Source organism: Triplophysa dalaica, chromosome 21 (genome assembly GCF_015846415.1).
Source record: "Triplophysa dalaica isolate WHDGS20190420 chromosome 21, ASM1584641v1, whole genome shotgun sequence".
Taxonomy (NCBI): domain Eukaryota; kingdom Metazoa; phylum Chordata; class Actinopteri; order Cypriniformes; family Nemacheilidae; genus Triplophysa; species Triplophysa dalaica.
Genome location: NC_079562.1, coordinates 5,792,918 through 5,916,652, shown reverse-complemented (window position 1 = coordinate 5,916,652; position 123,735 = coordinate 5,792,918). Strand labels below are relative to the sequence as shown.

General features: G+C 38.0%; 5 protein-coding genes and 2 long non-coding RNA genes across 8 annotated transcripts; 5 read left to right on the top strand and 2 right to left on the bottom strand.

Annotated features, from left to right (window-relative positions):
* Nucleotides 1–2,876: 2,876 nt before the first annotated feature.
* Nucleotides 2,877–48,761, top strand: nhsb (Nance-Horan syndrome b (congenital cataracts and dental anomalies)). 2 transcript variants are annotated; one of them, XM_056735514.1, is made up of 10 exons: nt 2,877–3,501; nt 36,803–36,955; nt 38,142–38,281; nt 38,932–38,976; nt 39,812–39,856; nt 40,967–41,162; nt 41,356–41,487; nt 41,633–44,656; nt 45,000–45,123; nt 45,221–48,761. In XM_056735514.1, exons 1-10 carry the CDS (start codon nt 3,222–3,224, stop codon nt 45,804–45,806), a joined length of 4,725 nt encoding a protein of 1,574 aa, XP_056591492.1. In that variant the 5' UTR covers nt 2,877–3,221; the 3' UTR covers nt 45,807–48,761. The 2 variants fall into 2 exon arrangements, with proteins under 2 accessions (XP_056591492.1, XP_056591493.1); XM_056735515.1 differs by lacking the exon at nt 38,932–38,976.
* A 3,186-nt stretch (nt 48,762–51,947) lies between these two features.
* On the bottom strand, nt 51,948–69,387 carry scml2 (Scm polycomb group protein like 2). The gene is made up of 12 exons (XM_056735531.1): nt 69,325–69,387; nt 68,987–69,221; nt 68,717–68,805; nt 68,198–68,441; nt 59,994–60,292; nt 58,935–59,046; nt 58,404–58,607; nt 57,383–57,559; nt 56,892–57,020; nt 55,243–55,476; nt 53,474–53,634; nt 51,948–53,342 (listed from the first exon to the last, which is right to left on the bottom strand). Exons 1-12 carry the CDS (start codon nt 69,376–69,378, stop codon nt 53,220–53,222), a joined length of 2,061 nt encoding a protein of 686 aa, XP_056591509.1. The 5' UTR covers nt 69,379–69,387; the 3' UTR covers nt 51,948–53,219.
* Nucleotides 69,388–73,930: 4,543 nt separating this feature from the next.
* Nucleotides 73,931–98,586, top strand: cdkl5 (cyclin dependent kinase like 5). Its single transcript, XM_056734693.1, is given in 20 exon segments — nt 73,931–74,079; nt 75,035–75,297; nt 75,510–75,544; nt 83,941–83,986; nt 84,262–84,398; nt 84,647–84,767; nt 85,335–85,394; nt 85,973–86,063; nt 87,058–87,247; nt 87,691–87,771; nt 87,876–88,042; nt 88,582–89,683; nt 91,704–91,805; nt 92,412–92,541; nt 93,777–93,900; nt 94,450–94,555; nt 95,329–95,451; nt 97,127–97,342; nt 97,449–97,563; nt 97,566–98,586. Coding segments are annotated over 19 exon segments (3,270 nt in total). The 5' UTR covers nt 73,931–74,079; nt 75,035–75,233; the 3' UTR covers nt 97,826–98,586.
* LOC130410176 (uncharacterized) lies at nt 84,868–106,269 on the bottom strand. The gene is made up of 3 exons (XR_008904987.1): nt 106,137–106,269; nt 92,070–92,146; nt 84,868–85,491 (listed from the first exon to the last, which is right to left on the bottom strand). It is a non-coding gene; the product is annotated as an uncharacterized LOC130410176 (long non-coding RNA).
* On the top strand, nt 102,329–105,553 carry rs1a (retinoschisin 1a). The gene is made up of 6 exons (XM_056734694.1): nt 102,329–102,514; nt 102,838–102,863; nt 102,948–103,074; nt 104,283–104,424; nt 104,503–104,698; nt 104,890–105,553. The coding sequence occupies exons 1-6, from the start codon at nt 102,460–102,462 to the stop codon at nt 105,040–105,042; spliced, it is 699 nt and encodes a 232-aa protein (XP_056590672.1). The 5' UTR covers nt 102,329–102,459; the 3' UTR covers nt 105,043–105,553.
* On the top strand, nt 105,875–106,455 carry LOC130410175 (uncharacterized). The gene is made up of 2 exons (XR_008904986.1): nt 105,875–106,101; nt 106,187–106,455. It is a non-coding gene; the product is annotated as an uncharacterized LOC130410175 (long non-coding RNA).
* Nucleotides 106,456–106,815: 360 nt separating this feature from the next.
* Nucleotides 106,816–123,079, top strand: ppef1 (protein phosphatase, EF-hand calcium binding domain 1). Its single transcript, XM_056735624.1, has 27 exons — nt 106,816–107,182; nt 107,490–107,561; nt 107,727–107,857; nt 108,271–108,303; nt 109,593–109,720; nt 110,362–110,422; nt 112,383–112,552; nt 112,644–112,758; nt 113,251–113,297; nt 113,444–113,610; nt 113,710–113,746; nt 114,219–114,368; nt 114,621–114,971; nt 115,175–115,360; nt 116,192–116,334; nt 116,424–116,530; nt 116,611–116,774; nt 117,130–117,214; nt 117,300–117,626; nt 117,824–117,964; nt 118,103–118,276; nt 118,468–118,632; nt 118,802–120,065; nt 120,418–120,543; nt 121,712–121,834; nt 122,024–122,149; nt 122,433–123,079. The coding sequence occupies exons 3-19, from the start codon at nt 107,803–107,805 to the stop codon at nt 117,497–117,499; spliced, it is 2,199 nt and encodes a 732-aa protein (XP_056591602.1). The 5' UTR covers nt 106,816–107,182; nt 107,490–107,561; nt 107,727–107,802; the 3' UTR covers nt 117,500–117,626; nt 117,824–117,964; nt 118,103–118,276; nt 118,468–118,632; nt 118,802–120,065; nt 120,418–120,543; nt 121,712–121,834; nt 122,024–122,149; nt 122,433–123,079.
* The last annotated feature ends 656 nt before the right edge of the window (nt 123,080–123,735 follow it).

The following is a 123,735-nucleotide window of genomic DNA, read 5'->3' as shown; positions in this document are numbered from 1 at the left end:
TAACTCTGTAGTAATGACTTATACGTCATGCAGCGCTGCGCAAATCCGATCACAGAAATTACATCAAAATACAGTGAGAGGGGAATCTGAGTTCAGCTTGTTCCGTAACAATTACAATCGCTCTCGCGGTACTTTGATGTCACACGCCTTCCTGGAGCAGCGCCGCTGTCGCGGACGGCCAAAGAATGTAGATACCAAGAGCCAAAACTCAATAGAACGTTCCATTGCAACATCAGCGCCCTGTGATTTCCGCCGTTTCGGGGTGAAAGTGACTCAAAGTGAGCAATATGAGCTGCTTTGTAAAACATTAAAGATGAAATCCAACCTGTATGATGATAAAACATGATGACAAAAACATTAGCTCGCCAGAAACCACTTAAGTTAAAAAGCATTTTCACCCCAAAATGGCGGCCGCACTGTTTCACAAAACACACCAGAGTTTTGCCTCTTGATATCTATACTCTTTGGTGCCATAGATTGCGTAGTAGCGGTACGTTTCTTACGTTTTCTTTGGACTAAACTTTGTCACTTCATAATAGTAACAAAACAGTAGTTAGTCGTTGACAGTGCAGGTGGAAGTTTTAACGTTAGGGTGTCATCGCGGTATATACGTGTAAAGTTTCTGATTTCAATGCAGCTTCGATTTCTGCATTTATTTGGCATATTAAAATTCACAGAAATCTTGCAAACATCAGATTTCAGTGTGGGTATGCAGAATGTCCTGCTGCTATTCTGACAGGTTCCTTGTCAGGATTAATCCAAGGAAATCATGTGCCAAGGTTCAGAGAAGCCAGAAAACTAGAAAGTCAGTACACCGAAAGAGGTCATACATGAACCCACGTGTCATTTCCTTCATCAGGGACTTCACAGAGTTTGACTGGCAAAATAACTAGAATGAGGTCAATGTTTATTTAATCTAAATATTTTTTAAATGTATATATTATAATTTACTATTTATTAACCCGTTGAGCTGTGAATTATTATTATTTTTCTTAATTATATTTTAGCATTTTGTTGTTTGTTTAAGAAATGTTTTCAAATTGTGTTTTAAGTTAAAATAGAGACAATGTCTTTGATCCACTTGTATAAGTGCTGGAACTCCATTGAATTTGTACCGTGGTTTTTTTTCTTGGTTGTATTAATCTTGCAGTCAGAAACTCTTAAATCGTTAAGATACCAAACCAGAATAAGTGATCTGTGATTCATTTCGGTTTTGGCTCTGGTTCACTTTTAAGCAATAATCCTAAGAAAATAAGTAATCAAAAACCACATTAATAATTATATTTTTAAGTTAGGGGCTGTCAATGGCTGCCAGTAAATTACTGTAATTTTCACAATATATTTCTTACAGTGTATTTATGAAGATGATTTCTGACTAAAAACAAAAACTTACCTTAAATAGGCCTACTATGCCTTAATAAACGGAATAATGAAGATTGAAGAGAAAGATATCATTCGTGAATTAGGTTGAGGTATACATGTGTTAAATCCTTTTTTAAACTGAGTATTTGGGAACATTTTGAAACATTAAATAACTAATACATTTTTGAGACACTATGTAACTTATCTGTCTCTTAAGGCCATGCTAAATATGCACTGCGACTGTTAAAGTGGAATTCTTCTGAATTGTTATAGCAGGGATGTGGTTTCTACTTCATTTGTAAGCTTTTTTCATCTTACTTATGAAGCAGGATGTGGTTGCTTCATCTGTGTTTCATGGTTTGTAATCTAGCTGAATTTAAACCAAGGTCAGGTCTAGCACTCTCGCAGAATGTGATTTATTTCTTGTCGATAATCATCCTGATTTGTCATAGTGTTCCCTATTTATTCATTCCTAATGTTCATTCCAAATGTTCTTGGTTTCGGTCCCAATTTCATGATCTGTCTGTTTTTAAATGGGAATTATAATAACTATGATATTACATTGATGTACATATGACAATGCAACTTATGAAGAAATGCTACTATTCATAACATCCATTTTTTCCCTACTGTAAGTAGTTTTGAAATTATCACATTGACTCGAACGTCCACTTGCAGTTATATATCATCAGCACCAGGTGGCAAACGCTTTGTGCTTCCCTCACACATTAACTCGTCTAAGCTGTATCTGTCAGTGATTCCACCAGAGGGCGCCACATTCACAAGAGCTTGTATTATGCTAGAGATTCTAAGAGGATGGTATGCATTATCGGTAATTTTTGAATTTATGAATTAGGGTTTATGATGGGGAAACGGATATGAGACAGAGTCATCGTATAGTCTTTGGTATGTCAAATCTACCCCACACTACTGGTCTAGTCATTCAGCTCAGTTTGCACATTTGAACCTTGTTGATGCGCTCTAAGCCCTCAACAAAAGAGAGCACAATGCCTATTTCAAACAAGACCACCAGCCTCGGTTTTATTTTAAAAGCTCTTCCGACACACCGCTGCACTTTTGCCACTTTGCAACATTTGCAGTTCCACAACAGCGCACGTGTACTTGGACTGTCACAACTCTAGCAACCACTAAGGTGAACTAGATCAGTAATTTTCTTTCGCATTTAAGAAATAAAAGATGACCAGTAATGTTAGTAGGCATAGGCTTACTTATAATATGAAAATGTTATCAAATCTAACCCTTAATTGTAAAGGCAGTATAGTTACCAAGACGTAACATTTATAGAATATTGTACACGTTGAGAAATATTAGATCCATGATTTTTATCCATCAAAGCTCTAATAAGCTGAATATGCCTATGCGTTTTGTAACATATCCTATGGGAAAGACTTTGCTCTTGAATATTTATTAGCCAACGAGATTGGTCGTTACCACAAAACGTCATCGGGCTTTGATTCATTTTCGAGAGGGAAGTCTTGACCGTAGTAGGATTCGTAATTTCTGTCACCGCTTGTAGTTTATCCAAACTCCCGTTCCTTGCGCAGGCAGACCAGTCCGTGTTTTGGCGGAGTCTCTCTCTCTCATTTTAAAAGCCACTTCAACCTCAGTCTCAAAGCTCTGAAAAAACCAACTAGCCACCCGAAAGGCACAGGATCAGAGTAGGATCAGATATTTGCTGTGAGAAACCTCCATCCGTATGCGATCTCCTCTAACGGGAGAACTGAGGTGATGGCGGGTTGCGCGGAGGATTCGTGGATTTTTGCTTGACAGGCACCAAATCTTCTGTTGGATTAGTTGATTTACCTATTTATGGGGGATTTGCTTTTACCTGATAGAAAATGCCATTTGACAAACGGATCGTTGAACCCCAGCTGCTGTGCAGACACCCCATCCCTAATGATGAAGGGTTACTATTCGAGGATCTGTGCTCCATCAGCAACGTGGCTCTATCCCGGACCCTGCGGCAGCTCTCCGACTTGGCTAAACATGCCTGTTCCTTATTTCAGGAGCTCGAGAACGAGCTTATGTCCACAAACCAAAGGGTTTGGGCTCTGCAGAACAAAATAGGCAAAATTCAGCAAACCGCCAATGCGCTGGATCCAAAACTGGAGGCTGTGCGTAAGTAGACCATTTAGGATTGCGCGTAAATTATGGGAGAGATTTCACACGGTTAACTGGGATGTCGTACGTATGATCTGTTCGCAATGAATGAATGTGGTGGTTATATGTGTCGAGTTACATGTAGGCACTGTCTCGAAGCCTTGCCGACAAAATTATAATGTGTCACACGCCTGTATGCGTAACCAGCACCTGCACCATGACCGGTTGCGCTTTTTGCCCCGATTCGGAAAAACGCCTTGCAACGCGGCATTTTGCCATTGAAGACTAATGTATCAGTCTGTTTTTTAAAGAGATTAAGTTATAAAGTCATTAGGAATTAGCACTGGTCATTTTCAGCAGATGTTTGTAAAGAGGGGCGTGTAGGGTCTATGGCTCCGGTCCGCTATTTCCATGGCTCTGCTTATTAAAATGGGTAAAAAAGCAACAGCTATCTTTGCAGGTATGACATGATAATTATCTTTTCGATAAATCTGAACAAAAACCTTAATCTCGAGATCATCGGTATAAGGGATCTAGAGTCTGGAAACGCGTAATTTCATAATCGCATTTGGCTGTGCAAGGGCATTGAAAAAAAATCTAAACTGTTTTTATGCTCATGTTTGCACATCTATGACAGTGCATGTACAGCTGGTTATGAAATAAGGTATTTTGGCGTTATTTTGGCACTGGATCCACCCGTAGCAGAATTAATGTAACCTGTTTTTTATCTCTAAACGTTTTAGTACGACGAAATTTAATATTCACTTTCTACAGCTGAAATTAGGCGTCGTTACATTCAACTTCTAAGGTTTGGGGTTATATGGGTGTGGGGGAAAATATACATACCAGTGAAAAATGCATTGATGCAGCATTGCCATATCCACCACATAAGCATGAAGAAATTACAGTCTTGTCCAAACAGCAGCATGACGTGGTGTCATCCATGAAATAAACAAATCTTAGAATCCCCCTCCTCAATGTGTCGATGAAATAAGGCCCATGAAAAATGCTATACAGCCCTTGCGCCCTTGTCAAGCCTCTAAAGAGATAGCCTCATGTGGATCATAGCCTCAACACTGGTATATAGCTTTAATTATAAGAGGATGTTGGGCTGCAGTGGGGATAAATCCAGTGCATGGATACAGGGCTGAAAAGATGGGTTGGATGCAGTGTTATCACCCTTTGCTTGGAGGCAAAGCAAGGCTTATGCAATTAGCTAGAATAGGACGAAATACACTTCACTCCAGCTGATTCGATGTGCCATGTTTTGAACATGGCCTAAAAAGATTAACCATGTAGGTTAATGTATGTTATTGCCATATAACCAAAACTATTTTCCCCCACTCTAAAAAGGCTGGGTTATTTTCAACCCAGCATTGAGTCAAATAAGAAAAACCCAGTCGTACGGCTAAATTATCTCAGAAAAGGTTTATATTTGACCCAACTTTAAAACAAGCCTGTATTTTGTGTAGAAACAACCCAGCACAGGTTCATTTATAACGTAAGGGTTGGGTTCATACCTTTTTGACCGAATGCTGGTTTAAAATATCCTTAGTGTTGACCACAGAATCAGTCTCCAGTAGTGTGTCATTGGATGTTTACTTGTTGTGTGACAGTCTGAGTTGATGACATACTGTAGCCTTGTGGCTTGGCAGAATGAGTTTAAACTGATTTGGTGTCTGTTTTTTCCCTATCTGACTATACTGTAATAAATGTAGTTTATTTTAATTGATTAATAAAAATTTCTTGAACTTCTCGTTGAAAATAACTGTGTAGGCAGCTGCTGCATCTCAACTATATTGTTTGTTTTATGGCTAGATTAGCAGGAACGATCCTAATCCTATAATTGCGGCTATATTCCAGTGATAGCATGTGGTGCATGTGGAACGACACCCTCTTGTTGTGAATTTGAATAGATAGAAGACAGGAGGCTCGGGAGCCTTTCATGGAGTATTACTTTAATTATGACCTTTGCTAACTTCTCTCTTTGCTTTGAATGTCTTATTATTTTATGAAGAATGAAAACAGTTTACATGAATTTACTTTTTGAAACTTCACTTGAAAATAAAGGTATGTTGTTAAGTTTATTGTAAAAAACATATTAAAAAAAATATGGGTCGTAAAAGGATAACAAAAATTTAAGCACACTCTTTATAAAAATGAATCAATTACTCTACCTTCATAAATTATTTAAAGAAACACCAAAGAAATCTGTATTCTTGAGTCTTAGACTTTTCCAATGATATATAGTTTGTCATGATTCGATTAGAAATTATATGCACAATATTGAGGCAAATTTAGGTGTCCCGTATACGGGACGGATGACAGGTAACAGGCTACTAATGTTAAACAGAAAAATGAAATGTAGTTTCCTGGTGACATTAGAAAAGATGTGAGGAATAAGATATACAGTGTGTCCAACAATAGAGAAAAGCATTAAACAGCAACATCCTGTACAATGACATAACATAAATTCCCTGTTTTATAGTAATTGTCATAGTTGTTAAAGTGGCTGGAGTGAGATGGATTATTAAGGTTTCTAGTGCATAAAATGATGCAATGTATGTGCAATGAATTGGGTGGGGGGATCTGTATCTGCCAGTATGGTTATTTTAATAAAGCACGTGTTAGTAGATTGAGCATTGTGAGGTCTGTGTACAGAAAGTCTTACGGTCTTCACATGAATGCTGCAGGAGGTGGAGTAATTTCCGGGTGATTTGAGGTCATTCCTCATTAAGGTGGTAGGAATGTGGGCCCCAGAGATGCCCCCAGTTATGTTTGTGTGATATTTATTGATGAAATACACAAGCAGTGCAAAATCAGATGGTCTCTGAGTCTGAACATAAGTGGCAATCTCACAAAGAATTACAGTATGTATGGTCTTAGTTGTAATCATTTTTTTCTCCATCCTGGATGTGAGAAGCCCTTTGATCTGCCCTCCCCAGTGAGGTAGAGAAACAATCTCCCAGAGCATACTGCTTTTTGGCAGGTTGTTGTAATGAAGGGAAAAGTTAGATTGAGAGTTGTGAGAATGAAGAAACACCTTTGATATGTTACGCTTAACACCCGTGCCAATATGTTTCTGTTGTGAACATACACATCTTTTTAATGAAAGAACCCTGCATTCAAAGTTAGACCTTGAGATTAAGGTTTTGCAAAAATAATTATAATACCAGCATCCACAATGAATTCTTGCATGGCTGTCGTCAATTGGCACTTGTCCTGGTCACCATTACATGATGAGCTGACCCTCCAATTCAAGTTAGTTTATAAGTACCACTACAGCTATTGAATAGCCAATTCAATATAAAAAAGTTCCATATTTAAATATTTTATTTATGTATATTTCTCAGGCAAAACCTTGAATTGAACGAGTTGAGAGGTACCATACCAGCACTCAGAAGCTTCATGGTAACAGAGTCCTGGGGTAGAGAGGGTCTAACCTTTTAACAGAGCAAAGAGAATGGACACTGCAGCCCCTGGGGCCAAATTCATTGTCCTATAGGTTTAATAGCCCATTTTTTATACACAGACATACCAACATTGTATGACCCATAAATACTGGTGCATGTTTTCCCATGAACACAGACAAAAATACATTAAGGAAATTGGAAATGTAAATATGCACAGGTGCACACACTTATTCACATTCTCTCTTCTAATAGGTCGAGGGCTCTCTCGGTTATTCCATTTTTATGAGTATCATACAAAAATAAGTCTCAGTGGCCTGGAATGAAAGTAGCTGTGGACGGCACATCATCCTCTCAGCTCCAGGCTACTGTGAGCTGAGCTCTGATTGGTCGGTTTCTGGGAGCGCTGCAGCCCATGGTTTAAGTACTTGTGTAGTTCAGCCACCATTTGCACACGCAGTCTTTGAGAACAAGTCTAGCGTGAGAGCTTGTGCATTGCTTCAGGCTACCTACAAGGATATGCAAGCTTCTTATTGCGACGTTTTGATGGTATTAAGCCAGTTATCGTACAGGTTAAGATGTTACTTTTGTTTATTGAATGACAAATTGTGGGTTTGGTTCAAAATCACAAATGCAGGATTTTACCGAACAAGCTAAATGGTTTGTGGAATGTGGAAATTCCAGCAAGAAAGTGTTATATTATGTTATAATAAATATACATAACCATTAATGTGTAATTTACCGTAAAACCACAAATTAAGAATTATTGTTTTCCTTATAAAAGCTACCTTGTTTTTACTTTAGTATTTGTGAGAAAGAACATATGCCAGCTATTTGCTTTACTAAAGGTGAAATACCTTATAAATTTAGTAAGGACAGTAAGACTTTATGTCATACACACACAGTAGGTTAACTTATTATGTAGGGCTGTATGGATTTATTTATAGTTGTTTCACTTTATAATAGGTTGTGTATAAATTTGTTTTAAAGGGCATTCTTAAACAACAAAAAATTTATTTAGCGTAAATTAAGGGAGACAGGATGGCTGAGATGGTAAAGGTGCTGTAAAGTGTGAAGTTTGCCTTTGGGCTGTGGCGTCTTTAATATGGGGGTTAATTCAGCCTTTCAGGTTATTTATTATGGGGAACAAACAAAGAGATAATGACACTCTCTGGGTATAATTTACTTCCAATATAAGCTGAAAATGAAGTATTTGGTGGGTTCAAAGGAATGGGAAAGGGTGGAAATATAAGTTTTATTGCCTAATGGGTGCTTTGGGGTGCTCCCAGGGGTTTTAATTGACCTTTATATCTCATTGAACGAGCAGTGCTTTGTTCCAGAGTAATTGTGAGCCCATCTCTGTTGGAATTTAACAATACATTTTTTTATAATTATTTTTTTATTTATTTTCCATTTTTCGGTCACTGCCCAGACGTATTATTTTGTAACAAGCTTATCTAACATTAATAATAGAAAGAGTATGTCCAACACTCTAAAAAGTTTAACTGTGATTTAATAATACTTTTTTGGTGAATCTATTTACACAAAACAAATGTAGTACATTTTAAAGCTAAAAATATAAATATATATAAATATAAAAATATACTGTTTAAATTGAGTAAATGTAAGTACAAAAAATTAAGTCAATTTTTCATGTTCAGCAAAAATATTAAATATTATTTGTTTGTTAAATACTTATTTATTTTCATTTATTTAATAAACCGTAATAATATATGTAAATAACTTTTTGTTGATCAATCAGTCCCACTCAAAAAATAAAATGATTTAAGAAATCATTGATGAGTGAAATGTGATTGGTAGCATGTATATTATATTATTACTTCACTGACAAAAGATGTGTATATGCACGTTACTTTCTATATACATATAATGTGCGTGTTAAAATATGACAATATTACATGTTATTTAATTATTGTCTTCTAACTTTCAGTTATTATATAATGAATGAGACCAATGCATTCAAGCATCCGACTTTATCTAAGATCCAACATGGCATCCGCTACCTGCCCAGACTTGTTCTAAACACAGCGGAAGCCCCCACATCCTCCGCATTCTGCATTATACCCATCCTCAAGCTTAACGGTACACTAAGCACACACAAATGCTGATGACAGATGGCACCTGTGTATCTGGGGCTTTAGGGGCTATGGCAGGTGCTAATGTACATGATTGACTTGTTTGGTTGGGTTACCCTTATCATTTGCTGTGGCGCTTGACCAAAGGTCCTGTTATATTCATGGCAGAGTTCTTCTCTCAGGGTTGGAAAGTGGTTTTAAACATCTATGTAATGGTATAATGTTTTGTGAATATTTGGATGGCACAATTCATGAAGCATTTTAGAACAGCATTTTAAATGTGTGACAGAAGTCGGCAGAGCCCCATGTCACATGCACTTATCCACAATCTTGAATAGCCATCATGTTGGAAACGCACCTACATGTGGAGCCCCAAAATGAAGTCTCCATAGATCACTAGAATTTAAAAACACAGCAGATCTGCAGTATTTCCATCTTATTTATGTGAGTTGTTATCTGACAACACATGGCTGTTAAGTTGCAGCAGAATAAGAGCCAAACAAGGCTCATAAAGTCAAAACTTTTATCCATCTTTGCACTTTATCTGCTCCACTTTTTCCTTAGTTGGTCAAGTTCTGGGTTTGACGGTACTTTTAATGTTTCATGCACTTTGATTTTCACTGAAGGCACATCGAGGTTTTCAATGAAGCCTGTCTGAGACCTGCTCATCGTGATCAAAAAGAAAGCCGTGTCTTCTTCAGCACAGCCCTAGAAATAGAAGTTGAGCAGAGATACGGTTACATTGTCGAAATGGCGAAAGTACAGTGCTACTCATATGGACCAGCAACAAGTATTTTGACCAGATTGCTTGTGGGTCGCTGATTGATTTTTTTTATATTTAAAGCTGTTGTTTCTCTTATGTTTGATCTTCACAACGTATATGAATGACTGAAAGGTCTTTGACGGTTTGCTGTTAACGGCTCCATTTCTCAAGAACCAAATTGCAAGGCTTACTGCTTATAAACAGTAACTGAATGAGTCAATTCAACAGCAATCTTTAACGCTCTATTATTAGAAATGATCAAAGACACAGTATGGTGTAACAGTGAATTTGTACAGTTGGGTGTTTAAAATAGTGTCTGTAATGCATTGATTTCTTAAGTATTGTAATGTCAAAGTTTAGATATAGAGAACAAATAACATGTTAAATGAATTGTAGGAGGTTTAGGATGATGTAATGAATGATCCATGTTCTTTTTCTCAGGGATTGTTTTAGATCATTGAGGATAATTTCCAATACGAAAAAGCTTTAGTTCATAGTCATACACTCTATAGAAGTGTTTCTTGGTTCTTTAAGTGCTATATAGAACCATATTGTAGTGCGTCAGTGGTTCCTCAGAGGTTCTTTGGGATGACCGAGGTGAAGAACCATATAGCGCTGCTTTCGTATAAAGAACATATTGAGCCCCTGTATGGTTATTTAGCGGTTCTATAAAGCACCTCAGTCATCCCAAAGAACCACTGAAGTACTACAATATTGTTCTAAATAGCATTTAAAGTGGTTCCCCAATGAATACAAGCTAAGAACCACCTTTAGTGCAATGCAGCACAATTTTGTTTTAGAGTGTACCTAAAAATGATGAGACCATGTCTGAAGACATCTATGCCTCTAACATGCAGCCTATACCAAAACAATCTGCTTGACATTTCTTCCTCGTAAAGAGTGCTTTTAGTGTTGGACATAGAAATGTTTCCCTATTATAAAATCTAAATGAATAGAGCCTATTTCAGTTGGGGGTTGCTACTGTAACGCTTCTGTTTGTGTCAGTTTCAAGTTGTTCTATGAAGTTATAACAGCAGTGGTTTAATTTAGGTATTATTGTATTTTTTAGTGTAACTGAGGTGTGAAGTTACATGAGTCGTATGTAACTGCGAGTCGTTTTGCCTCTGAATTTCTAGACAGATGTTAGATGTTGAGAAAACCACATGGTCTGCAAAACACAGTACATGATGTTGGTTAAGACAAAGGGAAAACATTTATTTTATCTGGCCTGTCCTTACCTTCAAACCTCAATCAAGTCGTCCTCCTGTGATCAGACCTTTGAGGTGCCAGTAATCTCAGCGTACCTTTGATCGGGCCACTGCGATGATGAAACAAGCACAATTCATACATGTGGATGTACGGGATGAGCAATTCTTTAATCACGCTCTCTCTCTTTCCCTCTCTCACTGCGCAGATACATAACCGCAGAGACAGATTTATGTGGATACGCTTTTTTATTAGCTTTTTGATGTTTCGCTTTCAAATTACCTGGGAATTTCTGACGACATTCTTGATACAGTAAATTTAGTTTTATGCCGTGTAGCATCACTCGGGAACCTGGAGAATGTTTCTTGCACCAAAAGGACACCTTGGGAAATCATTTACCACCTTCTGTGATACGTTGGATGTATGGATGGGTTAAATTGCAGACTTGAATTGGCCATCTACCCAGACAGCCACGCTTCAGACAGTGAGAGATGTGTCTGTCGTTACTTTTAAACAATGCCTACTACTTCTAGTCTTAAACATCTATCAGTATCATAAAGGGCTCACAGAGCTACAGAATAGTGGTCGGCACATCTGCGGGTTCATAATGACATGGAAAAATGTGAGTAAACGCAACAATAAAACTCAATTAATTTACACTGGTATACATTAATTGAGGTTGAACTTAATAGAATAGTCAGGCTGTGTTTTAACTTTGATGCAGGTCGTTTTTATACTGTTATACACTACTTAAAGTGACAGTTCACCAGAATCACCACAAAAACAATATTCTGTAAATTTTTATAAATTATGCCATTTAAAACATATATATATGACTTATTCTGTTGAACACAAAAGAAGATATTTTGAGAAATGTCCATACAATGGGGCCCAATTTTGTGGTTACCAAGGTTCTTCAAAATATCTTCTTTTGTGTTCTGCAGAAGAAAAAGTCATACAGGTCGGCAAAAAAAATGGTTTGGGATTATAAAAATGGATTATTATTATAATGTATTTTTGCTAAACATTCAGAAGTAACACATTTCCCCTTCAGGCCCAATGAATTGTTTCAGATGGAGAGAGGGAATCCACACTGGTCTGTGTCAAGTGGAGTCGCTTTCCGAGAGAGAGAGAGAGAGAGAGAGAGAGAGAGAGAGAGAGAGAGAGAGAGAGAGAGAGAGAGAGAGAGAGGAAAACAGGAAAACTTGGCTGATTGAGTCACAACAGAGGGAACAGTTATAATTAAGACAGAGAGACAGAGGGAGATAAAGAGAGAGGACTGCTATGATGACAGTCTACTGTAAACAGAGCTGTTAGATTTGAGCTGTCTGTAATCTATTTCAAGAATAAATCAATGGGAATCACTTGGAAGTAACACTGGGTGTATTGCAATGTGTAGGCAGAACACCTCCTGTTTAGAATGTAAGACTTGCTCTGTGGGTTTAACTTTTCATGTGCTTCTAATCTGGTTGGATTCATTTTATTCTTTTTATGGCCCACGTTTTGCTGGGATCATATAATTAATGGTTCAGTTTAGTTTATTTCTATGGCACTATTTACTATACATATTGTTCCAAAGCAATTTGAGCGAAGAACAGTGCCTGACACCTTTCTAAGACAAAGGTGATAGCGGTGAGATTAAACTTCTCAAAATGTTTAAGTAGATGACGAAGAAGTCTTTGGAAGTACCAAGACTCATCTGAAGAGCCTGTCTATCTGACATTGGCACATATATACTGTATATATACATTACTTAAATATGAATATAAGCAGAGTATTAAAGGTAGAATCATTAGTTAATTTAAAGGATTTAAAGTTATTATGATGACTTTGAATAAGAAATGTTTTGTAATAGGTAAAATAAAGAATTTCATGTAAAAGCAGTGTTGAATATAGAACATTTATTATTAAATACAGACTTCTGTAGGGATGGGCAAACTTTTTATCGCTTAACAAAAAACACATGCGCCATGGAGAATGGAATTAAAAAGATTTTGTTATGTTTAATATTTCGGAACAAAAAAACTAATTAGACCGGTGTAAAAAACATTGCGCAATATAGTGAATATATTGCTATAGAAAAAAACATACAGTATAGTGCCAACGTACCTTTTTAATTTTGTGCCATGAACGTAGCTTTGCAATACAATTGTTTTATATCACACACCTTTTGAACATGAATTGTTAAGCAGTTTTCTTGTTTTTATAACACACCCCTTCCTTGTATCTTTTCTTTTCACTGCTCAGGATTGAGACAAAAAATCTGTATGGGTAAGTTATTTGTCATAACATAAGTGTTGATAGTATTAGACCCGTTTGTGTAGTGCAAATAGTACAGTATAAAAAGACCCCCATCTGTATCCATGAATATTTGTGTAAGTGTGTGCTTTTTAGTTTGTGTAGAAGTGTGTTTGGCCCTAAGTAACATGTTCCCATTAGATTGTGTTTGCTAAGCACCTTACAACCACTATTTCCAACCTCCAATATTCCTAAATATGACATCCTCTGGTCACATGACACTGACATTATATCCAGGCAGATGTGGGGATATCAGCACAGATCAGGAGCAGCTGAAGCAGAAAAGACATTAAAACCAAAGCACAAAGTCAGACTCATTAGTTCAGAAACCATGGGTTATTACTTCATTACTGGGGCTCAAATTAAAGCAATTTCTAATAGGGACTTTGAGTAGTGCAGTCCAAACAATTCCTCCCCTTTAGTATGCATTCTCTTCTTTGGGTTGTTCGTGAATTGAACTGAAGGTTTCTGAAATGATTAACATTGTGAGATGTTGTTTTGTCATAAATAAGTGGATCAACGTATAGGACACAAAAGTGAAAACAGTCAGCAGGTCATTATCACAAAATAAACAGAGATCGGGACCTAACTACAAAATGATGATTGACCAATTAGAGTCAAGTATTTTAGAGAGCCATGTAATCCTCCTGAATCAGGCAATAGGGTCATGTGCTTGCTTAAGGTCAGAATGGTGAGAGTTAAAAACCCACAGCCCACCACACACATTATATTTAGGCTTGTCTGGATTTAGCATCATCGGAGGCTTCTAAAGTGACTTGTGGCCTTTTGTCACTGATCAGTGATTAGATTAGCCGTTCATCTAATAGTGCTTATGAGAGGGATTTGCTCAGAGACAGCTGGCCCCAGATCAGTCTGTTTGAGTTTGTTCTTGCCTGCTCCGCTGAGCGGGCTGACGTGTCGCGTTCTGACAGCAGTAGCGGGCGGACTGCAGGTCTGCAGGCGAGTGCAGCTGCTCCAGTAGACAGTGTAACAATGCATGGAGGAAACATGTTTTTCCGCACCTCATTAGTCAGAATCCAGACCGGATTTAAATGAGAACGAGGACTGTTGAGAGACGTCTGCAAATAAAAGCATGGAGATACAAAAGCCTCATTTGTGTGATGGTACCAGATCTACATCCACTCTATGATCAAGTAATTGAAGTCGACTATTTTTGCACAGTTGAATAATTACAGCTATGCCAAACTGCAATTAACTTGCCTTGTAATTTCCACTGGGTTACCCCCCACCAACCCCTTGCACTATGAAGTGGATTTGATAGTGTGTGAAAGTATGTGCGTGCGTCTGCACCGCTGTATTTGGGACGCGTCCCTCCGCGTGAGGAGGGGGCTGAAATCTCCCTAGGCGTGAAGTTCAGATCGGCCATATGGTTTTAATAGATCAAGGCGAGTGATCCTAAAACCAACTAAGGTCAATTATATTTCTCTATCCGTAGTACCATCTGCTGTTGCCTTTGCCTATTGGTTTATCCTGACAGATTTTAAAGCCTTGTCTGTTCAAGAGGATGAGTAATATATGGAAAACAGAATAGTTCTGTTAAAGAGTTATTTCACATGGTCAAAATATATATCACAGTGAAAAAAGACCTTCACAGCTTTCGTCACATGCCAACTTAAACTTATTTCAACATTTCGTCACTGTCCTTCTATAACATTTTATGTCCAAATTCGCTGTTTTTTGGGAAAAGGAAAAAACCTGTACTTTTTTTAATTATTACATACTGTGTTGTCAAAGTTGACAAGCACTTTTTGATACTTTATTGATAACATATTTGTAAAACCCAGTTATGAACACAAATGGTTTAATAATAATATTTTTTTAAAATACACAAAGTATGGAGATACAAGGTTTCAGAAGGACAGCAGCGATTTACAGTGTTATTTTTCTTAGTCTCTTGAAAGCTCTTTTTGGTTTATTTTGTGAGGTTTTATACTAATAACAAGAGAGTAGAAGTGTTTATTTCACTTTTTTATATTGCAGTCTGATTTATGCTTAAAACCATGCCAAATGTCAAAAATATTTATACTTATATAAAATATATATACTTTTATGGTTTAACACGGCAAACCATTAAAGAATACTTCTTCGAAATACTATTTAAAAATTATTTTCGATAAAATATTTCACGGCTGTTACAAGTACTTTTTGTAAGAAGAAAAAAACAGTTATATTCTTTTTTTCCAACTGTTAAGTATTTCACCATTTTGTTTTGACCCAGATGTGGCTATAATGAATGCTTCTCAATGCTTTATGCAGTTGGCTGCTTGAATTTCATGCGTTTCTCAGAACCCTTTTAAAAGCAGACTTGTTCTGAAAGTTTAGAGAATGTATTTGTAGACATTTTAGTGCTTGTTTAACAGAATTGAATGAGTGAGTGATATGGACTGTGATTTACATATAATAACAGTGAGCATACTGTCCATCTAACCTCAAAGTCAAAGTGTTTTAGGGTTTCCTCTGAGCACCTCCAAGCCTTTCTGTACTGCTCTCTCGTTAGATGATGTGGTGCTTACCAGCATGGGCTTGAACTGAGCCATGCAAATCTCCAGATTAGACGGAGGCGATTGAGCGTTCCGATCAGATTATTCCTCAGGGTTTATGGCATAGGATTTCACAAGCTAATTATCCATAGCTCTTGTAAATAGGCCTTGCCTATAGACCTATATAGTATGATTCTTGGAGTACTTCCAGAAGGTTCCAGAAAGATTAACGACATTGGTACGGAAGCATTTAAAGTGCCCATTATGTTCTATTTTTAAGTGTCCTTATAATGTATTTGAGACCCAACAACAGGTTTAAATGCATCCAAGGTCAAAAAACGCTGCCATTTTCTTAAAATATGCATTTAATATCACCCCATTTCTCATAGGTCTCTAAACGATTCCCTCCAAGCAGTTCTAAGATTCAGTTTCTCCAAACCCCTCCCTTCCACAAGCCCATTCTGCTCCCATTGGTTGGTTGTGATTGGTCCACACTTCGGCTCTTGGAGGATAATTTACAAAAATATTATTAGTAAACAGGAATACTAAGGTTACAAAAATGGAGTCAAGTAATAAAAACAACATACACTACATTAAACAACACATTTTTACACTTATGGAAGTGAACTGGACCAATGTTACATGTGTTAGCCGCGATGCTAACGTGACTGATTTATGTAACATTACAGCTTATAAACAAAATCTATCCACATCTTTTTATCATGAATCCAAGTAATGAAAACAACTGACACTCTACATTAGACGACACATTTTTAGACAATAAACACCTGATTATCAGAACTATTTGAGTAGGACTGTAATAGCTGCGGTAAGTGTACACCACATAACACACAAAATGTGTTTCCTGGTCCAAATAAAGTAATGCTGGCCCATCTTTCAAGGACAAGCGTTTAGCAAATCCCAAATTGAACTCCCCATGGTTTTAGAAAAAGTTGTTAGTAAAATGACAAAAGGTTTGGATTTTACTGCTGTGCAATCGTGGGAAAGATATTTGTATCCTCTGATTCTTTCATTATCATCCTTTGGATTTGGAAGTAAAAACAACTACATGCTTGATTTTTAAGCACAGAACACAGCGTCTCCGCTACAGGATGTAAACACACAAACTATCAGAAGTGTTTTCTGGGCAGGTCAGAGTGTTCATGTTTCGCGGGCTAGTGGGGATTGTGCAAATGCAATGTCTTTGTTTGGATTTGGAGATCGTTTGATTATGGAGCCGTCCCAGCGCTAAAAGATGCCGGACATGAACCGCATGCGGTGAGTGAAACTGATGTCTGTGTTTTGTTGACAATGTGCTTTAGTTCAGCCTACCCCTCCCCCCGCACGGGTCATATGATTTCGGGAGTAATCGTACAACTGTATCTATCTTTTATAATTGTGATCAAACTATATTCTCTTCGAAGATACGACATATGCAATACTACACTATAGGTATTTAAGATTAATATGAGATTGGCAGAAACCCAATGTGTTACAGCCACTTTAACAACGTTAACATTGAAGGAAAGCTACGTTACACACTGCAATAAAGATGCTTCTAGGAAATCCAAGTAACTGGCTCTTTAAATTACTTACTAGTGAGGAGTGATCTTCTAAAACATTAGTAGTGTGTAATTTAAATAAGAGCATAAATTGGTGTAGTTTAACGGATTTAATGCTCCATTACACGATTACATAGTTGCTTTGTACATTCCTGCACTGAAAGAACAACTATTAGGATTTACCTTTTTAATTTAATAAAAAAATTGTGATAAGTTTTGACACAAAACAATTAAGTTAATCCTTCTAGTTGTTTTGTTTTAGTGTGAGCAACAAACCCATCTCTCAGAGCTGTCTCATAAGAGATCTCATGCTGGGCTTAGATTTGCCAGGGTACCGAAGTCTGCAATAATAAAAGTGGGGAAAATGAAGAGACCACAATGTAATTTTACTATTTATAGGTATTTGCTTTACTATTAATATGGATTTTAAGTATAAATTTATTAGGGAAATTATTATTTTGTTCTGGGAACCCGATTCCTCCCAAATATATATATATTTTATTGCCTGAATGCACAGAAAATTAAAAAGGGACCAACAAAGTTACAATGTGTGCAGATCTTGAGAAGTGCACAAGCTCATATTTATGTTTAAAAAACACATTACTACAATTTGTACATGTAGGATCAGTTCAAAGATGAAGAGATCATGGAATAAGCCTGATTTCATTCGTCTTTGCATTCTCTAAGTCTTTCACATTGCTGTTGGGTGACTTTGTCATTCCTGGTGTACCAAAAATGACCACAATTCATGCAGGAATGCTGATTAAAGGCAAAACTAGAGAGGTTTCTTAATTTTTCTGCGTCTATATGATAAATTCTTACAGTACCAAGTAATCTGAGCTGTGCTATACAGATTCATTTTTGCAGATTTGTGTTATAACTGTGTGTCTCATTTGTTCCTTTTTTGTTTTTGAAAAACATCTGGGTCCACGCCGATACCTAAAATAAACGTAAACACCATGTCTCTTGGCAATAAAATTGTCCTCTGGGCCAGTCACATTTCAGTAAATGTATAAAATAATTTGACTGGACAAAAGCTTTGTGTCTTTTTTGTCGTTCCGTGCACAAGATAAACTACCAAGATGTTTTGAGCTCCACTGAACCTTGTGATTTTAATTGTGGAGCGCTTTTCTCCAGGGTTTCCATTCATCATTTTGTACACCGCTTGAACAACGTGTGTCTTACACCTGTAATTGCCGCTGCGAAGACTGTAAGCATGCATTTTAATGTGTTTGTTGCCCTGTTCGCTGGGGAGTGTTTTGTCTGTCCTTCAGTAGCCTAACGCATGGCCGCTGTTGTTGTGAGGCGTCACGGAGGCCTAAAGGGGGCTGGTAAAGGGCCTGGGATTTTTACAAATACTGTGAAAGGTTTGAATAATGGGAGTGAGGTGCATGTGTATGGGGACGGGGGCAACAGAAATGGGGGTTGTTTTTAAGAAACAAACACACGGGTAGGCAAGCACACATGCACATTCTCAACATGGCAGCATCTGCGCTGTGGTCCGTCACAGGGTCACCACAATAACAACCGGTGCTAATTATCCAATCAGTCAGCAGAGCCATAAGCGGCTGTTCGTGCAACAGTCCTTTTAAGCTTCAAAAGCTGAAAGCTTCATCCGACGCATGTTTTCCAACTCCTGACAGACTTCTGTCCAAGTCTTATTGCACCAGCTTAGTATTCTTAAGTATTTAGAAACAGACTAAGTTGGCCTAACCAATACCAATGAAGTATTAACTGTAGGTTAATAAATTAGTGTGAAATACAGATCTTAAATACAAAAGCTCATTCAAAACTAAAAATGGTTCTTTTAAGGAATAGTTCATGCCAAAATATTCCTGATGTTGTTCGTATTGCCGCTGTCCTGAAACCTCTCCATATTTCTTGATTTTTATTTTTTGCCATATGTCATTATTATTTGTCATAAGTCATTATTATTAATCACCCTTTATGTTTATCACTTGGTTTTGCAAATATCAAATACAAAGTATTATAAAGTGCTTGTCAACTTTGACAAAACAGTATGTAATCATTTTAAAAGAGCAGTGTTTAGGACATACAAGGTTTTAGAAGCACAGCGACTGCATGCATAATTAATACGCAAATAAGTTTTGTTCAGTAATCTTTTGTCATTGTAAAACAAATATAGTGCTCTGGAGAAAGCATAAAATATACATTCATAAACTACCCCAAACTGCTCATAAAAACAGTCTGATGAGATCGATATTTCAGTTGTAATCTCTCTAATCTTCATAGTGCCCACTTTTGTCAGGCTTTAAAAAGGGCACATAAGTAAAGACAAACAGAAGTCTTTAGAAATTTTGACTCAGTTTCATGTTAAAACTAAATTCCTGTGTAAAAATTCCCGTTTGAGCAGGTGTAGAAAAGAATTGTCATATGGACGTGAAGTATTTCTTTAATTATTTTGAAAGATATATAAGATGCTTAACTTAACTTATTATGAGAGCTCATGATGTTTTACTGTACTCTGCATGTGGAACTATGCTTGTGAACTGTATGGAAACCCAAACAGATAGCAGGAGATATCTCCACTTCTATAGAAACAAAAGAGTGTGCCCAGTGTGTGACAGTGAAGCAGTGTTCTGTCCTAACCCCTAGTAACCTTTCTTTGCCTTTAATTCAAGTCTCTCTTTTTTACCATTCTGTCACTCGCTCATCATCATTTCCATCATGTGGTTTGTGGCTGTGGTACACTGTGGTAATGCAGATTACTTCTTGCATTTGAATGAACAAATTATGCAGGCACAAAAAAAACACTGAAAGCATCCTCAGATTGGTTATATGTGTGTTGAATAACGTTCGAAAATTAGCGGCAGTCTCTAATCTCAACTAGTTTCTGCTTGAAATGCTCTTTCTGAAAGGATTGCAGACTTAATGCATTTTTTGTTGTGTTCTCACATATTAGGTGTCAGCAGAATCCCAGATATATTATCTGAACCATCAAATGCTGTCAACTTTACATGGAGCTGTTTTTGTTTGGATTATCAAACACGGCATGAAAGCATTTAAGGAAAACCTAAATTGGCATTTTCACATATCTTAGTATTATTCATCTTTTTAAACTGGCATTTTTTCCCCTCACTCAATTTTTTCGACTTTGTTTGGTATTTACCTGCAATAGAAATGTGTTATAGATTAAACATAAAAAGTGATTTTAGTAATTTTGCTGTTCTCCCCCAAAGCAATTTAAAACGACTCGTCTTGAAAACTTGAATGTGCAATACTGTTCACAAACAAAAACAATTCTGATCAATAAATAAAGATAAACAGTTGGACAGCTATAAACTTTTTTTTCCCCAAAGCATTTGCGGTTGTGGTTTTAGCCTTTTGCTATTGCAATACAATATTGTGCTCTGCTGAATGCAGAAAATATACACTCATAAACTATCCCAAACAGTCTGACGAGATCGATATTTCAGTTGGAATCTCTCAAATCTGCGCCAAAGTATTGCTCTGCTTTCATCAAAAAACAGACATGGGTCTGAATACGCTGCTGCTTTCTTTCACATCTCTGGTGCAAACGTTGCTTCTCCTCTACAGGAAAGTACTCGTAAGTTCAAGTGTATGCTTCAACTAGTATCAATACGATCCCAATACCACTTCTGGATTAATTTGAGTTGTATATGATGATTGTTGAGTGGGAGGAGCCCTGATCAGCATTCAGTTGACACGCCCCTTTTTCTGCACCAATCAGAATGATCCTGTAATTATAAACAACAGCTGTGTAGGGAGGTTATAAAGCCTGTATTATGAGTGGAGGTAGATGTTGGTGTTGTGTCTGCATGCCATTATGCTTACATGCATTTCTTCTTATTTCTTCTTTTTAAATCCCTTTGGTAAATTGATCATATCATTTTTGTTAGGCATATTTGACTCTTTTGTAGTTGTAGTGTCACGTGATCATGTGTTTTATGATCTTGGTTTCAATTAGTACATAAATCTGAAACCTACATCGGATATTGCATTGCAGGTCTTAACATGAAATGGGTTAAGGGAAGCTATGTGCAAACAGTGGGAGCAAGGTAATGGATTTCTGGATTGAATTAACCATATGCAGGCCTGATGTGTAAGCATGGCTGGACAGTAGTTTGGTCTGGTAGGCAATTTAGATAGAAATCCTTCCAAAAGCTTGATCGGGTGAGGAAATAATCCATCAGGTGATCGTACCTGAATGAATGGAGTATTGATTGCTTATATAAAATACTATCGAGACAAAATCCTTCATGTTTAGGACTGAGAGACCAAATAATTTAAGGATCATCCATTCCTAAAGTGAAGTGGGCTCAATGGTGGTCACAGCCCTTTCCTATAGCCAAAATAAAACATAGTATAGATTGTGTTTTGATCCTTGAAGTTTCAACTGTGTTCATGATTGTGGTTATTTAATACCATGTTTTTTTGTTATGCGCATTAATGTGACACCGTGTAAACACATTTATTAAAAGGTCTGAAATCTTGCACGTGTTTAGTTTCTTCCATGAGGTCTTTCTTTGTTCGGAACTGTTTGTGTGTTTTATAAATAATTAAGGTTGAGTGCATTGCAGGAGTGGAGAGGATGATATATAGGTCACTGTGTGATGGCTGCTTAGGGAGGTACACACACAATCACACATTTACACACACCGCCACATAAATGATTCTCCGTGGAGTGTTTGTATCGGTGACCAGACTGACACGAGATGTGTTACCTGTGCCTACACAGCTCCGTTAAAAGGAAAGCCGGTCCCTCATTGTCAGACAGCAGCAGTATCAGTTAACTTTTGTGTCTTTGAAGCAGTGATGTACGGTAAACAGGATCAATTCAATCCTAACAGAAAATCTAAATATGCATTATTTTCTAAACACTGTCATTGCTTAATTCTGTTTTCAGTCAGATGCATTGGTGCGGGATAAAGTGAGTCACACGTGGTCCCTGCGACATGCACAATTTGCAGTGATTTTTTCTGTGATGTGCCACAGCGTTGGGTTTAGGTCACACATTATGTGATTCATTCTCCATTTTCAGGCACCCTGTCATTCTGAAACCCACAAATTATGCGCGTGCTATTTGTAGTAGGGTCTTTCTTGGGCGTGACCTACATTCGCCTGGCTCTGGCTGTTAGCACAAAACTGCCTCGATCACATCATCACCAAGAGCATGTTGTGCTGCTATTTCATTGGCTGTTTCCTCAAGCTCTTTGTAGGGTACCACCAGGGCTTAATAAGAAACGAGCGGGGCACGGAAAATAGAAAAATCACATTGAATCCGTTGTTGTGGTTCAAATTGTACTTTTCTTTCTGTTCACATTTGTTAGAGTTAGAAGTGACTTTATTTGGATCTTCATTTTTAAAGAAAGGTTTAAAGGAAAAATATTAAGTAAATATAAGGATATAAATGCATACATGTTGTAACTAATGAGCTAACCTTTAATCTGTTACCATAGTAACATAAGAATGCAGGTGAGAATGAATGGGTGCCTGTTCTTCAACCTCACTGATGGTCCAAATTGTGCTGGTCTGTGGTCAGCTTACATGTAGTCTCAGATGGGACGCCCACAGTACGAACTACCGTGTGATGCATATTGCACACAAACTAAGAAAGATGTATTTAATGTGCTATCAAATGCTAATCATACATTCTGCGCTGTACTGAAATATTTTGTGCTACTGTCGTTACGGTCATTGCAGAAATGATATTTCTCAAGTTAATATGATTTATACACACTTATAGTCTTAAAAACTTGGAAATGCTTTAAGTTTAAGGTTTGCTTTCTAAGAATAAAATTCTATTTTCATGCACATCTTTGAGTATGAATCAGTACTATGAGTCATGTGATGATGTAACAATCTTCTAAACCATTCTCGGTGCTGTCGCTCCACGTCATTTTCACGGGGGAAAAAATCCAGCACATCACTGATAATGTGTAGGCTCAATCAGACGTGAATCTGACCTCATAAGACACTCGCACGCACACTGCGGCAGGCATGCGCAACGTGCGTGTGCTTCCTCCAGATGAAGCGGGATGAACTGCTGCATCTCCAGTACACATACACGGCAGGGCGCATCGCTCCCAGCATATGTGCTGGTTTCCATGGAGACAGAGAGTTAAAAATAACATGGGCGACGGCTTTATTGTACCATTAACCAACACGTCTGACACAAAATGTCACACGGGCATATACGAACACAGAGAACACCCCACCTCCTCCCTTGAGGATGAGACAGGACAGACGTTACTGATGGGCAATAACAGGCAGGAATAGAGAACGCTGGACTCTTGTCTTTTACTCTTTCTCATTCACACACACCACGCTTGCCCCAGGGGTTCTGCAGTGCTACTGCACGACGAGACTACACCCCACCCTGCTGCAGTGACATTCACACGCGTGCACGATAAGCTCCCTTTCTCCCACGTTAACCCACTTTCATCCACAAACAGCAGCCTGGCAAAGAATGACACTACCTGAATCATATGTCCACATCACATTTTTATTTCACTTAGAATTCCAGATTTAAAAAGTGGCTATAGAGCAAATAGAGAGACTTGCTCAGATGTTGCTCTTTTATTGCTTTGAGGGAGTTCTCAGTTGTGTTTAAGATGCTTGTGAGAGAAAAAGCAGAAACACATTTTTTTGTTTGATTCTTCACAAGTTCCAATTTTATCTGTTTTGTTTTTATGGATTCTGTGTTTTAGTAATATAGCCCTAAACCTCAGTATACCACAGTATTCACTTATAAACTATATAAAAAAACTTACAGTAGATACTTTGAACCATACAGGAAATAATCTGTAAAAATATGAGTAACATATGAGCACATTTTCTGTGTTTTATTTTGTTTTTAGGTCAACTTAAAGTAAAAATGTTTTATTAATAAGTCAAAAATTCTTACATATTTTCTTAAATAAAATCAAGGGTTATGGCGGTAAAATGTATTTTATGTGTGTGTAAAGCATGTGGCTATAATTGTACAGATAAAATAATCTGTGTTTGGGTTAATTTGATGAGAAAAGAGTATCTTATAAAAATTTGTTAATTGACTTTTGATTGAAGAATTCACAGTTTTTCATTGTTCAATCTGTGTTCAAGTTGTGACATTGTTGAGATTTATTATTGAGACTATATCGGAGACATTTGTGTGATTTCTCGGTTTTAATTCATCAAGTATTTTAAGCAAACATGTTTCCAGTCTGGTTGTGGAGTGATGCTACTTTATTCCAGCAAAGTATGCCAGACCATGGTGGACTGCAGCATCCTTCATAACTCAAAAGGATGCTTAATTCACAAAGTTTGGGAGAAGCCGGAGCATATAATCAGCCCGGCTGGTCTACCATCAGCAATCACCGCATCTACCCTATCAGCTCAAGTGAGCTCTCCTATAAATAGTCAAACCATTTTACCTGCTTCATCTCTTCAGATTAGCATCGATAAATTTGTTCAATGCCATGTCCGAGCCTCCCGTCATTACCAACGTTTCTGCCGCTTTCAATTCTTCAGCGCCTCCGTGCGTGTCTCAACATTCCATCTCCGGATCGGAGTCATCAATCGAGCCCCAGATTCTGCACTGGGCCGCCAGACTCAGAAGGCCATCAGCGCGCATGGGTAGCGCCACAGATTCCCAGGCCGCTACGGACACCCAATGTCGAGAGCTTCCAGCAGCTCGTCCCTCTCGCCGCATTCCAGCCCAGAGCCCCGGCTCACTCATTCCCCTTCCCTGCCCCAGGCTCTTGGCCAGGGGCGCCTCCGTCGACCACTAGCGTGAGGCTGCCTCTGCTAGCGACACAGGCGCCGGTTCTCGGACCTTACCAAGCCACCCCAGAAGCCACTGCTAGCGCGAGCCTAGCTACGCCAGCCGCTCAAGCGGCCGACATTCCCTCCCTTCTCTCTCTTCCACAGGCCCGACAGCACTTCTCATCGGCTAGAGCAACAGCGATGCCCATGCCAATCAACGCACCAGCTTTGGAACCGCCTCCCGTCTCAGGCAGCATCAGATCACAGATTCTGCCAGGTGCGGATACGGATCTTTATTTACTCCTCTCTCCTCTATCACCCAGTCAACTCAGCTACGGAGATCTATCACTCACGTTAAAAAACCCTTCACACAAGCACTTCCTCATGCTGTCATTCCCCAAATTCACTTTCGCCTTCTCCCGCTACACCAATGTTATTTGCATCGTGTTCCCTCATAGGAGACGCGAGCTGGGTGATTACCTCGCCATTGTGGAAGTGCTCGCTCTCTCCTATGGGGGTTCGCATTTCTACACGTACCACAAGCTTTTTTCTGCCAAATGCGCCATTCACGTCGCTCAACAGAACCAATGCCCCTACTGGGGAGCTCTGGACACTGAGCTACAAAACAGGGTCTTCCTGGGAGTCTGCAATATATCATGCACGTTCTGTCGCTCAGCAGCTTACAGCACCAACGAATGCCCCATAGTCACTCCCTCTCTTCCCCCACGCCCAACTTTGCCTAACCAGTCCACTTCCTCCTTTCCGCACCTGCCAAATCGTCAAGCTCACCCAACCTCGCGTGACACTACAAAACCAATCATCACCACACGGCTCTTCCTTTCCAAGCAATAACCCCTCCCTTATAACCAATCCCCCCAAGAGTAAAAGCCAGCAACGCCGCAGCGACCGCCTCCGCAGAGGCAAGTGCTCCCATCTCACATTCTGCCGGATCAAACTTCACAGCAGAAGCCAGCATCGCAGCAGCGTTCACCCCAGCAGGGGCCAGTACTTCCATCAAGGGCTCTACTACACCGGACGCCCCTCCTTGCGTCGCCTCCTTTTACCAGAGACACCCACGAAGCCCTGCCTGCTCCACCTGGATCTGACATCTCCAACATCACAAACACTACATGCACTGCTCTCACCGCTCCAGCAGGCACCCTCATTTCATTGTCTCAGACTCAACCATTCCTGGAGGAGCCCCTACCCCAAAATTCTAATCACAATCACATCTCCCAAGGAACCCTCATCCTCTCGTCTTTAATCGAACGCAGGTCACCACCTCTGCAGTGGCTAGCATCGCATTTTGGGGGGTATGCGTACTCCGGCTGCTGACCAGAATAGAGTGCTCCGGGTTTGGCTAGATTGCTGTTATCTGCGCTAGTGAACTCTTGAACAAGCTTCGGGCATAACCCTGTGCAAACTGTGTTTAGAACAATTTGTTTTGGCCATGTTTGAAATATAACAAGGTTTGAATAATTCCTTTAGTGAATCATGTGCAGAAATGCAAACAGTACATGCAAGTGGGCAAAAGTCCCTGCAGATACATCTAAGATGACTAATTATTTTTGTGTGCTCATGTGCCCGATTGTATATTTTGAAGGGCCCAGAAAGATTTTTTCATTTGTACAGTGCATGATACTATAAAATATCAGAAATTAACACGTTTTAAGTACTTTTGAAGGCCTTTTTTCAGGACATTGATACTTTTAGAGCAAATTGAGCTCATGCAAATGTATGTTCTTGGAATTCCTTCACAAAATAAAGTTGAGGACAAGATAAAACATGATATGCTTTGTGAACCTGGTGGCTTTCGCCCTCCCACACAGAACACAAATGTTGAATCGCACAGGTGTGTTTGTGTATGTACCATTGTAATGTGGCCAACTGAAATTGAAGTAGTTTCAACAAGAACTGTTGTAGAATGTAATTTATCCTTTCCTTCCTGTTCTCTGTTATTCTGTGGTTACCGCAGACCACATGTAATGATGCACTACATCATATTCTATGTATTCTGGACAGCGTTCTGATGTATGTCTATCCCACACGTTGGATCTGATGTTAGGGTCTTTTGTGACTTGTTTCTGTATGTGTGCTGGACTGTATGCTGATTTGCTAGTTGTATAAGAAGTTAATACAAAGTTATTAATATTTTTTTAATAAAGTTTAGATAAAGATACATTTTTCCGTCTTGGGCATCACTTTTGGCCATTACTGTATTTTAGGATTATGAGACATCAAAGGGGGGGTCATGTGTGGTGGGGGATGTTATGACTCCGTGTGAGACTATTTACAATAGTCACACCTGCTGTGAGCTCAGGTGAGTATGTGATTGTAAAGGAAGAGGAGGAGCTGTATAGTATAGACGGATGACGTGCTCTGTGATCCTCTGTTGTAAATTACAAATTACCTGCCATTTACCATAGAAACACTATGATCACAAACACTGATAGCATTCTCTTGCATTCTAGAGTTTTGCATTTAGTTTTTACTTAATAGTTTGAATTTATAGCATATATTTAACATCAACGCAAATATAGCATGTAAATATATAGTTATTTTGAGCTAAAATCTTAGCCAAAGAAAGCCCTGCATCTAATTCCCAACACTATGGGCCAGTGTCAATTTTTTTTTATTTGATGTGAAAATAAGAGTACAGTATCCAGTGTGATATTTAGTAGTAATCAGTTTCAGATATCATAACCACTGTTATATACCACAGATGTATATTCTGTAATATGCAATGTATTGTTTTTGCATAAAGAAAGGTCTTTATGCAAAAACAATACATTGTATATTTCCATTTTTTCACAAGTATACAATTTTAACAAGTTAACAAACCATTTACACAAAGTAGAAAAATATGTTACTTAGTTTGATGGTGTTTCTACCAACTGATGGTGCCATATGGAACTGTGCATGATGCTACAAATACAGACCGCTAAGAATAGTGATGCCTGGGAAGAGGAAAGAGGAATCTAGAAAGAGACATTACTTAACTGTCAGATAATCTTTTCCTGTATTTCAAAACATCGACATTCAAGCACAACATAGAAGGTACCTTGTTGACAAAGGAGCATATACGACAACCAAAACAAACAAGAGCATTGTAGTGCATTCTATTGCTTGTTTTTGGACAAACTACAAAGAAGCAAAAAATGTGACTACATCTAAATCCTCTGTCAGCCACCGTTGTGCTTTTAATGGGAGGGGGGTGAGCTGTTGATTGCATTTCGCAACCTCACCACTAGATGCCGCTAAATTTCATACACTGGACCTAAAAGGGATAGTTCACATAAAGAAAATATTTCTGTCATCAATTATGTACACTTACTGTTCAAAACCGGTCGGACTTACTCTCACTCTCTTCTGTGGAACATAAAAGAAGATATTTTGAGAAATGTCTCACTGGTTTTATTTTTGGGTGAAACATCCTTTTCAGCCAATCAAAAGTCTTGCATTCAAATTCTGTCATTGCTGTGGCCCATTCTGGCCTTTTCCCAAATCCAAGCATGTGAATGTGTTATTAATGGGCAGCTTGCAGAGCAACAAGCTGCCAGTCGAAGCAGCCAGACGTGTGTTTCTCTGTATGTCAATGTGATGCTGCCTGCACTAAACACTCACATACAGTCAGACCATTTAACTGCAAGGTCACATGCGCAGGATGACCGGATTAACAGGGATTAACCGGATATTCTGTATTATTCCGGGCAGAGGGACCGGAGTGTGTGTCAGACACACACGGATTTACGTCCATGCTCGGTTCTCAGATATGTACACATGGGGGATCTCTTTGATGTCTACTGAGAGAGAGACAAGCTATAATTGTTATGCAAAAATACATGTTCACTGTTTTCTTCTTTTGGTCTGCCACAAAAAGCATTTCATGCATGCTATTGTTTTTTATATAATTACAGACTTTCAACATTAAACGAATGGCAGCTGATTGACCAAAAATGGACAGTGTTGCACATGAACTATTGTTATTGTGATTTTTCTATAACACCAGTATGAACTAACTATACTTAAACTTAGGACCAGTTCATACTTTTGCCCATTTAAAGATTAAAAGCAGGAGATGTGCGGACTGGAATGTACCACATGTAATGTGCTCTTGGGGGGGCAGTATTAACTGCAGATGCTGCAGATGGGCTACATTGGTTTAGTATGTGGCTTGTCGGCTGCAAACCGCAGCAGGTGAGTTTGTACACAGGCATGTGTCTGCGTGTGAGGTAGATAAAAGGAGTGAGCGATGATGGACAACTGAGCTGGTTAGGTACTGTTGGATAGCTGACTTCCAGAACAATGGCTTTTGCATGCTGTGTTCCTCTGAGATCAAGAGGTATGTCCATCTGTGTATTCCCTAAATTCATCCAAGAAGAAATGCCGCTCTGTTACTGTTTTCTTAGGGTATGCGTTTGTCCTAATATTGTGAAAGTGTGTTGTACTGAAAGTGGAATTGAAGAATGTTGTTTCATGTTCATATATTTTTCATGGTCCTTATTTAACCCCAATCATTAATATAACATTCTTTAAAGTTTAGTTAAAAGGATTGTATCAGGTCAATATTAACTGGGCTCATTAATGATAAGAAAATGTGAGATTTGGATTTTTTGGCTTGTAGAAAAAAGACACAAACAAATATGGAATTTTGATGTAGCTGGCTGACATAGATTTTTGTAGTTGAAACTTATCGGTGTTTTTTTATTAAGCACCATGTACAATATAATCATTTTCAGTTTTCAAAACTATTTTTTATTATTATTTTTAATAAATTATGTAGTGAAAAGATTTAAAGGAATAGCTTCGAAATGAAAGTTCTGTAATTATTTACACGTCCCTCTTGTCATTTTAAACTTTTATGACTTTTTTTCTTCTGCAGAACAAAGAAGATATTTAAAAAAATGTTGATAACAGAACCGTTGGTCCCCATTGAATTGTCAACAGGGACCAACAGTTTAAAAAATATCTTCTTTTGTGTTTTGCAAAAGAAGAAAATCACAAAGGTTTAATATTAATTTTCATTTTGAAGGTGAACTATTCCTTTACCATAAAAACATTAATATGTTATGAGTGATAAAAAATATGGTGCTTAAAATAAAAAATTGTTTACAATCTGGTACAATTCTGAACTACCGCCCAGGCCATAAGAAGAAAACTGTACACTATATCAGAGTACCATATTAAAAATGTATTTCAAAGTTACTGGTATATGTACATGTACTTCATTGAAGTCTGTGATTCTAAACATAAATGATGTAGTCTCGTGAGAAATCTCAGTTATTTCTCTCAGTGATCGTCTGTGATGTTACAGAACTAGAAAAGATAAGCCTGTCACAGTGATAATGTTTCTGTCACACAGACTGTCTGTTAATGTTTGGGCTGCACGTCTGACATGTTCTAGCACACGGTTGTGTTTTTGCATGCTGAATTACAGTGATGGCGCTACAGTTCGACTGCTTTTGGGTTTGGTCCATGTGTTGTGTGAAGATCTTGAAATGCTGCAGCATTTATACTACTGTAAGTTAAGGTTAAAGGAAAAGTTTACCAGATATGTGGTGAATAAATATAGCTTTCACAAATGGAGAAATATTTTATTGTACATGTTCCTAATTTTTGTGGAGATACAATAAGTGTTGACTGGAGATTTGAAGTCTGAAGCTTTGAACTATATATCTACATGTGTGCGGTTATAAAAGCAGATACTGGGGTGGAGTAGAATGTGCCTACGAAAGAAATCGTCCCAAAATGAACTAGCACTTTTGACAAATTTAGGTTTAGATTAAGTTAATCCGTATTAAACTTGCAGGCCGGAACAGTTTATTAAAAACCCACGTGTGTGTGTGTTGGAGAGAGAAAGTTAAGGAAAATGTACAAGATCTGACCTACATCTAAACTCAACATCTCATCTGAACTGCACATCTTAGCCTGTTAGAGAAGGGTAAAGACTAATGAATGTTGGTGCTAAAACATCAACCTAGAAGACTAAGTATAGCATAAAAAAATCTGTGCTTGATTTTCATCCAACACTTTTTTATTTGATAAAAACTGTCAAACTTTACATTTAGTCATTTAGCAGACGCTTTTATCCAAAGTGACGTATAAAAGTAGGGGGAAACAATAGAAAATATTTGTGCAACAAAAGAACAACAATGCATAAGTGCAGTAAAAACTGGTCTCAGTCAGCCTATCGCAGTATACGAAGCTAATATATTTTTTCATTATCAGTATGCTTGCTGTGTGTTTGTCAAAGCAGTGGTCAGCAGTATAGGAAGCGGTCAGTTCATTCTGCTTCAGAGATTCTGTTATGCCTCATTTGTAAAGGTCTACAAGTCAAGTCTCAACAGGGTCCCTCATTCCTCACCCTTCAGTGAGTGATGTTGCCCTCAAACCAAGCTTATCTTATCAGAACCCCCCTTTAGATGAAGGGTGGTGTTCTGTGTTCAAAAACACCAATAAACATAAACAGCTCAATGTTTACCTTCGGCATATAAATAAAAGGCTGTTTTATAGAGTATTTGGGACCCAGCCTGTGAATCTTGTGATTTACTTTTTTACACAAAATCAACTTTGAGTAAATAACCTAGACTGTGTGAGACTGCGTCTATGATTGAAATCATAGGAAAATGAATGCTTGAATTCAAAGTTTGAAACTCATATGTACATTTTGAGACCATAGCCTGGGTTTCACAACTGAGCTTGTCAACTTGTGTAATTTTTTACAATTAAAATTGTAAAAAATATTATCTAAATGATCTCCTAAAGTACTCTGGTCAGACTATAAGTATAGCCATATAGCTAAATACAATTTGTAAATGAGATCCATTTGGAAACTTCTTATTTATCTAGGTTGCCTTCTAGTTTGTGTTTCATTTATTGTACGTATTTATGTTACGATTTATACACATGTAACTATGAAGATTATTGGTATATTCTTAATTATTGTACTTGACTCTTCTATATGATGTTCTTCTTTATTATATAATGGAAGATTGCGTGCTCGCACATGTTAAATAGCATCCAGAAAGTTCGAAGCACTATTGCGGCACTCACAGGACAAAGATGTTGTCGCGTTTTTGCTTCTTTACCGAGGGAGATTATGTACTTACGAAACATGCTCAGTAGAGCAGTTTGTCCGTTTGGGGCTACTGTAGAAACAATACGGCGAATTCCATGCAAGGGGACCCGTTGTGTATGTAGATAGAAATTCTTAAAAAGTTAACGCTTCATTATGTAAGGTCTTTATACATCTCTGAAAACATAGTAACTTATATTATATTGCATTTCTTTCAATAGATCCTCCTTAATATTACACACAGCACCTTTAATAGAGTTAAGATATGGAGCTGTTTGTGTTTAAGTAAAGAACCCTGTTGCATTAATTCATGCTAAAATGGCAAAAATGAAGGTATTCAATGGCTTCTCTGCCCTAGAGAAAGAGAAGCAGCCCTTTAAAGAGGTCCACACATATTGTTATATAGTAGTGTTGTTTTGTAATATCAGTGGGTATTAAGCGCTCCTGCAGAGGGACCAGCTGTGAGACACAGCATCCCCAGCCCCCATCAGAGAGAGTCAATCTCCATCCGTACCGCAGGCAGCAAGACTTCTACTATCTAACAATCTCATTTCAGAGAATAAATATATATATTATTGATGAAGCACTTCATCCTATCTGTATCCAGTGCACAAGGCTCTGCGTGTTTCTTGATTAGTGCTTTAAAATGAAGTCTACCCATAAACAAATCTGCTATCTGATTTTCCTCACTAAGATCGCAGCCGTTGTATCTTTCTCTGAGCTCTGCTAGGCAAGTTTGACCTAGATTCAACTATGCTAGCGCTCCGACTGCTAATGACTAGTGCATCTGTATTAATAAAAGAAGAGCTGCAGCTAAGGGTTTGGGTAGCGTATGAACACAGTCTCTTTATGTAGATGTTTGTAAAGTGGTCTCGGTCTTATTTTGTTATTATACCTTTTTTGTTTTTGTGTTCTCCATCATGCTCTAATGCAGGAATTTTCAAGCTGGGATCCAATGATCCCCAGGGGGAAAAGATGGAGTATTGTAATTCTACTGAACATTATTATTGTTTCATTTTTAAGTGTTTATCTTTATTTACATTCATTTTTAACGTTGGCCCTTGGTTAAAATAACTCAGAACATTTTTATATTTCACCCACCAGAAAATATTTAAAAAAAATTCTTCCATATAAGTTTTTTAAAGAATATATTTATTGATTTTCAACGTTTAAACAACAATGTATCAAATAAACAAAAATATATAAATAGATAAATGCAAACAAATAAAAAAAAATGGCTAAAAAAATGGACCCACCATTTAATTAGTTCAGAAAGCAATGACAATTTTTAATGCAACAATCTCTGTGTTTTTGTTTTATCTCCCTAAACAAACCCTAGAAGAAGATAGAAGAAATGCTAAGTTAATATGCTTGTTTATTTATTTACAACTTTATGTAGGCTAATCATCTTTATATGTTTCTTACTTTTTTATGTCATATATGGACAACTATAAAAAAATATATTAATAATGTATTTTAAAAGAGAGATTTGGAGATTTTAGCGGCATCTAGCTGTAAGGTGGCAAACTGCAACCAACGGCTCACTCCTTCCCTCCCTTTCGAAGCACTAAGGTGGCTCTCACAAGACAAAGATGTCGTTACGTATTCGCTTCTTTAAGGGAAATGTTAACGTATTATGACTAACGTTTGTCTGTCTGGGGCTTCTGTAGAAACAACATGGAGAATTCCATGCGAGGGGAATGTATAGAAATAGCTCATTTTAAGGTGATAAAAACATAACGCTTCATTGTGTAAGGTCTTTATACACCTCTGAAGATATAGTTATTTATAATATATTGCAATTCTATCAATAAATCCTTCAAAAAAAACCACACTAGACCTTATAGCATTATTCTGATTGATCATTTAAAATGGCCTTCCTATAGTACTCATTAGATCTGTAGAGATTCTTTTCTTTGCCGTGCTCCTGGCAGAGTTTTGTACTGACTCACATTGCTGACAGTGCACCTGCTGGAGACAGAACGAAAGAAAAAGGGAGAGAGCAAGAGCGCTATCTCGGTTTAGTCTTGCAGTAGTAGCTTCATCCTTTCATTCTGTGTGACCAGCCCAATGAGAGATGGGTAACTCTCAGAGGAAGATACCTGGATCTGGCTTGAAAAAAAGAAACAGGATTCAGGGGGGTAGTAAAGATACAGGCCACATAGCAGACACGACAGGTAAGAACTAGATTTCAGACACGGGTAGTGATTTACGTTTCCTGCTGGGGTGAAACAAGAGATGTGTGCAGGTAGTCCTCGGTTGCTTAAGAAATTAGGTGACCATTTGATAAGTTTAGAATGTTGGTTTTATATTCTGGTGCATTTACTGTATACTGCAGAATACTGCTGTCTCATAGGCATCAATCTCATTAATTGATTCAAAATCCCCATTAACTGTGATTTTTGAATGTCGCTAAACTCTCTAACATTTTGATGCTTGGATGATTGAAATTTAGTGTACCTTATAAGCTCAACTCTGACTAATAACTTATTAAAAACTTTGTAGTTTTATAGTACAAAATCTACACATATCTCTATCTTACCACATTACATTCCTCTAGTTCTATACAACAGAATTATCAGTTTCAGTCAATAATTACAGTAGAGGTCACACATGTGCCGCATGAGGTTGACTTTTTGGAAATGCGGTGCAGAACCGTCAGAAGCAGCAGAGAAGTGCTGAGTAATTGAGTCTGTTCACTGCATTCGCACATCATTACATCACACGTAATGATGAAGAGAAGGGAGGGGAGATGGGGAGCAGGTTAAGGAAGGTCTGGTATCAAAGCACCAACTCACAGCCTTTTCTTCTGAAGCAGATGTGGAAGAGAGCTGCCCTACACAATGTGTTCCTATATGTTTGAACTATATCTATAAACTGTCCTTCTTTATTTTTGAGCATTATCTATTTTACTTACCTAATTGTAAGTCAAGAAAATCAACAGTATTTGTGCTTTTGCTCCTAAGAAATCACTTGGGAAATGTAATAAGGTACTTATGTAATTGCATTCAAAACAAAACCTGGCACATATCCAGACCCCAAGTTTCCATTATTTGCACTTAAAGGTCCAGTGTAGGAAATTTAGCGGCATCTTGCAGTGAGGTCGCAAATGGCAACACGCCTCCTTTTTAAAGCACTATAGTGGCTGACACAGAATAAGATGTCGTCACATCAGGCTGAATACTACAGTTGCGTATATTATATTGCGTTTCTGTCAAAAGATCCTCCAAAAAAATACACACTGGAGTCGATTGGACCTTTAACAAATAAAAAACATTAATGCAGATGTCATCAAAAAGACAAATAGTTCGAACTTGTCAGAAATATAAAGTTGACATTCAAAATGCAATACGTTGTCACAAATGAATTTTAAAGAGACAAAAACATGAGAGCTGGACACAAATACAACAAGATTTCTGAAGATGAATTAAATTGACTTTGAGATCAATTTCTTAAACTTTAAGATAACTTTTGTAATCTGATGAACAAAATGTATAAGTTTCTAAGTATGGCCTCTGTTAAACTTCAAGACTACCTGTACTGTTTAATCTTTCAGTACACTGTCAAGCTGAACATGTTTTTGGTTAACATCAGAGGAAAAAAACGCTCAAAACAGCATTCCTTTTAATAGTTGTTTGTATGTAGTCAGAGCTTAAGTTGCCTCTAACTGACTGTGTGTGTGCGTGCGTGTGTGCGTGCGTGCATGTGTGTGGTGTGTGTGTGCTTGAAGAGAGAGAGAGAGAGAGAGAGAGAGAGAGAGAGAGAGAGAGAGATTGTGTGTGTCAAACAAATCGACTTTGTAATTGTTACTGCTTACCTCACATTTAATGATAACTATCATGTGTCCTCATGTCACTGAACTGTTCACATCATATTTAGACACATGACTGTGAAACATGAAGCCCTTTTTAAAAACATTTTCTGTTTTGCATCAAACTTTGGCCTATAGCTTTCGTTGCATTAACAACGATGGCTTGATGCTATAAAATCCTGTTTTTTAAGCATCCACCTTTTCTGGTCTTCTACAACAGGAAATGCGTTTCTGGTATTATTTTGCTGATCACGGCCTGATAAGGATCTGCTTATTCGCTGTAAATTAGATATGAAGGGTTGCTTGGATACAGATGACTCTGGGTAGTTCAAGGGGACCGCTGCCGCACGTTGAATACTGATGGGCAGATGCTCCTTTATAGACGAGACAGGAAGCGGGTTAAAAAGACAGAGGGAGAAAAGAGAGCAATACTAATGAAGCTGTCGCTCACCTTTCTCTTATGTCCAGAATGTTATCTTTTCTTAATTGACAATATCATTTGAATTAATTCATTTGGATACATTCGGTTATATCAAACTCGTGTGTGCTTTGTATCAAACCGTCAAAACATCCCTAATGGAGGTATTTCCATTAGAATGTTACAGAAAATCTTTTGCATCACATTTGTTTTCCTTCAACTTTCCAATAGTAAGAGTTTTCTCACTATATTTCAAGTAGGGCTATAATAAAGATACACATTATGAACGAGAATTTACTAGGGAAGATTTCAGTTATGATAGCAATGCAATCAGAATATATATATAATTTTTTATCCAAGCAATCTTTCATTCTGCAGTTTCCAGAGCATAGCAGGTTTATAACTTTACCCTTTCTCATGCTATTGTCTGTTTGTTTGTGTTTCTCTTTAGCTGTATCTAATCTGGACGTTGAGAGTAAATTGACTTCCCACTATCAGGCTCCATGGCATCAGCAGCACAATTTCTTCCACCCTTGTACACGGCCACCATGCCTGGAGGAGTTACACCGGCACACCAAGTTCAACCTGCGGGCGCTGCACAGAGGTACCAAGTATCTCTTGGACTGTTTTTTCGTTGGATCAAAATGGACATTTGGTTTGCATTATCCAAAAGGTTCTTCATTGATAGCAATCACAACCAAATCCTCTAGGGTTTAGTGGTAATGATGGGCACATATCAGAGGTGACAGGTCACGATAGATTACAGTTATTATCCTGAAGTTTCCCTCAGAAATCAATAAAGTGCATCTGTGTGTCCACAATCTATTAAATAACTCCATCATGGATCTTTCCCACCTGGGATTAAAGCTGTGTCTCTGTGTTGAGGAGGTCAAAGCCTTAACCAGACCAACCATCATATTTTAGATCTCTTGCATTCGGCTTGATTAAGGTCTCATTTATGCTCAGCATATGTTTTTAGACTTACTGTCAAATAGTTTACACAACCAAAAAATGAATTCAACATTTATACGCAGTCTAAACTTAATATATCTTAGACCATGTATAATAAATATGATTTTATTCAACATATGTCAATAAATGGTTCTTGCCCATACTTTTGCCATTGGTTGGACCGATGTCGCTAAATTGGTTGGTCTGGATGATCAATGATTTGCTACAAAATTATCACCCAAAAATAAAACTTCTTTCATTTATTTACACTCGTGTCATTCCAAACCTGTATGACTAACTCTTTTCTTTAAAATGCAAAATAAATTTTGAAGAACATTGGTAACTAAACAACATTGGCCCCTTTGACTTCCATTGTATAGACAGAAAACCACTAAGACATTTCTCAATATATCTAATTTTGCGTTTCAAAGAAGCTCACACACAGGTTTTCACCAACAGGAGGGTACATGAATTATGACAGATTTGATCATTTTTAGGTGAACTGTCCCTTTATTGCCTGTTGCCTGCTTTGTACTGCCCTCTTGTGTTGACATGATGAAATTGAATGTGCCATTGCCTCCAGCTCAATGAAACCATTAAAGCAGAATTTATATTTTCCCTCGAATCAATTTTACTTCCATCAGTGACACATAAAATGTGACCAGAGCATCGATTATTCATTGTCAGTATGCAACAAATCCATTAGAGTCCTGTTACAGATTAAACCTTTTTGCCAGCATTTGGCAGTATATAAAGGCTATAAAATAGAAGGTGTTAGTATTTACAAAACAGTTTAGACTGAAAGAAAATCTAAGTGAACTGAACTGTGTGTTCCACAGACCAGCAGCAGCGCCAGCGTTCAACCAGCAGAGAACGTGGTCGGGTGACCATATCAATATCTGTTGCTCCGCCCATGCCAACCCTCCCCTCCACTCACAAACTCAGAAGGCGTGAGCAGAGGGGCCGATACTCACGCCTGGTAAGACATAAAACTGATCAGTACATGAGAGGAGATTCATTGCCTCCTGAAAAAAAGGCAGAAAGCGATACAGAAAGTCTAATGGTAATAATAAGCGTTTCCACAAAGAAAACTGCAAAGGCATTATAACATATAACACATAACTTTAAAGGTTATTGGCTAAATAAGAAAACTTCCGGCTCCTGTATTTCAGTTGGTTTATCATTTTGGTAGCAGCGCAAAAGGTTGTAGGTTAAAATCTGAAGGAACATTCATGTAAATGAATTGCACTGTAATGAGTAATTTTTCATAAAAGCATCTGTTTTGTGTAAATGTAAATATATCCTGAAACTCTGGTCGATACAAACCCCATTAAACCTAATGGCAAGTAAATCCTTATTTAATGTTTGTCTGAGGCTTTTTTTTTCACCTCGCGGTTTTCGATGATGAGGGCATGTCATAATGTAACAAACCTGATCTGTAATCAGACTAGCTTCTGTCAAGTGAAAGATAAATGTACCACTCTTTACATTTTAAATGCATACTTGTAATTGTTAGAGCTCAGAAACCATTACCAGGGCCATTAATAGTGGCTTCTCGGAATGACTAAGTTACATTTGTGAAGTACTGATGGCCTAAGCTAGCGTACTCTTTCCTACCATGCACACCAGGAGAGGAACATTAGGGAGAGTGATGTTCAGACTATCCAGAGAAAGGTAAAAAGTTTCTGTGTGCTAACACTGTGTTGTGTCATTGAGTTGACGTTATATGTTTCGACCATTCCAATACATTTTTTTTTTTTACGTAAACATTTTTAGATTTATTTAGTTTTGTAATATTGTAGGAACCTAACAATCAGTTTGTTTTTTAAAAGGTGACATGCAAACAAACTGAAGACCCAATATAATCGTTTAATGAGAGCAGTTTTCTTTTCTTTTCTGACAGTTTTGTCTGTTTGTTTGATATATTGTTGGTCCATTTTCATTTATCTTTCCACCCAAAAATGAAAATTCAAGTTTTCCAAACCTGTATACATTTCTTTGTTCTGTTGAACACAAAGAATAACATTTGAAAAAATGTTAGCAACTGACATTTCTAGGACTTTATTGACTACCATAGTAGAAACACTTTAAATGATAAGCCCCAGAACTGTGTGATTTTCTTGATACAATAATGTTTCCTACTATGGTAGTCGCAAAACCGTCAGTTTTTCCAAATATCTTTCTTTGTGTTCAACAGAACAAAGAAATTTACACAAGTTTGTAACAACTTGAGGGTGATTAAACGGTGACAGAATTTTCATTTTTGTGTGGAGTAGGCCTCTTAACACTTGTATCTGTTAAACGTTTTTAACTTAAAATAAGAACACAAACCTTATCAATAGACTCATTACTATTATAACATGTATTACAGAATGTGATTTTCTTATATATGCAGCTGCATGCTATTTCATTGTGAACGTGTATTTGTAATTAACATTTGAATTTAATTGGTTACAAAGTATTCTGGGTTTCTTCATTTATTTTGCCCCTTGAATCTCCCTCGCTGCAGGAGAAGCCAGCCAAGGAGGCTGACATCAAACCAGTCCTAAGAAAGGTAAATAATATCCTTTTAGAAGATGTTAACGCAGGACTTGTGATCTTGCTCTTTGTTTTCCAAAGTAAGGGTTTCATCAAAGCTTGGTTGGAGGCCAGGTTGAAGTAAATCCCTCCATAACAACATAATCTTTGAATTCTGAAAATTCCTGTTTTATCCACAACTAACTAAAACTTTCATTTCAGTCTGTGTGTTTCCATTGTATTTATTTACATATATATGAAATGTAGACATTCACAGAAGTCTTCACTGTTTATGGGAGTTGTGTCTTTTGTTGCTTCATTTCCTGTGACTGGGTCATCTCTGTCCCCACACAGCACGAGAGCTCCATGTCTGCATAACATCTGCTTTTCCATGTTTGAGTTACTTCATTTATGTTGTTCTTGTTTATCATTTAGTCCTGTGTCATGAATGTGTTTTATTTTAGTACCATCGCTCCCGTTCCCCCTCCCCTATTCAGTGTTGTTTCTTCATACCCTGGATTAGAAAGGTATTTTGCTCCTTAAATGTCTGCTTATTTGTAATCTGATATATACACATACCCTCTCTCTACTAACAATTTCTAGTTGTCCTTCCTGTTGTAACATTATTAATGTAGAGCAAAACTTCCTCTAGACTTGTCTGTAGACATTCAGATCATGTCTGTTAATTCTGCAGTCTCTTTAACTTGCAATTTTGCTGTATGTACCAGTATTCCTTTCTGTCTGAATATCTCTCTCAATGAAACGTTACCCACAGAAAGGACATTATGTTATACGTTAACATACAATTCTTGTTTTTAGAAATATTTACTGGCATGGAGATGATTTTCACCCTTTGCCAGTCTTTTGCTTTCTCGTCAAGTTTCTTTCTTTCTATGTTCCTTGCACTTTGCCTCATTATGAATACTGCATGTTTGTTAATTGTGCAGTACATTTGTTTTTGAAGAACAATCCCCTACAGTCCTCCTAAATATATTTGGACACTTAAACTATGTAAGATAAGCTTAGGTATTATGTAATGACATTCAGTTGGTATTTTTGGGCCACAGTATAGATCTGTAATTCTGTTGATAACGTTTTATTCCTACATTCAAGTGTGTCTAACAGTCTAAACATCATTCGTTATTAGGCTGGTACCAACACGGAAACAGATGGAGAAATACCGGCATTGAACCACAGGCCTAAATGTCCTGTTCCCAATGTCCCTACAACCCTGGACAAACAGACCAACTTGTGCAAAGCTCTGCCTCTTCCTACGCCAGAGGAGAGATTGAAGAATGAGTCTCAAGTGATTTCCTCCTGTATCATTCCCATCAATGTCTCGGGTAAAGTGACATTCCATTAGAGTCTGTCCACATTGAAGAAACCTGAACAACTGCAAACATTATAAACAGTACATTTTTAAATATATAATATATTAGAAAATATAGTGAAAATAAAGACCAGCTGGCAAATTAATATGATTGATTTGTGAGAGTTAATTACTTACATTACTATCTTCATGTTGGATTCATCTAGGTGTTGGATTTGACAGAGAAGCCAGTGCTCGCTGCTCTCTTGTTCACTCACAGTCAGTTCTACAGAGGCGAAGGAAACTCAGGAGACGAAAAACGATCACTGGCATCCCCAAACGAGTACAACAAGACATGGGTACGGTCAATTGATCCTACGCAGTCTGCAAGCAGCTGTAAATTGAAATATTTCCAAATGCAAGGCATTATTGAATCTGGAGGATATCATTTTCTTCTAGATTTGTAAATAATAGATACCTATTGTTTTTCTCATTTACCTGTAGATTCGGATGAATCACCTGTGGCCAGAGAGAGAACAGTGATTATTCATACCAATCCACACAAGTCACTGTGGCATGAGGATCTATCCCTGAGTGGCCGAGTATTGCACACCAAAGACTCTGGCTGCCAGACAGATGACTTCCTGATCGCTGCTCCATCCCGGAGGCGTATCCGTGCCCAAAGGGGTCAAGGAATACCAGCTTCTCTTTCACACTCCACAGGAAACATCACCTCCCTTCCGGATCGCTCGGATACTGTTTATGCCGCAGCATTAGCTACACGTGTTCGCTCTAGAAGTTTACCCCGTGAGGGTGGCAGGCTTCTGGATGAGGATCAAGATGACAGTGATGAGGATGACGATGATGAAGAGGAAGAGGACGAGCTCTCTCCTTATGAGGCAGAGGACTTCCTGCCCGGTCCGGGACAGAGAATTACAAAGGATGAAGAGGAAAGCACTGATGACCAGGCTATGCCAGAGCTCCACTTTGGCAGTCTCAAGCATACGCAGCACTCCGGGAGCCCTGACCACTCGTGGAACGAGAGAGGCAGATCCAGGCTACCACGCAAAGTTGACATGGGGAGCTGTGAGATCTCCTCCAGCTCAGATACTTTCAGCAGTCCCATTCACTCTACCTCTACCACAGGGGTGCTTGGAGGCCAAATCGACCATAAAGAGGACCACCAGTCCTCAAGCGGCAACTGGAGTGGAAGCAGCTCCACGTGCCCATCACAGACTTCTGAGACTATTCCACCTGCTGCCTCACCTCCCCTGACTGGGTCTTCACACTGTGATTCAGAACTTTCCCTCAATACTGGATCCCATGTCATTGATGACACCACTGGCTTTATAATTGACCCCTACCACATAGACAAGCCGCAAGGACAGGGCCACAGATCCAATTCTTTTACCTCATCAGCTACTGATCAGATGGATGATGCAGGGGTCAGTACTGCCAGTGATGGTGAGTGGAACTGCACCCAGGACCAGCAAGATCAACCCTGCCCCCAAGACTTCAGCCCAAACTATTCCAGAGAGGATGAAAGTGGTGTCAGCTGTCCCAGTTATTCCAGCGGGGAAACTTATGAGAGCTTTAGCGAACAAGCATCCACTGGGAAATCAGAGACAAGGCATATTGTCGACACCGAAGGATTCTATTCCTCAATGCACTTTGATTGTGGTCTTAAGGGTAGCAGAAGCTACTACAACTATGCAGCCATTGACCCTGACTGTGGCCCGAGTGGGAACATAGCACCTGGCATGGGGGAATACCCTGATTCGGAATTTAAAGCAACCAGGACATTAGGGAGACCGTATCTCACCTTGAGAAAACCAAAGGCCAAGCCACCCCCACCAAAACGTAGCTCTTCATTAAAGGAAACAAGCAGTTGTGTGAACGTTCTGGAGGAGAACGAACCAAAGATTACTAGCGAGCTGCCACTGCCCTTGTCTTCCAGGGAGATGAAACTGCAGCTGGACTTGGCTGGTTCTGTAGGGCACCTTGACGCTGCGGGTCTCGAGTCGCTTGGTGCTTGGGGAGTGGACAATGTCAGGGATATACTTGACTGCTCCTCTCCGTTTAGTTCCTCGGACACACATTCCTTCAAGGACGAAGGTGCTGTGCAAGCAGACTATGCAGACCTCTGGCTCCACAATGACTTGAAATCGAATGACCCATACAGGTCCATGTCCAACTCTAGCACTCCTACAGGCTCAACTGTTATCGAATGCATCAAGACGCCGGAATGTGCAGAAACGCAAGCCTGCCAACCCAGGTCAAGGCCTACTTCCCCAACTCTTCCTCCACCTGAGGGTGATGCCAAGCTGGGTTCCCCTGAAAAGCTGGCGGGTTTAGCATCTCCTTCCAGTGGATATTCCAGTCAATCCGAGACGTCTACATCTTCCTTCCCCTCTGCTTTCTTCCCGGGGCCTCTGTCTCCAAACACTGGCAAGAGGAAACCCAAAGTCCCTGAAAGGAAGTCTTCACTTTGTTCCTTGCAACAGACACAGCTTTCGGTCAGAGACTCCTCCAGGAGGGAAAATGACTTCCAGGACATACCCCCTAGTCACCTCGACCTAAGTGCTCTTCACAGCAAACATTTCACTAACAGAAATCAGATGTACATCCTCCACCAGAATAAGCAGAAAGTTGCCATAGCTGCAGCTGCCGCTGCAGAAGCCCGTAGCGCAGCCGCGGCCGCTGCTGCAGTAGCTCGCGCTGCTGCAGAATCTTGCACTACTGCACCCACCGCATCTACTACAGAGAGTGTGCCATGCCCATCGTCTACTTCAGCACATTTGGCCATCACTCCAAATGTTCTCAGAGCAGTGCAACTGCGATCTATTAGTAGACCACTTAACGGGAACCAAGGGTATGATCCTGCCAACTTAATTCTAGCTACACGCCCCAAGTGTCCCACAGTGATAACAGATGCAACACCTTGTGGCAACAGGCACCACAGAAAACCACCAGCTTACAAACCCCCTGCGGCGCAGATCTGCGAGTCACAGGTTCCACCTGTGGTGGAAAACGTTGAGGAGGTAAGAATAAGACAAGAGAGGCTTGGTACTCGTACTTACTGGGCAATGACCGCTTTCAGAACACCTGTAGACAATAATCCTGAAAAAGATGACTCGTCTACGAGATTATTTGAAGGTACTGAGATGCACAGCTCTCAGCACGAACAAGACCACAGATGGTACTCAGATGAGCAACTGACATCACCAGAGAGACTTAAACAAAAACTAAGTCAACTATTAAGGTCAGACCTTTCAGCAGAGCCAATGTCTCTGGCCAGCACAATGCCTCCCCCAGCTTACAGTGAGATCCAGAGGAGCATTTTTGTACCGTGCAACAGTCCTGACAAAGTGCCTGTTTCAACTCAAAAGGCATCGCACACTTACACAATCAGCGATGTGCTAGGCAGAGAGGAGGAATATGGGACATCAGGTGTCACAACCAGAAGTGCCTCACAGGACATAAGAGAGGAAGAGTCGACCCCAGACACAGAGGACTACTTTAGCAAGGGTAATTGAAAATGATATATGGAACAAGTTTTAGAAGCTCAAATACTGTTTTTGTAGGTTCAGCTCAGTAGGTTAATCACCCTCTTGTCCTTTTAAAACTGTATGACCTAACAAAAGAAGGTAGTGTAAAGAATTTTGATAACCGAACCACGGTGGTACCCATTGACTTCCATTGGTTTTGTGTTCTTGCAATATAAGTGAATGGGAACTGCCATTTTTTGGTGACCAACATTCTTAAAAATATGCAGAAAAAAGAAAGTCATTTTTGGGTGACCTATCCCTTTAATGGTTTTGGAGGGGTAACTGAGGTCAAATTTAATGCATGAATGCCTTTATTTTGACAGATTCAACTCCTAGTGACAATTCATCCTCTCCTTTGACGGATGACTCCAAAACTGATGATGATAGTGTTTTCCCATCCCCTAACAGACTACGCACAACTGATGATCTGTTTGCAATGATACACAGGTATGGCTTGCTGCTAAAAGTGACTTTGGATGCTAATTTTGACATGCATTTCTAAACACATATGTAATCTAAAACCCTGTGCACCAAATTATTTCAGATCTAAACGGAAAGTGCTTGGACGGAAAGATTCCGGGGAGATGAACGTAAAAAGTCGGCCCGGTGTAGTAACTGCGACAGCTCCCGTCAGTACTCCTACTGTATGCCCAGTTACACCCGTAGCCACAGTCTCCCCTAACATCCCCCAGCGAGCCTCAGGACCCATCTACAGGTGTGCCAAAAAGTCCAGCACGTCCAGTGAGGAGTTCAAACTCCTGCTCTTAAAGAAGGGTAGTCGTACAGACTCGAGTTACCGCATGTCTGCAACAGAGATCCTTAAGAGCCCCATCACACCCAAATCCCAAGGAGAGCTTTTAGATGCTGCAAGGCCCTCCCAACCCCTACAGGATTCCACTTATGGCGATACACTTCAAAACCCGTTACCTAAGGCCAACAGTGAGGGATTCTCCCCAAAAACACTGACCATGTCAGCAGCCTCCAGACAGGGACGGTCCAGAATTCCACCTGCGGCTAATAGCAGCCGCTATAGTACGCGGAGTCGGCTTTACACTGCTCCGATGCAGGCCATATCTGAAGGAGAGACTGAGAACTCAGATGGTAGTCCACATGATGACCGCTCTTCTTAGTGTGTGGTTTTGTTTTTACCACAAAATGGTACATTTTTGATAGTATGAAAACATTTGGGAGTGCTGTAGGCATATTAAGATCTACCTTAGTTTTCCTTAAAATGTTTGTTGTTTTGAAAAGACATGGGTTGATTTCCTTAATCCACTTTGGTAGGTCAATTGAACCCCTTGGAAGTGGATTTGTGAGTGGATTGTTGTTTTGTCAGCGTATATTTGACTTCAATCGCAGGTTTTATTTTTTTTGTTTTGCCTCCAAAATTAGGTCAAATGACTAATGAGTCATACTGAAAATTTGACTTTTTAAAAATATATATTTTATGAAAACTATTTCCATTATCCATCACAAAGTTACTGTATGAGCTATATATTATATGATCCAGCATTGTTTAATGCGATGATGTGAAGGTTTACTGAGGACAATCGCACTAAAGCTCTTAGGTGAAGATGTCTAACCATGCAAAGAAAATAACTTCTGAGACAAAGAAAGCCAAGGATTAAATGACCGTAAGCCAAGAAGCGGGACGGTTGGCAAAACCATAAATTGTGAATTTGATCACTTGTGCATTTCGAAATACTACTATAACCTAAATTAAAATCAAGGTTAACAAAAGTCATCCCATTTTTTGTTTAGCTCCATACTGTTTGAAGGTGGTGTCCAACAACATTCCAACAACGTATTTATTCGGTTTACCTGTTTATTTTTAAGACCCAAATTGGGTGTATATCTGTCACGTTCTTCAGGGGTCATCATGTATATCTACTTGTAAACGCAGATGAAATGAGGACTTGAGAAAATTTCACCTCTGATTCACTGTATTCTGTGAATACCTTTAAAATCAACATACTGTTCATTTTAAGAAGAATGAATTCGCTTTTTAGGGGTGAAACTTTCAATGTGGAGATGAGAACTCTATTTGATTTGTCAAGCTTTCACTGTGGCACTGAAGGGAAGATGACGACCTGTGAAAAGAGTCTGTTTCTGATTCACGTTTTTCCGCTATGGTTGTAATTTTTCGTTTTCATCCATTGTACAGCATGCAATAAAACACTAGAACATGTCAAACAGACATCTCCACGTGAAAAATGTATTTTGATTTTCACTTTGTTGAGTATAAGCTATGGTCAGTTAGTGTCCAAAATGTGTACGATTTGCGGTTTTACATCACTGTATACACAGTTTGAGCTTTATCCCTGAAGTGGACGAATTGGACAATCTTAAGGAATGATTCCTTGACAGTTTGTGTGCCTGGAAAGAGCTGTCCGAGGCAGGTGAGGATATGATGTGGTCAGTTTATAGATATAAATATATATTTAAAGGATGATGGAATTATATTTAGGGATAACATATGGTGAATATTATATCACCATCTCTGGGATATAAAGTGAAAGTTGAAGTTCGCTGCTCATCTGTATATACATGGATGTTTGACATATTTCAGGCATTTTCTCTTAACTGTTGTTGGTTTGTCATGTACTGTATGTTAGAGAGATGTAATTATTTTTATTAATTTATATCAGTAGAGAAACCCTCCCAAATATTCTGATGCATCAACTGTATTTCCTTGGGCAATGCATCTGAGCCACGTTTTTTGTCTTATTTGAATACGAAACCGGTCTCAGTTAGCTTTGTTTTATAAGTCCAGACTTTTGAAAGTCCAGACTTTCCTTTTGTTCTTGCATCCATGTATTAGAACTAAATCTATGAAATCTTCAGATTGCAACATTTAATAGAAAAAAATATTTTTAATTATGGGATATTTTATCCAGAGAATTATTTTGTTAATAAATTTGGAAAAGAATAATTATAAAGTTTATTTAAATAAAAGAAGAACAAATTTATTTCATATCAGGGGTGTATCGGCCAATGATGACGTTACTTGTAAACCTTTTTAATTAGCTGTAATCTTGCATTCTTAACCAATAAGCTACTCTATATGTTCAAGAACTGTAGTTAAATGTTTTGGTGCTTTATAATTCTATAGCCAGGCCATATACTCTCATTGTTGCCATCCAGAAAAAAGACAATTGTTTTTGCTAACATCAGGTTTTCTTTGGATAAATGTCTCTTACGATGCATTGTGCTTACAGTGCAAAAGCAGTCATCACAACACTCGTGACAACTCAAATAATTCAGAAATGTAGCAATGTGTGTCTTTTTGTTTTATTTCATAAAACTACAGTAGTTGCCGTGTCACCCACCCATAGTGAAACTGGCCGGTCAATTTGGGCCATCTCATTAAAAAACAAAAGGAAATAAAAATCTTTGTCATTGTTAATTTACCTCAAGAAAGCTTTGGACTATTTTAAACATGTAAAAATCATATATCAGTAACTCACAGAAGAAAACGACATGGTAACAAAGACACACTTCATAAAGAGGATAACGTTATTGTTATGGTTTCCTTTTCTTTGTTGTAACTGAAATATCACGATTCATCATTGACTGCTTTCGTTTTTTAATTTTTCTAAACACTTTGTAAATTGAGTTACTCAGTATTTCTGGAGAAGCACAGCCTGCTTTTGCCAAAGGATTTCAGACGTGTTATGGTGTGAAATAATTACACTAAACTAATTGATGGACTAACAAAAAATGTTTAAGTTAAACGGTTTTGAAAAAAAGATGCATCTCATTCAGTTACAATAAACAGGAAACAAATCTCACTCAGCATAAAAGTTCCACTTCAAGAGATTTGAGTCCATTTTGTATTTTTGTATAAACCTGTACATATTAAATTTCTAAAGTAAAAAAGACAACTGTTTCATTTTGTAAAATGTTTTAAAAGTTTACATTTAATTCCAAGCCTTTGTATATTTTTGAGCTGTGCAACACTCTCGGTCCTGTATTTATTTTTAGTAAACATTGTGGGAATTTCATTGTAAATTTCAACCATTTCTTGCCAGCTCACGTGGCTGCTTAGTAACTGTGCATAGAGAAAGCCAATAAATGTGACTGCATTGAGAAAACAACCCTTGTCTTCCACTATTTTTGTAAGTCCATTCAAATGTTTTCCGCCAGATGGCACTGTCGGACACGTTTAAATCTGAATCGCATTTTATGTTTTTTAGCTACAAATACTTTTTTATTTAATAATTATTAATTTTAAAGAAAACAGAAAATGTAGTACTATATGCATAAAAATATTTTTTACTTTCAATTCCACGTGGTTAATTTAAAGAAAGAAATATAGGCCTACTTATTGCAAAATGGATCTGAATTGACTGACAAGTCACCGACCTTTTCAAATTTAGATTTCAAAAACAAGGTATGACCCACACCATCTAACCAATATAAAAACTAACCAAACAACAGTATCCATCCGTCAATCTTGCTGAGTGAGACATCATCACACAGACAAAGCCAGCATGATCCATGAGACTTTCTAGAAAAGATTCGACAGGAGCAATTGACAGGTGATTAAACTCCAGATGAGATATGACTGGAGGCCGTTATCCAGAATGGACCCTCTGACCTCAGATGTTAAAACACAGTGTTTAAGAAGGTCATGCCAGGCTTTGAGACTGAATGTGAACAATGAGCCTTTCAACCGCAGGAGACCAAAGAAGGCACGAGACAACAGACCACCATCAAGTCGATTGGTAATTTATTTAAAAAAATAAAATAAAAACTGCATCAACGTTGCTATATGTTAAACTCCATGCTGTGGGAAAATGGCATTGAATTCACATTTCGACATCAGAACTGTATTGTTCATCTATAGATTTGCTATAACTATGAGCAGCACATGAGAGTTCCAGTTCCCAGTAAATTTGCCGAGCCACAGATATTTAGCAAACAGACTGATATGACTTTTCGGCCTTATTTGTTTCAGACTTAAAAATGGTCAACACATCAAAAAAGGTAAGAATTCTTTTGTTTTGCATTTCAGTTATTTATTTCTGTTGCTTACATCAAACTTGTCCAACGTGTTATTAAAAACATCAATAAACCTAAATATTTAATAAACTAATCCGGACAATAAAAGAACCAAAACAGTTTAGGCCTATTTTCAGAGCAGTTTATAAAATAAAAGTCCTCGCTGAAATGTGTAGTTTGTGATAAAGTTTATAAACGAGTAAAATAAACTGACACGGAATTCTGAAATTATATTTAATTAAGTTGTAACATTGAAAATTCTATATTTTTCTCGTGAGACCACGTGCAATCTCTTACTGCACACAGAGCTTTAAGGGATTTTAAACAACTCAAGACTTTAATAGTTTCCCCATCTTGCTGATTTTTTTCATTAAATTTGAACCTATAGCAGTTCTAGCATCCATCAAATGTTAGTCATTTATATCAGTATCAACCAAGAGCTTAGTTTGGTTAAATTTCCTAAAAACTAGTGACTTCCTTGGACCGTTTACTTTTTTGGACCGGTACATAATTGGATAGATACTATATATTTACTCAGTTTAGTAAATTGAAGTAAATGTGTCAAAAAATAGTACATATTACTTTCTTAGAAAGTAGTTCTTAAATGTATGTAGACCTAAAACCAGAAAGATAATAAGAAATACGGTATACCAGTCAAATAGCCATAGTGATGTAACGTAAATATGTTTAATTACATTATGATGTGCTCCTATGCACATGCTAAATGGCGTAAGTGGTATGCTTAGGAACACCAGGCAGCGATATCGGTACAATCTTAACGATATCCATTTCCCTACCTCTTCTATGAGAAACTGACATGTTTAATAATTTCTCATGTTATGGACACCCTTTTTTTGCAATGCATGTTACTTTACACAAACATGAATCACATGTGTAAGACACGTAAATAATATTAACGGATACTCAGAAAAGACATCGTTGGATTAAAGGATTGCACTGCAGTGCTCAGGAAGTTTTCAGTATTTGTTCTTGATAACACTGATGCCTGATATATTCATGCATAGAGTTATTATAGACTACAATTAAATGAAACAGATCATACTGTGGAATGCAAAACATTGTTAAATGATAATATGCTTGTTTCAAACAAAGACACTGTATACTGTTTTCAAGAAAGCTGAATGGATTTTGATCAGGGTTTGTCAAAGTACAGTGATTTTACTGCTCTTGAATCTTGTTATTTGAACACGATAATGAAACATTTACAGTTGAAGACCTTTAACTTGCAGAACGTTTTTGGTCAGAGAAACAAATTACTTTCTGCTTAATCCATCTGTCCAAATACCTGATGGTACCAGGACTTTTGACCATGGCTTTAGACTCCACTGAACAAAATGAACAATGTTTTATCTTCGGAACCCGTTTTGGACGCTTCACCTGAATTCAGATCTGATAAACACTCAGTGGACCTTGCTCTCTAAATGCCCACTGCAGTAATTCTGTCTCGGAAATATATATTTTGTGCTTCCATTGCACTCCCACCTTCAATTTTTTTTACCCTTGCCCATTTGACAACATTTTTTTTACCCTTGCCCATTTGACAACATTGCTCATGGACAAAGCAAAACGATGAAGGAAACAGAAACATCAGGCATTCAAAGTTTGAGCGTTACAATGGAAGCATTGTGAACTAGAGTCAAACAGTGAAAGTTGCTGTGTCGGCCAGAGAGGCCGTCCCAGACAGTCTCTGCGACAAAGAACGATTTTTCTGGGGTTTATAAGAAAAATATGTAAATGGACAGGATGGATACGTATGTTCAATAAACCATACCGAAAGATTTAAAAAATATGGAACATATCAAAACGAAAACGAAATTGCAAGTTTCTTTTAAGCTAAACAGAATTAAACGACCAATGTGGAGATTTTAGTGGCATCTACCGGTGAGGTAAGGAATTGCAACCAATGGCTTACTCCACCCCTCCCCCTTTTCGAAGCACTTTGGTGGCTCTTACAGGACAAAGACGTCATCGGATTTTCATTTTTTTGCCTCTTTAGAGCAGTTTGTCCGTTTAGGGATACTGTAGAAACAACTTGGCGAATTCCATGTAAGGGGACCCCTTGAAAAGCTCATTTTTAGGTAATAAAAACGGAACTCTTCATTATATTAGATTAGAAGGTCTTTATATACCTCTGAAGACAGTTATGTATATTATATTGCATTTCGATCCTTCAAAATATCATACACTGGACCTTTAATGCCTTGCCGCAAAACAAAACTTTGGCACAAATGACAATTTTAGTAAAGCAATTATTTATTCAAATGGTAGAAAATTGTTCCAAAAAGTAAATACAAAATATTCCACCTGAGTATAAGAGCAAAGTAAATACAGTGTTTCTAAAAGGAGCTAAAAACAAATGTATATAAATGTATATCGTAACAAAAATGCTCCATCTCCGGATAACAAAATCAATAAACATTAATACCAATTATATACTAAATGTGCTCAAAAGGGGCAGTTTCTACTTATTAAATAAATGCACTGAATGATAGAATACTGAACCAAAACAAATGCACATTTATATGGTACACAAACAAACAAACAAAAAAATCCAGATCTACTGTGTTTGCCATTATTCTTATTCTCCTTTGTTTGCCACAAACCATTGTGTACATCTGCAACATGTAACCATATTATCACTTAATTTAGTCACCTGACCATCTAGTGTCAACATTAGAGGGAAAAAAGCATGACCTTTTATTTTCCAAAACAGGAAAAATAAAAATTAATTGTATAAGTGTCCTGAGTCATCTTGAGATAGAGATGGAAATAACATTTCAGTAGAACGGTCGGCAAAACCAAAACCTAAGGCTTAAAAATGGGTTCCTTTTATAAACCATAACAAAACCATTATCACTTTAAAAAGAAATGATTCTGCGACTGTTAACAGCAGTACATTTAGAAACTATATGATTGTGGATTCCAGTTTCCCCTCACAGAAATCAACAAGACATTCTGTCATTTGAAGAAAAATAAACACTGGTGAACAATGGATTTTCATTAAACAGCACCAAAGCACGAGTTTCCAAAAACCTCAAATTCACATACATCCTAAACAGATGTAAACAGAATATAAAATACAGTGGGAAAACAACATTTGTGAAGTTGTCTGTGTTTGATGACGGTACCAGAACATGTTACGTAAACAACACAGTGAAATCCTTTGGGATTCAGCTTTCTTCACCATTGTCTATAAATGAGAAGCATTATATATTCTGAGGTACTAAAGTCTGTACTTGGCTGCAGTTTTACACCGCCTTCATAAAGTCCATCAAATCAGATTATTAATGGTTGCGTTTGCCTTTTCTTTTTTCAAAAAATGAAATAATCCAATCTCTGTTTTTTCACCGATTAAACCAACAGCAGGGACTTCGGTTGAAGTGGGTCAACAAGCTGGACCCTTAACCCACGGCGCTGGTGGTAAATATTCTTTAGCCTCAACTCCAAACACTGACTGAACCTCCGTTCTGCTTTGTCGCTCCCTGGTGGATGAGTATTGGCCAGGAAGTTAAAGGTTACTATTTTGTTTGTTTGAGTTTCTCAATATGATGGCAGAGTTTAAGGGCTGGGCCAAGTTTCAGCCCCATGTACTTCATAATCATGTCACTCCGTAAGAGGATCAAAGCTTTGCCGTCAATCTCCTGAGGAAAGGCAAAACATCACCAAAGGAAACATGACTCATCTAAGTTTTTTAAGCATTTATAACCAAAACAGAACTGAAAGTATATTTATTCAATGGTTACTTCCGCTCAAAAGCAATGTTTCTACTCACATGTTTTCTGAAGAGTTCTGCATGTGGGCCCAGGGTCTGAGGATCGGCATCACGGACAAATTGCATCACTTCCTCTATACTCCAGGATGACGGACTCTTATTGGTTGATTTGGAGGATTCTCTTTCTGCTGCTTGATCTGGACCAGTGGTGGAGCTAGCAGCTACAGAAAAATAAAATGTATTAACAAAACATAAACAATCAAAATACACATGGGCATGGCAAAGCAATGGCACACAAATCTAAAGCTTTGGTTGACAATAAAACAAAGGCTGTGAAAAATGAGTAACAGGGCAAAAATTGAGTGCTAATGAGTACTAAATCTGGCAGTAAAAAAACAAATAGCTTTACTCAAGGATGTCGATAATTCCACAAGGGGGCACTGTCGTGACAAATGCACGTCTTTACTTCAATCTACTTCATAGCTTGTATTTATTCATGTTTACTGATTAAGATAAATGTTAACGAAAACAGTTTACACATTAACAATTTTGTATGAGCACATCTTGGCTTTATACAGTCAAGAAAGATTAATGGACATTTTACGGCTACAATAGGAGCTGCTGTTAGTTCTGGTTCACAGTGTCTAAAAAATGTGGTGCAGTGTGCCAAGATGTATACTGCACATTTTGACCAAATAAGTAAAAATTTGCATACTATTTGTATATAACAGCCACAGAATGAAACGAGGGCATGACAGGATGTCTAAAACAGGTTAAATGTTGTGGTTTCTATGACTAATTGAATTACTTGTTTTATAATCGGCACGTGATTACATCCAGGCACTGGATTCTGCCTCATCTGATGTTTATTTTAAGACATTTCATATGCTCATTAAATATGTTCGCACGGATGTGCTGACACAGGATCAGTGCTGCTTTGGCTGATTTCGTCCCAGTCACTTATGGCATAAAATGAAACTGAACCCCAAACAACACACCCACTGAGACGATTTGTAAAGAAATATGGCATCGGGAGCTGCTAAAGGGCTTTAATCCATATCAAAGCCTTTTGTGCCACTTGACATTTGATTAGAGAAAATATATCGGTTCCAAACAGAGCTCTTGTTTGAGGACCAGATGTGAGTGTTTATCCCAGAGTAGAAATAGATCAAGAGTCTCTTAAGAGCCATGGTGATCTTGTAAGCCAAGCGGCAAGAACAGATTCAGACGAACAATAACACAGACTGTTAGTGCTTTCAGTCATGAAAAACAGCGTAACAAACACGCAAACATTACAATAGAGGCTCAAACCCTATAAATAACCAAAACCTTCTATGCTTCCAAATAAAACGAGCACTTTACATTTTATAAATTTTTATCAATAACAAACACTATATAAGGAATAGACAATTGTGTGCCAGAAGTTTTTACAATAAGCGTATGAGAAACGTATTTGTACTAGGTCTTTTAAAAAAACGTTACACTTTACAATCAGACTGTATTTGTTAACGCATTAGTTAACCTGAATAATTCTTCTACATTTATTAGTCTTAGTTCATGTTATCTTCAGCATTAACTAATACATTTTTTTAATAATACGCCTGTTAACATTAGTTAATGCACAACAATCGATCACAACATTAACAAAGATCAATACATGCTGAAAAACTGTATTGCTCGTTTTTAGTTCATGTTAGCTAATGCATTTAGTCATGTTAACAAATATAGCCCAAGTGCTACAAATAAATCAATAAACAAAACAGTCTAGTCACTCATTAACACGTATTGTGTGTGAAGGTGCTTAAACAAAGCGTTCTTACATAGCCTACCTTCCAAACGTCTGTGTGTGCGTGCGGGACCCAGATCGGAGGGATTGGAGCAGAGTCTGCGGAGCGGTGGGGGCTGAGATGAGTAGTGTGGGCTGCTGCCGGCCGAGGTGTGATATTCAGACGGGCTCCGAAGCGCAGGTGCACGAGGGGTCACAGAATTAGAGGATGAGTCCATAGACTCTTCAGAAAACTGCTGGTCTGTGGTCGCACCGTTTTCAACATGTGTGGCGGTCTCTGTTGTGAAAACAGAAGTTTTACTTGAGGTCACTCAGTACATACTATTTTGTTTTGGAAAAAACCACAAAGTACTCAAATAAATTTCATCTTAAAGCGGATTCACCTGAAGCATGCGCCTGGACCGAAGATGACTTCCCAATCTTTGTTTGTCAGTCTAGCTAGTGGCTAATAAAACTTTTTTTATTTAAACGTTTTATTTTATATTTAATTTGTACTCATTTTGTGTTGTATATTCAATTAAATTAAAACTACTTAACAGTTATTGATTCCTTGCCGAAGTCTACGTGAAGTTACATTTGGGACACATCACGTTTATGTTGTAGCCGCTGAAATATCAACATCTTCACATGCAAATTAAATTCTTATTTTAACATGGGTTGAAGACAAATAAACATCAACCTCATTTTCCAGCAAGACCCAACAGCTCAAGTCATTTTGAGCTTACCCTTGCGAATTAGGGTAAGATAAGGAGAACGTCTTCAGTTTTATTCTAATAGCTCAATAAATGTGTTTATTTTTTAACCAGGTTTCATAATGAGCTTCCATTTGAAGTCGACACACATAGTATATAATACATTAATCCACACCCAAAAGCAAACTGTAGAATGGGATTCCTGTGTTGTGCATAAATATAGCAAACGTAACATGTAGAAACATGCCTCCAATCAGAGTTTATAATCTAACACCCATATGACAACACACAACCCCAAAGCAATTTTATAGTCTTCTTTATCTGCAATTACAATGACCTTAAACTATGACACTTTAATAAGGCTGAAGACACTCATCCTGATAATATAGATTAAACACATTTTATTTAATGGTTAACGGATAGCGAATGATCTGTGATCCGCACTTATTGCATGCTTAGGCATATAATCATACTTATACATTATATGTGCAATATTTTAAAAAGTAGACAGTATGTATAATGTAGCCTAAAGAAGCCTCTCTGTAAATGGCTTAATCTGTTGATATGTTAAACGCATTTTCAGCCCATATTAAGGAATTTAGTTCTAGCTGGAGAGTAAACACTATAACATCTTTCCATGTTAGTGTCCATGCTCATTTCACATTCACTTAAATCTTTAATTGTGAATTTGTTGTGAAATTGTTTTAAATTATCTAATTGAATATTATAGGCACTATTTAAGCACCAGTACTGTTTAACAAGTATTGATTTGGCACCGGTATCGAAAAAGGCCCAAACGACCAAACCCTACCTACTTATAAGGTTCTGAGTTGTTTGTGAGAGAATAAATGAATGAAACTCCACCTCCAGTAAGGATATCTCATTCAGTTTCAATTGAACCATTCAGAATTGACATGGACCAGCTGCAACTAGTGTTCATGAACAATTCACTCACGGATTTAGACATGTACAAACATTGAGAAGAGCTGAACGGCCGTACCGTCAGAGGGCAGAGCTTCTGTTCGGTGTAGTTTAGGTGAGGGAGCAGCTGTGTAGGAAGCTAAATCTCTGTTGAAACGTCTCGTACCCCGTGCAACAGACAAAGCTTCTGATGTCTCCTCTTTTACTGCTAAAAGAATACAAAAACTTTTTTTTTTTAATTGAAATTATTTGATGATCATACACAAGTGGCCTGCAAATGACTTGACTATGAACGTCGCTTGTGTTCAAAAATCTTGGATGTCCAAATTCGCTGTTTTTCAGCAAATTATTTAATATTGTGTTATCAAAGTCGACTTTTTTAAATACTTTATTGATCTGATATCTGCAAACCCAGTGACCAATATAAAGGATGACTAATAATGATTTATGGCAAAAAACACGAAATATGGAGAAGGTTTTGGAGAATATAAAGGTTTCAGAAGAACAGCAACGATGTGCATCCGCAATGCACGATACAATTAAAGACGGACCAAACACAAAACACTATACCTGACTTGCTCCTGTCGTAGGACGCGTGTGTGTTTGCTGTAAGCGGACTGAACGGCTGGCTGCTGAACAGGTTATCACACTGCAGGTGGTGACACAACGTTTCTAGAAAGCGCAAAACAAAGGATGCACTGGAGGCTGTGGGAAGCTTGACGTAGTGAATTCCTCCTTCAGAACGAACTGAGAGACAAAGAGAGATTGTGCATTTATTGTATGTGTATATCTCAAATCAAACATACATCCTGTAACACACAACCGTGTTGAACATCTCCAAAAATGCTCCCACCCCCCACATAGATAATATTATTTTAAATTGTGGGGTTGGTTGGGGGGTTTGATCTGGCTAAATACGTGGCGATTAAGGGGCCAGGGAGTCTCGGCAGATGGCCCTGCAGTCTCGGCGTGGGCCTCGCCCCCTGCACGCACACAAATATAGACACGAATACATCCCCCGGGAGTGGCCCAATCAAACGCTCTAAACCAGGTTACACGCAGATGTCACCCCTTATTACTCGCAGTCTGATGACATCAGCTGTGCACACACACACGCTTCACTTTAAACACAGACACCCTTCTCTCTTCAGCTCACACACACCTATGTATGCACTTCTTCCTTTAGAAAAAGACAAAAACTGTTGACAGCAGTTTGGCTTTTGAAGAATCGCCAATTTACTTGTTCAAATACTGCTGAAGAGACAGTTCACCCAAGGATGATGATTCTTTCTTCATGTACTCATCTTCATGTCATTTCAAACCTGTATGACTTTCTTCAGCAGAACACAACAGAAGATTTTTTTTTAAATGTCGGTAACCGGACAACACTGGACCCTATTCACTTCCATTGTAAGAACCACCGCATTTCTCAAAATATCTTCGTTTGTGTTTCACAGAAGAAACAGACACGTACAGATTTCAAATATATGATGAGAGAATTTTCCTTCTGGGTAGAAATTTACCTTTAAGAAGTCATTTTGGAAAACATAAGAATTAGTCATTTAAATGCTAGCAGGAGATTTAGACTCACCTCTGATGATCTCGCCTCCGTCAGACTGCGACTGCAGGAAGCTGAACAAAACCTTGGGCTGAAACGCACAGTCCACGCAGGCTTGGACCGCATGCTGCAGAACCGTGTTCACGGGACCCGGCCCGAAATGATCCGGCAGCTGCAACAACAGCTTGCGGTCCAGGTGAGGCCCCGAAACTCCATGTTTATTCACATAAACGCAAACTAAAGAGATGTGAGGGAGGACAGGCGGCCCGGTGAGGTGTGTAGCCAAACACGAAAAAACTAAGCCAACCGACATGTAGTTGTAACAATTCAGACACTTCAAAAAGATTTTGACATTTGGTTTACAAAAAGCCAAGATTATTCTGAGAAAACATCCAACGTAATTCGCTTGCACTTGCTTTTAACTTTTGGTAAGTGTATATTACATGTCTAAGTATTTTATAAAGCAACTGAAAAAAGTGGAAAGTCAGAGATACAGAGGTTTATAAGGAATCAACCTTATTTTGGAGTAAAATATTTTATTTGACTGAAAAGCAGTAAGCCTACCGGTGGACACGACTCCGGAGTCTCTCGTTGTCTGCAGGCTAGAAAGCCTACCGTCTGACACAGAGGACGACAAAGTGGGGCTTGAAAGGGAATGAGGAACCTTTGGTTTCCTCTGTGAAGGAGGAAGGCAGAAAATAAGAAATAAAACATGAATAGACAAACCAACACTAACCGTCAACATTTGCCCACAATGTAACAATGCCTGAAGATGACAGAGGCCTATCTCGCCGGAGATGAAAACAATTCATGAATGTTTAACGGGCCGTTCATGTGGAATGATTCTAAAGAAGGTGTTAATGTCTCATTTGAATAACTGCTCATGACATGTGACACACCCTCAAATCACACAAAAGTAAATTATAATCCGTTATATTTGTTTCTTTCCGTTTATTTCTTCCCATTTTATTATGAGCTCGGCTATTGCTGAAACGAGACTCTTATACAATGTCAATTGTTTGATGTGAGCTTGACAAAAAAATAACCATCACCCCAAACTTAAAAATAAGATACCCAAACAAATTGGTGGCTATTAACAAAACCAAGTTGATAGAAATAATCGTGGTCCCGTTATAAAAAAGATACTGGTTGCACAAAACTTGAAGTTAAACAAAATGATAAAGAAAACATGCCAGAAAGACTTATATATATTGAATAGAGCACATGTCTAAACTAGGGCTGTCAAACGATTAATCACAATTAATTGCATTCAGAATACAAGTTTGTGTTAACATAATATTTGTCTGTGTACTGTGTATATTTATAAACACATACACACATGCATATATGTAGTAAATTAAAAAATAAATAAACATTTATACACAATTTAAATTATTGCTAATTATAAATACATGTAAACATGACCTATATATGTATGCATGCATGTGTATGCGTTTATTAAATACATACAATATTTAAACACAAACTTTTATTCTGGATGCGATAAATCGTTTGACAGCCCTAACCTAACCACAAAAACTAAGCAAAAAAGGCACATTTCAATCATTATGTCCCAGGTAAACTTATTAATTGACCCGCCCAACCACAAAAACAGATTAGTACCTTGCTGCCGGGTTTGGGTCCCCTCTTTTTATAAGGTTTGGGCATCAGCTGTGTGTTTATGGGGTTCTTGACTGCATGAGACTGCGTTTGGTTGTTCTGTGTCGTGCCAGACACAGCTGCTGCAGCTTCGGCCACTGCTTTCAGCATGGCAATAGTCTGGCTCTTTGGTCTTCTACCACGTACCCCCTTGCGCACGGGCAGAGGGGGCAACGGGTGCGGCAGGCGGTAAGGGGACTGCATGGAGCGCAGGGACTTGCTGGATTGGCACAATGTTGGAAAAAGTGTCTTCGGGAATTTAACTACAAAGAGATACAACACACAACCAATAAGAATTCTTCTGTGCAGATTTATATACACAATGTCATGATATAATAATGATGAATGATGGAAGTTAAAGGGATAGTTCACCCAAAAATGGAGAAACTCATCCTCATTTCCAACCAGTATGGCTTTCTATCTTCTGCAGAACACAATAGAAGATATTTTGAAGAATGTTGGTAACTGAACAGCGAAGGAGCCCATTCAGATCTATTTAGCCAATGCAGGTCAATGAGTAATGTCATTGTTCAGATACCAACATTCTTCAAAATATCTTCTTTTGTTTTCTGCAGAAGAAAGAAAGTCATACAGGTATGTAATGATATAAGAGTGATTAAATGACGACAGAATTTTCATTTTTGTGTGAATTACCCCCAAGAAGAAGCACTTTGGTAACCAGCACATGATAATTCAGAAGTTTGATTGAAGCAGTTTAAGCAATTGGATCACACAGAGAGAAACAATCCACAAAGAAAAAGCCACAACTTTGATCTTTTCTCTTTGATTCTGACCGCTTAATAGCTCTGCGCTCTTCATATGGCTGACTTTCCCATTTCGCAAATTAGTTGCGTCGCGTTCGGGCCCTGAAAGCAGCACTGTTTGAAAATTGGGAGCCCAAATTGAATCATCATAGGATCCTCTTCAAGATGGATGTTTCAGCTTACCATTGTGCATCTCAGGAGGTACATGCCTTTCTACACACCATTGTTTGTGGGCTTTTACCCCCTCCTGTTCTCTGGCCAAATAGTTAACCCCTTTCAGGGACCAAAAGGTAATCCTTATTAACAGAGGGACTCAATCACACCACATCACCAGATGTGAGTGTTTCTATATTGTGAGAGAGTTTCACGCCTGGAAATGTTTTTTTAATATTTCCAATTTGGTTTTATTATGTGCAGCAATAAGCAATTTCCTATGAATGAAAGGCAAGTTAATGTATTATTCATTTTGTTGCTGGCTCGTAATGCAGATGTTAATGCAGTGTCTATATTATAATGTTCTTTCGGCTGTTTTTTTAAAGCGCTTGACATTTTTAATATTTAAAGATGATGCATGTGTATTAAAGAAAAGCAAATGTACTGTAATGACAAAACCATGCACATAATCATCATCTTTTTTAACAAGAAATTAAATTAGTTTTCTTTGCATCAAATATAGCAAAGGGGGGAAATCTGTGACCTTTTGAGTTCAATGCAGACTGTAAATGCATCAATGTTGTTTTACAGACCCTGACTCCCAATCCCAGCATTACGAATATTCTTTAATCTCGCAAACACTCTGCCTCACACTTTAAACCCAGGACACACAAGTTTCAGATATCTCCAACAAAAGTAAAAAATAACAAGCACGCTCTACGGGAGTCAAACATTTACATTTATGGATTTAGCAGACGCGTTTTTTCAAAGCGAATTACTTTGCACTATCCTATAAATTTGTTTCCAAGTATGTGCAATCGCCTGGGATTGAACCCATGACCTTGCAATGCTCTTACCACTGAGCTACAGGAAAGCTAGCTCAGCTTGCTACACCTCTAAACAATGCACGTAAACCAAAGTCACCAAATTCCCCCTTAACTCGCTCTGCATGAACCATCCCAATAAGATCAGATAAACTTCTCCTATTACAGGGTGGCTAAAGGAGGCAAGGGGGGGTCAGAGTAAGTCAGCTTTGCTAAGTACATCTGGGAGCTTTCACAGCGTTCCTCATGCAGCTGCTCTTCAGGGCCTCGAGAGGGTAAGAGAAATGAAGCCCAAGGCGTGCAGACGTTTAATGAGGAGAAAAGGCGTGCGAGGAATGGACAAGCGCGTTCTTTCATTTAAGGGTCGCGACTGCACGATTCTCATTCAAATATCTTATGAATATAAGTGGACACGTAGAGAATCGAGCTTGTTAAGCAAAAGCATATTATGCGCGTGCACAATGGCCATGCAAAACAGACAAACATTTTCAGAAACCACACAATGAGAGGCGCAGACATTGTAAAGCAAACTTTCCACACCCTGATCGACAAATGCTGCGTTTAAAGGTGTAGCACACTTTTTCTCAACAGCTAGATCACAAGTGAAGGGGATCGCAATACTGCCTGTTGTGTGTGTGACCCAATGACCTGCAAGTGGACTTCCAATACACAGCCACACACCCTTCAGCCCGCTGCAGAACCCAAGGGACACGAGATGCTGTGACTACCTACCGGGTGCATTTATAAACCGTTTATTCAATGCATCCACAGATTCTTGAAATAGTATGTGTTCGAATTTCCAAAAGTTTGCAACGCTCTACCAATTAATTTCCAGGAACTGATGTGGAAGGCATTCATGCACAAATATCTCATCTGCAATATTTACATTTCACTCTACAATATACCTGAAAGACTGGACAATCGGTCAATGGTAACTGCAGTTTGGGCTTAACAGGAACTAAAACCACATGTTGTGGGGGAGTTACGCTGAAAAAAAAAGTGTGCATATGTGTGTGTGGTAAGAGGGGATATAGGGTTCCCTAACCCCAGGCGATTTAATGAAACAATGCAAGCTGTTAGGGGAACTACAGTCAAAACAGTTCAACAGAAGCTTGAAAATGTGCCATGTGTTGTTTTGCAGAAGAGAAAACACCAAAGATTTATCGATTTGTGACTCTTAGAAATTTTTTTTTTTTTACAATTTATGAGTTTTGAAATGAATGAGATGATTCAGTAACTAATGCAGAAACAAAGTGGCAAGCTGACAAGTAAAATGAGCAGCGCATAATCCAAGCGTTAAATAAATAAATAAAAACAAACTCCAAAGTAAATGCACACGACCTGACAGATAATATTAGACTAATGTAAACATTCAAACTCTGACCAAGGATTACAATTTTACCTTAGTGTTTCGAAACCACTTGCAACGAGATGAACGCTTGTATAAATAACTTAAGCAATATTAGTAAACAGCGCGTCTTTTACATTCGGAAACAATGAAACTATTCCCGATAGTTATGAAACATTTTCGAAAATGAACTAAAAACAAACTCTTGTGACCTACATGCACAAGCCACTAAAACAAAGCAACAGACATCAGAGACAAAAGCCTCGGAAATCCGCCAGAGGAACTCACCAAATCTCCAACTTTCAACTATATCCGCGTTGCACCAAACAATCCGGTGTATGTGTTCCCCTCGGCCGATATCGTTTGTTTTAAACGCGCGATTAACAACCGGAGCCTGTGCTTACTTTTCCAACCGGGTTGAGGAGCAGCCGCGGCGGCAGAAGCGCATGACAAAGCCCGTGCCGGTGGAGCTCTGCTACTCGGGCAATATCTGATTAACATGTGGGCGGGGAGGAGGAGGGGACGGAGGAGGGGGAGGAGGACGAAAATTGGGGTCTTATTCGTGTTATCAAAAGCCAGTAACGTTATTGACAACGCTTGGGCGCCAAATATAGAAAGTAGGTTACGGAAAAACACGATACAATGTCCAATTAGGAGAGATTAATATTGGGATACGGTGTAATTTAAAAGGCTACTTTATATTTTAATAGTTCTAATAAGATGCAGAGTTATATATGATTTTGATATATTTTTTAATAATATTTTTTATAAAAAATATATATATTTAAAGAACGCCTACTACGAAACGCATTAGAAAACGTATCGTTCTCACTACTTCGTTTTTGCAGCAAAATCATAACAAATCATAAAAAAACACAGTTACTACATTTACTATATTAAAACCATGGTTATTTTTCCTAAGGTTACCTCGTTTAAAATCAACGAAATCAAGGGAATCAGCGGATCTTTAGGTAGGCATTCATCATGGTTTTTTTTCAGCTAAATCTGACAAAAGTTGGCAAGTTTGACCAAAAACCATCAGGCCCTCATCAGTGTCCTGTTGTTTCAGAGCCCCTCCCGCGGATTCAGTGATAACGGGGAACGGGTTCATGCTGATCTGAGGCAAACGAGTCCCGAGATCTCAAACAACATTTCTTTTTATCCGTATTCCTCCCATTTGTTTGATGCAACTGTATGTGAAATTAGCTTCCCTGCTACATTTATAGGAAGGCACAAAAAGCAACCATGTAAAGGCAAATTGGATTTGTCGACTTCAGTCTCGCACATTTCTTTTTAAAGCCATTAAGCATGCAAGTTCTGTCTGTGAAATGTGTAAAACCTGCCCTTTTGTTCTCATTTTAGGTGTGAGAACAGGAGCAGAGTTGAAAGCTGTGATAATAAACAACTCTAGAAATAACATAGAGATTTAGAGAAATTATGTATTTTTAGAGTAAACGCTCTCACCATGCATATCATTGTTATGGAGAAAAGTAATTTAAAGATTTACTTGCTCATTATCAAAATAAAAACATGTAATGGCTGGAATACACTACAAGACTTTTGCTCAGATTTTTGCCCAGATTTTAAATCGGGAGTTGTTGCAGAAAATCTGTGTCCGTCTGCAGATTTTATCATGTTTTCTATGCAAACGTTCAAAAAGTCTTCAAGTGTATGATGTCTAGTTTTTTTTTAAATCTGTTCAGATTTTAAAAGTCGTGTAGTGTTTTTCAGCCTTAAGGATTTGGTCATTCTGCTCAATAATGAAAAAAAAATTGTTGAAACTAACTTTCATTTGTAAATGCTATTATAAAACGGTTAGTTCTGGTCCTTGATTCTGATTGGTTGAGCCGAGTTCTAAGACGTTAGAAAATACACCGATTTATAACTGCTGCCGCATTACATAGCCTAAATCACTCTATTTACTTTCATTTATGAAAGCTTGCTACGGATTTGGAATAACCGTTTTATTAAAGCAATAAGCCCAGAGAAGAAGCAGTGGGTTACAAGTGCATAATTATAAACAGAGAGCATCTTTGCAAAGCTGGAATACTAATGTCTCGCTAGAAATGCAATCAAAAGTTATGGAAAGTGAAATTACATTTCGGCCGGCATTTTATTTTTTTGATCTTGAGCCTTTTCGACCAATCACGTTCCTTGCATGTTGTCATGGAAACTATAGGTCTCTGTCATAGGTGAGCTGTGAACAGGTGCTTGATGTGGGGCGTTTATCTTTTAGAAAAGTCTAACTTTTTCAAGCTCGAAAGACGCTCTGAGCTGCAGAAAAAGACGCTGGCGCTGGCGTTTAAAATGCGCTAAGGACTTTTTTCGAAAACACGGTTTACTCCATAGGATTATATTGTAAAACAGACGCTAGCATCTTAAAAAAAGAAGTCAAGTGAAACGGCGCAACGCTTTATTAAACCTCAATGTTTCTTTTTCCAAATTTCAACTGAGATGAGGAGTCAAGGATTTGCACATTTCAGTCTGTTTTCTTTCATACCAAAAAAGATACTTTGAAAGACTGATTCAAGTTTAAGCACACTGCGTTTACCTATGGCTACGAAACCAGAATTTTTCACCTCTTTCATAAACCACTGGAGAAACAAAATCAAAAGCCGAAACAAAACAAACTCATTCTCAAAGACAGGAAATCCTTTTGTTTTGACATTAAAGACAATGACAGATTATCTTAAAACACCTCAAGCATAGGTTAAGTAATCATTTTTGTGTGCTAGGCTTGCCTAACTTGTCTTTAGCACTTATTGATGCTTCTTAATTATTATATCAATGTGCACAGTTTCAATGAGTGTGTTTTGTGCTTGAAGTCAAAACCCAGCAAGAAAAACTAAATAGAGAAGGAAAAACATAGTTCATACACCCACAATTAGTCTTCAGCACTCATAAGTAATGATCAGTAAACTTCTATGCAAGGCAATTGAAGAGTAAAATAAACATCATTGCAAGGATCCAAATCCCCTCACAACCCAATTATATTTCCATGTATATTTTTTAACCATGTGCCATATCATTATAACAGTTTTAATTTGAAATAAGTTTACATTGAAATGACCTTATAATTGTGGCGTGTTGTATTACATCATAACTGCTTTAATTTTCATGCAGAGGAAAATGTTTTTGGTGCTTTGTGCATGAAATTCATGTTAGGATTGTATTTGGTCTGCCAAAGAATAGATATTTAAAAAGGTTAGGAAAAATATTTTGTCAGTTGACAGTTTGTCTTTAAAGACTACTGCTGAGTCATAGAATTATGCAACCGTTTCAATAAAATTGGGTCAGTGAATTGTAATCAGTCTGTAAATAATTGACAGCAATTCAAAATGAAAGCCAACTCTGACATTTGTAAAAAAACTTGAATCCTTTTGTGTCTGAGATTGCTTATTTAGATATTTTCACCAATTACTTTATGCTAGAACATTCCATCAAGCTTTAAAAACCACATCAGAATGCCACAAATAATAGGAGCATTTATTGACATTAAGTCCAGTTTAGTGCATTTCCCCAAAACAACGGCTTGAATACGATTTGTTGATAATGGCTTTTTAGATTAATATAATTCAATTGTTTAAACAGGAAAATATGTTAAAAAGCAGGAGGACCTCCCAAACCTGTTCCCTGTCTAAGTCGTCATCATTATTGATGACATAAAACTCATAAATGCTTTGTAAAAAATGCATGTGAAGCTTTTCCTAACACCCCCTGTTGTCACCACACGTCCTCTCTCTGTCCGGTTTTGTCCATTCTGGTAAGTGCAGGAAGAGAGCAGTAAATAACCCTGCAAACTACTCAGAGGACGAAAACTGATAGGACACTTTACAGAGACACATAGACAGCATCATTCATCAACAGCTCAGTGTTCATTCACATCCCATCAATTATCCTGCCAGAGCGACACAGGCGACTTAAACACCGGTTCAACATTTTACGCAGCGATAAACCTTCACCTTCCAGATTTATAGCATATCAGGAAATGATGTGTGCAGAGCAGTCTTGCAAAGTGTGCATAGTAAATTAATGTTTCTGTCAGGGAGAATTAGGTGCTGTGTGTCTGCTCTTCCAGCAATAACTCACAAACATAAAAGAAGTGGGTTTATATTTAGAGTTGCTACAAATTATGTAAAATTTAGGAAAGCACTGTTAAAAAGGAAGCTTTTTTTATAGACTTCAAAATATAATGGGAATATTACTTAAATGAACATAATTGTTAAAATAAATTGTTCCCTTGGATTGGTTAATTAAAAAAAATCATTATAATGGATAGAATGAAGTGCAAAATAAATGCATTTATTAATGAGACTTCATATAATAAAAAATACAATGAAGATTTGTGTGTCAGTCAAAGTCTATAAAAGCATCTACAGCATGAAAAGTATATTTAGATCAGAGAGATGAGATAGTGACAGCATCTGTATTTTTAGGAACTGGTATTATAAATTATTATTTATGAATGACGGTTATTATAAATACCTAATATATTACTTCAAATTCATAAACTGTAGCGACATTTATCCCATGAGTAATGAGTTTTCTCATAAATTTGATAGGAAGGATCTATCGAATTACTCACTGTGACCACACTCTCTTATAAAACAATAGGAAATTGAAAGAAAAAATTGAATGAATGTACGCTGTTAAACCGTTAGATCATCCTGATCCAAATCAAATACAGAAAAATCCAATGTTTATTTAGAAAATCATCATCAAGTCACCGTTATAAATATTTTCCCTGGCATTAGTTCTGGTCTTTTTAGAGCTGTATAGAAATCTTATTTTATAAAAACGTTTGAAGAAAAAACACAAAAAACAATGATGTTTTCACCATTTAAACTACATGACCCTGCTTTCTTCAGATTTAACTCCAGAATTCCACTGTACCCAGTAACTTTTAAGATTTAACACATAATTATTATTATTATACTAATAAGCATTAAAATAAATACTTTTGAATAGTACAAATTATTCTTGTCAATAACTGCCATTATTTCCAAATTTTCAAACGCTGAGACACATTTCAGAAAAGTAACACTTTAGTGACGCCTAGTGGTCTGAGACTGTACTTACAGCAGGTGCCAGGAGGCTGTAGATTGTGTTTGGTCAGTTGACACCAGCCCACAGGGAAGAGATCTCTAGATTCATACTGGCACCAATAATCGAACGCTCCCCTCCATCCATCAAACATGATGAATACCTTATCCCCTCTCACCTCTCCGATGGTGGCGGGGCAGATGAGATAAGGATTCTTGCGGTCCACAGCCTCCAGTTTCATACCAGTTTTAAAGTAATTTTGAGGGGGTTTGGCAGGCTCCTAAGAAATCACAAATTGACTTTTTTATATTTAAAATTTAAGACAGTTCATATTTTTTCAACATTTATAAACCAAACAATATAAGCTACCATTGGTCCAAACTAAATAAAATACATAAACTAGCAATGCTAGGTATAGTATTAGTCCCTTAAATTCTTTATTGAAGTAACTTAATCTGTGTTGTGCCACAAACAAAATGCTTCCCCTTCATTTCCAGGACAAGGAATCATATAAAAACACTTTACTACAGTTTGTAAGTTGAAGATGGTAATTACCTTTTTGAAGGATGAAACTGGAGCTATCTCTGCCCCACTCAATGTTTTTAACAGGAACATGGGCCATGAAGAGGCGTTCATTCTGAACCCTAAATATGATATGGCATCACAGAGGGTTTGGAACATGCACAAAGTACAATAATTCACAGGTTAAACACTTTCGTGAAAACATATCCATGCTAAAACTTTGATTTATTAAAAAAACAATGTTTAATTTTCAGTTATTTTTCATTTGTGACTACCCAGAATGCCTGGGTGTGCATAACTCACCGAGTGGCGGCTGCAGCATGTCACCAGTCTTCTCGCATGTGCCAATATGTTGAATGTCAGAAGAGTCGACCAATCGCCAAAAGTCATTGGTGTTGTCACTGCCATCTAGTCTGAGTCGCAGACGCACACCAATTAACCCCATTACGGTGGCAATACAAACAGAGGTCGAATTCCTGGGGTCATGAGCCTCTACCTTCATTCCCACTTTAAAATCATTACTGGGAGGAATTCTGGACTGGAGAGAAACAACAGCAAGAGATGAGAAAATACAATTTTGTCCAAATTCAATTTTCCAGATATAACCAAGATAAATGAGGATAAGACTGTGGGGCTCTTACCTGTCGGAAACAGCTGTGGGAAGCAGGAGACGAGGAAGTCTCTTTCAAATACATCTCCCAGCTGAAAGACGCTAAAAATTAAAAGGGGAGGGAAATGTGCGTTCAGAAAGAAAACACAAAAAACATTTGTTTAGCACTTTAATAAACAGGAGAAGGCTGTACCGTTGTGGGCTTGTGAGGGGTTTAAATCATCATTGTTCCTCCCTGACTTTTCCTTTATACTGTCTTTTTTGTCTACAAACAGTGTGTAAAAAAGAAATGTTGATAAAATACAAAAGAGGTCAAACTAAATAAATAAATGAGATTAAAAACTGAAATGTGTCTGTTTTGACCTTTCTGAGGGATTTTGCCCATTGTGATCTGAAGCAGCACATGAAATGCAACAAGACAGCTAACACAGCCCTTAAACACGTATCTGGAATGAGAAAGCAAACAAAGATCCTTAATAAAGAAAGTGGTGGCTTGCTGGTCATTTACATTCATCACTAACAGTAACAACATCACATTTTCTACATTTCAAAACAGGGATTATACTTCATACTTTCTGCCGGCATCTGAAAGCAATTTATCCACCAACATCTTACTGTGCAGAAGATATATATCGTTAATACCTTCAAAGAAATCTAAGAAAAGCGTTTCTTCTATTTGACAACATAATAAGTTACTGCAGCTTCTGAGGAACCCTACGCTCTGTGATCAAAGCCTTGGTTCTCCCAGCAAGTGATAAGTCACATCACAGTTTGGAGAAAATTGACTACAGCTGATGTACTGTGCAAACTGACACTGGGGTGAGGGATGTCCTTTTTATTCCTCTCATACTCTGCTAGAACCTCTTAATGGCTAATTGAGCAAAGCTATAAAAAACATGAAGACTGGAATGAATTATTGAGTTGTTACATTTACAAAAGTAAAATGTTGAACATGTATATCTTTTTGGGAACTCAAAGAGCCATTGCAAATGGATCGCTATTCTAGAAGTGTAAATTATGACTTATGTGCAACTTCAGATACAACAGGTTTCACCCAAGCTTACTTCACTTGGTTAAAATTCATGTTCATGCATAAACTACACATATACAAACCTCAAATCGTCTATTATCAGCACATTCTGCCATTCACCAAACCCCAGACCCAGGTTGATAAAAACACAAACGTTTTAATAATAAACTCTTTGCAAAATAAATGTGAAACATTTCAACATTAAAACAAAGTTACTACAAGAAGTAGTAAGCATGCAATAAACATGTGCATTTTAAAAACTTTCAATACACTCACCAAGACAAAGAATTGAATAACAAAAAACCCCGATGCCAAAACCAAGATAAACAAAATCCTGCTAGTGGGAAAGAGAGATCCGTTCAATGTCACAGCAATGTCTCTGCTCGAAGACCCTCACCTTCTCTTCTTCAGCTTTGTCTAGAAAGCAGACAATCTCTCTCCCCCTTTATCCTCCTCATTCTTCTGTCTTAAGCTGTGAATCCCATTCAGAGTCGTCATAAACATTCCAAACCGCCGTAAAAAGGTCATAAGCCAGTGTACATTTGTGGGAGTCTACAGCAGTACATGAAAGGATTCCAGCACCTCCCATTAAGATGATGTCTGCATTTTGTGGGCTCTCTGTCTCCAAGCCCCTAGTACCACAAACAGGAAGTTTTGTCGTTAAACATGACTGATTTTAGGCAGAGAGGGGATAAAGTTGGAAGATATACTTTGGGCTGTTGAGATCAATCTCATGAATCAAGAGATCCTGTTGTTTCTCAAGCACGGATTTTAATTATTTAAAAGCAAGACTTTTGTGATGGCAGATGCAAGGAAAATAAACAACAAATGCCACACCTCAGAGGGTTAAACAAAATGTTATTTTTATTTCACGCTATAAATAACAAATAGTTATTTTTTAACTGAATCACTATTTATTGTACTGAAAGACACCTATTCATTGTTGCATTATTCCTTGATATTATAATATGTATTTATTTAATTATTTATTTTATTGAAGAATTGCTTGATTGACTTCAAAATATTACAAACAGGGTTATAACATTACATTTTAAAATAAAAATTAGCCTACTTCAAATTTTGTTTTTCAATAGCTGTTATCACTAATAGTGTGCGCCAGACAACAAAAAGGTAAAGTTATGATTTGAAGTAGCCTACTTTTGTTTTCAACAGTTTTATCGACATATTGACAGTTCTAGTCGATATGAGAGGCAGCGAGCTCTGTTTCACATGGGATATGCAGGACAACATGGCACACACACACATATTAACATGCATGCATACATGCATTCAGCTTCCGCAGGACCGTGTCTATGTAGATATCTAACGAAGGCACAATAAAATGTGACACGTTCCGTGAAAACGTCCCGCTAATTTTTTCTCACCGTACCGGAGTCGTATAGTAACGGTAGTTGTGTTTTTATGTACTTTCCATAGAAACTAGGCCGCCATGTTTCGTGCATAATGCACATCCGCGCATGCAAGCGGCATCTGCAACTGATAGTAAATATGTATTTTAAATAGCAGAGAATATATGACCGTTTTCAGTATTTATCTTTATGATGTTTATTTTTGAGGGACATGTATTTGGTAAGATTTCGTTTTCACAGAAATCACTGGTTAGACTTTATTTAATTACTTCTAAATTCATTTTTGGCAATAAGTTGCTTTCGTAACGTGGGTTTTCACTGTTCTTTTAGTCAGTGACATTTATGACCAAACCTTTCCTGATATACAGTTGCATGAACCCCGTCTGTAAACTTTATGTATTGGCCAAAATAAAATAAATAACTTTACTCCAAACAGAGATGATCGCTAGATGGCACCACGCGCTTTCCCACAAGAATCAGTCGAAGCAAATGAGATACTTCTCCAGAGCAGTAACCTGTCTCGAGTTTGGTATGAAAGTTGCCCCCTTTAATCACTTTGCATACCAAGGTCATTTAAAATACAAAATTAAGAGATGAATTAATTAAATTATTATTATGGATCATGTAGCGCACCAAAGAAAAACAAGAACAATGTAGATACAATGACAGATTACATTAGCCTTCATTACAGGTTTGTGATTTAACAAATACAAGTAGTTTAAGAGATTTTCAGCCTGTTTTTGCTAAATTGAATGAAGGGTCGTATTCTTACAACTGAGAATTGAACTCTCACATAAGGTTCCGTTGTTTAAAAAGAGAAACAAAATCTCAAAAAAACAGGCCCGGAAAGAAACAGGAGTGAATTTCTCTGAACCTAAGTCTCTGTCAGTGTGCACCCTTGGATTTAGCGCTTGCTATGCCTTAATCAACAGGGGGAACATATCCTGAAAGCTGAGAGGTTGCTGTCAGATACCGTTCCCCCATGTTCCATAAGAGTCACAGTTCATACAAGTTTCAGATTTTCACTTCAGACGTTTTAATCTCAAAACAAGTAGATTATGACATATGTTACCTGTTTGTGCTAAATTTGTATATCATAGTGTGTGAGAATCTTATTGTCACATTAGGTTAAAAAGAGTAAAAAATATCTGAATAGGACCATCAAGACACCAACAAACAGCACTTAACCAATATGCCAGTACAACCATTTAGTGAGTACTCTTGGAGTGCTCTTAGTGAGCTTGCTATCTCTCAGAGGGAACACATCCAAATAGCTGAGAAAGTTACTGTCACATAGTGTGCCCCATGTGTTCCCTTGGAGTCACAGTTCATACATGTCTCACACTTCTAGCTGTCACATAAGGTTTCCTTGTGTTCAAAGGGATATTTCAAATTTTTACATCATTATGACTTTCTCGCATCCACAGAACACAGAAGAAGGTACTTTGGTGAATGTTGGTAAGCGAAAACAGCACTGGCCCCCATTCACTTCTACTGTATGGATGCAAAACCAATGCAAGTGAATGGGGGCCAGTAACAAGCATTCTTCCAAATATCTTATTTTATGTTCTGTGGAAGAAAGAAAGTCATACAGGTTTGACAAGAGGGTGAGTAAATGATCACTTTAAATCACTTTAATATGCCTTTAATGTGTTATACCACTGCTGGCCGAAAGAGGCTGCAGCTGAGCTTCAAGTGGAAGATGCTTATATATTCATTTGATGTTTTTTAACAAACTGTGATGAAAAAAATGTCTGACGTTTTATTTGTATGATAACGAATAGAATATGTGATAAACGAACCATTTGACAATAACATTCATCATTTTTATCTGCAAAGCTGCACAAAACCAGCTCGTCCATTTGAATGTATAAAATATAACACGTTTGATCAGGAATTAATGTTATCATTGCTCAACCGAACCCAGTCGCAGATGCTCCGCCCCTTATGGACCGTTCTGAGCGCTCCTTCATCGTGAGTGGCCAAAGTGGGGTTCAGGGCCGGACTTCAGGGTCTTAATTCGGATTCCATTGGTGAGTAGTCCGTCACTCAGTTTAGTGACCTCTTCGGTTGACAGCGAAATTACGAATCATACTACCGCGAAAGCCTTGGCTTATTAATATTAATTAGGTTACGCGATAGGACGCACCATAAAGGTAACCAGGCAACGTCAGCGCGACTGGATGAATATTCATGAGCAAAGCCTTCGCGGTAGTGGGATCTATAATACGCCGTCTGATCGCGTTGTTAGGTTGTCAATGGCTCAGAATGAAGGTGGATACTGTTGCAGCTGCGATGATGGGTTACCACTGCAGGTGAAAATGAAAACATCGTTTCTTGGCGATGCGGATAGAGGAGACTTTGCGCATCGGTGTCTCGGGCATAAGTGAGTATATAGGTCGACGCTTTTCGGTAAATGTACATTAATGTCAAAGCGCTTGTCGTTTTACGCGCGTTCGTTGACGGACGTGTTGGGATTTTTACAGCGTTGCCGTTTCTAATAAGAATGCACGCGCACACCTCCCGCGTCCCCTGCCCACACACAACAGGAGACCGAAGTCACCTGTTATTGATAATGTCATGCGTTTAAGTCATGCACCTTTGCGATTGGGTTTGTATACGTTTTGTCTTTACGGTGGGAGGGCAACGTATATACATCGTTGTGATTTTTACCGCACCGCCGCGTTTTTACTGTTCATTTGAGAGTGGGTGTGAATTGTGTGGGCTATCAGTCATTTCTTGATGCTGTGACACAAGATTTGGCTATGCTAAGGTGGATACGATGCTTAAAATAATGATAGAACTTTTATCCACCTACGAGCGTTTCCAACGTTCGCGCGCACGCACGCACGCACATACCGCACAACACATCAAATGCAGAAATGCGCGACCCGTTATGCACAATTGCATAAACATATACAAGGAGCTTTGGGTGTCACGACGTGACGTGCGTAACGCATATGGAATAATGTTTCACATGAAAGCAACGGCCGGGTCATTATACTTCACACAAGGCAGCTGGATACCTGTCGCATATCCGAGGTGACAGTTATTCAATGCACGAGCATGTGTGTTTTCATCATACATCTCTGACGTTTGCTTTGAACGCACCCACCTGTAATCCTCAAGCTCGTGAAACTATGTGAAATTGTGATGGCATTCAGTCTGGAGGAACTGAAGTCTTTGTAGTATTATAGCTTTAGACAAAACACACGACAATGGTGTGCGTATCCTGTCTTATCATCACTTGATGCATGCATGTGAAACACATATGCAACTCTACACATAACAGAGTATCATTTGCTGCAGAATGCATCTTTTTTTTTGCTCTTCCTCTTTAGGTGACTGAGTGCGTGTGTCTGTGTGTGTGCATAGTGTATTAGTTTGCAGGAATGTGAGTCAGAGTGTGTGTGTGGATTATGACCAACCGGGAGCAAAATTTTGCTGCAATGACCCGTTTAAGTGCAGATTTCTGTCCCATCCATCGGCCTTCCACTCCTCTCGGCCCAGACATGCACCATCACGCCATCTTTTGACTTGATGAAGATTACTTACATCGGTAATGTGATGAATAAATTTGAGGTCCTTGGGATTGTAGGAGAGGGTGAGTGCATCTTCTGCTAACAACATTCTGTAGATGGATAAAGAGAATTTGATAATTTGTTTAGAAGATAATTTGTTTTCCACATTCAATGCACCAGTGGTAATTTGTGAACAGTTGGTGTGTCTATAAGATGAAGTGTCTGTGATAACATGAATAAATGGCTTGTGGTATAAGCTTAATATATTAACAAAACTTTTTCTTTCTCTCCAAAGGAGCCTATGGGGTGGTCCTGAAATGCAGACACAAGGTAAGGAATGTTCTTTGAATCTGTTGGTCAACATATAGAATTGAATATAGTTGGGTGTATATATCTAAATGCTGTACTATATGTTCAATTGCACAGCTGTTGTGTATATGTGAAAAACAGTCTTTTTTTGGTTCATTCTGTAATGCGTATTGGTGTGGCAAGTTATTATTTTACCCGCAAGAAAAACTTGCTTAACAGACTTGTGTTTTATGAGCCTCGCAGCTGTATCTTGTAAGTGTTGCACAACAAATTGTAAAAACTCCTTAAACGTTACATTTGTTATGATATTTAGAAATATATTTTAAATTCTAAAATGGCACGGTTCCCTAGCAACTGGTTCTTTTTAAATTGTGGGCTTCTCCAAATGTATTGCTTGTGGCCTAGTTGGCAGATTCCTTTCGTTGTTTGGGAGGCATTTTCAGACAGTCGAACATCGCTAGACTAAAACTCTCAATAAGGGAAATAAAAAATGCATTTTCGAACGTAAATTGCTGATGCACCGTTTGAAGATGTTGTGCATTCTTCTATTGTATTAATACAGCTTGTGTTCAAATGTATTAAGCCCATTGGATCTGAGATAAGACTGTGGATTATTTTTTACGTTATTAAACCCACCTTGTTATTTTCAATAGTCCCCGTTGTATGTTTGCTCAATGCTGTTAGTATTTGAGTCATGGTTGCATGCCCAGGACGTGTCTTCACGCCTGGGCAGGCAGCAGTGGAGTGGCTGTGCCTGTTTGGATGATGAACGACAGTACACTGCTACAGAATGGTTAGGGCTCATTACACTGTAGATTTTATTGACCCACAACTCACAAAGTTCACTATGATAGCTTGAATATCATGTTTTCTTTTATCTGTAGAGATACATGTACAGTAATTACAGTACATAGACCTTTTCAGAAGCAACGCAGGGGGTCAAAATCAAGGTCAGAAAGTTTCTTTGAATGCTGATGTGTGTGTAATTTACTTCGGAGACATCTCCAGTGGTTTGGAAATTTTAATTTTAAAGATAAAATGAAAATGGTTGCATGACGGGAAGGCAGGTAGACATATATTCTATATTATATGTAGTCATATTTTCATGTGTAATTGCGACGTTCCCAGGCATGATTGTTATGATAATGAGACATACATTTAGCAGTGAGTATACTCGTCAGTTTGCCAAAATACAAAACTGTGCTTGTACTTGTAGTAAATGGACAGTCAGCACTTTTTTCTTGTGTCTTTCATTGAATGCATTTAAAATTTTACTTGAAACCAAAAGTGCTTGTTTCCACTTTGTGTTAGTAACCAACTGAACTATTCCTGTAGTTGTACAAACCCTATAAAGAACAGTATTTTTTTTTTGAATGGACTGTAATTCTTCACTCTCTTCTGTTCTTGTGAAGTTTTTATTCTGTCAATACTGGTCGCTACTGATAAATTTAGTCTGTAAAAAAATCTGTCAGAATAAAAATCTTTTTTTAGGTTTGTCTTTTAAGGTCTAGTATATAAAATTGTGCCACATCAACCAACGGCTCTCTCTCCCATACCCCCTCTCTTTCAAAGCAATACGGTGGCTAACAGAATGATGTTGTCATGTTTTTGCTTCTTTGCTGAAAGAGATAATGTTTTTACGAAACGTGCTCTTGTTTGGTAGTTTTTCCATTAAGGGCTACGTTAGAAACAACATGGCGAATTCCCTGTAAGGGGACCCACTGTATATGTAGATAGATATAGCTCATTCTAATCATACATTAAACATTACACTTCATTATGTAAGGTCTTTATACACTTCTGAAGACATAGTTATGAATATTGCATTTCTGTCAATAGATCCTCTAAAAAAACTTCACATTGACATTTAAATAACAAATCAAGGACAGAAAAAAGAATGTCATTTTTAAATTAGGGAAAATCGGTCCACGATTCTTTATGATGAAACTGGATTATGTTTTTGTGTAGTATAAGGTTTTGGTGTGGTACGGTGTAAAGATGATTGATCTAAGTGTAATTTAATTGAGCTTAATTTATTACCAGTGGTTCCTGCAACATTATGTATACTTAACTGATAATACTAATGAGCTATATTTTAGATCACAATAGATTGAAATCAGAAACACCCCTATTTAAATATACAACAAACCTCATGCGTTTTTCGGATGCCTCGTATCATCCTGTGGAAAAAATACATTACCTAATACCCATTTTTGCTATTTTACTCATAATAAAGACTACACTTAATGTTCAAGATCTTTTTAGTCATAGTTAGAAATGAATGATTGAACATCTGAAGCAGAATGTATTCGCCGAGTCCTCATAATAAAGAATGTGAGGGGGGGCAGAGACTTCTTATGAGAATGTTACCGATTGTTCATAGATGGACTGGAGAGATGAATGGTTATTTTTGTGACACATTTTATTATTGCGTTGGATTAGGCTGTCATGAATTTATGTGGTCATGTTAAATGTGCACGGACAAACAAAGACACAAACAAACAAACATAAATCAACCTTTTCGTTTAAATATTTTATGCATTCCTATACTCATTTATATTTTATACGGTTAGTCATTAGAATGTGTTAAGCATAAGTTTGTCTTATATAGTTGTAGTACTTGCTCTAAGACTTGTCTTTGTAAACCAAATCTTCTAAAAGCTCAGCTGTCTGGTTTACAGTGAGTAGGCTCTTGTTTCTAACTATTTCTATTGGAATGCCTATTGTTCCTCTCAAGTCTGCCTTAAGTGATGTTATCCCAGAAAGCCATGAAGACCATGAAAGCCCGATTGTCTGTGACCAAACACCAAAAGATCTGTTCTTTTATTCGGTTTGCATTCCCTTGTGTTTCCTGTTATTATTATTATTTTTTTCAAGTGAAAAGTTAAGGATCATTTACATACATTTTTACACATTTGAGAATAATAATGAACTCCTCAAAACCATATAATAACCCCAATTGAAACTATGCTGTGACTAAAAGCATCCAAAATAAATGAACTCATTATATTTTAACAATATTGTAGTCACATTTTGCGAAAACTTGAGATTTTATCATCCAGTTTCTTGAGATCTCTGTAAAAAAAATTAAGCAAAATTGAAGGAATTTCCACCTATGCTGGATTCTTTTTGACTGCTTTTTATTCAGTATTTGGTCCAAGTGATCAGTTTGGACAAAGTTATTGGCTTGGAAAAAAGGGAGTCGACTCTGAATCACGCAAATGAGTCGTGCCCTATTCCGATTCGCTACCCGCCGCGGATTTACGACACTACATATAGTCCCCGCCTACGTTTTGCTAGGACTGCCGCGAAAACTTCACTCTTCTCCCCCAAACACTGTAGCTCCTGAGCCTCATTCACGGTAGACCAATCACAGCAGACTAGACCATCTGACCAATCAGATAAGAGTAGGCTCGCGGAAAGGAGGGGATTAGACGGATGGTTCGCCGAACGAATCATTTGAGAGTCAGTCAAGAAGTAAGGTAAGAAAAACTGCGTATTATAACAAAATAATAGTGTTTTACACATTGTATGTACGTAAAGTTGTTGTTGAACACTACATAAAGCAAAATAAGACCTAAAAATCAAGGAATATTTACACTTTAAGAAAAGACTCAGAAGGAAGAGACTAAAGAAATATATACTCTTCAGTCCTGTGTGGTTCTGTAAGTGATGGAGATATCTAAATTTCAAGGCTTTTCTGTCGGTGAAGAGGAATATTTATTTTTATGTCGTATAAGCCGGTTGAGGACAGTGAAGGAAGTGGGGACGTGAGTGTGCATTACCATTAAATAGGTCACCTTGAGTGGGAACGCTGGCTGTGGAGGGCCATGTTGAGATGACTGTGCAAGGCTCCGTGGTTGAGATAGTGTGTGACAGAATCAGAAAGATGGAGCGATGGGTCTCGTTTCATTATGAAAGATGTTTTAGTTGTTGACTATGGGTAGAGGGGTTTGTATTTCAAACATGCCATTTTGATTTTTGATGATTTGCTTGGTTATGCTTGAACGTAAAAAGGACAATACAAATATAAAACTTAAATGTTCTTCTTCTAGGTGGTAAGATTGCAGATGCGGACCTTAAACATAGATGTTAAAGGACCAGATTTGCAGAAACAAATTACATCGTGAACATTGATTAATTCATCTTTTTTAGTGTCTGACCTGGCTTAATCCGCGTCCAATAAATGAACTCATGGTGTTATAAATGAAATGGTGTTTGCTGTTGTGACCCGAGTAGTCGCATTATTTTGCAAGCACAAATGGAGCTTTAGATCCTGTGGCACATCTTACTGGCAATAAATAAAAAACATGAAGCTTAAATGGATTTTAATGATATTATTTAGCACTTTCTTTTGCTTATGTCATTAGCCCTCAAGGCTAAGCCTTTCTGCCATGTGTCTAATGTAAACATGTCTGTACTGTTAATAATAATAATCATAAACTTGAATTTATACAGCATCTTTCGAAGTTACTTCCCAAAGTGCTTTACATAAAATAATCCAGGTAAAGAAATTAACCATAAAACAATAATTACCAAGAAGATTAAAAGCAAAACAGCAACCTATTAGAAAACATTAAACTATAAGCAAGTCTAAAATGTGTGTTTTAGGAGGATCTTTAAAAACACTAAGAGATATAGCCTGTCTAATTGTAATGGAACAATGGCCGTGTAGTCGATGAAAACACAGTCAATATGCGGGACACTGTAATGTATGGACCTTGAGGAAGACAACATGTAGTGCTGCGGCTGCCTTCTTTCATCTTACAACCATTTTGGATTGTGAAGCTATTTAATATTTGTGCCAACAGGAATTGAAGAAGGCAGAATCAGCTTTAAGAATCAATCATCTTGAGTTGTTGCGGCTTTGTTTAGTTGAGATGTGGCCCTTTAGCTTTATTTGTTTAATTTTGGTATTTCTAAATGTGCAAGACAGTTTCCTCCTCTGTATTACATATGACTTCTTTTAGATATGTTCTAAAGCCAACATGAAATCAAAATTTACTGTTTACTTTATTACCATGTGACCAGTGTGTGAAAACTCAGCAAAGTCACTTTTTGTGTTTTTTTTAAACATGTAGTCATTTAGCGGATGATGTGATAATATACAGTAATGTTAAGAACATTTAATGAAAATATAACCTTGATATCTAAAATTAAACTTTGTTGCATGTTATTTCAGTATTTGATTTTGAGTCTTTGGCCTTGTTTTCACAGATTGGGTCACACATATTTTCCTAATCTTATTTGTAAGAAAAAGTATGTTATTGAATTTCTATTTACATGATTAGCACCATGATTTAAACAAATATTTAAAAAGTAGGAATACACCGATATGTGAATTTTGGCCGATAACCATAATTGTTCAACATTGGAGGCCGATAACCGATACATTGGCCGATATACTGCATCTACATTTTAATATAACATTTTCTGTGACTGAAAAAAAAATTCACCTGAAAATCATGTACCAAGCATTCTTTAGACCAATAAAAGATTCTTTAACTTTTTTACTTTTCTGGTATAATGGTTATTTAATTTTAAACAAATCAAAGATGTTCTTCCAAAGCAACCTAGAATAATGCTCCTTATAGCCACAAGTCTAACAGGTCTCAAGACAGGAATCATTCAGACAGCAGTAAGATTCAAACCATACGCTATTGTTCATATAATTTACACATTCATAAATATCTACATACTAAATCAACAATGTTTTGCTAATAGCAGTAAGTAGAAGGACAGTACTGTACTGTATCTTATCTGTGAGCAGCGTCCAGCTGAAGGGGTTCAACTAGAGAAAATGATTTATAATTTCAACTATAATATATCAGCCAAACTTGTATTATATTTTTTTATAATAAATATCAGTATATTACTGATATGGCTGATAATTTATTGTGAATCCCCATTAAAAATATGTATTTTTAGGCAGTATTTTATATTTTTGTTGTATTTTTTATCTATTTGTCATAGTAAATGGCAGTTGTTTAATGTCAGTTATTAATGTAATAAACATAATGGCAGTAATAGCAAATAAAATGGCAAATTAGGTCATTCTCAATAGATAAAGATGTTTAATCCTTTTTCATTCATTAAGTGACCTGCATCAGTGAAGGTGAAAGTGACTTCATTCAGATTTTAAGCATTTTGACATCCATCTTATTCTTATCCCTTTTTAATGTTTCGCATTTAATCATTACATCTAAAAAACCCTGTCCTAGATCGAGTTCTTTTAAACAAGCCCTTACAAACGTCAGTACATTTAATAGAGATGACTGTATAATAGACATCTCTTGAATTCAGATGATATCAAATTTAGCTGTGAACTTCTCTATTTCTGCTTGAGGCACAAGTGGTTCAAGTTCACAAGTTCTTCATCAAAACAGAGACACTTTGACAGCTCAGGAACCCAGCTTTGTTTCCTATCTAAGCAAGTTGCACATGCATTGTCAACAAAATGAAATTAGATCCATGCTGTTTTTTTAACAATATAGTTGAAGGTACCAGATGCAAATCATTATTAAAGTGAGCAATGCTACAGGTTGACTTCCAACATGTTGAAGCTTTTTCATTGCTTCAGCTGCTTGTAAAAATGCAATTGATTTATTAAAACCAGAATCAGCATTTTGGTTAAACTAGAGAGTTTTGCACTGAAATTAAGAAAAACATTTTTTTTACTTGGATTAAGATATTAAAACAACAAATTTGCTGTTTGTAATCCCACTACGTTCACATGGTAAAGTGATAGACTAAAAGCCATCAACACAGGCTCACTCCCCCTGTGAGTGAATGTAATGATATATTGACTATTCTGAGTGCTTTGGACCCCCATTGGGCCTTTAGTGGTCCTTATGTTTCGCATCAACAGCCTGTCACTCACAAGTACACCTGACCTATACATTAACATGCTGTAATCCAAAACGGAAACAACTACGCTGAGGATTAAGTTACCGCCGGTCATCAAAGATCCAATTGTTGTTGTCTGTAATACCAGATTATTTTGTCTATACATATTTGTATCATATTTGCACTTTGTAAATAGAGTTATCGAATGGTCTCAGTGGTTATTAAAGATGTGAGATGCGGGTGCAGTGCGTGGGGTTTGTTTTGAAGCTGTGAAAGTCTCAGTTTCTTCATAAAGACCTTTCAAATGAACGATCTATTGTCCGTGACTCATTCACCCTCTATATTTATCATGAGAGACTGACAGTTTCTGCAAGTATGTGGAAAAAAACTAAATATATATTTTCTCTAAATGGTTTTATTTTGAAGTCTAGTTCCAGGGGTTGTAATACATGACAAGACTCAAAAGAAAATTAATTTTATTTTCCTGACCAGGTTGGGCTTGTAGTTCAGATTGTAACTAGTCCCATCACAATGACTTAATTATTTTCTTTAATTTGTTTGTTTAAAATGTTAGATTTTAAATTTGCAATAACAGCTTCAATAACAGCTTTTTGGGGGTTTACTTTCTTCCATAACTGCATGTTTTGCGAAACGCTCACAAAACATCCTTTTAATATCAAAGGCTATAATGGTGACATAGTTCTTTATAGTGTATGAAACCCTGACAGTGTGGTGAAATTAAAACAGACTTGACTCTCTGCAAGAAACCTATGCAAGGGCCCTTGTAACTCCATATGGAGAAGCCACTTCCTAATCCAGTCTCTCATGCTTGCTGTGACTCTGAATAATTTCTCATCACGATTCATATTTGTTTGTGACGAGTTGTGCTTGAAGTGAAAATGACTGGTGGGTCCGCTATGGAGGAGAAGCATGAGGAAACATTCAAGGCACTCGGTGCCGCACTGGAGGCGTCAGGTGGAGCTGGCTCCTGGATCCAGCCCTGTTGTGGGAGTTTAAGTTGGGATTTTCTTTCGTTTTAATTGCAGCTGCTTCTCTCAGCAGTCTACTTAAATCTTGAGAGCTGGGGCGTTGCATGGATTCCGTCCAAATGTTAGCAAACACATGTTTTAGTCAGAGGGTGGTGGTGTGGTTTAATCTGTGTGTACATCACATGCAAATTAGTGAAGACTTGAGTCTTCATTTAAGGGATTGTTCTCCCAAAGATGGTAATTCTGTCATCATTTACTCCGCCTCTCGTCATTTTGAACCTGTCTGACTTTCTGTCTTTTGCAAAACACAACAGAAGATATTCTGAAGAGTGTTGATAACTGATCAGCGGAAGTGACTATTCATTTCTAGTGTACAGAAAGATAACCAATGCAAGTCAATGGGTACCGCCCTTTTTCGGTTACCAACATTCTCTAAAATATCTTCTTTTATGATCTGCAAAAGAAGGAAAGTCATACAGAATGTCTGTTTAACATGCTTTTTTACTGAGTCCATTAACGGCCTGCTAATAAAGCTTGTGTTTGAGGAAAAAGCTTCAGCTAATTTGCATATCTGTTTTGCAGGAGACAAAAGAGCTTGTGGCTATTAAGAAGTTCAAGGACAGCGAAGGTAAAAGACTGTTAGACTGAATCCTTGTTTTCGTCTGTGCAATTTACTGTTTGGAGGTTTTAAGATGAGCTGCATAATAGTTGCAGTTACCATGACTAGTAATTTGCATGTTTTTTTGTAAGAGGCTGTTTAAGTGCTGTCTTTTACACAAAGATGCTTACCCAACAATTGTAAAATAAGTAAAATCCTACATATGTTTAACTTGGAAGTTCTCTAACCAGAAGACACAAGCAACTGTCTTAATCTTCTCCCAAACCCGCTGTGTTTTCCCATAGAGAATGAGGAGGTCAAAGAAACGACGTTACGAGAGCTCAAGATGCTCCGGACGTTGAAGCAGGACAACATCGTAGAATTGAAAGAGGCTTTTCGGCGACGGGGAAAACTCTATCTTGTGTTTGAATATGTGGAGAAGGTCAGCTCAAAACATCATATTTCATTTCACATGATGTCGCACTTGGAGGGTAAAACTAGGCTTTCTGCATTGAAGTTGTGTTTACTTGGTTTGTGTAGCCAAAATTGCAGATAGTTTCTTTTTGGTTGTGCCCATAGGAAATAGATTTGCTCATTGTTTATGATTATTACGTTATTCGGGCTACAGAGAGATAGTTTGAAGTTAGTACTATGAAGTATGGTGTAGTCTTGTTCTTCTTTTTATTTCAGAATATGCTTGAGCTGTTGGAGGAGTTGCCTAATGGTGCACCACCCGAAAAAGTACGGAGCTACATCCTTCAGCTAATCAAAGCTATTCACTGGTGTCACAAGAATGAGATTGTTCACAGGGGTAAGACTATCACATGTTTTTCTTGTTTTTAATCCATAATAAAGACATATTTTGAATATTATGATTATGTTATGAAATATTTTTTATGTTGTCAAGTAAAATAAGGTAAATTAGCAAACTATTGTTGCTCATAACAAAAACAAAATATAATTTAAAATCAAGAATCAAACAACAAATAGGTTGACAATCCGGACAATACCTCTACACTACGGGGAGAAAATGATGTCAACTATTCAAGTAATGTTTAAGAAAATTTAACAAAATTAAAAAGATAAAATTATAAATACACATTGCACAAAACATTATACCTTAGTTGTACTTTATTGTGATATCAAATTTTAAAAATGTGTCACTTTTCTTATTTTTAGAAAATTTAAGAGTAGTCTGTGAGTAAGAGAGTTTTTGCTTCTTTCCAAACAAGATGTGACAAATGGCTAAAAACTGGTGTAACAGAACATGTGAGGTATTATATGAAATCAAAACTGAGACCTTTGCTTTCTATTTTTGCATTACATCAAAACATACGTTCAGGAAGATTTTTTTGTTTCCCTTTGATCTAATTTGCAGACATCAAGCCTGAAAACCTGCTCATCAGCTCCAATGATGTCTTGAAGCTGTGTGATTTTGGTGAGCAGAGACTCTGATTCAGGATCAGCCTCCCCCATATTCACACTGATCTCTCTCGCTGAATGCTGCTTAGACTCCTCGAGCTCCGCAGTGACGTCTGAAAACAGAAAATAACTGATTATAATAACTAATTTGAGTGTATGTGAAAAACTGATTTGTCCGACTCGTGCAAATGTTTGAGAGACTGAATGGCTGTAATACAAATATTGTTTGACAGAGATTTTAAAGACTTAAAATCAGTTATTTCAGCTATCTGCCATTTATAAAGGAAAAAGCTTCAGCTGTTTGGTAGTTTGGTAAAACTATGAGGCCATATATTATACATGTATGTATATTCACTCAGGGTTCAATTTTGCCTCAAGACCGAATGGCACAGGAATCAGGCATGACTCATTCCGCAGGCTTCTCTCAAAGACTTTTATTTTTAGAGGCAACTACATGGCAAGATTAATTAAGAACTCTGAATGTTGTGCGCAACATTGCCCATGCCAAATACCACTCTTTCCTGTGTCGTTCTCTGCTCATCCTCTTTACTTTCTCGCTTCCTGAATCTCTCCACCCTGGCTGTTCACCTCCAGGCTTTGCCCGTAACCTCTCTGAAGGCAGCGATGCTAACTACACCGAATATGTGGCAACCAGGTGGTACCGCTCACCTGAACTGCTTCTGGGGTGAGTTCGGCTATCCTCAGGCTTCCTGTGAATATCATGTGTACTTCCTGTTCTGGTGATTCCTAACATAGTTTCTTCTGACAATAACTGTAACATAACATCAAATCTGTAAAGCCAAAAGGGAGCATGAAAAAAACAAGCTAATTTTCCTTTATAGAAAAGTTGATTTGATATATCTATTAGATGTGACATCATGTTTGTGTGTGTGGTGCACGGCTGTTTGTCCTTGTCGCCATTGAAGCGTTATTTTCTAGTAGATGAATGCAGTGGAAGATTTTTTGAAAGTCTCACCATTTAAATTCCACCCACACAAATATTCTCTCCTCCCTCTTGCTGTGTGTTGGTGCAAAGATTTGTGTCTCGGTGTTATGTCTATCTCTCTAGCCTGCTTTCGCTCTCTCTCCATGTTTTCATGATTTGAGCTCTTTGCTAAGGCAATGATCGCTATTGCCAAGGGTAAACATACGAACAATCTAAACCTAAAGGGACAGTTCACACAAAAATTTAATTCTGTCATAATTTAATCACTCTCGAATTGTTCTCAGTCTGTGTAGACTAGACCTTTCGTTGTTCTAATAAACACAGGGAAATGTTATAAGAAGAATGTTTCTAACCAAATATTTATATTATGATAGTGTACCACAACTCTCTCAGTTTTTTATTGTGCATGCAAATTAATATCTGTCAAACTGCAGTAGGTTTGTTTTGATTTAAGCCATAATATCAAAAAAAAATACAGCTAACTAACACAATAAAAGAATGCTTACATAATACAAATACAAGTTTTTTCAGCAGTCTGTGCTGCTAAATACTATGTATTTCAAAATTATGGATGTAAATAAATGTTAATAATACTTTTCAATCTAATTGTTAATTTGAATTTTTAATTTATCTTGCCTAACATTTCTTATGGAAAAAATGCAACATTAAAGGGAAATACGAAAATAGAAATCTCATCAATGCTTGATTTTAGTTTTCTGCTCTACTCTCACAGGGCTCCATATGGGAAGGCGGTGGACATGTGGTCAGTGGGGTGTATTTTGGGAGAATTGAGTGATGGGCAGCCCCTGTTTCCGGGCGAAAGTGAAATCGACCAGCTCTTCACCATTCAGAAGGTGTTGGGTCCCTTACCACCAGAACAGATGAAGCTGTTTTACAGCAACCCTCGTTTCGCTGGACTAAGAGTGAGAATGTGCCTTCTCATTTGCTCTTTACTGTCATGTTCTGTCATGTGCTCGCCTCTTCGCTTCTCTCTATTCCTGTGGCATCAATCCCAGTATTCTGAATAAGTGACTGGCTATGACTCATGTATGTATGTGAAACACAACTGGCTCTGTATTGACGGGGCTGGTCACAGCACATAATATTCACACATGTGTCCACAGTTTTAAAACCTTGTAAGCTGACTCAATAGACAGCCTTATGCACTCTCAGCACAGAGATTATTCCATGAGGTGCTTCTTGAGACACCATCTTTTAGTAAAAAAATTGAATGCAAGGCAATATTTATGCTTTTAATTTTCTCAATTTTACTATACTGGTTTTCCAGAACGAACATACATATACAATATTGTTTTAATGTGTCAGATTTTTCATCAGCAATGCTATTGTTGTGTGTTTGGGACAGTTTCCTTCTGTAAGTCACCCTCAGACACTTGAGCGAAGGTACCTGGGTATTATCCATGGACTCATGTTGGATTTAATGAAGGTAAAGCAATTTGCACCATTCATTAGGGTACACATTTGAGGTGTTAATAAAGAGTATTATTGTTCCTCTGTGACATGACTTTCCTCCTTTTTCCTTCATGTCAGAACCTGCTGTGCCTGAACCCGACTGAACGCTTTCTGACGGAGCAGTGTCTGAACCACCCTGTGTTTCAGGGTTTGAGGGGTCCGGAGCGACCAGCGCCACCTTCGCCAACCCCACCTCGCTCTTCAAAGAGGAAACCGTACCACGGAGACAACACTATCCCCAGCCGGTTAGCAATCCAGCAATACACTTAAAGGAATAGATGACACAAAAATAAAATAAATAAATCACCCTCTAGTCATTTCAAACCTGTATGAGTTTCTTTCATCTGCAGAACTCAAACAAGATGTTTTGAAGAATGTTGGTAACCAAACAACGGCGGTACCCATTCACTTCTGTTGCATAGACACTAAACCAATGGAAGTCAATGGGTACCGCCGTTGTTTGGTTACAACATCCTTTAAAATATCTTCTTTACTAACAATCCCTTAAAATCTTTAAAAAACTAGTGTTAAAGAATACAACCTTATTGTAAGGGTGTTACCGAATAAACTTTACCGTTGCAAATGGTAGTAAAATAAGGAGACTGTATTGGACCGCTTTGACCGTTTTTTATGTATTTGCAGAGTATTGAGCTTTATTCTCTTTTTTGCAAAAAAGCAGCTTTTAACATGAACAGCTTATCAATAGTGTGCCATTATTTTCATTTCTTTCACATGTTAAATCAGGTTAAGTGTAGTTCACTCTTATTGGTGTGTTCCTCTGCAGGAATCATAGCAAGAGCTCAAGTCATCGGCGAGCTAACAGCAAAGATTGCTCGTCTCTTCCCCGCCACGAAGACCTCCACCGGAGTACCGACAACTTCCTAAATGGCAGCAACATGCCAACTTCTTCCACCCTGAGCCCTACCTTACACCCCAAGAGCTACCAGGTCCAGACCCTAAGCCGCTCTGCCTCTAGCAGCAAAGATCTGGCTAACAACAACCTTCCCCACCTCCTCAGCCCCAAAGACAATAAAGGAAAGACCGAGTTTGATTTCAACCTGGGGCCTAAACCTGGAGGTCCAACTGTAGTAGCAGACACATCCGGTTTAAAGTACCTCAAGTCCTCTAAACCAGGACGCCACTCATCCTTCTTAGAAGGGAAGACCAGCACGCTCCAGTCCGGGGACAAGCACAGTCGCCATAACTACATGGAATCCTCACACGGATCCATGCCTTCCACATCCTCCTCCAAAAGTTCCTCGTCCTTCCTCAGCCTGTCCAAGAGCCACGGGGCGCTGAGTGACGCCAAGTCCGTTGGGAATCTCTCCGAGACGCGGCTTCACCCAGACGACCCCATGGCCGGGTCGGGCTCGGGTTCCAGGTACTTCCCATCTAGCTGCCTGGATCTAAACGCGGCTCCCGGCAGCCCAAGAGGGGAGCGGCACGCTGGGACGGAACGCCAAGGTCACAGCCCCAGCGGACGGGGGAACTCACGCCTGGAGGGAGGAACACTTGACTCGCGCCGTTCTTCAGGACGCAAAAAAACACCGGATGAACCGAAGGCTTCCGACACGCTCGACCCCAACAGGGTTGTGGGAGCAGGGGGCGGGCACTCTCACAATCTCCCGTCCCCACACGAGTCCTATCCTTACGGTCTCGGCTACACTAGTCCGTTCTCCTCACAGCAGCGACCTCACCGCCACTCCATGTACGTTCGGAGAGAGCGACACCGGCCACACGGACAGGAGGTGGGCTTGGTGGTCGGGCAGGGAGCACCGACGCGTGCCAGCAGCTTACAGCTCCTCTCGCCTCAGCTGCAGCACAGAACGCTCCCACGGCACAACACCAGTTCATCTCGAGAAGAACTCTCGCAAGATATGAGCAGGGTCAGTGACCTTCATTATCTCAGTGTCCTGTGTCGTATTGATTGAATGGTTATCTTACTAAACAATCATGGCTTCCATTATCAGCATTTAATCTCTGCTTTCTAGCAAAGGAGTGTCCCCAAGCCAGGTGGGCTGTGCAATTAATCGAAAATTAATCGTAATCGTCATTTTTGGCCTTCAACTATAACAAAAACAAATAAACGAGGTCACATTAGATTTGGCAAGGATCCTATCTTTTCTTGTGGTATAAATCCACACCGCACCCCTTTTCATTTACAGTGGTTCAGCTGTTCTATTTCTTTACATTTAATTTTCAGTTGAATTCACAGTTTAAAAGCAAAGTTATTCATTTTCTATGTTGTTTTAAAAGTGAGTGAGTAATCGTTTTAAATAATTGGGATCTCAATATTGGCCAAAATAATCTTAATTATGTTTTTGTCATAATCGAGCAGCCCTAAAGCAAGGATACCTTCTTATTTCTGCTTGTCTCTCTCTGAATATAGCTTTTCTGTTTTATTCTGTGAGCAAACAGCAATAATGTAAACGCTGCTTGTTCGGGCCAGTATTTTCAGAAGATTAGATTTGTGTGTTTGTGTGTGTGTGCATTTGCATGTGTTCTAATGTGATCTAATTTAAAGATATGACTCCACTGCATTCATGTACCTTATTGTTGTGTGCACAACTATTTGATTACACAGTGGACCACCACTCACACCCCCACACACAAAGATATGCACAATTCTGATGGGATTACATTTTCAAACCACATTTGTGTTGTTTAAGGACATCTGTGATTTCAGATGAAAGTGTGATATCCGTAGTTTATGGTACGATGGAGATGTCAATCTTTAAAGACTGGGGCACGGTGGCATGAAAACCCTTAGTAACAATAATGTTACAATAAGAATTGTACGAAGCTGTACGATTATTTCCGGAAAAACACGAGCTCCTCGAGGTGGGACTAGTGGGGAGAGTGGGATGGAACTACAGCACGAGCAAGCGACACATCACATCATCCCTTCATGTTTCATACATTATGCACGTACACGCTGATTGCCAACAAAACACAGACGCATGACTTAGTTTGACTTACCGCGTGCCGTTCATGTCCGTCATCTTTTAGCACCGGAACCGCACAATCTATCAGTTTCAAACAATTCCAAATCTAGGATTATATCCACCGTTTATATTACATCCATCACTGAAATGCTGTGAACAAACAGACACACCTAAACTTCACTATCACAAGAGGAATGAGCTGCAGCCCAGACCATCTTGACGCAGCGCAGATAACCTTGGAGGTAAGCGGATCTCGCTCGTCGGTTGGCTCCTGGGAGGGCTTTTTCGCCTTCGCTATGGGGTGCTTTTGGCAAATAAAAAGAATAGGATCCCTGTGACGACACAGGGATCCAGAATTAGAAAAAACTTTCAGAAAAAAGTTTGAGTGCTGCGGGAGTGAATCAAGTACAGAAATACTACAACATACGTCCAACTCGTTGAGCATGTTAAGCATGAAAAGCCGGCAAGTTTAACAGTTTAAAGAAGTCAGAATGCATGACATAGCATGACACCCGATCTTTAATGCACCATTAATGAACATGAATAACTGTATTGACATGAACTAACATTAGCGAGGACCAATAAATGCTGAAAAATTAAAATGTTCATTGTTATCTAATGTTAGCTAATGCATTTACTAATGTTACCGAATAGCACCTTATTGTAAAGTGTTACCATTGAAGGTTATGGCGAATGATATTCCAGCAGTACTTTTTTTTAAAACAATTTTTGTATCCAGAAAGGTCAGAATCTGTATCAGGCCGCAGAACAAGAAACAGACTTTTACTTGCATCTTCGCTTCTCAGAAGAAAAGCTCAACTTTCCCAACATTATTCTAAGAATAATGACCTATGCTATCCACATGCAGTACATTTCATTTCCAGTGTATTTTTTTTGTAGTATGTATTGCACACTCCAGCATCTTTTAGTGCCTTATTTTGTTGTGTGTTTATGTCTGCAGAATGACCAGTCGCCCAAAGAGAAGACTCACTCTCGTCCTCCGATTAAAGACTCTACGAGGGACAACACAGCTTCTTTCCACACACAGCGCCCAAAAAATGAGGTCTGAGGTCCTAACATGACCCATAAAACTCTTATTCACACAGCCACACACTCTCAAAAGTAATATAAATGTCAAACTGAAATGTTACTTTCTTGTTTTTCATGCCCCCTCTTATCTTTGTTTTAATACATTGAACATTAAAGCAAATTACATTTTGTATTTAGACCATTGCTGCTTGCTGTGTTTGTTGATATGGATGTTTTGTTAATGTCATTATGTTAATAATTTCTCAAGCATTAAATACCCCGTTGAAAATTCACTCACCTTCATGTTGTGTGATGACTGTTTATAGGTATGCCGGTCAAAATAAAGGATGCTCCATATTTTTCAGACCTCAAATACTGCAAAGAAAGCAAATTCGAGTTCACTTTTAATTGTACATGTATTTAGGAAAAGTTAAAAATAATTATGTTATAACCTCAAATTTTACTCATGCTGTCAGTCTTTCTCGTTGCTGTTGGATGACTCTCGTTATCACTCCTGAGGTTTGATTTTGTTGAAATTTAATAGACACTGGACTCGAATGACCACAATAGAAATGTTTACATAAAATGAAAATTTGATGTAAACATAAAGTTTTCTCACAATTTCTGTATTCTTTCTTAGTGTGAGCGACCTCTCGTAACCCAGCCTGGGATGTACCATGACTCACATATGGAAGACGGAACCTCGTCCAAGGAAAACCGAATCATCTACAGTGACTCAATGCCTCGTAGAGTAGGAAGCTTCTACAGAGGTACCCGGAACCCTTTGTAATATTTGTTTAAACCGTGATTTCTGCTTTCTGTTAACATTCCTTCCACTTCCGGTTATGTTTTAAACAGGGATGAATATAATGCTTAATTGTTAACTGTTTTTAATTAAACAATAAAAAAATCAAGTAGTTAAAATAAGTGTTTGCTGCTACAATGCTGTTGTTAAAAGAACCACAGCGTCCGCTGCTCTTACTGCGGGACGTCTTTAGTGGGAGAGAGGCAGTGCGTGTAGCGGAAGGTGATTAAATGAAGCGTATGCTATATATAAATACTAGAAGATGTGGCGCTGAAAGATCATCATCATAAATGTCCCTCAGCGCTTGTGGTGTGTAAAGCTCCGTTGTGTTGACGTGCAGGTCACTTTAATCTGTCGAAATGGTGTTAAAATGGGTCATTATGTCTTGTGGTCCGCTCTTTCCCCCCGGTCTTGGCTATTATTATTATTAATATGGCGGTTTAGCATTGTGCACAATTCAGTGTTTTTCTTGATCAGGTTATTATGAAATAAAATATATTTTGTACATGACTGTTTATTATATTCTGTCTGTTTTGTCTCTTTACATCAGCACTGCGGGTGTGTTGTTTTGCACATTTAGAAAAATACCTTCTATTGTAAAAAAACATATTTGTTGGTATTTTTGTTGTTTATGCTCTTATCATTTTAAAAGTGATGAAATCAGATCAGTTTGGTCATGAAAGTTGTCAAAATCTGGAATATTTGCATCAGTTTCTATAATAATGACTTTAAAGTTCTGTCATTATTTACTCACCCTCATGTCTGTTTGACATTTTGTCTTCTGGAGAAAACAAAAGAAGATATTTTGAAGAAAGTTGGCAACTGAACAACGGCGGCACCCATTCACTTCTGTTGTTTGGACACAAAACCAATTCAATTGAATGAGTGCCGTAGCTGTCAGGTTACCAACATTCTTCAAAATATCTTCTTCAGTATATCTTCTATCTGCAGAAGACAGAATGTCAAACCGGTTTAAAGTAATAAGAGGGTGACTGAATGATGACAGAATGTTCATTTTTGGGTGAATTATCATTTTAAATATCACCACCATGGCAAAAGACCTTTTTCAACAACAACTGAGACTAGCTGTCAGTGTGGAAAGAGAATTTCGTCTCTGATTTGTGCTGTGCCTGAACAAAATCGAAATGCGTTTTTCTTTTAATGTTGATGATTCTTGCTTTTGCTTGTTTTGTTATAAAGTCCCCTCACCTCGACCTGACAACACGTTCCACGAGAGCACTGGGCAGAGCAGAGTGCCGGCCGTGGCAGCAGAAAATACAGCCATGACAAACCACCCCAAACGTCAGACCAATTTCGACCCCTGGTGAGCACACAAGCCTGTTTGGGCAGCACATACAGCCCAGCAAATAAATCATTCTGGCTATGCGCGTCTATGAGATGAATTGCTTTGACGGGGAAAGTGACAATGAAATATTTGACTAGGAATGAAAAACTATTTAATCAAGGTGTGTATAAAAAATAAGTGTTATTTTGGGTTTTGGCAACTGTAGTATTGCTGTTTCTGTACAATGGTTGGAGAAAATAAAATTGCATGCTTAAGCCACTATATCCATGCATTCTCTCCACATTCTTGGCTAATATCTTGGCAGAGAACGTTTTATTAAAGGGATAATTCACAGAGGAACAACTTGATTTGATTTTTTAAAAATCTGTTATTAAGATCTTTCTGAAGTATTTACCAGTTAATTTGACAACATGTCTCTTTATTTTAAATCAAAAGCCAAGCATAAAAATAATATTTTATATGAAAAAAATGAGCCTTATTAAGGTTCTTTAATTATTTATTTTGTTTTACTTATTTATGACCAACATGTTTTCGGTTGACAGTTCACATCTTCAACTTCTTTTATAGGAATAACTCAGAGGTTATGGTCATGAACAAACCAGAGGTCCCTAAACAAAAAGAGAAGCAGGGTTTCTTCAGAGCCATAAAGAAGAAAAAAAAGAAATCGCAGCCGGTAACAAATTCCATTTTTACTCTTCATCCATAGTTTATCAACTGAATTCAGACGCAGGACTGAGACTGTAATGCTTAAGCCAGGAGACCTTTTCTGTGGGTACTTTATGTGTACGATTACGTGTTGCTTAGCTGCTGTGTTTGCGTGTTGTTGTTGTATGTCTGTCCGCTAGTCATTAACCTTAAGTGATGTATTGTACACACAGGATAATAGTCTTGGAGAGATTAATAGAATATGATTTGTCATTTTCACTAGGATGGAGAGCAGTGTTCCCCTCTTAAATCTAATTCAATTATGTATTCCGACAAATAAGTGTCTGCAGAGGTAAAGTGGATGTATGAGTTTTTAACCAGGGGTCTTTGGACAATATACAACATTGACATTTATTTTAGCTTTAACTTGATCTTTTTCACATGGAGTGTTCCTAGTTTCGATGTTGGATGGGGGGTTTCACTAGGTCTATAAAGATAAAAAAATGCAAAATGAGGTCATCCATTTTAGCAAATCCTGAAATGTCCTTTTCTTTAGTCTTATTTACGGCCAACAAAACCCATCGATGACTCTCATAGTGCACTCCAGTACCATTTCCCCATGACAGCCATATGGAGACCAGTCAAGACCCGAGCAGCATGTGTGGCAGATTCCGCCTCTACTGTGCTCTGTCCGCAAATATTGAACCAGAGGACCATATGTTCATCTGCTATATTCAACAACAAAAGATGTTTGGTGTTAATAGAATGAGCCACTGGGCTTTTGTGCGTCTTATATTGCAGACGGACGTCAACGCGGGAAGGAACCCGAGCATCAAGAAAAGCCTTTTCCCCCTCTTTAACTCAAAGAATAGCTTAAAGCATAATTCTGCTGTCAAAGTGCTACCTGTTGTCCCGCAGCCCATGGTATTGCTCGCATAAACCGCGCCGCTCCACCAAACAAACACAATATCCATTGCATGACTGGTTGTGTTGTATAGCTGTTTTATGACTGGATGTCCTTTTGTCATTTTTGTTCCTTTTGAATTTTTATAAACACAACACTAGAATCAGATCCATGTCAACACCAGGCCGAGATCTAGGTTTACAATGTGAATTGTATCATTTTTATTTTACTGCCGTTATTAAACAGAATTTCCAAAAATATGGCTGTTTTCGAAATGATCTTGTGAATACTCGCCCACTCTGCTATTCACAGTTTGGCCTTTAAACTTGGTGTTTTACACTTGAGTGGAATTGACCTATCTACACCTCTGTGTACTGTAGTTGTATCTGAATATTTAATTATGAAAAAAAAGACATATTTAAATTATGCTACAGTTTTAAGACGGTAACTGCCGGACCGCTGCAATTTAAAGAAGTGTGTTTAAAGAGCAAAAAACAATCTGCATTGGTCTTCAAGCCTAATGCATACTTGTAAATGCATACCATGCCTGCCAACAGCGCTTAGTTTATGGTCTTAATAGCTGGCAGCCCAGACAGCCTTATAATTTAATATCCTGTATTGCCAAGTATTATGAATCATTTTTGGTTAAAGCAAGTTGTGTTTCAGGTTCGTTTAAAATGAGTGGATAGGCCTTTAGTGTTAAGTGTATGTATGTTGATATATTGGATCTGGTTCTCGTGTTTGACAAATCAAGCAGCATCGCTTAGGTTACTGCTAGCATCACAGCAGCATCAGCATGCGTTCTTTGACGTGCATGGACAACACAGTCGTCTATTGCACGTTTTTACATCCACTTTTACATTTTCCATAACCTGGACAGAGCGGGAGAAGTGGTCAAAACATTTCACACACACAAAGGCTCTGTCTTTTGTAGGCCTACATGCACACACAGTTAGAAATACTACAACGGGTATACGGGGTCAAAAACTGCTCACGTTCCAAAACACCAGCCTGTTCTTATCTACAGTACATTCAGTAATTCATCTTTTGTATAAACGACTGCCAAAAAGCTTTTGTTAAAGATGGTCTCGGTACTGTTAAAATTCATCTATCAAAAAATATGGCAAATTATATTTTGCATTATGGAAATAAAGCTTAGATAAGACCATTTTTTTGCATTGTATACATTTTTTTTCTTTAAGTACATTTTACCTCAAATTGTTACTTTTTATTTTATTTATTTATGTATTATTATTAAAGCGTTTTAAAGGGTGATTATCATTATATTCATATTACTATAATACAGTATTTTTACTGTAGTATAGCACATAAAACCTAAAGCTATCATACTATGAATATTTTTAAATGAAAATTTTCATATATTAAAGGTAGTAAAATAATATACTTACATTTTATTTTAAATGTGTTTTTTGTTTCAGGTAACTGTTCTTTGTTGTCATGAAAATAATAACACAATGCAAAAAAACATAACAGTCTTTGCTTTCTTGCAAAATATCATTTTTTGTTTTTGAGTTTTTTGGCTTTGTGCATTTTGTTGTGTTCTGGTGCGTTTTCGGTTTTCTGGCCCCATGCACGTGATTTTTGGGTATACATTTGTTGGGAAAGTCAGACATTATATTTCAATTCCTTTCTTCTGGTCATTTCAACAGCTTTTTGCTTTCCTCTGTGTGTCAGGTTCCCGGTGAAAGCCAGCAGGAGCAGCTAGTGATACAGAGACCAGTGAAATCCTCCTCTCATCACAGCAGTCGACAACGGAACAGGGATCGTGACCGGGAGCGTGACCTGGAAAGGGACAGGGACCGAGACCGGGAAAGAAACCGCGAGAGGGATCGCGAAAGGGACAGAGACAACACTTGGCCACCTGAAAAGCAACCGGACGTCCAGCCTCAGGTAAGGCACACGGGACAGATCTCTTATTTTAATGAACCTTACTGTGGGTGTCAGTGTGTGTTTTTTCAAAACCAAGCATACAGCGTCCGCTTGCTTATCGTTTTAGAACCAGCCTCTGAAGTCCCTGCGTAAACTCCTTCACCTTTCTTCTCCCGCTACGTCCAATCAGCCGCCGCCTCCCGATCGCTCGGCAGAACTGCGCTTCCATCCTCTTCCTAACCCCCCTCCAAAGGAAACCTGAACGAGGGCAGAGGGCACCCGGTGGGCAGCGTCACCCCTAATACCAAGAGCCGCAAACCCCACAACTACCCTCTGCCAGGGCAGATCGAGTCCAGCTGGCACGTCTCTGCTTTGACTCGAGCCGAGGGTGCACCATATCCAGACCAAATGGCAAATAAAGGTGGGCAGAACGGTATTGGCTTTACCCGAGCCCCCCGCGCGAGGATGCCGAACCTCAACGATCTAAAGGAAACAGCTCTTTAGAGGGAGCCCCTTGATACTTGGTCTCTCTTTTCCTTCTTGGCTACCTATGGAATGCTACACGATATTGTTCATACAGTGGTACACGATGCCACTTCTAGCCAGAAGGTGGCAATAGTTATGTCTCAGATTTGTTTTTTAAAAGCATCCACATTTGATAGAATTTGTATTATTGTTCATTACATCTGGGTTCAGTTTTCTGTTCAATATCTTATTGATGATGATATGAATCTATGTATTTGTAAATGGAAACTTAGGGACGGGGGACAAATCTGTGGAATTGTAAGAGCTTTAGTTTCTACACAAGAGAATGTATAAATATTTAATGTGTAGTAATTCTATATTTCATGGAGATTATTTGATGAATAATCGGTGTGTTAATAGTTACAATGTACAGAGTGCATTTTATGGTTGTAACAGACGTATCTATTGTTTGAATTACTTTCCTCTCTTTGTTGAACATTGTTTTCAGATATGAATTTTCAGTAGGTCTACAGTATATTACACACTGCTCATACTGCAGGTTAAAGAATGAAACCTCTCAAGGCTTTGGACTTTTCCCCAATGAAATGAGATCAGCAATTACTGATGGTTTCTAAGCAGGTTCTGTAATACTTTTCAGGTGAGACTATTAAATCGAAGTCCCATGATGCCTATTTGTCTCACTTTACCTTTAGCCTCATGTCTTACAACATTTCCATTCATTAAAAAATCCCTGCTTCCCATGAGCTCAAAACGGCATTAAAAACAGGATATTAACATCACGTTTTGGGACCATGTAGTGATTGAAGTGCAGTGGCGTTTTGTAGCGTCGGTTATTAGAGCGCATATCCCAGAAGAGCCGGATTTCCTGCGAATAATCAATTTCAAGCTGGCAGGAGAGTGGGCGGCCGGGGGAAACGGAGGCCCCAGGGCCTCGCATTTTCTCCCTACGATGGAGACCCCTCCAGGGGACTTTGCCTGAGGCTCAAGCTGTGGTTTACATGCAGCTCAGGGTTAGGCTTTGAGAGTCAAGTCTGTACGTGCCTTCAACGGTCGTGCTGAGGGCTCACTTGCATGTTGCACCAATCGACTGGCAGTTTTATTTTAATCAGTTTAACGGCATGTTTTTGAACAGATGAAAGCATTGCCTGGGAACCCGGTGAAAGGGTTTCAAAGAAGTAATGTCTATTGATCTGGTCTTGGGAGGGCAGGTGTGGGACGCTGTGAGATTTTGTTTTCAACCTGGGCCCCAAAAACAACGTTTTGATTCATCCCAATGCCACTGTTTGCTTTAGATTTACCTCTCTGTATATTTATTAAATTATATTCTAACACAAATTAAAAATGGGTTTAGCAGAAATGTGCAAAAAAACTTTGTGAGGAATTCGAGGCATTTGAAATAGAGCACTATATCAGGACTTTGAGGTGAAGCAAATTGTCTTGATTTTAAGAACTATATTTTCATGCCTAAATGTATTGGATCATCATATTCACCTAAAGCATCAAACAAGATCAAGAGAGCAACCGAGCATTAACATTAAAATAACTCCATTAAAATGTCTTCATTTTATAGATTTATTGAAAAGTACTGTTTATCAATAGCACACTGTTTCTCACAGAGTTTGGTATTACTTTTTTATCTGAAGGTTGTGTCTACTGACTGCTATCTTATCTATGGTCTATACATGACCTCTTTTACATAGAGAACTAGATTTGAATTATCATAACTAAGTATTTATTAGACACATTTACACAGTCTATACTTTTTTTACAATTGAGATATTTTCATCACAGGTGTTTTTTTGAAAGCATTATTGCAGTGTGTTTTGGGTAAGAAGGATTCTTGACATCTTTATACATATACATATTAAGTTCAGTAAAGGGGAGTTTAAGTTATTATGTTCAGTTTTGTCCGGTTGAAAGAGAAGGGAACTTGTGTAAGAGTGTCTAGTAGACAAATGTCAACTATTGTCTGTTCCTTGTTGAACATTTTCAGGTTATTCAACAGTTTCTTCATGAGTAATGCAGTTTGCCTTTTTAAGAGTATTGAATCCTGCCCGAATTTGAGAATCTGATTCCATTATTACTGTATTAACACCTTGTCCATAAATGCAATGGCATTGCTTAATCTACACCGGCGCGGTCTGTCTTCACAATGCCAGGTCAACCTCTCATCCGTGTGGTGATCTTTCACAACCTTCCTATACAAAACCTACATCTAGAATGTCCGTCTAGTATAATATCCACCTTAAAACTTTGAACACCATTATTTTGTTATCAAATATAACAAAGCCTATTGTTAAAGCTGCGATCTGTAACTTTTTTGTTAGAACAAAATATTTAGCAAGTACATAAACAATCAGTGTTCCTTACCCCGATTAAGAAATTAATAACAATGTTTTCAAATATGAGATTAGTATTAGATTTCGTGTGAAATGTTGGTTGTCTCTCAATAATTGTAAATATAAGTATGCAAAGAAACCGAAATTTTAGACACAAAAGAGGCAAAAGTTATTGATTGCATCTTTAAGTCATGCAAAAATGAAAAGCAAACACAAAATGGCTTCGAAAGAGCAAGCAAGGGCTGTAATATCTCATAGAGACTTAATGAGCAGGGGTTTGGTTGCTTTAAATGTTGATTAAAAAAGACATTGTAAAGTTGATTTTGAGGGCTTCTTGGTACACTGCCATAAACATATAGTTTAACATGACAACTCATGTGGTTTAAAAGACAGCTTGTCTTCAATTAACTTGTAGCATCTGTCATCCAAAGAGGATGTTCTTCAGTGACAGAGGCTGTTGAACGCAGGAATACAAACATTCAGGTTTAGCACACAAAAATATTTAATTTTTCAGACCTCTTCACAAACTGCAGCTCTCATGTTTGTTCATGGCTTTATTGTAGGTTTTATTTTATATTGAAGAACTACCATGGAAACAGTTTAAGCAATGACCTAGAAGCTGTAAAATCATTTGTTTTTCAAAATGTTCTCTATTGCCAGTTTACCATTAAATAACAAGCATTATCAGCATAAGAATGTAAATGTTTACATAAGACCACAAATATAAGGGATTTTCTACTTTAGACAATAGATAGTGTAACTATTCCACAGCTAAGCAATGAACGTGCTGCAGCATTTTGTGCCAATCCATTGTTAAGTTGTGTAGCGGCAAAAGTTTACAGTCTATCAGGAACCAAGGAGTTTGTTCTGTCAGATGAAAAATCTGATCTTTGTGAACTTTTGGAAGATGATTTTTGTGTCTTTTTAGTATGTTGTAGGAAAGAGGTGGGTGTGCAAATGTTTTAATACTTTTTGTTCCTATAGGTGTTTTGCATCGAGCCTCTTAAGTTTTGAGTCAGTCATAGTTTTCCAGTCTCTTTCATTGCTGAACTGCCAACATGCAGAATGTGCAAATCTAACCCCCGTAACGTTACCTATTGTGCTTAGCATTATTGATGTGAACAAAACGGTTTACTGTCCAAAAACCCAACAAATCAGAAGCATGAGATAATTGTCAACATCCATTGCTATCTGAACTATTGCGTCAAATTTGATTGGATTAGATAACTTAATTCGCAGAGACAAAATTTACCAAATTGTCTTTTGTGGAGATGGCCATGTTTTCTTTGGGAAACAGACTAATGTTGTTTGATATCAAGCATGTCAGACACCAACAGAGTCTATAATGTATATTCCGCTGTAATCAATAACAATTAAAACAATGTCTACCCAACTATGTCCTAGCATCATTTTATTACAAATACAGCCGAGGAAAAATATGAAGAGACCATTTCAAAATCAGTTTTGTGTTATTCTGTGAACTATATTTCTAATATTTGTACCAAATTTCAAATACAAATATTCTTTCTATTTCCATTTATTTGCAGAAATGAAAACTGGAGAAACAGGTCAAATAACAGGTCATAACAGAAAAGATGCTCTCTACTTTTTCAGACCTCAAATACTCCAAAATTCATATTCACTTGTAAGCCATACAATAATAATATTTGTACATGTATTCAGGAAAGGTTCATTCTATTCATGTGATAACCTCGCTTTTATCAGAGTTTTTATGTGTCTTTCACTTTGCCATTGAATGGCTTTGTCACTCCTTTTGATTTTGTTGAAATTCAACAGACACTGGACTGGAATGGCCACAATACATCTAGAAATGTTGATTAAATAAACATTTGAAATGGTTTTCTGCGACTGTACGTGTCAAGCGACAACATGTTTGTTTATCATCATGATGCAACAGTAAAATGGATCTTTGTATAAATAAGACGATCAATATATTTCAATGAATCACATAAGCAGTGATTACAATTTAAACTCTTAAAAGACAAGAGCTGAGACCAACAATCAAATAAAATACTGTATGTAGTAATATTCATCAACAGATTGCTGGGGATTTTGAATTGAGTTAATTGCATGCATTGAACCAATAAGTGGGTCACAGAAGGTGACCACCGTCTCTCTTTTTTATCAGACAAGGCTTGAACTGGTATGTGAACGATGTCAAACTAGCTTTCAGCAGTAAAAGGAGGAGCTTTTAGAGAAAGCGTATTAGATAAAGCCATTAGTGCTCTGTGGATTATAGTAATCCAGACCCTTCAATATCAGTGTGGTCCACCACTCGAAAAACAAATCACCATGGAGTACAGACTGCAGCACATGTTACTGTTGGCCATCCTGCTTGTGACTAAAGGTATGTGCTCCATTAATACAAGTGCCATTATTTTCACTAGCAGAACTCAACGTTATTGCATTTAAAAAATTTATAAAAATTTAATTAAATGAACACTGTATTGGGATTGAAAGCATGTACAAAAATAAATAAAATATATAATGTTGTAGTGTGATATTTTGTTATATTTACAAAATGTACCAAAAATTTGGTATGGCATACCATGTAAAACGCATACATTTTAGTACAATCTATTCACTTTGTATAAATATTTTATGGATCATTTATTTTAATGAGAAACTACAGTCACATGTTTGATTCTGTTCATTCTGCATTCTGTCCAGGTTTCGTTGGGCTACAAGCTCAAGAGGTAAATTTAAATATTTATTTGTTACATTAGGGAAAATAAAAAGAAACATTTTCACCATGATCATTTTCACCATGATATGCTCAGGACGGTGATGGCAATGAGACATGGGCTGGGAAAACTTGCAAGTGTGAATGCGACAAAGACTCATCTGGCAAGCTGCTTTCTAAAGGTTCTGGGTCAAGCTTGGACCAGGGTATGGTCTGCATGACAGGTAAAATAAAAATACATTAAAGAATCATAATTACAGTTACATTGCAATTTTTGTCAAATGACTAAAATGTAAGCTGTTCCAAAGATCTGTATCTAGATTTTTTTTAATAATGACTGTTTGGATGCACTCACTGTAGGATTTTTTTTTTACTTTCCCTTTTAAAGGTGTGAACGTTTTTAAACTTAGAAATATATTATAACCCCACACCTTCCGGACAAATAAATAAAAAAATGATTACAGTTTTATCATCTGAACGAGGCACTGCACTAACATTGACTCTTTCAGAAGTGAGATGGATTAGTTAGCACTGGCTGGTGCTTTCTGGAAACAGACGGCAGGGCATGTGCGAATGAGCTGGCTCCCGGACAAACCCTCGTCTGCAGCAGAGCAGAAAGTCATTAATCATTTGGTTACAGTTTCACCTGGGCCATGTGTGCCATCGCTGCGTCCCATTGGCTCGCCACCACAGGGCAGACATGCTCCATTAACACAAAACCACTTGTGTTCAGAGACCTCTGAGACAAATGTGTAAGAATCGAATGAAAGGGAGGAAAGCGGGGAAAAGATAAAGTAAGAGAGAGGGAAGAGCAAGAATGACAGAGCGTGGGTTCATAATCCCATTAGTTGTAGAAGGGGACTGGGATGTTGAGATTAGAAAGACAAGAATAGGTCAGTCAAACTGTTACGAAAGGTGCATGTCAATTGCAAACCATTAATAAGGGTTGACTATTGAAGAGATTCTCTGAAATGGATTTTACAGATGTGTTTCTTGTTCCCCTTATATTAATTTTATTTTGTGTTATTAAAATTGTAGAACTGGACTGTTATGTAAAAATGATGTGGGACTGGAGCTTAGGGTAGAACGTGACCACCTGTCATCCTAAAGTATTAATGGATGTTGATCTTTCACTAGGGGAAACTAAAGCTCAGCTTTCGGGATTGTATATTCGTCAACAGAAAAGCATGGTCAGGACAGCTGCCGGCTTATTGCTATGCCCATTTCCAATTACCACACCAGGGTGAATAAATCATGTGATTAATGTTTCATTAAACCCCATTTCAAACATTGTGCAGGGTTTTGTTAAATAGATTTTCTTCATAGCTGCCGAGAATGAGCTAAACTGGCTGAGTTTTGGAGAGATGCATAGCTTGGCCGTGATGCATAGATGATATTTCTAAATAAATATTAACCCCACTGTGATTTTCAGATTGCCCATACCATAAGCCCCTAGGTTTTGAGGAAGGGTCTGTGACTTCAGATCAGATCAGTTGCTCTAATGAAGACCAGTACACGGGCTGGTTCTCCTCTTGGACTGCAAATAAGGCAAGACTCAACAGTCAAGGATTTGGGTGAGTTGATTTTAGATTAATAAGTGTCATTTTAGGCTTCATTTTTATAGAAAACACACTTTCTAACTCTTGTTCCAGATGTGCCTGGCTGTCTAAGTTTCAGGATACCAACCAGTGGATTCAAATTGACCTAAAGGAAGTGAAAGTGGTTTCTGGGATCCTGACCCAAGGGCGTTGTGACTCTGATGAGTGGATGACTAAGTACACCGTGCAGTATCGCACCAATGAGAAACTCAACTGGGTTTACTTCAAGGACCAGACTGGAAACAACAGGGTATGTAGACAACATGTCAGTTTTGTTGAAATAATTATAATGAATGCAAATTGCTACATACAGTCTATAGAAAACGAACAGCCTCAGCTATTTTCATTGCCGCTGTAATTTAAGTTACTGCTTAGTGTTATCGGCCATGTGCTTTATAGTTCTTGGATTTATTTCTTATTTACTTCTTTTCTGTTTCTTAGTTGTTCTATGGGAACTCCGACCGTTCATCCACAGTCCAGAACCTGCTGCGTCCACCTATCGTAGCACGTTACATTCGTATCATTCCTCTGGGCTGGCACACCCGCATCGCCATGCGCCTGGAGCTGCTACTTTGCATGAATAAATGCACCTGATCCGGCGCATGCCAGCACTGCTACCCAACTATTTCCTGCACTGCCCCCTTTTCTTACCACATCATGCCAATGTCACATCACTGCCCAATGTATTCATTCTTTTTACGAACAAGAACTCTCTGTTAATTTGTATGGAAGATATTGTGATGTTTGAATATGACTTTTTGTGAAGTCACATTTTGTGGTAAATATATATATTCCTTCCTCTGAGATATAAAATCTCTTTTCACATCTTTTTGTTTTCGGTTTAAAATCAACAAAAAGGGTTGCAATTTTGGTTCTACTTTGGGAAATATAGAAGGGGGGACCCATTGCTGTGGCCATAGGAGTCTCTGGTAAAAAAAAATAAAAGGGCAGCTTGCAAATCTGGAAAGAGGTCAAACGATCTCACGGATTGTAATGATTGCGGTATCATTGTGTTTTCGGGTGTAGTTTGTGATGGTGACGTATTGCGCTGTATTCTTACTGTAACCGGTTCCTTTTTGTTTTCAATATAAGCCTACATTGTTTACATGTGTTTCTGGTCCTTGAATAAAGAAAGACTCCCAGTACTTATTCACATTTTTATCCAAAAAAACATTCAATGTATAAAGGCATTCCCATACCTTTCCCCATATGTTCCCAAATGCACTGCATAGCCTACTTATTCAAATATACTCTGGGATTTATTCAATCAGTCGAGTTATGTTCATACAATATTTTAACTTAAATGTGAAATCTGAATTATTAACACGATTTACTAAATTCGCTAAATAAAATGAAATAAACATTTCGTTGCAACCAACGCATGCGCAATAACGTATAGCTCTGCGCAAGTGCGCAATTGCGCATGCGCAATCAGGTTTTGCAACATAGTACATACGTCTGTTTAGTCGTTAAAGAGTTGATTAGGAATGCATTAAAGTAGCGGAAGGTTTTGTGAGTCAGCAATCACAATCGACACCTCTGGCCATCATGAAAGCGTGTGGCCTTAAAACTAAACGGTGCGCAATCCCATCAAGAAGCACAATATCAAGAATCAGAGGCCACGCTGCGTTCCTGTATACCGTCCGGCAACAGGTGTGTTGTAATGCCACGTGACTTTAAATTCTTACCAAATTGATGCTTTCTGAAAATATTGATGTTAAATGTTGTTCATGCACAGACAAATTCGACGGAAACGAGACGCTTTCATGAGTCCAGGGGCGTGAGTAGATATATACTCCAGAGAGTGGGCTCGGAGGCATCACGTCTTTCCTGTCTCAGCCGCCATCGAGCCGTCACGCGGCGGGAGGTTCTGCAGGCCTGGGATCAGCTGAGGCACCGGAGGAATCCATCCCCAATGGCTGGCGCTTGAACTTCTTTTTCTTTTAAATGTTTTTATTGTTTTAATGTATAAATATTTAACCCTCAAAATAAAACATTTTGTTCTTATTCCGTATTGTCATGTTTCGTTTTCCGTAGGCCTACCTTAGGAAACTGGTTTTATTTAGTAAGTGTAGAAGTCTAATAAAGTATTTTTTGTTGTTGAGGGGATTGATTTGTTTAACTACAGAAACTGGCTGTAGTCAGACTAAGGTAAATGTGTGGTTCCTATAGTTCTACTGCACACCACCGTAACCATGGCTTCCTTAAGTGCCAGCCTTGCATCCCAACCCACTATGTTTTTTTTTCCCAAAAAGGGCTTTGATTTAAGCCGGGCTTAATTTAAGCTCCCCAAATCCTGGATGTGGTTCACTCCCACCTCCCCAGCTGCAGCCGATGGCTCCTGTTGCTCCGACGCCCCATCCACGCTTCGAGCTACGTCTCCAAACTTCACCGTTTCAATTTCGATAACACAAACCTGCAAGATGGTCACCGGTTCTCGGTCGGGCAGTAACGAAACGTGACAGCCTACCAAAATGACAATAGTCGTAAGTTTTGTTGGCAGTTTAGGTGGGGCGTGACGCAATCCACCGCTGATTCGAGAACGTCAGTGGAAGCTGCGCTCAGCTCGCGAGTCTGGTTCCTTGTTTAGACACGAGCGCATCTGACACCTGTGCGCTCCATCGCATCCCGTCCACGTTTGATTTTCTTTTTAATACTGTTACAGTGTATATTCTCTACGTGTCTGCACGAGCAGTCGATGTTAGTGATGATAGTGATGATGAGCAACGCAAAGGTAACTTTGACGCATGTCGTTTATGTGTCGCATGTGTTCGTTGTAGCATGTTTTTGAATATGTATACGTTAATTTTACTAGGAGAAATAAACATATTTTATGTTTAATTTGAGTCGGGGGTTTACTAATACGAAACATAGGCTGTGTGATAAAATGATAGATTCACCAGCATTAGAGCATCCCTGGAAACAAGAAGCATTTTAAGCCTATCCTGTACTATATTTTACACTGTTAATTTACTCACAACGTTGTGAAGATGATATTCAGCAGTCTACCTCACTCTCTCACTCATGTGCTTCCTTCCTAGAGATCGATGATTGTTAAAAGGGCCCTTTGATTAGCCCTTAAGGAGGCAGATTAAAGTCCACCATGATGTGCAGTAAGTATCTTCTGTTGCTTTAATGTATAACAAAGACACGTGACACTGCTTTCATTCCCATAAATGTTCCTCTTTTCTCCTGCCATTTTCAATTCATTATGCATATCAAGCAGTAATAGGCATGGGTATATTGGTCAATAAAAACCATTCTGTGTTTTTGCAAAGGTCGTTCTGGATGCTAAATGAAGAAAAATATCAGAATAGTTCATCAGATTCCTGACCACATTCAAGGAGCATTAACATGGGATGTGGCACATCCATTGCCGTTGAGAACCAAACACGACCCTCAGAGACGGGTAAATACTAATATTTATTTTCAAGTTTCACGTGAGAAAGTTAACCTCAAAATAAAAATACTCTTGTTATTTAAATACTTTTGTGGGGATCTAATGTGGAATATGCTATAAACGTTTTTAGCAGTCCAAGCTGTTTATTGTACAATAAATGTGAATGGGGACTAGTGTTTTCATTTTTGGGTGAACTGTTCCTTTAAATGTCCTTAAGTAAAACTCTGGTTTCAACATGTTTGCTATCTTTATTAAAATATATGGCAGTGCTGTATACATTCAATGATTTTTCTTTGCTTGCATCGAGTAAAATCTGTTTTAATACTTGTGTTTTACACCTCTGTTCAACACTTTCTCTTTTTGACATTCTCTGCCCCTAAAGCTTAAACATTTTCAATGTAATTCAATTACCTCTTACACAGATCGCTCTGTCAAGAAACACAGCCCGGCTCTGAGTAAGGCATTTCTTCAGCATCTGTCATCAATGTCCGTGACCCATTTGTGTTCATAGTAAAGTACTAATGTAGGCATCAAAGCATCATTTTACAAATTAACTTTGACACTTTAAATATACTGCAAAGAGAAGCGCGATCAGTGTGTATTTGTATGCAGTTGTGTTTATTGCAAAATACAGATCTTAAAGGTGCTATAACTTGTTTCATATGAAAAAATATTCATTACCTGACAGACGTTTAGTGAATTAGATGTTCTTTAATCTCTGTTTCTTTAACAGCCATTAAAAAGCCAAATCCCCAATTATGTGTTTAGTCAAGCAGAAGACTTTGAGGCGCTTTCCGCCTGTCGGTCATCTCTCACATTAACAAGGCAGCATATACACAGAATGAAAAGCCTGGAGCTGAGCTTTCTCGGTGTATGATATCTAAACTAAATTTGGATGTCGTGGCTTCTGACGATTTTGATGGCGCTGAGGTGACGCGCTTCATCTCTGAACACAACTGTCTCAAAGGCACCTTTGGGCTGGGTTTTGGAAAAAATGTGCCACATGTTCCACAGTGGTTTACAATGCGTTTAGCACCTTTAAGTTCTTTATCTGCCTTGATCACTTGCCAGCAATGTTGTTATATTAGCAGATCTAAATTCATTTAGCACAGAAATCAATTGTTGTGACATTCTCAAAGCCAGATCACAATTTGTGTGTCTTGTGTGTTTTTGTATTCTCCAGCGAGCCGCTGTCTCTGACGTCTCTGTTCTTTCTCCTCAGCTGCTCTTTGTACTTCTTTAATTAGCACCTGTGATATTGACCCCCTGTGGCGAGGTTTATTTTTAGCTGTGTCTTTGCACTCAAGTGTTCTGGAAGATGTTGTTGTCCCAGTGCCAAGAGTCACTAAAGCATGATGTGCATTTAAGCATGATGTTTACATGGCAACATGATTTGATATGACAGACAGGAATCAAATGTAGCAGCGGTGCTTCTTTGCTTTTGCTTTTAATTGTTTACATTTTATATCTTTAAATAAATGTGCAATCAGTGCATTTGTGGATCATTCTGAAAGAAGGGAGCAGTTGTATGCAAATACAAATTTGTGATTTTTTTATTTCTTCTGTATTTAGAAATCTACTTAGTTTTTCATACTGGTACTTTAGATCCATTGAATTGCATGCATTGCATCATTTCTCATTAGTGAACAGTGCTAAGAAGCACCCCAGTTAGTTTTGTCTCAGAACTGTGGTTGCTTGGCTTTGTTTACATCGGCCACTCTTTGTGTGTTTTTAACATGTTTAGCTATAAAAGCTGCTATACTTATCCAACGCTGGTACAGACGGTATGTTGCTCATCTGGAGATGAGAAGACGCTACACATGGAACATCTTCCAGTCCATTGAGTATGCAGGTGAACAGGACCAGCTACAGGTATTTAAATATGCAGCCTATCCACAAAAAAAGCACTCAAAAATGAACATATATATATCTGCCTATAGACCACTTTAGTAGATATAAACCACGCTGATCCAGAAGAACTTCCTGTTTCAGTTTTTAACAGGACAAATGTTTGAACAAAATACAACCAATATAGCATTTATAACCAAATCAAAATGTTAACTATATACGTAAGATATATAAAAATTATGTAAACCAGAAGTGGTCTATACTGTCTAAATTGTGCATCCTCAAAGTGTTAGTTCACTCAGAAATACAAATTCTGTCATCATTTACTCTCCTCCTTGTCATTTCAAATCTTTTTGACCTTCTGTCTTCCGCAGAACACAAAGTTTGTTTTGAAGAAAGTTGGTAACCGAACAGCACTGGCCCCCATTCAGTCATATTGTATGGACACAAAACCAATGCAAGTGAATGGGTGCCGGATAACAACATTCTTCAAAATATTTTCTTTTGTTTTCTGCAGAAGAAAGAAAGTCATACAGGTTTGAAATAACAAGAGCGTGTGTAAATGATGACAGAATTTTCAATTTTGGGTGAACTATCTGCTGATGTACAAAATGATCGGACATTTATTATCTTATTTTAATAAAATCTCTTTTTAATCTCTATAGCTGTCCAGTTTCTTCAGTTTCTTGTTGGACAACTTCACACAGATGAATGGAAACGGACCAGGTAACAAAATTGTATTCTGTTACATTTTCTATTTACATTTAGTCATTTAGCAGACTCTTTTATCCAAAGCGACTTACAGATGAGGGAAACAATAGAAGCAATTGGAACAACATAAGGACAACAAAAAGCAGAAGTGCAATGAAAAAATGACCTCATATAGCCTACCACAGTTTATCTTGTCAGGGAAATGTATTTATAGTGCACTGCATAACATGTATGGATAATACCCAAACATGGTAGTGCTGAATATAAATCTTTTTCATAGCTATATGATTTCATTGTCATTTGAAATTGGCTGGCCCGTATCGCACCTTTTGAAGGCCCCTAGCAAATTTGTTTTTCAATCAAACGGTCTCCCCCTGGACTGTTGTATTCCTATCCATTCAGTGATTCCAAAAAACCTATATGGAGACCCAGTTGCTTAGCAACCTTGGGAGATCCCCTTTTGAGTGTTGATAATGCAGAAAGAGAGGGAGAGAGATGCAGTAACCAGCCTCCACGGGCAGCCGCTAAAACTGCAGAATTACAGAACACAATTAGTGCCGTCTTTCGTCAAGTGGTGCAGCGAAAACCCAAATGAGATCAGAGGGAAAGCAGTAGGAATTTCTCAAGAGGCAACACTTTTAGCGCATGCATACTGCAGAATTTTAATGCGCTGGTTTTGAAGACCAGACCTTGTACTGAAAACTTCATGGGCACATGTTTTTCTCCACTGTTTTTTTTTTTATGACTTTATATAAATCATGGAGAGTCCTTGATGGTGTTGTGATGATATTGTTGATTGCCCTTGGGGAACACTGGGTTACTCAATTTCTTTTGATTGGGCCTCAAGTGCCGATTAACCGTGTCTGAGGCTTGGGTTGGATGGTTTTCAGGTTTGAGGACATTCTTCTTTAGCTCCAGAATCTTTGCCCGTTGGCTGTTAAAATGATCAAGTATATTATTGTGGCATCTAATATGTAGTTTAGATTCAATGTGTGTCATGGGTAATGCAGACTTATCAGGCAAGGCTAATATGTTTTCTTGTATAACAAATTATTGTGATATTAATTTATCACCCGTATACAGAAAAGGCAAGTGCACACTCTTATCAAAGACTACTGAAAAAGTTGTTATTTTAGAGCTGTTTATATTGACACAAATGGAGATCAGTGTTGCCTGTTTATCAGTCTTGACAAGCAGTGATAAAAGCAAAAGCAGTTGCATTTGTTCTCTCTGTTCAATACAAACATCTGTTTCTAAAATTTTTGTCTGTCTGCATAAATTTTCAGCAAACACTGCAAATTTACATTTCCAAGAATGGCACAATGAGCAGACGGCCCTCTGTGCAGGCGCTATGCAAATTTAAGCATGGTACATTGTGCTATGGCCTTGTGTGCTGGGTATTTTGATGGGCAATGCCAAGGCCTCTCATAATAGAGCTCAGGTTGAGAATTAATCAATTATTTAACCAAAAACTAAACGTCTGACTGGCTGTCTCTTGTTTTCAAGTTCCCCAGTTCTCACATCCCTTTTAATGTTCTGGAGGGATGCACATTCAAATATGTTTTTTCTGTCTGTCATGCACCTTGTATTTATTCACACTGTATATCTGCACTTGCTAATTGCACTTCTGGTTAGACCTAAACTACATTTCGTTACACTGTACCTGTATATGTGTAATGACAATAAAGTTGAATCTAATCTAATCTAAAAACCTTGTTACAGTTGTGCTTGTTTGTTTTTAAACCTGATTTTTCAAAGTCTTGAGTTGAAATGATTCTGTGATCAAATGTTTAAATCGTCACATGTATGTTTGATGCGTTTACTGCTTTCTAAGTTGCACCAGACCATTTCAAGTTCTGTCATGTGGCACAAATTGCTTTGATTCATTTCACATTACCTTGGGGTTTCATGTAGCACTTGTTTTCAGCCTACCTTCAAAGTCTCGACGGCCTTTTTTTCTCCCCTGTCCCCCCAGACTTGATCTCTCACCTTTTGGACTCTGTGGTCGACCCTTTAACTGAGGAGGTCAGGCAACTAAAGTACGAGCAGATCGTCGTGTCGGAGTCGTACAGAGGCCCTCGTATCTCCTTCCCGCTGAGCGTGACCGATACCAATGCCCTGCTTAGTGCCTTCAAAGAGGAGCAGGTACAACAGTATAAAACGTTTACTAAAAGACTGCAAAAAATGAGCCGAAAAGAAAATGAGACCAAAGTTCTCATCATGTTCTTTTTTTCAGACTCTCCATGGAAAATATGTGCTGCAGTTGCTATATGAAACGAAGAAGTTCTTAAAACAGATGCCGAATGTCATATACCTGTCGACGTCCTATGCAAAAGAAATTACTATCTGTGGTGAGATGATATGTTTTGTAAAACACTAGAGTGGCCATTTGAACAGCATATGTAGGGAAGAACAGGATTGTTTATTATTATTATTTTTCTAACGTGAATGATTCATGAGGTGGGAATCTTACACGGGTAGGAGATCTTCTAAAGAACCACCTCTGATGGATTTCAGCAGTTTACACGGAGTAATTAAGATTCTCAATGTTTTCAAGATATTGCATGAGAAAGATGGCAGCATGAATGTTTGAGTGCTTATTTATTTTGCACTTCATGAAGCTCTTCAGTTTACCTCAATGGGCTTCTCACAGACAACCGGCATCATTTCCGTCTCAACAGCGCTCCAGATTTAATTAGTACAGAAAACATGCGTAAATAACTAGATTCCCATATTGGAAAACTGAGAAAGAGATCTCTACGACTTAATATTTTCTTTATTCTTTTTTTGCTTGTTTTCATGACTGATTGATTTTATTTCATGGAAACTTCTCTCTCATGCAGGCGATCTTCATGGTAGACTGGATGACTTACTGCTTATATTTTACAAGGTAAATGTAGATCTATTGTTATAATGTGAAATTACATTTCATTATATTCTCTAGCACACATATCCATTGAAGAAATTAGTTCTTTAAAGCCCTTGGCATCAATGGTGACTAACCACATTCACATTATATATTGCTTTATTACCCAGAATGGTCTGCCGTCTGCGGAGAATCCCTACATATTCAATGGAGATTTTGTGGATCGAGGAAAGAAATCTATAGAGATAATCATCATCCTGTTTGCCTTCCTGCTGCTCTACCCAGACCACATGCATCTGAACAGAGGAAACCATGAGGACCACATCATGAACCTCAGGTAGTGGGCTAGATCACCTTGACGAAGAAATATGAAAGATGACATATACTGAACAACACCAGTAAACTGCTTTTTAAAATAAATGTTATGTCCTTGCAGATATGGATTTACAAGAGAAGTCATGCAGAAGTACAAGGTATAGTTAGGATGTCTTAAAAAATGATTTGAAACTCAATCGTATTGAGAAGTAAAATGTTTTTGTTTTCTGACATGTTAAATTCAGCTCTAAAATGGTATACAAAACATTGTAACATTGTTTGACATGGAGTTTTGCTCATATAAATTCTTACATTGCATTGATAAATTACTTACAATAAACGCTGGAATATAAATTGGCATTGGCATTTTTAATTTCACTGGGACTTTAATAAGAAAGCATCGGAGGCAAAAATTATACTTAAATTAAAATAATGACTAAAGCGATTACAGAGATGATTATTTATACTAACATTCGTAAATGGTTTTCTGTTAAATAAAATAAAGATAGTATTTGTAAACATATTTGTAAATTGGACTGCATGTGAATTATACTTCTGGATGTTTGACATGACTGCCCCCTGGTGGATATTTATTGAAATGCGTATTAATTTATACTGCTCTCTTGATAGACACATGGCAGGGAAATCCTACAGCTTCTACAGGATGTATTCAGCTTACTTCCTCTGGCAACTGTCATCGATAGCAAAGTCCTCATAGTTCACGGTGGCATATCAGATAAGACTGATCTGGACTTTCTGAGCACTGTTGAAAGACATAAAGTAAGTCCTTGGTTTAACCTTAGGCCCCTATTGGCCATTTTTACTTCTATTTACTCATTTTAATTTATCGAGTTTACTTTAGTATATCAGTAAAATGCAAATCATCTTTTTTCTGATTGGTCAACTAAACCCTAAAAAAAAAGGATTACTGTGTGATTGACTGTTGTCAGTTATACCTCTGCAGATACGTACAAGCATGTTTTTCAACCAGCTGTCCTGAAAACACATTATCCCTTACATGTATTGTTGCAGGTGAAATCTGCTCTTAGGCTGCCCAAACGTAGCATGGATCATCTCAACGTTCGCTCCTGCAGTCGCAGTAGCAGCAGACAAAGCAGCAGGTCCAGGCTGGGCAGCCCCTCATCCAATGGCCGAAGCAGTCGCACCTCCCGCAAGACGAAGAAGCATTTCACCAAACAGGGAAGCTGCTCCTCATCTTCATCATCGTCTTCTTCCTCTTCATCATCAATAAATATTCCTCGCAGACTTCCACCATCTCCCAGTCTACTGAGTCCATCAGATGTGCTTCAGGTGCCTTTCCTGGACTCATTTGTGTCTCTTGAACCACCAGAGCCACCCAGAGAGGAGCTGGAATGGAAACAAGTGAGTTTGAAATCAAATTATTTTTATTCTTAAACCATATTATACATTTTATTGTTATTTTTATTTTCCAATGGATGAATGTAATCAATTACTGATAAGAAATGATATTATAGATTCTATGCATTCAGAGTGAATCAAACGTCATAGACATGCTTCATAAATAACATTTGCTGTTATATAATGACACTGCATTGTATTTATAGATTGTGGACATCCTCTGGAGTGACCCTAAAAATCAAAATGGCTGTTTTCCAAACTCCTTCCGTGGCGGAGGCTGTTACTTCGGACCAGACGTGACTCAAACCCTTCTGCAGAAACACGGCCTCTGTCTGCTCATCAGATCACATGAGTGTAAACAAGAGGGCTATGAGCTCTGCCACAATGGACAGGTTTACATTACAACCTTACTTCAAACTGCACATTATATGACATCGTTACACAGCGTCTTTTTTAGTTTTATTAGCACGGATATATTAAGTGTTTCAGGTTTCTCATGAAATCTTATCAGAGGTTTGTTACAGGAGCCTAATGTTGTCAAGAGTTGAATGTTTCAAGAGACTCAAAGGGTTTTGTAGCTCTCATTACTCAAGTTTTAACATGAGTTTTTTTAACGATTTCAACAGTGCCCTCTTGTGATTGTTGATAGATCTACAAGCAAAGCCAGTTTTAGAATTCTCTTGCACTTTTTTGAGTTGCAGTAAGTAGAATGTACAGCAGGAAATGTACAGCAGAAAAACATTTATTATTTTCCTGTATTATTTCCCTTTTCAAGGTTATCGCTATTTTCTATGCATCTAACTAGTACGAAGAGGACAGTATGTTGTCTTTTTATTTGAGACATGGGGGACACAACTAAAAGATAAAAAACCTTATGTAAGAAGTTTAAATGGTCTTATTTGCTGTATGACAAACAAAAGGCTCCAACCAAATATTGTAAAATAAATAGTTTGGTCTTTAAGAAACAGTAACAAATTCAATACAGTTTGAAACATACGACTCTAAAATACAGGGCAATATAAATAGCTGGGATTGAATTTAGAGAATATTTTTATATATAATTAAATTTTTAATTGTGCATAAAATTGAATCCCCATATAATTTGTTTAAATATGTAAATAAATAGTAAAATATATTTAACTTATATCTTACTTATCTTTAACTTATCTTTTTGTTTGTGTTAGTATAAATATACAAAAAGAAAACATTATTGCTGTTTTTAGGTTATCACAATTTTTTCTGCATCTAACTACTACGAAGAAGGCAGTAACCGTGGGGCGTACATTAAACTGGGCCCTGAACTGGTCCCTCGTTTCTTCCAGTATCAAGTGAGCCGCAGCACCAGAAAACTCACCCTACATCAGAGGTACTACCACTGCTTAACAAGTCACTGCTTCCTGTGTTAAGGTTTCTCGTGTATGTAGGAATATGTCATCTGTGTGTATCGTGTTTTAGGGTTTGTGCAGCTGAGGGATCAGCACTTAGAGCTCTGAAAGAGAAGCTCTACGCTCACCGCTCAGAGCTAATGGCTGCTTTTCAACAGTATGACATAGACAACACAGGTTGGGTTCATTCTTTGCACATATGCGTGGCTTTTTTTCTGTTAAGTTGGAGTGTGATGTACTTCTCTTTATCCGTGCAGGCCGCATCTCTGTTAGTGAATGGGCCCTGGTGGTTGAGTCCATTCTGCGGATGGATCTGCCGTGGAGAACCCTACGCCCCCGTCTGGCCCGTCTTGGGCCGGATGGTGATGTGGAGTATGAATCCTGCTTTGAGGACATCAGCCCTGGAGAACCCATCCCTCCGGTTACTATCTTTTTTTATCACAATATGTTTTTTCTTGGAAAGTAATCAAAACAATGCTTATAAATTGACTTTTTATTTGAGGCTTGAACTATAAAATAAAAAATACTTGTAATGTAAGACTGCTCTGATTTGCTGGTCGTATGTGACACTTGAGTCTAAAGTAAAAGACTCAAAACACACCAAATATTATTAAATAAATAGGGTTTAAACAGTAACAAATGGTCTACTGTTGGAAATCATACCTCTTTAATATTCAATATCAGTTATGTATATATATATATTTATATCAGTTACACATTTATGCAAAATATAAATAATTATTATTATTTTTTATTATACTTATACCATGTTTTAGGTGACTCCAAATTTGGCTGAAACTCTTTATAGGTATAGAACTGATCTGGAGATCATATTCAACATCATCGATAAGGACCATTCAGGTAAATATCAGTGTGTTCCCAGTGTCCGAATGCACTTTTCCAGATCTTCATGTGATCTTAACCCCTTTTCCACCTGCACATGTAGGTAAGATCTCCATCGAGGAGTTCCGTCAAACCTGGAAGCTCTTCAGTTCTCATTTGGGAGTGGCTGTGAATGACAAGACGATAGACGACATGGCTAGAAGCATCGACTTCAACAAAGACGGCAGTATTGACTTTAATGAGTTCCTGGAGGCTTTCAGGGTTGTGCATAAACTGGATGTCAAAGATCAACAGCAGGGTTAATTCTGGACGAGCAGCCTACAAGACAGATTTACAAATCATCATCGTTATTTTTTTATGATAAAGTCTTATGGGCACGATAAGCAGTTACTCATTGCATGATTTTCCAGGATTTCCATTTTTCGTAAAGGTAATAAGAAGCTTGTGATTTTTTTCTTTATGAGTCATTTATTGATTTAAACATTGAATACACAAAATTCTAAAAAAATGTTGACTGTTCATGCTTTCATCTGTTTATCGCCTCAACAATCCTAACCCTGTGTCTGTCTCCTCCCCTTTCCCTCTCTCCTTCTCTCTTCTCTCATCCCTGAATTCCTTCTGCTCAAGACTCTCTCTAGTGTCAGTATGCCTGATCTTTATCATACTCTGGGTTTCGACAGCTTCTTTTATACACTTATACTTGCTCGATAATGCGGAGTGGTTTGCTGCGGTTTGTGTTTTTGATCCAGCTCTGGACAGTAACTCCAGGTAACATATCACAATTTAAGTTCATGCGATTTATTATAATGTTGGCTCATGCTTAATTAAAAACATGCTTTAGTTTTTTTAACTACTTCAGATTGTGTGTGCATTTGTTTCTTGTTTTGTGTTGTGGTTCCTGCTCAGGCTTCGCCGATAAAGGCTGCAGTGGTTTTGGGAACTTGGAAAATGGACAGATGTTTTTCCGGTATGGAGGACTGTATGTTACCTTCACCTGTAATCCTGGGTTCCGGATACATGGTTATCGTACTAGCAGCTGTGTGTCTGTACAATGGGCCAGAAACCCACCGCTGTGTGTGGGTCAGTGAATATATGTATTTAGTAGATGTTTTTGAGTACACACCAAATGATGTTTTCAAAGCTTGTTTAGTATTTTAAGCTCATGATTATTAGAAATAAACACATTTTTATTACAAAATGCATTGCAAAATCTTTAAATGCATGCTAGTTTTGGTTGTGTGTAATAAATGAATTATTCTTACATATTTCAGCATCGGGTTGTCCCAGCCCTGGTACTCTTCTGCATGGCAGTACTGTGGTCTCTCAAGATGGATCTCTGTCCTTTTTTCGCTGTGATTCTGGATTCAGTTTGTTCGGATCCGCATTGCTCTACTGCAAAGGAAAAATCTGGAATGGCACTAAACCTGTCTGCCATGGTATGAAGTGCATATTTGAAGACTGAAATATATCATCATCATTATCATAAAAATGTCACATCACCTATTTTGACTTTCAAATAATAAATTCACTGTTATGCATGCTCTGTTTGAAACACAATGTTGGGGCTTCAAAAAAAAATGAAGTATATATATATTTTTTTTTCAGCGGCTGATATCATGAGGGTTCATCTGACACAGGAGGCATTTGGCTTGGATGTCAACTTGCAGAGCCATTTTAACACACTCGAGGTCAGAGCTCCCAAAGCTTTTCATAAATCAGCAGTGCATGGGTTCCCTCACATCAAACCTGACTTTCAAGGACACAAACAGGAAAATAATAAGACACTGGAGATCAAGCCATTGAAGAAACTGTGGGCCGACAAAACGCAACGTAAGGGAGCGGCGGCTGACGTTCTTCAGGAACCAATCAACAATTTGGAGAATGTTTAAGGATCCATTTAGGAACACAGATCTTCAGGAACCGCTGCTAGTGGACTCTTCCAATGTCACCACAATCTCATCCTCTCATCCTAGCGCTTCTTTTCAAGTGTCTAGCTTTACTACTCCACTGACAGATACTCAACAAGTCAGAGGGTCTACTGCAAAGATCATAGATCACACATCATACAAAGGAAACAAGAAAGATCTTCAGTCTATTTCTGTTACAGACAAACCATCTCAAAGTCCTCAAGTCACTACAGCTTCAATGTATTTTGCATTTGATTCTCATCAGACATCAAACATCATCCCACCGGACCCAAATGTCACCCCTACAGATAAAATCCAATCAGTGTCTTTTCTATCAAAAGCTTCATTTGAAGCAACCACTATAAGTTCTCCAGCTTCTCCAACGACAAGCTCTTTTGGATTTATGGTACACTTCCTAGAGTCTACTACTCGCAGTACTGTTTCATCTAACTGCAGTGATATCTGTGTGACATCTTCACCATCAAGGACCACTGAACTAACATCACCCCGCACAGAGGTGTTGACAGTAGACACCAAGCTTACATCTGCCGTACCCCAGAGAAAAGGTACAAATTACACAAATAAGGTCACAAATGTTTTTTCTAGACATGTTCTCTTAAGGCAGATTCTAAGAAACACTACTTTATCGACGAGAATTGATTATCAACAAGAAAGTGAAAGAAGCGATGGGAGTGAGCATACACATACACTCGATTCTCCAGCATGGAAAGATCTTGGGATTACAAGATTGCCAACAAGGGAACATCGTCCATTGTGCCCTTACCCTCCTCTGGTCTCTCATGGAACGATTTACTTCCGGTCAATAAAGAATCCAGGCCCACGTCAATATAAGCATTATATCCAGTATGCCTGTTACCCTGGATACACATTGACCAGTGGGGACGTCTACAATTACTGTCACCACAGTGGACAATGGAGCGGCCGAACGCCTCTCTGTTTAGGTCATTTTTATTTATTTTATTATAATAATTATGATAAACTATCGTTTTTTTTAAAGAGAAAGGTGTGAGCAATTGGTTGCAATTCCTAACCTCTCCACTAGATGCTCCTAAAATCTCCACATTGCACCTTTAAATTTCTGTCGTATTATCATAGAGATCGTTCAGCATTTTCATTCAACTTTTTTAGACCGTACCATTCTTATAATTAGTTTCAATGACTAAATCTTTCAATATTATGGGTAAGCAAGATCTATTTATGCTCTTTGTCTTTAGTTCTTACATAGGGAGCCTGAATAACTTTGCTTCAGTGCAACAAAGAAACCTTACATCTTAATTGTTCTATTTCTTACAGCATTAACTCCTTGTTCCCTAAACAATGGAGTTTGTTCTCAGATCTGCCATGACATTGGTCAGAATAGAGCTCAATGCCTCTGTAAACCAGGATTTCTGCTCTTGGAAGACCAGCACACCTGTAGAGGTGAGAACTGAACCATTTAATCCATGGTATCAATATTACCACATTTACAAATTAGGAAATCGGACTTTAAAAAACTATTCCTCAGACATCAAGACTCCACTGATTATAGGTTTTCTGCTTTAGAAATACCGGCTTTCTCTTTTTTTCTTATGATTTGTTCCTGATACTGGGTTGACAGTTTAAGTGCACCTTTAGTGTTACGTGTTCTTAACCCGTTGTGTCAGATTTATGATTTTGTGTGTCAGATTTATGATTCTGGTAGCAGACCAGCTGTGTTGTGTAGATTCATCCCTTCAATGCTCGCAAGACTCAAACTTACCCTCTGGTTTAACACCAGAGCTTTGAATCCTTGACCTGTAACAAGATGATAGTTGTGCTCTTGGGGGTAAAAGAACAAGAACGTGTGTGAGATTCATACTGGATTTAAAGGGGTTATCCCGCATATAATATAGACCCTAACATGCAATACGCAGTTTGGATAAGGAGAAACACACAAGGAGAAACACAATAAAGATGAGTCATGATCAAATTAAATTGTATTTAAGGAAAATAAAAATGCTATTGCTTGTTGAAAGCAGTCTTCAAAAGTTGTAATAAGGGGACAAGGCATGTCCGGGTTTTGAATGATGAGCATTTTGACTTTTTTGTAGCATAATCTGTGTTTTATATGGAAAACCTCTAAAAACGCTTACAGTATGTTTATATGTGTCAATAGGGATGAATAGGGCATTTATGGAATATTAAGTATTAATATATTAATATTATAAGTAATATGATTATAAAACCATATTTCACAGATTTTCAGGAAACTAACAATCTGTTTAGGCAATTGTGAAACTTGTGACCTATACTTTATAGTGATTTTAATGTGTCCTGTTTGGAAATGTCCCTTTGCAAAATGACATCCAATCTCCCAGTTTTGCCTGTGTTGTCTTAAAAGTTGCGCAGTAGATATGACAGTGTTTTTCTGTCTCTGTTGTCTGGTTTAATAACACATTACTGTTTTTTTAAGCTTTCCATTTACCTTTGAACTAGTTCTTCTATTACATGTATTAGTGTGTATCCATACCCAAGTGCAAACTACAATCATCTTTATGGTGTGGTTTGTGTTATTGTTGTAAGTGCATGAGCTTGTTTTCATGTGAGTGCGTGTCCGTGGTGTTTTTAGATTTCGACGAGTGTGTGGAGCAGTTACACCTGTGCCAGCAGGCCTGTGAAAACACCTTGGGCTCCTATAGGTGCAGTTGTAATCCAGGTTTCCAGCTCTCACCAGACAGAACATCCTGTTTTAGTGAGTGAATCATTAATGTCTTGTGTTAGTGAGTAACGTTATGGTTACGTATTGTCCTATTTTTTATTCAATAGAGCAAAGATGTTTTTCATAAGGGATTTTTAAACTAATCTATTATTGGTATATAATATAATTAAGAAATTGATGTCGAGGGCTTTTTGTAAAAGTTTTTGTTTTGTGTGCGTTTAGACATTAATAAATGTGAGGAGATGCAGTTGAACAGGTGTGAATGGAAGTGTGTAAATCTGCCGGGCACACACAGGTGTATCTGTCCTCGAGGATATAAACTGCACCCTAATGGCTACCAATGTGAAGGTCGGTACACAATACACACAAACCCTGCATGCACGAACAAGTTGAGCTGGACTTCAACAATGCGTGTCTCAGAACATGATTCTAGCAAATGGTTTTGATTCTTATAGAATTGTTGTAATGTGAACAACAGTGAATACACGGCCACTGACAAGTCAATCTGGATTCTTGTCTGTCAGATGCCTCTTTGTCTCGCACAGAGATTTATGTTTACCGTACACACACACGCGAGAGAGTTGTGTGTTGATAGGTGTTGCTGTTAAGAGCTGCTTTCCTCTGATCTCAGATATTAATGAAGGTCAATGGAAGAACGGCGGCTGTTCGCACCTCTGCATCAACCACAGAGGCAGCTTCCAATGCGCCTGTCCAGAAGCACATCGAATATCTCCATATAATCCGAAAATCTGTCTGGTGGTGCATGCAATGACCAGCTCCTCAAAATAAAGAGGAAAGATAATGATGTATTTATCTTGTTTTGTATATTTAAATATACTATAAACTATACACTTAATGTAACGGGATACTGAATTTTGTATTTCTGCATCAACAAATGTATGAATAAGCACTGATGTTTAAGAAATCCTTTCTTACCTAAACATGTCAATTATTTACTGAATTTGGTGTGATTATAAAGTTTAATGGCTGAACAATGTTAGTACTTTGTAACATTGTTTTATATTGATTTATCCGACTGTTCCTCTAATCTATATGATCTTTATTTTACATTGTCCAGTTTTATTAGTTGAGTTTCAATTGAGTACTGCGATGCATGATTTTTTTATAAATTCATAGTCTTAAAGAAATTGCATCACCTTGTTGAAAATAACTATTGTAGGTGAAGTGAACTGTTTAAGCACATATAATATGCAAACCACATATAGAACATTGTACAATGTATTTTATAAAACTACACAATAAAACTGCAGTAAAATAGTTTTTCATTATTTTGTTAAAATAACAATTCATATAATGGCTTTATCTGTGATTTAACAACAGTTAAATCACAGATTAGATCAAAAGGAAAATCTGGGTTTTAATTGCATCACTCCTTTACACATTTTTAATTCATGAGAGGAAGAATTATTTTTTTCTACCTTAGGTACCCAAAAGGCTGATTCAGGTGGCTTTTTGTGATACAGAGATGTACTGGCATGTTTTCGTCTTAGTTATAACGTGTTTATGTTTCTCTTCTTCTCTTTTAAACTTTTCATTCAAAAGAGTTCAAGGCAGGTACTTGCACAATCTCAATGTCAGAACTCAACGTCTGTTTAACTTAAGGGGTTGCATGGTTGCTATAAACTGCTGCATCATGATGAGTTGTGCCAGTTCATAATGTTCTGTTTATCCTAACATTTCTGTAACTTTATTAGCCTTAACAACACTGCACAACTGGGATGTGCAAGTCATACAAACACACCTTTGCTCTTTTTACCTTCAGGGGATTTTTGCCATTTATTTAAAGCCCAAAACCTGGAAACAGAATTTAAAATAGATGTCAATGTACAGTATAGTGCAGTGCAGAAAATGGATGATTATGTACATATGGCGGACACAGTCTATCCTTAACACGACAAATAATTTAATTGGTT

Coding starts and splice junctions, on each gene's coding strand:
- nhsb (XM_056735514.1), top strand. CDS start 3,222: ATGCCATTTGACAAACGGATCGTTGAACCCCAGCTGCTGTGCAGACAC. Junction 38,282..38,931: donor GGGGCCGATACTCACGCCTG/GTAAGACATAAA, acceptor CATGCACACCAG/GAGAGGAACATTAGGGAGAG. Junction 39,857..40,966: donor TCAAACCAGTCCTAAGAAAG/GTAAATAATATC, acceptor ATTCGTTATTAG/GCTGGTACCAACACGGAAAC.
- scml2 (XM_056735531.1), bottom strand. CDS start 69,378: ATGTATTTGAAAGAGACTTCCTCGTCTCCTGCTTCCCACAGCTGTTTC. Junction 60,293..68,197: donor ACAGCCTCCTGGCACCTGCT/GTAAGTACAGTC, acceptor ATCTCTTTGTAG/TTAAATTCCCGAAGACACTT. Junction 55,477..56,891: donor AGAAGCTCTGCCCTCTGACG/GTACGGCCGTTC, acceptor TTTTCACAACAG/AGACCGCCACACATGTTGAA.
- rs1a (XM_056734694.1), top strand. CDS start 102,460: ATGGAGTACAGACTGCAGCACATGTTACTGTTGGCCATCCTGCTTGTG. Junction 102,515..102,837: donor CATCCTGCTTGTGACTAAAG/GTATGTGCTCCA, acceptor CATTCTGTCCAG/GTTTCGTTGGGCTACAAGCT. Junction 104,425..104,502: donor CTCAACAGTCAAGGATTTGG/GTGAGTTGATTT, acceptor CTCTTGTTCCAG/ATGTGCCTGGCTGTCTAAGT.
- ppef1 (XM_056735624.1), top strand. CDS start 107,803: ATGGGATGTGGCACATCCATTGCCGTTGAGAACCAAACACGACCCTCA. Junction 109,721..110,361: donor GTGAACAGGACCAGCTACAG/GTATTTAAATAT, acceptor TAATCTCTATAG/CTGTCCAGTTTCTTCAGTTT. Junction 117,215..117,299: donor CATCGATAAGGACCATTCAG/GTAAATATCAGT, acceptor CTGCACATGTAG/GTAAGATCTCCATCGAGGAG.